The sequence below is a fragment of the Papio anubis genome, chromosome 9, assembly GCF_008728515.1.
Source record: "Papio anubis isolate 15944 chromosome 9, Panubis1.0, whole genome shotgun sequence".
Taxonomy (NCBI): domain Eukaryota; kingdom Metazoa; phylum Chordata; class Mammalia; order Primates; family Cercopithecidae; genus Papio; species Papio anubis.
In genome coordinates, this window is record NC_044984.1 from 65,417,574 (window position 1) to 65,561,752 (window position 144,179).

The 144,179-nt window shown below is 37.9% G+C and overlaps 1 protein-coding gene and 1 long non-coding RNA gene across 7 annotated transcripts; one reads left to right on the top strand and one right to left on the bottom strand.

Annotated features, from left to right (window-relative positions):
- Positions 1 to 3,350: 3,350 nt before the first annotated feature.
- TSPAN8 (tetraspanin 8) lies at positions 3,351 to 82,137 on the bottom strand. Of its 6 annotated transcripts, none has more exons than XR_001892767.3 (10): positions 54,136 to 54,516; positions 42,070 to 42,132; positions 37,602 to 37,739; positions 36,067 to 36,141; positions 35,864 to 35,971; positions 23,941 to 24,063; positions 20,593 to 20,676; positions 16,604 to 16,663; positions 13,151 to 13,256; positions 3,351 to 3,368 (listed from the first exon to the last, which is right to left on the bottom strand). XR_001892767.3 is itself a non-coding variant. In XM_017946002.3 (10 exons), exons 3-10 carry the CDS (start codon positions 54,193 to 54,195, stop codon positions 16,610 to 16,612), a joined length of 705 nt encoding a protein of 234 aa, XP_017801491.2. In that variant the 5' UTR covers positions 54,196 to 54,303; positions 78,898 to 78,940; positions 81,732 to 82,137; the 3' UTR covers positions 16,363 to 16,609. The 6 variants fall into 6 exon arrangements, 5 of the variants coding, with proteins under 5 accessions (XP_017801492.2, XP_017801493.2, XP_017801494.2 ...); XM_017946002.3 differs by lacking the exons at positions 3,351 to 3,368; positions 13,151 to 13,256 and adding exons at positions 78,898 to 78,940; positions 81,732 to 82,137 and having other exon boundaries at positions 16,363 to 16,663; positions 54,136 to 54,303; XM_017946003.3 differs by lacking the exon at positions 3,351 to 3,368 and having other exon boundaries at positions 10,977 to 13,256.
- Positions 82,138 to 103,910: 21,773 nt separating this feature from the next.
- On the top strand, positions 103,911 to 107,116 carry LOC108581021. Its single transcript, XR_001892768.3, has 3 exons — positions 103,911 to 103,928; positions 105,784 to 105,846; positions 106,611 to 107,116. It is a non-coding gene; the product is annotated as an uncharacterized LOC108581021 (long non-coding RNA).
- Positions 107,117 to 144,179: the final 37,063 nt, after the last annotated feature.

Here is a 144,179-nt window from a genome sequence, read left to right on the forward strand (position 1 = left end):
AATATCCAAATTTTATAAGGAACAACTCAATGATAACAACATTTTGTTTAATGTATATCCAATGTATAATGTATATCAAAACAACTCAATGATAACAACAACAATACATGTAATTCCATTAAAAGTGGAAAGGGACATGAATAGGTATTTTTCAAAAGAAACCATATGAATGGCCAACAGGTATGTGAAAAAATGCTTAACATTACTAATCATCAGAGAAATGCAAATTAAAACTGCAATGAGATATCATCTTATACCAGTGAGAACGGCTATTACTAAGATGATAAAAAATAACATGTGCTGGCAAGGATGTGGAGAAAAGAGAACTCTTACAAAGACTGATGGGAATGTAAATTAGTACAGCCTCTATGGAAAATCCTATTAAGATCTCTCAAAGAACAAAAATAGAACTACCCTTTGACCCAGCAATACCCTACTAGTGAAGAGGAAAGAAAGAAAAGAACTCATTGAAATGGAAAGAAGGAAAATAAATCATTAATAATTCAAATAAATCATTAAAAACATTAATCACTTAAATCATTAATTATTTAAATAAGTCATTAAAGAAATTATTTAAATAAATAATTAAATAAAAAAGATACCTGCCTGTACTCATATGCTCATCGCAGTGCTATTCACAAAAGCAGAGGTATAAAATTAAACAAAACCACAATGAGATACCATCTCACACCAGTTAGAATGGTGATCATTAAAAAGTCAGGAAACAACAGGTGCTGGAGAGGATGTGGAGAAATAGGAACACTTTTACACTGTTGGTGGGATTGTAAACTGGTTCAACCATTGTGGAAAACAGTATGGCGATTCCTCCAGGATCTAGAACTAGAAATACCATATGACCCAGCCATCCCATTACTGGGTATATACCCAAAGGATTATAAATCATGCTGCTATAAAGACACATGCACACGTATGTTTATTGCATCACTATTCACAATAGCAAAGACTTGGAATCAACCCAAATGTCCATCAGTGACAGACTGAATTAAGAAAATGTGGCACATATACACCATGGAATACTATGCAGCCATAAAAAAGGATGAGTTTGTGTCCTTTGTAGGGACATGGATGCAGCTGGAAACCATCATTCTCAGCAAACTCTCGCAAAAACAGAAAACCAAACACCGCATGTTCTCACTCATAGGTGGGAACTGAACAATGAGATCACTTGGACTCGGGAAGGGGAACATCATACACCAGGGCCTATCATGGGGAGAGGGGAGGGGCAGGGATTGCATTGGGAGTTATACCTGATGTAAATGATGAGTTGATGGGTGCAGCATGCCAACATGGCACAAGTATACATATGTAACAAACCTGCACGTTATGCACATGTACCCTAGAACTTAAAGTATAATAAAAAAAAATAACTTAAAAAAAATAAAAAAATTAAAAAAAGTAAGGATTATAGTTACTATTCAGGGAAGAGAGTAGTGGCTGGAAAGAAACGTAAAGGGGGTCTCTGAAGTAGAGTAATGTTCTGTTTTTTGATCTGGGTATGAGGGTGTTTAACTTCTGAAAATTATTTTATCTTTATACTTACTGTATTATTGATTTTTTGCTTAACAAATTACTCAAAACTTAGAGGTTTAAAAAAAACAATTATTATATTAATTTCTCTGGGCCAGGAATTGGAAAGAACAGCTGGGTAGGTCTGGTTCAGAATTTCTCATGAGATTATTGTCAAGCTGTTGCAGGGGGCTGCCTCATCTGAAGGCTTGACTGAGACTAGAGGATCTACTTTCAAGATGTCACACTCACATGGCTGTAGGCAAGAAACTTCAGTTCCTCATTAGCTTTTAGCAGGAGGCCTTAATTTCTCACCACATAGATCTCTCTGTAGGGATACTTGACTGTCCTCACAGCAAGGTAGCTGGCTTTCTTCAGAGCCAAGTGGCTCAAGGGCAAAGAGGAAGTTACAATGCCATTTATGACCTAGTTTTGGAACTCACACATTGTCCCGAATTGACCTTCCATCACTTTCTATTCATTAGGAGTTAAGTCACTAACTCTGATCCACAGTCAAGGGGAGTAAAATTTGGCTTTATTGTTGGAGGATGGAATAGCAAAGAATTTGTGGACACATTTTAAAACTACCATACTTACAGTTCATTTTTCTGAATATACTTCAATTAGAAGTTAAAATAATGCAATTTTAAAACATTCTTTCAAATAAACACTGTTAGGGAGAGAAGTGCTTCTTCTCCATATCTAATGTTTCTTCCCTATTTAGGGAGTTCCATTAGTTTAACTCTTTAAGTCTCTCAGCATGCACCACAACCCCCACACCACCCTAGTATATTGTCTTTCCTTCCCAAGGGGAGGTAAAGTGATGCATTTGATGGTCAGTTGGGTATGAATAATCTGGGCCTGTCTAACTTAGCTTCTCCTTTTCCTCCTTTGAAAGTTATCATCCCTCTTGGAATACTTGCTTCACAGTAGGATTTTGTAGTTTGGGGAGCTTTATCTCAAGACCCAACATTTGGTACATAGGCTTTCCACACTGAGAATTAAAATTGGGTGTAGAATTTGTAAACAAATGTAATATGTCAAGAAGTTTCTCATACGGTTTGAATTCGTGAACCATGGATTTTGTGTGAGTAGCACATACTCCCTTTTTTGGTTGGTAAAATATTATATTATGCCAAGAAGTTTTTTTAACATTATGTGGTTGGCATTTAACTGTTATGGCATGATGTTGGCAGTTGACTGCTGCTATGGCCATTTTGTACACAGGCAAGTGGCTATTTCATAGAAGCAGGGCTGTACCTGTGGGCAGCTGCACTCAAATAATCTTTGGGCTGTGTAGGTCTCAGCTATAGCATGGCAGTGAGAAGACCGGGGATGTGTAAAGAGGTACAGTTCATATTTCAGAAGAGGTATGTGCCGCTAGACCATTCTAAGCCTAATGGTGGAGGCTTTATAATGTAGGCTGCTGCATCTTACATTGCAAGCATACCTGAAGCAAAGATTTAAGTCTAGGAAAAAGACAATCCTTCCACATTCGACAGTGGAAGACAGAACAATGTTAGTTACTTTAAATGCAAGACTGCTGAGTCCTACACACACTGTAGAACACCGAGGAAATAACAGTTGTAGACTGTTAGAGATAGTTTCTAGATAAACGGCACTCATCTGTTGCCCTAAATTCCACTCTGAATTTAGGACCAAGGAGGAACCCATGGAAAGACTTTCTTTGTCTGTTTTGTGTTGCTATAATAGAATACCACAGACTGGGTAATTTTTATAGAGGAGAAATTTATTTCTTACAGTTCTGGAGGCTGGGAAGTCCAAGGTCAAGAAGCCCACTCTGGCAAGGGCTTTCTTGCTGTGTCATCTCATGGCAGAGGCTGAAAGGACAAGACAACATGCACGTGTGAGAGTGGATATAAGAGGGATCTCAACTTGCAGTATAACAAACCCGCTCTCACAATAACAAACTTACTCCTGCAATAATGACACTCATTCATGAGAGCAGAGTCCTATGGTATTGTGAAATATATATTTAATCTTTGACCCTGCTTCCTGGCATATAACTTTTAAAATCCTTAGAAACTCCAAAATGATGTCTTTTTGTATGCTAATGAGTTGGCCGGTGACTGGGAGCCCCTAGGTAGCTTCAGGACGGAGGCTGGTCACTGAAAAGACCAAGAAGGACTAGGAGGCTGGGACTTTCAGCTCACCCTCAGCCTCCAGGAAGAGGAGAGGGGCTGAAAGTTATTGCCAACAGCCAGTGATTTAATAATCATGTTTATGTAGTGAATCTTCCATAAAAACCCAAAGACTGGGTTCAGAGAGTTCTAGATAGCTGAACATGTGCATGCCTACAGGAAGGTAAATAAGAACTCATCCACATGCTGGGAAGGTGGTGTACCCCAACACCACCAGCATAGAAGCTTCGTGCTTGTGACTCTTCCAGATCTTACCCTATGTATATCTTCATCTGGCTGTTTATTTGTATACTTTACAACATCTTTTGCAATAACCTGGTAAGTGTGAGTGTTTTCCTTAGTTCTGTGAGCTGCTCTAGCAAATTAATTGAACCTTAGGAGGGGACTGTGGAAACCCCAATTTATAGCCAGTTGGTCAGAAGCATAGACAAAGCAACCTAAGGCTTGCAACTGGTATCAGAAGTAAGCAGGGAGGGGGTGGGCCCAAGTAAGCAGGGAGGGGGTGGGCCTTGGGGACTGAGTCCTTAACCTGTAGAAACTGATGCTATCTCCAGGTAGATAGTGTCAAAATTGAATTAGAGGACAACCAGCTGGTGTCTGCTGAAGAATTAATTGCTTACTTATTGGTAGGGGAAAACCTCCACACATTTGTTCACAGAGGTCTTCTGTGTTGATTGTTGTTGTAGAGTGAGGAATAGAAAAGTCATTTTGAGTTTGAGTGAGCTTTTCCACACTCAGCCGTCATAACCTAATCATCCCTGAAAGGTCCCACTTCTCAACTCTGTTGCATTAGGGATTAAGTTTCTAACACATGAACTTTGGGAAACACATTCAAATTATAGCAATGACTAACCTTGAATTTGTGACGTTTGTACACAGGTTCAAGAGTGGAAAATATTTAAGAATTACTGGGTATGTTTCAAGGTTATGCTGTTATTGTAGGTAGCATTCAGGTGCTTTAAAGAAATGTGCCTAAGAAAATTTATGGAATTGAACAGCACAAGAAAAAAAGGTACTAGGGAGAATAAACTAGTTTTCACGGAACACCCAAAAGTCAGTGGTTCTCAGCCTCAGCTGTACATTATACTCACTAATTAATTCAAAATGTCTAGGGGTGCAGTCCTGACATTGTATTGACATATTTCCTCGGGATAAAACATGAAAAGTGCCTAGCCTTGAGCCTGACAGATAGCTGACATCTACTAAATAAATTGATTCCTGTACCAGTTTCCTCTTCCACATACCAAGGTCTTTCATTTTCCATTGAGGATTGGGTTAATTACATAAGGAATTTTAATTATCTTTCCACCTTGTTTTTTTTTTTTTTTTTGCAAGAACAGATAATCCAACATTGCAATGTAACCCATCAGCCTAAGAAAACTCTTATTAAATGGCCATTTTTCTTTGAGACTTAGTGATCTAATAATTTCAACTGCCTTTCCTTCTTTTTACCTCCCCTGAGTGAATATTATCAGTTTCCCAGATCTTTAGGACCAACATTACTAAAATTTGACCATAAAGATATAGAATAATTACATATGAGAGTAAGCTGGGTAGTAAGAAAAATAAAATTTCTGCTTCCATTTTTCAAATATATGGTGTTTCCAAGATATTTTTAGATCTTTTATGGCTGGATGCTTCCCAGGAAAGAAAGTTGGCTCTTCCATCAGAAACTCATTCATTTTATCTGAGGATTTTTAGATCTTTAGATCTTTAGAAAGTGCTTTCCAAAGTCAAAAATTCTGAACCACTGAGGGATAATTAATGAGAATAAAAAAAGGTATTGGGGAGTCAGCCAGCATCACATAGAGCCAGGCCCACAGCCTGTCTTAGAAGCCACAGTTCCAGCTTCCAGACCCAGGAGACTCCCTTGTTCTCAATTCAACCAGTACCGGTCACATCCTATTACTCATTACACACAATTGATACATATTTTATTTCTGAGTACTTATTGGGCTTCATTTGCTTGACTTGCATGTTTCTATATTAAATATTTTTTTGGTTATTAAAAAAAGCCCAATTGCCAGTTATTATGGCTTTCAGTTATAAGCTTCCTAATAATTTCTTGCTTGTTTATAACATTCCAGAGAATTTTCATCTCTATTTTGCCATGAACCCTAACCTGTTTTCCAAAAGCATGATTTCTGCAGAGAACAACATGTTCTATTGGAATCACTTGAAATAGCGTCACAAATTACTCTTGGAGATATTGTGAGCCAGGTGCAATGTTGTGTTTGCCTTAGTTAGTTGTTGCTCTTGGCGCTGCCACAACTGATGCTCACATTGTATTAAATAGACATGACTTATTTGGGGGGTCACCTTGCCAGCAAAGCTGACAGAGCTATCACTCCACTTGTCTTGATGCATGCTGTTTCTCATTAGGACGATTCTAAATTACATTCCTTTTCATTTACTGTCTGTCATTCTATGCGGCTCTGTTCCTGGCCCACTGTCCCTTCTCTGCCTTTTTTATTCCATTATTGATATGATAACTGGATATCAGCCTTGGAAAAAGATTCTGAGCAGAAGATGTATCCTTCCAGGAGGTGTTATTGTCAAAATCCATTTCAAAAACTCAGGGCTTTGAAGATGAAGTTGTTGATGGGCCTAAACTTGCTTTGAACTGTAAAGAAGCTTCATAATCAAAAACAAAACTTGTTAATTGTATACTTATACTAATTCTAGGTGTAATTATTTTTACAATAATAATAATGTTATAGTTACTAACCCAGAATGCTAACTCTACTATATGTTCTAAACAATTTGCATGTATTGTCTTATTTAATCTCACAGCAGTCCTATAGAGATTTCTTTTATCCTTGGTCTTCAGACAAGGCACAGAGAAATTAACATGCCCAACATCACTGAGCACCTAGATGTTACAGGCATTATTTTGAACCCTGACAAATCTGACTCCATATTCAACAGCTCTTAATCACCACCCATTGTAATAGAAAGAGAAGATTAAAGTAGTAACTAAATAAACTCTCATGAAAAAGGACAAGATATTCTAATCTCATTTCTTAGAATTAATTCAATTGGTGGTAAATCACAGGTCTTACCAACTTGTATTTATGGATGTGGCAATTTTAGTTTCCTTTAAAATATATGGACTATTCCTTATCATTTTATCCAATAAACATTGGTTGAGCAAACATCTGCCAGTTACCATACTGTGCATGGGTAGGTCACAAAATTTAAAAAAAAAAAAAAAAAAAAAAAGACACATTTCTGACCTCAAGTTGTTCCCAATCAGATAAAAGAGGCAGAATGAAAATAAATCTGAAATATAGTGGGAGTAATGTTAGGAAGGGAGTGTACACAAAATATAAGGATGGGTGGAAGGGGACCACTTTATTTGGATATATGGCAACATGTCAGCATACTCTAATGTTCAAGTATTATCCTCAGCAATTCAGCTACTCAAAAAGGATCTAAAACCTTGTTTCTTAGCCAAATCAACTTTTCCCCAAGAGATGGAAAATGGTATTATTGCTTGAATGTAAGCTGTGAAGCCAGGGTAGTGAGACGGATTCCCTTGACCCCACGGGACTTGTGAAGGGCTAGCTCGCTTACTCAGCCTGCAGGGCTCAAACCCCTTGAAAAAGGGAGAAGATGTAGGTGAGTGGGTGCAGGAGCTGGGGTGAGTGCCTTTGGGCACCAGCAGGAATGAACCCCTTATCAGCCCACAGCAGCTTCTAGGGGCTGTCCACAGCCTCTAGAGCCCCAGAGGGCATGTGTTACAGTGTGCTGTTTTAGCTTTGCTGTCTGCAGACAACTTAAGTGTTAAACAGCTCAGTGGAGAGTCAGTGTGACAGCCTCCTGCACCCGCAACTGGATCTTGTCCAGTGCCCAAGAGGAATGAGGTCACACGACTTGAAGGATGGTGAATGTGGAGATTTTACTGAGTGGTAAAAGTGGGTGCCAGCAGGATGGGGAACTGAAAAGGGGATAGAATATGAAGGCAGTCTTCCCCTGGAGCTCAGCCAAACTCCTCTCCTACCACAGTTTCTGATGTCCAGCTGCTGCTTCTCCTTTCAACGTTCAGATGCTTCTCTCTTCTGTATGTGTGTGAGCTGAGTTTGGGGTCTGGGATTCTTATGGGCACAGGATAGGGGGCATGCTGGGCCAAAAGGCAACATTCAGGTGGGAAAACAGGGAAGTAAAGTTCTCATTTAAGGCCGCAGGGCCCAGTATTTTCCTGCCTCCTGTCCAAATCAGTAGCAGAGTTTGAATCCTGGCACTACTAATTTTGAGCAACTTACTTAACTTCATTGCATTTCAGTTTTGTTATCTGTAAAATAAGCATAACTTTAATAATAGAATTATTGTGAGAACTGAATGAGTTAATATGCATGAATTCTTTAGAATAGTGCCAGACATATAATAAGTACTATGCTACATGTATCAGTTATTGTTATTGTAATTATAAATAAAATATCTATATTCAATGGAATATCTTTATAAAATAAAAATGGATACCATTCTGCAAATGTACTATGATGTTAATAATACATACTTATTGAGCTGCTAATATATTCTAGGTACCATGCTAGCCTCTGGGGTAAAAGTTTAATTCAGCAGTTCAGTAGTACTTAGGGAGTTTATGACAAAATTCAACAAAAAGCTAGCCATATATATTAGGATAAGTGATATTTTAATATAATAAGCTATGAAAAACATAAATTAAAAAATTATTTTTATCCTGAATGGATTCAGAAAAGCTTCATAGAGTGGGCGACATCAGAGCTAGACCTTGAAGGAATCCAACAACAAAAATATGAAAATAATTCTGGGCATAGGGAGCAACATGGCAAAGATGTGAAGGGATAAGAGTAGAAGTTGAAGGCTCACAGGGTGCATATGGAAGAGGGTCTGCAGAAGAGCAGGACATATTAGTCCATTTTCACACTGTTGATAAAGACATACCTGAGACTGGAAAATTTACAAAAGAAAGAGGTTTAATGAACTTACAGCTCCACATGGCTGGGGAGGCCTCACAATCATGATGGAAGGCAAGGAGGAGCAAGTAACATCTTACACAGATGGTGGCAAGCAAAGAGAGAGCTTGTGCAGGGAAACTCCTGTTTTTAAAACCATCAGATCTTGTGAGACTCATTCACCATTTGTAAGAACAGAGCAGGAAAGATACGCCCCTATAATTCAATCATCTCCCACCAGGTTCCTCCCATGACACAGGGGAATTGTGGGAGCTACAATTCAAGATGAGATTTGGGTGGGGATACAACCAAACCATATCACTCTGCCCCCAGCCCCTCCCAAATCTCATGTCCTCACATTTCAAATCCAACCATGCCTTCCCAACAGTCCCCCAAGCCTTAACTCATTTCAGCATTAACTCAAAAGTCCACAGTCCAACATCTCATCTGAAGCAAAGCAAATGCCTTCTGCCTATGAGCCTGTCAACTTAGTTACTTTCTGGATACAATGGGGATACAGGCATTGGGTAAATACAGCCATTCCAAATGAAAGAAATTGGCCAAAACAAAGAGCTACAGTCCCTAGGCAAGTCCAAAATCCAGCAGGGCAGTCAAAGCTTAAAGCTCCAACATAATCTCCTTTGACTCCATGTCTTGCATGTGGGTCATGCTGATGCAAAAGGTGGGTTCCCATGGTCTTCGGCAGCTCCACCCCTGTGGCTTTGCAGGGTACAGCCTCTCTCCAGGCTGCTTTCATGCAGTGGTGTTGAGTATCTGCAGCTTTTCCAGGCACAAGATACAAGCAAGCTGTCAGCGGATTTACCATGCTGAGGTCTGGAGGATGGTGGCCCTCTCCTCACAGCTCCACTAGGCAGTGCCCCAGTAGGGACTCTGTGTGTGGGTTCCAACTCTACATTTTCCTTCCTCACTGCCCTAGCAGAGGTTCTCCATGAGAGTGCTACCCCTGCAGCAAACTTCTGCTTGGACATTCAGCCATTTCCATACATCCTCCGAAATCTAGGCAGAGGCTCCCAAACCTCAATTCTTGACTTCTGTGCACCTGCAGGCTTAATGTCATGTGGATACTGTCAAGGTTTGGGGCCTCCACCCTCTGAAGCCACAACCTGAACTGTACTTTGGCCCCTTTTAGTCATGGCTGGAGTGGCAGGGATGCAGGGCACCAAACACAGCATGGGAACCCTGGGCCTGGCCCATGAAACCATTTTTTCTTCCTAGGTCTACAGGCCTGTGATGAGAGGGGCTGCCATGAAGACCTCTGATATGCCCTGGAGACATTTTCTCCATTGTCTTGGTGATTTAACATTCAGATCCTTGTTACTTATGCAAATTCCTGCAGCCAGCTTGAATTTCTCCTCAGAAAATGAGATTTTATTTTCTATCACATTGTCAGGCTGCAAATTTTCTGAACTTTTATGCTCTGCTTCCATTATAAAACTGAATGCCGTTAATAGCACTCAAATCACCTCTTGAATGCACTGCTGCTTGGCAGTTTCTTCTACCAGATACCCTTATCATTTCTCACAAGTTCAAAGTTCCACAGATCTCTAGGACAGAGGCAAAATGCCACCAGTCTCTTTGCTAAAACATAACAAGAGTCACCTTTGCTCCAGTTCCAAACAAGTTCCTTATCTCCATCTGAGACCACCTCAGCCTGGACCTTATTGCTCATATCACTATCAGCATTTTTGTCAAAGTTATTCAACAAGTCTCTAGGAAGTTCCAAAATTTCCCACATTTTCCTGTCTTCTTCTGAGCCCTCCAAACTGTTCCAACCTCTGCCGGTTATCCAGTTCCAAAGTTGCTTCCACATTCCACATTTTTGGGTATCTTTTCAGCAATGGCCCACTCTCCTAGTAACCAATATACTGTATTAGTCCATTTTCATGCTGCTGATAAAGACATACCTGAGACTGGGAAGAAAAAGAGTTTTAACGAACTTACAGTTCCACATGGCTGGAGAGGACTCATAATCATGGTGGAAGATAAGAAGGAGCAAGTCATGTCTTACATGGATGGCAGTGGGCAGAGAGCTTGTGCACAGAAACTCCCATTTTTAAAACCATCGGATCTCATGAGATTCATTCGCTATCATGAGAACAGCATAGGAAAGACCCACCCCCATAATTCAATCACCTCTCACTCTCATAATTCAATCACCTCCCACCGGGTTCCTCCCATGACATGCAGGAATTGTGGGAGTTACAATTCAAGATGAGATTTGGGTGGGGACACAGCCAAACCATATCACAGGGAAAGGTGGAGTTGGTGCTTATGAAGGACCTGGTAGTCAGTGGAGGAGTAACCTGGAGAGAGAGTGATAACATCTGCATGTTAGATGGATCACTCCTGTGGCACCATGGGAAATGGATATGAAGAATGAAAAAAAGGGTAGAAAACTCATCACAAGATAATTGCAATGACCCTACCTCAGGCTGGATTGTGAGAGAGAAGATAGGATGGAAGTGACAGGAAAGCAGAGCAGTGGACAGATTTGAGAAGCATTTGCCAAGCTTTAATATATACATATTGTATATCTAAATTAGTACAATTGTACAGTCTTAAGCATAATGAAGATAATTCCTACATTTCTGTGAATTGAAAGCAGCATTTCCATCTACATTGAATTATTAATTTGATGAGAGTTTACTTTTATTTTGTTCTTGCTATGTTCCTTAAGTAATTTAATCAAATTTAATATATTTTTAAATATTGTGGTTTGACCTTGGAAACATGAAGGTAAAGAATGAGCCTATTCTTAAATCTGAATTTAATATCTTGCAGGAGAGTAAAAGTTTCTCTCATAATTGCCTTCAGTACGAAAACAATTAAGTTAAAGCCTAGGTGAACTATCATAAGCAAATAAATGTTGACATTTAAAAACACAGCAGAAAACCAAACATGTTTAAGAAGTTAGTACATGCAGAGATTCTAGTAATGGTAGGGAACTTAAATATCTTTTCAATAAAATGTATTCTTTGAAGATGAAGAAACTGAGTGACTCAGGAAGGATACAAAATTGGCAAGCAGTCAGAGCCTGGTCTAGGACTGACTCCAATCCAATTCACTTTTTAACATGGATTTTACTGTCTCCCAACGACGATATTTTGTTATTCACATGTGTGATTCTCTAAAGCAGGATCTCTCAATCACAGCATTATTGACATTTTAGACTAAATAATTCTTTGTTGTGAGCATGTACCTGTACATTGCAGAAAGTTTAGTAGCATTCCTGGCCTCCATCCACTAGACACTAGTAACATCCCCCTGCTACCCATTGTGGCAACCAAAATGTCTCCAGACATTGACAAATATCCCCTGAGGGGCAAAATGCCCCCCTGCAGTAAAGAACAACTGCTGTAAGTCCTCTAGACCCCTAAAATGTTGTGAACTTGAGCTAAAAGAGGAAGAATCCCAAAAACGTCTCATATAATTTTTAATCTGTTACACTTTCTGCAATTTTCATATCGTTTTCTCAAAAAATTCAGGATCTGTTTGCCTGCTCTCTAACTCTCAATTTGCTATTACAGTCTTGTTAAAAGAAAAATCACTGACAAATTAAATTTAACAGAGTTTAATTGAGGAAAGAATAATTCACTGGAGTCAGAGAGACTCCAGCACAGCCAGGTGGTGGAAGATTTATGGACACAAAGGGAAGTGATGTACAGAAAATGGAAGTAAGGTACAGAAACAGCTGGATTGCTTATAGTTCTGCGTTTGCCTTACTTAACCGAGTTTGAATACTTGGCTGCCTTTAATTGACTAAAACTGAGTGACTGGCACAAGAGTAGGTTATAGTTGGTTTACACACCCAGTTAGGTTACAGTTCACTGTGCACAGAGAAACCTTTAGGTAAAACTTACTATGTAAGAAGGCATCTTTGGGCTAAACTTAATCTAACAGTCTTTTCTTTCTGTCTGCTCTCAGCCCAGTCCTTGCCATTCTCAGCTCTGCTTTGGGTCAGAGGAAACTATATTTTCCAGGGCCACTTGTTTTCTGACTTCTAGGTGGCCTCAGTCAATGGAAGTCTGACAGGAGACTGAAGTGGGAGGGAAAGAAGCCAGGGCACTGCTCTCTGTCCTCTCTCTCTTCTTCTGATAATGAGTGCTAAGTCTGCATGGCTCCTGTTCCTGTTAGACAGTCTTTCTCCCTGAATCCAAGCCATAGCTCATCTTCCACAAGGCAGCCCTGGATCTTGGGGTCTGGTAACATTATCTCTGTTTCTCCAGTCCTAAGGGTAGTAGCAACCCCTGCTGTTGCTAATCTCTGGTTTACCTTGCCTCCTTATTGGCTTCTTACTTTTTCCATCACCTCTGTAAGCAGTTACAATGGATTGAATTGTTTCCCCCTAAAATTCATATGTTGAAGCCCCCACTGTGGCTGTATTTGGAGTAAGAAAGTAATTAATGTTAAATAAGGTCATGAGGGTGGCACCCTGGACTGATAGGATTATTGTCTTTATAAGAAGACACAACAGAGCGCACACACACGCTCTCTTTTTACCTTGTGAAGACACAGCAAGAAGTTCAACTGCAAGTCAGGAAGAGAGCCCTTACCAGGAACTGAATAGGCCAGCACCTTGATCCTTGACTTCTCAGACTGCAGAACTCTGAGAAAAAAAAAATCTGTTGTTTAAGCCACCTAGTCAGCTATATTTTGTTATGACAGTCCAAGCTGACTAATATAGGAGTTCCCTGTATAATTTTTTCATTGTTTGAAATAGCTGGAGGGTTTTTATTTTTCTGTCAACCCTGACTGATACAAGTTCTTTATATCATTGATACTATATAATATTTGTTGAGCCTGCAATACGTACCCGACATATGCAAAATACATGTTAATATTCATTTTCTTATCTATCCCAATAACACGGTAACATATGACAAAATGGTATGATGTAAAAAGCACGGATTTTGAGTCACTTAGAGTGCATTACAACTCCTCCACTTACTAGCTACATGACCTAAAACAAGTTAATCTCTCTAGGCCCTGCTTTCCTTATCTGTAAATTGGTCTAGTAATAGTATCAAACTAAGAGGGCTGTTCTGAATTAAATGAGTGACTCTATGTAAAGTGGTTAGAATATATGTGGGCATACAGTATGCTCTCAATAAATCTACTATTTTTGGCTACAATTTGTTAAGTGCCTATTATATGCCAAGCACAAGAATAGGTACTGGAGACATAAAGACAAAGAAAAAACAATCAATGCCTTCAAAGAGTTTGAGGATGCTAACAGAGGCAAACACATGAATGCGTAATTATAATAAAATATGGCAAGTTTATTGATAAATTTATTATGGGAAAGCTAACATGATCAACAGTCGGGGTTTGGGACACATTTGACAGGGTTTGATTCCCAGTTCTGCCAATTACTAATTGACTCTGAGCAAAATTATCTACCTCCTCTGAGCCTCAATGTTCTTACCTGTGAAACGGGAATGATAATCGTACCTACCTCATAAGGATATAGTGATTAAAAATGAGATAATAAAAGCACAGATTTGGGTATTGTTCCTGGAAGATGACATGTACTCAAAGAAGGATAGCTTTTTTTTTTTTTTTTTTTTTGAGACGGAGTCTCGCTCTGTCGCTCAGGCTGGAGTGCAGTGACGTGATCTCAGCTCACTGCAAGCTCCGCCTCCCGCGTTCAAGCAATTCTCCTGTCTCAGTCTTCTGAGTAGCTGGGACTACAGGCGCCCGCCACCACACCCAGCTAATTTTTTGTGTTTTTAGTAGAGACGGGGTTTCACCGTGTTAGCCAGGATGGTCTCGATCTCCTGACCTGGTTATCCATCCACCTCAGCCTCCCAAAGTGCTGGGATTACAGGTGTGAGCCACCTCACCTAGCCGCTATTTTTATCATTAATAGGGAAGCACAGAATAAGGGTGCCTAACCCAGCCCAAAGCTCCCCCAAGTTTCCTACTGCTTGGCTGCCATCTAATCAGCTTGACAAGAACTGCCTTCCATAATATTTCTCTTTCTCAGAAGATGAGACTGAGTCTATTATACTTTTCTAGTATCAGCATACATTAGCACAAGAACTTTAGAAAGGCCAGGCGTGGTGGCTCACGCCTGTAATCCCAGCACTTTGGGAGGCAAAGGCAGGAGGATCACAAGGTCAGGAGATCGACACCACCCTGGCTAACACGGTGAAACCCCATCTCTACTAAAAAATACAAAAAATTAGCTGGATGTGGTGCTGGGCGCCTGTAGTCCCAGCTACTCAGGAGGCTGAGGCAGGAGAATGGAGTGAACCCAGGAGGCAGAGGTTGCAGTGAGCTGAGATATCTGCTGCACTCCAGCCTGGGCCACAGAGTGAGACTCTGTCTCAAAAAAAAGGAACTTTAGAAAATTTCTTGACAGAATTTATTAAAGCTAAACATATGTATGCAAAGCAGTTCTACTCCTGCATATATAGCCAGAAATGAGTACATACATGTTCCAAATGACATATAAAAGAATGTTTATAGAAGCTTTATTTATAATCATGACAAACCGAACACAAACTATATACCCATCAACAGAAGAATGGATAGATACATTGTGATATATTCATACACAATGAAATGCTACATAGCTATTAGAATAAACTACAGCTACATGCAACAAATGGTTGATTCTCACACACAAAATGTTGAGCCAAAGAAGCCAGGGTGCACACTTTATTATTCCATTTAGAGAAAATTCATGAACAGGCAAAATGAGTCTATGTCACAGAAGTCAGAAAAGTAGTTACCTTTAGGGAAGTATTTACAGAGAGGGGCAGTGTATTGGTAAATGTTTATCAACCAGCTCTCCAAAAAAGAAAGAAAAGAAAAGAAAGAAAAGCCCTGAATTTACAGCATTTGTCAGTATCTATGGCATAAATACTCCGAGCATGGTAGATTTCAAGGTACCAATGTCATGTTACTGAACACAAAGTTGGGAAGAACTTTGTGTACAAAACTTTTGTGTATATGTGTACAATCTGCTCAGCAAGTCGGTGTGAGCCAAATACAGCCCACTGCTGAGAGGCGGCATGAAGGAGCATTCTTCTGGTGTGCTAGAAATATTCTGTATCTTCTTTTTTTTTGGAGATGGGGGCCTCGCTATTTTTCAGGCTGGTCTCAAACTCCTGGGGTCAAGAGATCCTACTGTCTCAGCTTCCCAGGCAGCTGAGCTTACAGGCATGAGCCAACTGTGCCCAACTCTGATCTTAGTCCTTACACAGATGTACACATATTCACAGAGCTATACATTAAGAATTATCGACTTTATTGTCTGTATATTATACTTCTCTAAAAAGCCAAAATGTTAAATATTTCTGAGAACTAGAAAGAAAAAAATGTTATAACTGTCGTGTCTGAGAGGAAGATCCAGATGGGTACCAGAGAAGCAATGGCTGGGTGTTGGGCACTCAGACCTTTTTGTTCCTACAATAGACACGCAGCAAAAGAGAGATACTGTTAGTAGTTGTGACATAAATAGAAAAGAGATGGTGACTCTTTTACCTGGATCATTGCCAATTATTTTAACATTAGACTTGATTCAATTGTATCACCAATGGTTGATACATCACATAAAAGAGTATCGTTTCTGAAGAACCCCAGATCCACTGTCTTAACTATCTGTGGCCCTGTCAGCTTGGAGATGATTATTCCACTGGGTGGCTCCAGAAGAACATTTTAAGCACTATACCACCTGAACACAAGGATCAGACATAGAAAAGCACCAACGTAAACAATTACTTTTATTTTGAGTAAAAATATACATTCATATCATTTTTATATTTATATTTAAGGGATCTCAAACCTTAAATATGTTCAATATGTCTAGAAGGTATCTGTGGTCTAGCTAGCTGAGATATTTTAAAAAGACAGCTGCTCCTGACTTATATAGCACTTACATATTTAAATTTACAAAGCCAAAGCAACATTTTAAAGGGGTTTTACTGGTGATAGCTTGACACATACACAGATTCATTTGCTCCCGATCTGGCAATACAGGACCATAGAAAACACCAAACCCAGTATCTAGAGAACAAAATAAGAGGATTAACATGGAATTTAAGTGAAAACACTGGACACATTATAAGTAAACAGAAAGAACATTATATATGAAAAGATTTTGTATACTGACAGTTTCAATCCTATCTAAGTCATCTCTCTTGGAAAATTAGAGGTTCCAATGGGACAAAAGAGCACTGCAAACGCTCTCTAGGTTTTTTTGTGTTTTAATCAGCATTTTTTAGCTGCCCAATCAGCCTCTATCTAACTGGCCCTATATAACTGCACAGTAGCAGCTGCCACCAGAAGACCCACTCCCTTTCCTGGAACACACACATTCTTCTGCAGAGCGTCTCCTCTGGAGCACTGGGGATCTCAGGTCCCTGGGGGCTAAATATACATACCGCTTCCATAAAAAGTTTATTAGCATCTGGTTTAAATCATCTGCATAAAAATCAAGGAGTCTAGAATTTTTTCTGCTGCAGTTTTAGGCATTTTCAAGAGGAATACAAAAATGAAGTAACTCTTTTTAAAAAAAAGCTTCTAAACTATGGGGTATAGCTTAATTCAGGAATTTCTTTTGAAGTGAAAAAGCACAACTGAAAATCTGGGGCATAATTTCCATCTCAAGTAGCTCTCCCAAGAATGAGGGACCCCAAAATTTGCTCTAATTGGCTTTACAGTTGGTGACTTACACGCTATGTCTTTGACGTAGAAATGATAGACAGGACCTGTGTGCGTTACCAATAGAAAGTTTCCTTCCCCACCAGCCCCCTTTGAAGGGAGGACGGAGGAGGGCAAAGTGCCATTTATGCTGAGTCAACTTAAATGCTTCTACTGTGTTGAGACTTTCTGCTTACTAACACTTTACTGGAAATGTAATTCAAATGAGAACTGTTAACCAATACTTCTTCCTTCTTAAAATGGTTGACACCAATTATCTGCAAAAGTAATAATTTCCATTCAAAATATTCTACAATTCAAGACTGAAATTTAGTCTTTTTGCCTTGATGCTGAGCCTTAAAGTCTGCGGGACAAGTATCAAGAAATAACTATTTTTAATGGGAAAAAATAATGGGATAAGACAACTATCATTTTCACTGCTACATCCTTGAAATAGAAGCCCACCATTTATCAGCAGACTAGACAGTTAATATCACACTTTCTTGCATTTCATTGTCCCTGAAAAAAACATTTATCATTGTTCAAAAAAATTGCACACAATTAAAAGAGATTCGTCATTTTATGATGTATGCCAAGACTCATGATAAATTTGCTAAGAGGTATGCAGCAGTCTAAAAACATGTCAAATTATCATTTTTCTTTTAACTGCTTTATTTCTAGGACCTCCTGTTGGGATAACTTCTATCCTACAAAGTGATGGCTCTCAGTGTGTAGTTTTTCTTTTTTTATTAAAGCAAGGAAAGTGCTGATCATTTTTTGTGCTTGTAAAGTTGCTATAGTCAAATGAGGAAAGATATGATAGTCTGGTTGTTTTAAGCTAGAATAATGAGAATTCCAAAAATGTCTATAGATAAATTTTTCTTGCAGAATAAGGTATTTTGCATAATTTTTAGCATTCAATGTGAGAAGAATCCCTTAGGTATATAATCCTAACAGAGCTTTGGAAACAAATATTGGCCTATCTCACTAAAACCTATGCCTAAACATACTAACATAAGGTCTAAATATGGGACAGTCTTTTTTTATATGATATTTTTCTGTGGAGACATTCTGAACATATTTTCTGCAGGAAGATATTTGCTTCTGTTTTCTTAAAAGTATTTTTTAGAGGAGACTTTCTGTTTTTGTATCTTTGTGTTTTTTTGAATTTGAACTTTGGAAACAAAGAAGGGAGATAGGCCTAAGTCAAAGAGCAATAGAAAACTTGTACTAATGACTGTAAGATGAGCTATAAAATGCTCTTTTTGGGATACATAATTTATAGACTGGGTATCAGAAGAGTTTTCCAATCTACTTTTTGAATAAAGGAAGATGGAATATAAAATGATTTGTTTCCCTTTAAAAGAGGGAGGGTAGGTTTTAGATTGAGGAACTGAACAACAATTTTAAAAAGTTCAGTTACTTGAACCAACTATTTACCATATCTGCAGATAGTCTAGAAATCACAATTAATTTGGTCTAATTCAAAAACAGTTATGTTTTATGATAGTACCACAAACACTTCATACCTATAAATTACTGTATAGAATGTTTGTATTGAGCTATTTTTCTCTGAATATGTCTTTAGAAGAACCAATAAAATATTTAAACGTGTAATTAATACATGGAATATACCAATTTCATAAAATACTGAAATGCATTAATCTTTTTGTAATCTTATTTTCCACTAGATGTATTTAAATTCTTGAAAATGCCTTTGACTATGACACAAAGTATTTCATCAATCTCCCCAATCAAGTATGTCCGTACTTTTTCTGGTTTTGCTAACTGAGGAGCATCTGTGATTTGAGCTAGTGATAGTCAATTGTCAGAACTTGAGTTTAACATGAAATATAACTCTTATATTAAATATCTCATTTAAAACATGTTGTCTCATACATTTAAATCATTCATTTAAAATCACTAATGATTCATTTAAATCATTCATTTCTTACTCATCTTCATGACCATTAGTCCTTATTTCTAAATTAGCATAAATCCAGAATACAAAGCAGAGAAACAAAATACATCTTACAAAATGCAGAATCAAGAGAAATAGACCTAATCCATAGCACCATTTGACTCTGAACATATATCAGACCTAAAGAAAGATAGCCATAACCTACCAACAAAGAATGCTTCATATTTATACCTATTCATTTGGATGACAAGAAAATAATAACCCACTGTTTAATTTGCTGCTAATAGTCCCTAACCATTCTCTAATAGTTGCCTGAGAAATTCCACCAGCAAACTAAAGAACCACGTAGGCCACCAAATTGCTTCATTCTCAGTTAAAATTTCTTTCTGGCAGTGATGTGGCATGAGTAAGAGGTAGAAAATTACCAGAAAGCCCAAGGAGTACCTTGCACAGCATTCCATGAGCATGAAGCACAAGTCACTCAGCTGAGCTAACCAGCTCTCACAGGCATTAACCAGGGAGATACTTCATATTATTAACATTCTTGCTAATGTCCTGGAATAGGATTGTGAGTGAATTTGATCTACTTGATATCAAAATTACCCAAGATCTGGGATGATTCCAAAATGCTTCTCTGAAGCAGTTTTAATTCATTTTCTTGGCAAATTTAGGTCATGTGAAAAGTGTCTTTCAGGTGTTTTTTTTTTTTTTTTTTAACATGCCAAGAAAGTTCATCAAGACAAAAATCCTATGTGGGATATTTTTCCAACATCAATAATTAAAGTGATGAAAGTAATATATAAGCCTCAATTTTCCTTGAAAATTTCTCCAAGTGAGTCAATAGTACTTAAGCTAAGGATATCAGAGGTAATTACCTCTACTTTTTAGAACTTCTTGGATTTCTCTAGAATGTAATAATAAGTAACAAGAAAACAGCTTCTCACACTCTTGAATTCAGTTTTTATTTTGTTTCAAAATCAAGATGAGAAATAAGAAATTGTAAAGGTCGTATTTTGCTTTGTTTGGTGCTTTTTCTTCTAACTTTGGAAAATTTTAACCCTTGTGCTAGTTTTCAGTGGGAAAAAGATACCTGGCACTAAGAACTATGCGAAAATTAATTCTTTTTCCCGGTAGAGAGGTCATTCAAAAGCAAGAGTCTCAGCCCTGCTCACTTCCTAAGACGGGAATCTCCTCCTCAGACTCAGGCTGACTGAGGGAGATAATGAGCCTTCAGCATCCAGTGCTTTTCTAAAGCATCTGTGTTTTCTTATGGTTGTTGTGTTTGTTTGTTTGTTTGTTCACCATCAATATTTCTTAAAATTAATGAACAAGCAAGAGAATAAAGAGTTAATAATACAAGATTATACTGTACCTCAATAACTGCCAGTCCAAATGCTATTCCAATAACTATTATGAAACTTTTCGCCAATAAGTCTTTTATGGCAGAAATACAGGGCTGTTAAAAAAAAAAAAAAATTAAAAGTTACCTCAGAAAAATTTGACCTTATATTAATCAAAATTTTTATACTTTTGTTTGACTTTTTACATTGCTAACAAGAAACACACCTAACAACAAGGAACTGGATTGTTCCTTCCACTCCCTGCTTCACCCTTGCTCCAAAAGGTTGTAACTGTTGTGGTTTGTTTATACATTAAAAAGCAACTGAGGAACAAAATTTTGCTTGACTGCCTAATTGATGAATCTAGGGATTAATAATTATAAATGATTTTTCACCAACATATCCTCAAGTGATAGATTTTATAATTTATACTATAAATTTTATAGTTGATAAAGCTATACATTTTATAACATAAAAGTATAAATGATAATTTTATCTTAACTTTATTCATTTTAGAGCTGATACCACCTTGACTAAGGATGTTTTAGGTTTGTAATCTACAACAGAAAGGTTCCTGGTTGAGATTTTAGCTAATAATATTGCAAATTTTCATTTTTAAAACAAGGTATTTTCTTTCATTTTTTTTTTTTCTTTGAGACAGGGTCTCCCTCCAGCACTGAAGCTGAAGTACAGAGGCACGATCTTGGCTCACTGCAGCCTTGACTTCCTGGGCTCAAGTGATCCTCCCACCTAAGCCTCCCAAGTAGCTCAGACCGCAGGCATGTGCCACCATGCCTGGCTAATTTTTGTTGTGTTTTGTAGAGACAGGGTTTTGCCATGTTGCCCAGGCTTGTCTTGAACTCCCGGGCTCAAGCAATCCACCCACCTCAGCCTCTGAAAGTGTGGGGATAACAGGCTTGAGGTCACCGCTGCCGGAAAAAAACAAGACATTTTCAAAATCCCTTAATATTTATCAGGACTATTTTTATCTTAAAAAGAAAAAACTTACTATGTCTACCATTATGCCATTACTTTAGATAAAAAAGAGAATTTAGGAAGTTGCCTCTCTGCTACAGTTTTGAAATGTATACAATCCAGCATGCATTTTCATGCTTAAAACATTTTGGACTAGACCTAGTAACTTCAAGAATTGTAAATTATGGGAAGAATTTTTAAAATGGAATAAGACCACACAATATAATAGTGTTATTTTTGTACTGCCCTGAAATATATTATTCCTTGGATGGTTATATATATGCAAAGGGCCAACAAAATATTGCTATTTGTTAAATAAAATAAAAGTTCTCCAGAAGGCTAAGTCATCTTTTCCCCTTCATTCCTGACTGTAATGAGTTTCTCCATTCACCTTTAACCCAAAGTGGTAAACATTCAAGGAAATTATTATGTCATTTAGGTTAACGATGAGATTAATGATTATATCTACTAAGTCACATTCATTATGTTTCAAGGGTTTTTCTCTTCCTCTTCCCCTAAGATAATGAGGCTATCTTGGCAAACGGAAGAGAAAAAAAAGAAATGTGAATTATGGCCATTCCATATTTTTCATTTTACCAGACTTCTTGCAACTTACACATGGCAGATGGAAGTATTTTATGAATTTACAACCTTCCTTTTGGGAAACTGGTGTAGCTATCAGCCTATATTCAGCGGAATTGTGTGAACTTACAGAAACTATCTAGTAGTTTTTTTAGGATAATTCCAGGGGTTTTTCAGAATCTGTCTGGAGGAAAAACATCTTTGAGTTGAATTTGAACAGGAGACAAATAGCAATCTGCAATTGAATTTACTGATTTCCTCATTATCCTAAGTGGAAACTATCTTCATTTACATTATATTTATTTCCCCTTTTCCTTGTAAATATTATGTCACTAATATTAGGTAGGCAGGAGAGGAGCAGGGAGAATATAAAAAGTAAGAATCAAACTTTTTGTAGTAATATTATTGTGACAAGGAAAAACGCAGTATAACACTGTAGTCTGGTAGATTACTTATTGAGTTATTTTAAATCTTAGTGACATACTTTAAGTATTAATGACAGCAATTCCCCTTCAGGGAAGAGCCTCTTTAATTTTGATAAGATCAGTGAAAAAGATAAATAGTCAAGGAGAGGGTAGTTTCCCCTGAGATACTTTCTATTTCCTTGTATAAATTAATCTCAGCAGCAGTTACTAAATCAAAACAATTCTAGATTGAAAATAATATTTGGGTATTATAGATATTAAGATTAATTCATTGTGAATTTATAGTGGCTTTTAATGTATCTGCCTCTCAACTAGATTGTAATCTCCTAGAGGATTCAGAGGTATGTCTAACCCTAGCAAGGTTCCATCTGACATGTAGTAGGCACTGAAGAATAACAGTAAATAAGTGAAATACTAATATCAATTGTAATTTTTGAACACATTTTTTCTAAGCAGAAGGAACAGCTGACAAAGGGACAGATGTCGTGTTCTTCATGAAGCCATATCCGGAACCCCACAGACTAAGTGAGATGGGGTCCCATAACACCTTGCGCCCATCTCTATCCATGAAACACTAGTAGACCATTGGATTGAAGTTGCCTAATTATCTTTCTCTCTTCCTTATTTAAGAATCAGCTCCATGAGTGCAGACATTGTGCTCTGTTCAGGAATGAATTTCCAGTGAGTGGTAGAAGGCTTGGTGCATAGAAGGTGGTCAATAAGTATTTGATGAATTGATCAATAAGAACTAGGACACCCACGTACTGACATTCACAAGTCACATAAATATGACCTCTACAACACATAAAAGATTAACCTGTCTTTTTAAATTGACTTTAAATGTTCAAGGTAACTTCTCAATTGCAGCAATAACTAGGTAAATTGGTAGCTGTCAATAACATAGAGAACCTAAACCCTTAAACGTATTGGGAAGGACTTGGAGTTCTTTTTTCTAAATTTTGAGAAAGAAGAAACCTCATTTCTTGAGAAAAAGAAATTTGATTAGAAAACAAAAAACATTGACTTTGAAAATTAAAGTGAAAATATTGTTTTCTAGAAGTCATGTTAAAGTAAGAAAAAATAAAGGAGAGTAATGATTAAGATGACCAAAGAGAGGACAAAATAAACTTTTATGTTAGTTTGTACTTTGCCTCCCATTGCAGCAGAATGTTTCTTTGACCTATTAAGATTGGACTTAAATGATGCCGGACTCATAGAATAAATGAAGTCTATCTGCTTTTATCTTTAAATAAGGATTTTTTTAATTTGGGAAATTTCTGAGATTTTTATATCATGATTCCCATTGTACTTGATACATTTTAATTTTTTGTAGGGACTTTAATTGTGAAAAGAAAGTAACAGAATTGCTTATTTGATCAAATGTGATTTAGTTCTCACCTCTTTGTAAACTTGTGTTCCATTATAGATGGTGCATGTATCTACACATTCACATAATTTGGGATGTTGTTGAAAATTATTTCCCCAATCAGCAGCTCCATTGATCAAACCACAGCATTTAAACTGTTTGATAAAGGGTAGAATGAGAAGCAGTCAGTACGAAGATTACAAACATTGGCAATACATTAAATTATAATCTTCTGAAGTCATTATTAAAATGGTTATTATGCTAAAATACCATATAAGTCACCTTTCACCTTTCTCTATATAGAAGTAAATATTAAGGATTTTTTCATTTTGATCTTTACATTAATGATGGAAAAATGGAGTCGCAGACTCAAAAATGTGAAGAAGTTGGGAAGATGAAAAACTCACCTACTAGTTTTTGTTTTTGTTTTTTTTAATTATTATACTTTAAGTTCTAGGGTACATGTGCATAACGTGCAGGTTTGTTACATATGTATACTTGTGCCATCTTGGTGTGCTGCACTCATCAACTCGTCATTTACATCAGGTATAACTCCCAATGCAATCCCTCCCCCCTCCCCCCTCCCCATGATAGGCCCCGGTGTGTGATGTTCCCCTTCCCGAGTCCAAGTGATCTCATTGTTCAGTTCCCACCTATGAGTGAGAACATGCGGTGTTTGGTTTTCTGTTCTTGTGATAATTTGCTAAGAATGATGGTTTCCAGTTGCATCCATGTCCCCACAAAGGACACAAACTCATCCTTTTTTATGGCTGCACAGTATTCCATGGTGTATATGTGCCACATTTTCTTAATCCAGTCTGTCACTGATGGACATTTGGGTTGATTCCAAGTCTTTGCTATTGTGAATAGTGCCGCAATAAACATACGTGTGCGTGTGTCTTTATAGCAGCATGATTTGTAATCCTTTGGGTATATACCCAGTAATGGGATGGCTGGGTCATATGGTACTTCTAGTTGTAGATCCTTGAGGAATCGCCATACTGTTTTCCATAATGGTTGAACTAGTTTACAATCCCACCAACAGTGTAAAAGTGTTCCTATTTCTCCACATCCTCTCCAGCACCTGTTGTTTCTTGACTTTTTTTTTTTTTTTTTTTTTTGAGACGTAGTCTCGCTCTGTCGCCCAGGCTGGAGTGCAGTGGCCGGATCTCAGCTCACTGCAAGCTCCGCCTCCTGGGTTTGCACCATTCTCCTGCCTCAGCCTCCTGAGTAGCTGGGACTACAGGCGCCCACCACCTCGACCGGCTATTTTTTTGTATTTTTTAGTAGAGACGGGGTTTCACTGTGTTAGCCAGGATGGTCTCGATCTCCTGACCTCGTGATCCGCCCGTCTAGGCCTCCCAAAGTCATGGGATTACAGGTTTGAGGCACTGCGCCCGGCCGTTTCTTGACTTTCTAATGATCGCCATTCTAACTGGTGTGAGATGGTACCTCATTGTGGTTTTGATTTGCATTTCTCTGATGGCCAGTGATGATGAGCATTTTTTCATGTGTCTGTTGGCTGTATGAATGTCTTCTTTTGAGAAATGTCTGTTCATATCCTTTGCCCACTTTTGGATGGGGTTGTTTGTTTTTTTCTTGTAAATTTGTTTGAGTTCTTTGTAGGTTCTGAAAATCAGCCCTTTGTCAGATGAGTAGATTGCAAAAATTTTCTCCCATTCTGTAGGTTGCCTGTTCACTCTGATGGTAGTTTCTTTTGCTGTGCAGAAGTTCTTTAGTTTAATTAGATCCCATTTGTCAATTTTGGCTTTTGTTTCCGTTGCTTTTGCTGTTTTAGACATGAAGTCTTTGCCCATGCCTATGTCCTGAATGGTACTACCTAGGTTTTCTTCTAGGGTTTTTATGGTATTAGGTCTAACATTTAAGTCTCTAATCCATCTTGAATTAATTTTCGTATAAGGAGTAAGGAAAGGATCCAGTTTCAGCTTTCTACTTACGGCTAGCCAATTTTCCCAGCACCATTTATTAAATAGGGAATCCTTTCCCCATTTCTTGTTTTTGTCAGGTTTGTCAAAGATCAGATGGCTGTAGATGTGTGGTATTATTTCTGAGGACTCTGTTCTGTTCCATTGGTCTATATCTCTGTTTTGGTACCAGTACCATGCTGTTTTGGTTACTGTAGCTTTGTAGTATAGTTTGAAGTCAGGTAGCGTGATGCCTCCAGCTTTGTTCTTTTGACTTAGGATTGTCTTGGCAATGCGGGCTCTTTTTCGGTTCCATATGAACTTTAAAGCAGTTTTTTCCAATTCTGTGAAGAAACTCGTTGGTAGCTTGATGGGGATGGCATTGAATCTATAAATTACCTTGGGCAGTATGGCCATTTTCACGATATTGATTCTTCCTATCCATGAGCATGGTATGTTCTTCCATTTGTTTGTGTCCTCTTTTATTTCACTGAGCAGTGGTTTATAGTTCTCCTTGAAGAGGTCCTTTACATCCCTTGTAAGTTGGATTCCTAGGTATCTTATTCTCTTTGGAGCAACTGTGAACAGAAGTTCATTCATGATTTGGCTCCCTGTTTGTCTGTTATTGGTGTATAAGAATGCTTGTGATTTTTGCACATTAATTTTGTATCCTGAGATTTTGCTGAAGTTGCTTATCAGCTTAAGGAGATTTTGGGCTGAGACAATGGGGTTTTCTAAATATACAATCATGTCATCTGCAAAGAGGGACAATTTGACTTCTTCTTTTCCTAACTGAATACCCTTGATTTCTTTCTCTTGCCTGATTGCCCCAGCCAGAACTTCCAACACTATGTTGAATAGGAGTGGTGAGAGAGGGCATCCCTGTCTTGTGCCAGTTTTCAAAGGGAATTTTTCCAGTTTTTGCCCATTCAGTATGATATTGGCTGTGGGTTTGTCATAAATAGCTCTTATTATTTTGAGGTACGTTCCATCAATACCGAATTTATTGAGCGTTTTTAGCATGAAGGGCTGTTGAATTTTGTCAAAAGCCTTTTCTGCATCTATTGAGATAATCATGTGGTTCTTGTCTTTGGTTCTGTTTATATGCTGGATTACGTTTATTGATTTGCGAATGTTGAACCAGCCTTGCATCCCAGGGATGAAGCCCACTTGATCATGGTGGATAAGCTTTTTGATGTGCTGCTGAATCTGGTTTGCCAGTATTTTATTGAGGATTTTTGCATCAATGTTCATCAGGGATATTGGTCTAAAATTCTCTTTTTTTGTTGTGTCTCTGCCAAGCTTTGGTATCAGGATGATGTTGGCCTCATAAAATGAGTTACGGAGGATTCCCTCTTTTTCTATTGATTGGAATAGTTTCAGAAGGAATGGTACCAGCTCCTCCTTGTACCTCTGGTAGAATTCAGCTGTGAATCCATCTGGTCCTGGACTTTTTTTGGTTGGTAGGCTATTAATTATTGCCTCAATTTCAGAGCCTGCTATTGGTCTATTCAAGGATTCAACTTCTTCCTGGTTTAGTCTTGGAAGAGTGTACGTGTCAGGGAATTATCCATTTCTTCTAGATTTTCTAGTTTATTTGCGTAGAGGTGTTTATAGTATTCTCTGATGGTAGTCTGTATTTCTGTGGGGTCGGTGGTGATATCCCCTTTATCATTTTTTATTGCGTCTATTTGATTCTTCTCTCTTTTCTTCTTTATTAGTCTTGCTAGCGGTCTGTCAATTTTGTTGATCTTTTCAAAAAACCAACTCCTGGATTCATTGATTTTTTGGAGGGTTTTTTGTGTCTCTATCTCCTTCAGTTCTGCTCTGATCTTAGTTATTTCTTGCCTTCTGCTAGCTTTTGAATGTGTTTGCTCTTGCTTCTCTAGTTCTTTTAATTGTGATGTTAGAGTGTCAATTTTAGATCTTTCCAGCTTTCTCTTGTGGGCATTTAGTGCTATAAATTTCCCTCTACACACTGCTTTAAATGTGTCCCAGAGATTCTGGTATGGTGTATCTTTGTTCTCATTGGTTTCAAAGAACATCTTTATTTCTGCCTTCATTTCGTTATGTACCCAGTAGTCATTCAGGAGCAGGTTGTTCAGTTTCCATGTAGTTGAGAGGTTTTGATTGAGTTTCTTAGTCCTGAGTTCTAGTTTGATTGCACTGTGGTCTGAGAGAGAGTTTGTTATAATTTCTGTTCCTGTACATTTGCTGAGGAGTGCTTTACTTCCAATTATGTGGTCAATTTTGGAATAAGTGCAATGTGGCGCTGAGAAGAATGTATATTCTGTTGATTTGGGGTGGAGAGTTCTATAGATGTCTATTAGGTCTGCTTGCTGCAGAGATGAGTTCAATTCCTGGATATCCTTGTTAACTTTCTGTCTCGTTGATCTGTCTAATGTCGACAGTGGAGTGTTGAAGTCTCCCATTATTATTGTATGGGAGTCTAAGTCTCTTTGTAAGTCTCTAAGGACTTGCTTTATGAATCTGGGCGCTCCTGTATTGGGTGCATATATATTTAGGATAGTTAGGTCTTCCTGTTGAACTGATCCCTTTACCATTATGTAATGGCCTTCTTTGTCTCTTTTGATCTTTGATGGTTTAAAGTCTGTTTTATCAGAGACTAGTATTGCAACCCCTGCTTTTTTTTGTTCTCCATTTGCTTGGTAGATCTTCCTCCATCCCTTTATTTTGAGCCTATGTATGTTTCTGCGTGTGAGATGGGTCTCCTGAATACAGCAAACTGATGGGTCTTGACTCTTTATCCAGTTTGCCAGTCTGTGTCTTTTAATTGGAGCGTTTAGTCCATTTACATTTAAGGTTAATATTGTTATGTGTGAACTCGACCCTGCCATTATGATATTAACTGGTTATTTTGCTCGTTAGTTGATGCAGTTTCTTCCTAGCCTCGATGGTCTTTACATTTTGGCATGTTTTTGCAATGGCTGGTACCGGTTGTTCCTTTCCATGTTTAGTGCTTCCTTCAGGGTCTCTTGTAAGGCAGGCCTGGTGGTGACAAAATCTCTAAGCATTTGCTTATCTGTAAAGGATTTTATTTCTCCTTCACTTATGAAACTTAGTTTGGCTGGATATGAAATTCTGGGTTTAAAATTCTTTTCTTTAAGAATGTTGAATATTGGCCCCCACTCTCTTCTGGCTTGGAGAGTTTCTGCCGAGAGATCTGCTGTGAGTCTGATGGGCTTCCCTTTGTGGGTAACCCGACCTTTCTCTCTGGCTGCCCTTAAGATTTTTTCCTTCATTTCAACTTTGGTGAATCTGGCAATTATGTGTCTTGGAGTTGCTCTTCTCGAGGAGTATCTTTGTGGTGTTCTCTGTATTTCCTGGATTTGAATGTTGGCCTGCCCTACTAGGTTGGGGAAGTTCTCCTGGATGATATCCTGAAGAGTGTTTTCCAACTTGGTTCCATTTTCCCCCTCACTTTCAGGCACCCCAATCAGACGTAGATTTGGTCTTTTTACATAATCCCATACTTCTTGCAGGCTTTGTTCATTTCTTTTTCTTCTTTTTTCTTTAGATTTCTCTTCTTGCTTCATTTCATTCATTTGATCCTCAATGGCTGATACTCTTTCTTCCAGTTGATTGAGTCGATTACTGAAGCTTGTGCATTTGTCACGTATTTCTCGTGTCATGGTTTTCATCTCTGTCATTTTGTTTATGACCTTCTCTGCATTAATTACTCTAGCTACCAATTCTTCCACTCTTTTTTCAAGATTTTTAGTTTCTTTGCGCTGGATACGTAATTCCTCCTTTAGCTCTGAGAAGTTTGATGGACTGAAGCCTTCTTCTCTCATCTTGTCAAAGTCATTCTCTGTCCAGCTTTGATCCGTTGCTGGCGATAAGCTGCGCTCCTTTGCAGGGGGAGATTCACTCTTATTTTTTGAATTTCCAGCTTTTCTGCCCTGCTTTTTCCCCATCTTTGTGGTTTTATCTGCCTCTGGTCTTTGATGATGGTGACGTACTGATGGGGTTTTGGTGTAGGTGTCCTTCCTGTTTGATAGTTTTCCTTCTAACAGTCAGGACCCTCAGCTGTAGGTCTGTTGGAGATTGCTTGAGGTCCACTCCAGACCCTGTTTGCCTGGGTGTCAGCAGCAGAGGCTGCAGAATATAGAATACTGCAGAACAGCGAGTGTACCTGTCTGATTCTTACTTTGGAAGTTTCCTCTCAGGGGTGTACTCCACCCTGTGAGGTGTGGGGTGTCAGACTGCCCCTAGTGGGGGATGTCTCCCTGTTAGGCTACTCAGGGGTCAGGGACCCACTTGAGCAGTCAGTCTGTTCCTTCTCAGATCTCAACCTCCCTGTTGGGAGATCCACTGCTCTTTTCAAAGCTGTCAGAGTTGTTTGCATCTGCAGAGGTTTCTGCTGCTTTTGTTGTGTTGTTGTTGTTGTTGTTTAGCTGTGCCCTGTCCCACAGAGACAGGCAGGTTTCCTTGAGCTGCTGTGAGCTCCACCCAGTTGGATCTTCCCAGGGCTTTGTTTACCTACTTAAGCCTCAGCAATGGCGGGCGCCCCTCCCCCAGCCTCGCTGCTGCCTTGCGATTAGATCGCAGACTGCTGTGCTAGCAATGAGGGAGGCTCCGTGGGCGTGGGACCCTCCCAGCCAGGTGTGGGATATAATCTCCTGGTGTGCCCGTTTCCTTAAAGCGCAGTATTGGGGTGGGAGTTACCCGATTTTCCAGGTGTTGTGTGTCTCAGTTCCCCTGGCTAGGTAAAGGGATTCCCTTCCCCCTTGAGCTTCCCAGGTGAGCAATGCCTCGCCCTGCTTCAGCTCTCGCTGGTCGGGCTGCAGCAGCTGACCAGCACCGATTGTCCGGCACTCCCTAGTGAGATGAACCCAGTACCTCAGTTGAAAATGCAGAAATCACCGGTCTTCTGTGTCGCTCGCACTGGGAGTTGGAGACTGGAGCTGGTCCTATTTGGCCATCTTGCTCCGCCCTCTCACCTACTAGTTTTTTTGTTTGTTTGTTTGTTTGAGATGGAGTCTTGCTCTGTCATCAGGCTGGAGTGCAGTGGCGTGATCTTGGCTCACTGCAACCTCCAACTCCCTGGATCAAGCGATTCTCCTACCTCAGCCTCCCGAGTAGCTGAGATTATAGGCATGCACCACCACGCCCAGCTAATTTTTGTATTTTTAGTAAAGACTAGGTTTTACCATGTTGGCCAAGATGGTCTCAATCTCCTGACCTCGTGATCTGCCCACCTTAGACTCCCAAAGTGTTGGGATTACAGGCATGAGCCACCGTGCCCAGCCTCACCTACTAGTTTTTAATGACAAAAGAGAGTCAGATCTATGTAACTTAGATATTGTCAAAAAGGTTTCCAAATAATTCACAAGAGAGTCAAAGAATTGTTGCTCAAAAGAGACGTGAAGTTTTAAAAGTGAAATTTCCACTCCATGATCTCTGATCACTTTTGAAAGAGAGGAGGAAAAAGATGAGAGATATTGCAAAGACCAAAATAGACGCTCAAGGAGCCTCCCATAAGATTGAATTTTAAGAACATCTTTAAAATATGGGACGGAACACAAGTGAAAAATCAAGCTCTTAGGATGTCAGGAAAGTTATAGCCCCAGAATAAACTGATTCATGGAAAAAACACTAAAAAAGAGAGGAAGGAGGGTTCGTAGCCATGTTTCAGGAAGAAAAACAAGGAAATGATAACCCCAAGCATCAAGGCATGTGGCACATAATATTATTTGATGGGAGAAAGAAAGATAATTATCCTTCATCTTGCTTCCATCTGCTCTATTAGAGGGAAAACACTTCGTGTAGAAATGGGAGGAAAAAAATGGCTGAAAACAACAGAACCAAGACTGAGTGGTTTTCCCAGCTCTGACACATTGCAATGCCAAGATACTGACAGAATTTTCATTTACTGGGCAGGTAATCATGTTTATTATCCACATTAATTTAACCTCTGTGCCAAAGTTGGTTCATCTGTAAAACACAGATAATAACAGTTGCTAATAATAGCATTTAATTTGCAGATTTATCATAAAGATAAACATGAGAAAATCCATGTAAAGATAAGAACTCCCAGGTTGAAGAAAGCACTCAATAATGCATTTGCTTTTATTGTTTTTGTTTTCATTGTTTGCTGTTGGTGTTGTTTCTGTTATGCTCTTACAGGAACACGATCTGTTCAGCATTGTTATCAATGATTTGAATAAACAGAAAAAATATCTTTCCAATTCTGTAGTTTATGTAGAGCTAGGAGTGATGATTAATATGCTGGAGAACAGTCAAATTTCAAAGATAGTTTAAATAACAGAGATAAACTAACAAATTCAACTGAGGCAGATATGAAGTCTTATACTTAGGTCCAAAGACTGAGTTACACAAAAACATTACTCAACAGATGTTTATATGACAGAGAGCTGGAAATGTCAGTTTGTCTCAAGGTCAGTACTAGCAAGGAGGGTGCTCTTGAAACAACCTCCTTTCCTGTTCCCATGGCAGACATGATTGTTTATTCTTTCTGATTACATAATCTTGAGTAGTGTTAACTGACACAGATATCCTCTGTCAAATGTAAAGTAAGTTCCACTATAAAATTTATATTCTCACTTACAGATCAGTTCATATTTGGAATATGGTAGACCTCAGGACTCCTTAGGGAGGCATAAAGACATACTCACAGATGAGAGGGTAGAAGTGAGGAAGTTTAAAACTTGTCACGATATCAAGTCACTACATCAGAGATAGGAGCAGTTAAAGAAGAAGCTGGTCAGGACTTGTTGAAAGTGGTATAACACCTGGATGAAAAAGGCAGTATGCACTGAATGATACAACACCCCTAGACAAACAATAATGAGCAAGAATCCAAAAGGGGTGCATTCCATCAGTATGTTGACAGGGAATTTTGTGGGAAATCCCTGAAATCCAAAGAGAAAGCCACTCAGCATCTACAGCTTTTGTCAATGTGTTATGGGACTCCAGGTCATCCAGCCAGAGTTTGTGGTGGTAGGATTCTTTTCCTAAAGAAGCATAACTTACAAAAGAGAGCACAGTGGAGAAGGAGGAGGAGGAGGAGGAGGAGGAGGAAGAGGAAGAGGAGGGAGGAGGAGGAGGAAGAAGAAGAAGAAGAAGAAGAAGAAGAAGAAGAAGAAGAAGAAGAAGAAGAAGAAGAAGAAGGAGGAGGAAGAAGAAGGAAGAAGAAGGAAGAAGAAGGAAGAGGAAGAAGAAGAAGAAGAAGAAGAAGAAGAAGAAGAAGAAGAAGAAGAAGAAGAAGAAGAAGAAGAAGAAGAAGAAGAAGAAAGAGGATGAGGAGGAGGAGGAGAGGAGGGGGAGGGAGAGGGGAAGGGGAAGAAGGAGGAGGAGGAGAAGGAGGGAGGAGAAAGAAGAAGAAGGAGGAGGAGAAGAAGGAGAGGAGGAGGGGGAAGAAGGAGGAGGAGGGAGAGGGAGGAGAGGAGGGAGGGAAGAGGAGGAAGAGGAGGAGGAGAAAGAAGAAGAAGGACGAGGAGGAGGAGAATGAGGGACAAGAAGGGAGAGCAGGAGAAGAACAAGAGGAGGAGGCAGAAAAAGAATCAGCAGAAGAAGCAGGAGATAAAAGAAGGGGAGATGGAGGAGAAGAAGAAAAGGAGGAAGGAGAAGGAGGAGGAGAAGGACGAGAGGGAGAAGGAAAGGAGAAGAAGGAGAAGAAGACTCATAATGAACATTTGAATAAATATAGTCCTATGAACACAAGCAACTTCAGCCATAGGATTTCTTTACAAGAGCAGGAGCACTTCAGGAGAACATGCTACAACATTTAGAAACATTTAGAAACCCAGGACTGGCACAGAGACCTTGAATCCAGGGAGGTGTGCAGCAGATGTTACTCAGGACCCAAACCAGAGGCTCAGTGATTATCTCTAGTATATTTTGTCCTAGGTCAACACCTTGGGACAGGTCTGGGATGCTCAGCCCCACCCAGCAGAGGTACTGAGGCTGCATAAATTCTTCCTGCTTTAAGCCTGTTTTAAGCTGGGCTCTAGAGTAAGAATGATCCCGGAAAGGAGAGAATCAAAGGATGCAACTAGGGGGAGCTAGGAAAAGCACATCAGAAAGGAAGTTAAACAGGGACTGACCCATATCAGGTTTCAGTTTTTGGAAATGATGCTTTAAGCAGAATTTTTACAAGCTGGCGTCTATCCAAATAGGAACTAGTGAATGCTCTGGGGGAGAAAAAAAAGGCATCTGATAAACAGTTTGAGAAACCAAGGATGTTTCCACTTGAAAAGCAAGGATTTTCAGAGTTGAACAATAGCCATTCTCAAAGAAAAATCTATCATATATAAAAGCATCAATAATTTTTTTTTCCTCTGAAACTCTGGAAAAACTCATACTAAATGATGTAAATCCTAGGGAGGCAGATTTTGTTTCAAATTAAGAAATAACATACTAATCATCAGACTTGTATATAAGCGGGATGGGCAAAAATTAGTAAACTTTCACCTCTTTAATATTTCATTTGAGGGTAGATGACCATAAATATAAAATATGTTTATCAGTGAGAAGTCAGATTAAGTGACCTATAAAGTTCAGGCCTCTCCTAAGATTCTGTGAATTTCCATGACATGCATATATTCAGGAGGAAAAAGCAGTAAGAGCACTCCAAGGATGGAAACTGATGCAAAGGCAGGAAGGCAGAACTGTTCAAGGGACCCTGAGCACAAACCTGGCTAGACTAGAGTTTACTCTTTAGAGAGCAGTACTTAGTAAAGTTAAAATATTAGGTAGGAGCCAGAGAGTAGAAGACCTTCAATGCCCACCCATATTTTGATTTTAAAGAAAAAAGGAGTGGATAGTATACTGATTTAAAAAATAATAGACTTGTCAGACAGATCTGGGTTCAAATTCCAACCCATCACTTGGTAGCTGTTAGACCTCCCTAAATCCCAATCTCCTTAACTGTAAAATACGGTTAATGAAGATAATGATATTACCCATCCATAGGGTTGTTGTGGGTATTAAAACCTGGTACATAGTAGCAATTAATGTTAGCTATTACCATTTTTATGAGACAGAGAAGTGGTGGAGGCTGAGAAAGAGAAAAAGAGAGGTTGGACATGGTTGCTCATGCTTATAATCCCAGCACTTTGGGAGCCCAAGGCAGGAGGATCACTTGAGGTCAGGAATCTGAGACCAGTCTAGGCAACATAGTAAGACCCCTCTCTCTACAAAAATGATAATAATTTTTAAAAAGGTAGCCAGGCATGCTGATGCGTGCTTGTGGTCCTAGCTACTCAGGAACCTGAGGTGGGAAGATCTCTTGAGTTCTGGTGGTTGAAACTGCAGTGAGCTATGATTGTACTACTGCACTCCAGGCTGAGTGACACAGCAAGACCCTGTCCTCAAAATAATTCATTACTTTTAAAAAGAAGAGAGAGAGGCTATGTGCGGTGGCTCACCCCTGTAATCCCAGCACTTTGGGAGGCTAAGGCAGGTGGATCGCTTGAGGTTAGGAGTTCAAAATCAACCTCACCAACATGGTAAAACCCTGTCTCTACTAAAAACACAAAAACTGAGCCGGGTGTGGTGGCGCATGCCTGTAGTCTTAGCTACTCAGGAGGCTGAGGCAGGAGAATCACCCGGCAGGCAGAGGTTGCAGTGAGCCAAGATTGCACCACTTCACTCCAGCCTGGGTGACAGAGCGAGACTCTGTCTCAAAAAAAAAAAAAAAAAAAAAGGAGAGAGAGAGAAAGAGAAGAGATTCCCAGACCCACTATCCTTTTAAATGGTAAATGGAAAATACTAAAACTATTATTGATTTGATTCATTCGAGGCTTAACCTGTCATAAATGTATCTTTTTAATTTCTGTCCTTCAAAACCGCTTCAGAACTTTGTATGAAGTGAGAAAGTAATTACAAATATCTTAGCTATTTCTTATTGCATGGTGACAGAATAATCAATCAAAATCTGCAAAATGGAGACATTTTTCAATCTTTAAGGAATATGTGTTAAAAACTAAACAAACACAGAAGAACTATGTCCAACTCTTTAAAATGAACAACGAATTCTAATTACCTCTTTTTGAAACTCAGCCATGGCTTGCTGGAATTGTTTTGCACTTTCCCCTGTGGTGCTCAAAAGCTCTGTGTTGTCATGGAGAGTTTCATTGATAATGCGATCAGACTGAAAATTGAAAAGTAGTTTACATTATTCATGCCACAAGGTAGTATTTCAATTTTTCAAACTTTTTCAAAATTTTCAAACATCTGTCCACACACCTCAGATTTGAGAACAGCTCCTAGGATACCTGCCGCCACCTGCAGGAGCAGGATCAGAAGCAAGCCTATGAAAAACTGAAGAAGAGGAAAAGAAATACACATTATCCTCAGTGCATTCAGTAACATCTGGGGACATTTTGGCACAGCACTTCTCTCTACAGCCGGGATTACATCACAGTGAGAGTGTCAGTCACACTCTTCATTTATTCCACTTTTTACTTCAAGCTGAAAATTTTGGGTTCTTTACTACTCAGAAAACTTTGCTCCAGAGACTGATCGAGGAAAGTGGTTCAGGCAAAAAATTATCAAAACAACTATTGGTATCTGTATGATATTGACTAGAGGGAAGTCTGAAAACTGAGATGAATTTATTTGAATGTTATTTTACTCCTTCCCTTTCTTCATCAAACACAACCTCACACAAACTCAGAACTGGCTTTGAAACAGCATCCCCAACTCTATCAGAATCACCTGGCATCTTGTTACATATATAGATTCCTGAAATCGGCCTCAGATACGCTGAATCATAATTTAGAAGGATGCAGCCCAAAGACAGTTAGTTTTTTTAAAAACAAGCTCCTTGAGTAATTAAATTCTTCAATTGCAAACGAGGCCTTGCTTTTCAACAAGCAATCAGTAGGGATGTTATTAGAGTCCCTTTAAAACTCTGTCTCTATCATCCCTCACAATAATCAAACAGTTTTAAACATTTTTTCTCAGGTACTGATATAATCCTTACTTTATTAGAGGAATAAGTTTAGATTAGATCTGATAAACTTTTATGTCATATTTGTATCTGCTAAACACTTGATTTTTTCCGAATATTTTAACTATATCCATTTTCTACTGTATATGTTAAAAATGAATGTTTGTGAATTATCCAAAACCAATTTATCCTCCTCGATGCTCTCTAAGAGACAATTCTGATTATCTCATTCATTTCATTCTTTTTTTTTTTTTAGCATGGCATGTAAAACACCTATGATTTTACCACAACCCACACTTGGATTCATCTTCCACCATTTACTGGAAACAGTCTTGCCGGTCTCCTGCCATACCCAAGGCTTCTCAGTTCCCAAACACACCAGCTTTCCAGAAAGCTTTTCCTACATTCATACAAATACCTTATTCACTTCTGCCCTGGTTTGAAAGTCCCATCCCCTGTCTTGCCCTTTGTTTCTGGGGCCACTCCCACTGTAGCAATTTGCTTACTTATTAATCTTCCCTAGTAGGTTCTAAAGGTCTTATGTATTATTTAGCACAATATCTGACACACAGAGGTATGGCAGTAATGTTGAATGAGTGAATGAATGAATAGATGAATGATTAAAATTTGTTTCCTCTCAGAGTATCCTCCAGTTTCTAAGCCAAACTAAGCCAAATCTAAGCCAGATCAGCTTATACACTCAAACCTTCTAAAGAGAAGTTGGAGGTAGAGTTTCATCAATCATGGCATTTTTTAACAGACAATAGGGATGGGAGAGAATTCTCTGGAGTCTGAAGGTTGGACACTGGGATTTGTTTAGAGAACTCACCAACAGAAGCATGCAGCGACTTTCTTTTATAGCACCGCAGCATCCCAGGAATCCCATAATCATGATGATGGCACCTACAGCAATCAATATGTCCGCAGCAACATGGGAGCTAGAGCTCACATTTGTAGAATTTAAAATCTGAAGTAAAAAAGAGATTAATGGCAGAAAATTTCTTTCCTTGAAGTTAATTTTGCTCATTCAGCAAATATCCATTGAGTGCCTACTATGTGTCAAGTCCTGTGCCAGCACCTTGAAATACATCAGTGATCTTAAAAAGTACAAATCCTGGCCCTCATGGAACTCACATTCTATTGAAGTGCTATTTGCCCAAATAATGTTTCCAACCTTATATTTTTCTAAAATGATATGTTGAAAGCTGGGTAGAAGAAATGTAATAGGTTTTTTTAAACCCTATTTTAAAAAGCTTAGGACAGTTACTTTTACTCTTCTTGATGTAATCTTTGGTTCACATATTTTGTGTATTCTACATAATGTAGCATTATAAAGCATGTGTTCTTACGGTTTTTAATTCTTTAAAAAGTTTGAGTTCTTTAAATTACTGATAGACACAAAAATATGAATGAATTTCAGAGTCATTATGCTGAGCTAAAGAAGCCACAGAAAAAATTAAATACTGTATGATTCCATTTCTATAAAGTTCAAGCATAAGCAAAACTATGGTTATAAAAATCAAAGCAGTGCTTGACTTTGAGCAAGGCAGAAGGGAAAACAAGAGTTAACTGAAAAGGGACATGAGGGAACTTCCATGGGTTAATAAAAATGCATTGTATCTTCATTAAAAAGAAATCCAGTTCCTGATATTTCATATCAATTTTATCTCCTTGTTCCCAGAAGCCATAGTCCATAAAGTCATCTAGAAACTCTTTATTTTGACTGTTAGTTAATGAGATATGAGAGGAAAAAAATCCTAGGGTTCTTTATAGTGGGTGGGCTACCCATCAGGCATAATTCAGTTCTCCCAACAACACACACATACTTGTCTTCACCACCCTCATGACACCTAGCCTCAGTCTACCTCTTGTCCTTGATATGTGGATTTATCCAGAAGTAAATCAAATGAAAAAGTAAAGCCTTGTGCATGTGTTATGCATAAATCCTGTATGTAGCCCATTTGTCTTCTATAACCTCTATCTACTGGGCTCTCTCTAGATAGAGCACTAGTTCCTAGACTAACTCGAAACCTCTGCCTCCCAGAATGGGCTATATAGCATGGAGGTCAGCTCCTTTAATAGTCAATACAAAAATGACTGCTATGCTTTAATGATATTTTTGTTTTTCAAGGCTTTTTAATTCTACTTATTGCCTAGAGAAAACTTTTATTCAACAATCAATAGGAATGAATGTGCTAAAGTTATAAAAGCATTAAAACAAATATATATATTTTGTCAGTGTCCTAATAAATATGGAACAGTCACCCAACCTACTGGGCTCCAGTTTCCCCATTTATAGAAGGGAATTGGGTCAACCTCTGTGATAGCTAGGCCTCCTTTGTCTCTTAAAAGTCTATGCCTACAGATAATGTTTCAATTTACATATTTTGAAAGCTTGGTTAAGTCCTAAAGATTTTTGTTTGTTTGTTTTTATTGTTTTCTTATTAATATTAGAGCTAAAAAATCAGTTTTGTTAATAAACAGGCATGACATTGGAATAAAAATAAATGTGACAAAAATAGAAGCGTTAGGAAACTAGCTCTATGGACTTACTGCTAAATATTGCTTCACTAGAATACTGTGGCCAGTACAGGCGAACCCTGTGAGAGGATGGAAGCCTCACTACCTGGGTTATCAGAATTTAGAAAAGATACCCCAGACATACAAATAATAGTTCAAATATCTACACGTGAGGCCAAGATAGCGTGACCAGCACTTGTGCAGCAGGTAGTGAAACACTTCTAGGAGGCTAACCTGGGCAGGGTGACCCACTGCCAGAGACTAGCCAGAAAGCAGTGTATTGACTGTCTGGTGGTCATTATTCCCATTCCAGCCCAACAAGTGGTTATTCTTATTCAAGAATGAAGTGGAAATCTGAGTTCTGATGTTTGCACCAGGGGAGGCACAGCAGGGTTTGAAAAGCTGTCTTGAATGAACACTGTGTCCCTGTGTGTCTTAGGACAAGGGCAGACTTTCAAGAGAAATTCAGCTGGGCCTGAAAGATGAGGACTCAGGAATCCTCTTTGGATCAGAAGGGACCTCCTGGGACAAGGATGGCTGCCCATGTGCTTTTCCTCATGGTGTTAAGTTTATCCTGAGGTAGAAAAAAGGGCTCCTATGAGACACTTCAACAGAAAGATCTGTCATTTCCCTAACATCCTTCTTTTCTGTGTTTATGTTCATGTTTTTCCTTCTAAAACAGCTACCTCTGTTTTTTTTCACTAATAAAAAATTCAGCTCTTTGCTTAGTCTTGATTCTTTGTCACTGGCTTGAGATAAATACAAACCAAGCCAATTTTATATAAGTCAAGCTGGTTAATGTTGTCCTGGCAGACACTGGCTTTTGTTCAGGGTGAGAGGCTGATGAAGTGTGAGTCAAAATGTAACTAAAGGTGCTGTCTAACTCTATTAATTCATTCTCATCCCCAGATGTAGAGTAGCACCCTCTCAAGGACAACAGTTCCCCTTTAATACATCCAATATGTACAATTTTTTAACAGACTAAACACCAAATTTGTTTACTAGAAGCACTGGGAAGGAAAGAAAATATCAATAGGAAGTAAAATAATAAAATAAAATAAATTGCAGGCTGCACACACATCTTGAAGGGCCAAAGCACCCTGGAAGTAGGTGACTGTTAATCTCTGTGCTTAATTATGAGTCCCAAAGTCAGACTTCAGATTCTATAGGATGGAAATTCTGCACATCTTCAAATGCTCCTCTTGGGCTCAAACACCAGAGGTCCAGGCCATCAGGAAGTCACAATTCCAGTTATCAGTAGAAAACAATCAGTGAAATCCTGATGGACTAGGATGTTACTAAAAAGCTGCCACACCCATCTCCCACCATGGTGAGGCACAGAATGTAGACGCCACTAATTGCCACTGTGATTCTCTAGGCTTTCTAAAGACAGAAAGCAAATTTTAAAAGGAAAAGAACAACAGGAGAGAGAGAGAGAGAGAAGAAACAAAACAAAACAAAACAAAACAAAAAAACAGAGATAGAGTGAGAAAGAAGTTTTCAGAAAAGCCACCCACTGTAGCAAAGAAAACAGAGCAGACGTTAATTCCCTTTTCATCTTTCTTTCCTCTAGGCCGTGTTCAAAGACATTTAGCTGCACCATGATATAATATGTTTTAGTAGAAAATATATTGTCTTAATTGCTGGCTTAATAATCTCTCAGTAATTATCAACTTGGAATCAAAGTTCTTCTCAGAGAATAACTCTCTTTATGTGGGCAAATACCTTAAAAAGGCTCTAGCAGTAGAAGAGGTGATCCTTTAGTGGCAAGAGCCCAGAAAACAAAGAACAAATAAATGGCTCTGAATGTGTTACAATAATAATTTGCAGGGATGGAGCCCCAGAATAGAAGAGGGGAGAGAAAACAATAAAAGCACGGGAGCCAGGAAATGGTGCCAGGGTGGCATTATGTTCCGTAAAACTGACAGAACAATCCCTGCACACTCGCCCCCTCCCTCTTCCCCCAACTCTTCCCACATTTGGGATACTGTGGCATGGAACAGATACCACACATATGGAGTCCAATAGCTGGAGCCAGAATTAACCAAACGAAATACGCTTCCTCCAGTCCTGTAGATCTGGGTAAGAGCTTTGGCACTGGGAATGGAATGATGTGTAGAGGAGGAAAATGGGTCATGTTAATCTTACACATATAGCAAAAATCTGGATATCCCCAGAGAATTACCAAGTTACACCGAGTTAGATCAGCCACTACTGGCAAGTGGTTACCTTTACTGCCAGTTGCCACAGGTAAATAACAACTACCCTTGTACCTTGTTGCCTTTAAAATACAGATTCAAATTATTCTTTTCCAAGAAAACTTCTCATCTTCTTTCCTTTTAGACCAACCACATTGGGATCAACTAAATTACTGTCAATACCTTCTATTATAAAAATTGTTCTTCTTGGTGAGAAGGAGAGGTGGCCTATATCCTCAATATAGGCCTTAAACAAATGGTGGCCTTAAACAAATAGTAAAGGAGGAAAATGTCCACTTGGTGCCTTCCCACCTGCATCTCACTGAATGTTTTTGAAATTTTTGAATAACACCTCCTCCATTCTCTAGAAAGATTTTTCCACCACTAGCACAGTGCCAGCCACATAGTAATTTTGATGGATTGAATTAAATTATAAAATCATGTAACAGCATAAGTAATTACATGAAGTAGTTGAGAGAAACACTTTAGACATGTTTATTACTATTATTGTCATACTTTCATGATTATAAATGAAATAAACTACATTGGGGAAGGGATGACTTGTTTTTGCATACTTACCCCTTGAGAGTCACTGCCTACTCGTACCCATATTGATAATGCTAGGATCAAGATACCACATAGCTGCAGAAAAAAACAAAACAAAAAAAAGAATATAATTAGGATCATATGAAACTCTGATTCCACACCCTCTCATCTATCCGGTGACAGTAGTTTATCATTGACTATACTATCACAACCTGGAAGACATACATGAGGCATACTCATGTACAGATCATTGTTGAAATGTTACATTGCAATTTGTAAGTTTGATGAGAATAATTCTATTTTTCATCCACAACTCACTCATAGGTCTATGGACAAGAAGTTATTTCCATTAGGCCTGGAAAGATTATTTTTCCATGTAACTCTAGCCTTGTGTTTCTGTTAGATTGTAGCATACAAAAGAAAAGTCACAACAGTTTAAAGATAAAATATCTTTATCATGCCTCCGGGTTTGTTTGTGAGAAGCTATGTTGGACCAGGAAAAAAGGGAATGACTGAATAGTCACCATTCATTTAAGATTCGAGAGGAAGGGAGAAGTTGGGATAGACCGGAAAACGTAAAACATTTGACAAGATGTGCAGTTAAGCAACAAGGCTACACATTAATCAACAGTTTTTGAACCCAAATAAACTATCTTAAAAACAAGCTCTTTTAGGTGGTAAAGTTTACTCAGAGAGAAGGAACAATGAAAGACAGAACTTAAAGTCTTAAATTCCTTTAATGACTTTACCAGATTATTTAATTTGGACCAATGCCAACACAATAAAATGTAAAACACATTTTACTTTAGTGTAAGGAGAACTCTTGTCATTCAGGGTTTTTTAAAAAAAGTTATGCATTGTGGCTTCAAAAACAAAAATCAAAGATCTATTATTAGATAGAGATGTTAAGAGCTGGCCTGGTAACATACCAGATACAGCAGGCCTTGGAGGACTGAGTAGACAATTCTGACCTTGCTGTGCTCCGACAGACAAATGTCCTTGGAGCATCACTGCTTTCATGCATGGTTGAGACATATGCCTAGAACCTCCAGACGGCACTTTTAATGGCTTCTCATTGAGTTTGCAGGGAAAATAGAGTCAAGGGCTCTGTTAAGGACTAGGAAGCACAATGAGTAGTTGAGTAACCATAGACTCTGTGCTCCCTAAAAGACCTTGAAAATCATCTAGGTCTAAACCCCTCATTTTGAATGGAGAAATTGGAATCCTGGGTGCTAATTATCATATCAAGAAAATGCGGAGCAATTCCTAACCAACCTGCCCTTACAAGATACTTCAACTCCTACAAAATAACGAATGCAATTAAAAACCAAACCTCTTTAACCACCAAATAACCTATGCTATTATCTCATACACACACATAAACACACACACACCATAAAATACAAATGATTCAAAAACACAGCTTTTGTGTTTGAAAATTTTCCTTACTTCTCTAACCCTGAGATTTACAGCATCCTTTCACTAAATTCTAATTTCATTTGCAAAAGAAGACAAACGCTCATTTTAGCAGTTCTTTGTTAAACAGTTTGTGAATGATAATTTATGTCAAATGATAATGAGACCCTCTGGGATTTTCAGTAATTTCATACCAACTGAATTTTTTGTTCGTTGTTTAGTTTGTTCACTGATTATCTTCTTTCTTTTTCTTCTCTTTTCACAGGCAGATTCATAATGATTGGCTTAACAGTCATTCTGGCCTTTAGCTGTAAGTAATGAACCTTATAGCTATTATGAGTAGCATTCTTTCCTGATATTTGTTAAACTATCAGTGAAAAAACTTTAAGAATTCTTAGTAAGAGCTTAGTAAGAACTCACTGTGATATTTTTTAAAACTTTAACTTTTTTGTTTGTGTATTACTATTTACTTTTTCAAGGTATTTAGACATCAAATCATTCACAAATCGTATTAAATCAATCATATCTGCCCCTCAGACAGCAACTTTTAGTCTTCTCGGCCACTGAAAGTTTTCTGTAACATTAACATTTAAAAGAAAGAGTACCCAACTGTTCCAGAAGTCAAAAGTATTTTGCCCAACTAATCTTCAGAATTAGACAATCTTTTTCAGGAACTATGAAGCTGGCCAATGTATCATTTCCATCCCTAACTCTACCTTTTCAAACTTCATTTTAAAAATGAAACAAATGTTTAGAGTATATCATTCTCATCTGAGTGGAGAAATTCCCATGTAAATATCAGTCTAATATCATGAAATTATTCATAACTTTGTTGAATGACTTTAAAAGTAAATTTATTTTCTATCAAGAATGACCATCCTAGAGCCATGAATAATACTGAACTATTTCATCCCATTATTAAAAGATTGACCATTATAATGGTTCTTTGAGCCCTTTACCAAGTTTAGCTTTTAGGGTTTTTCCCCTAATGTTTCTATACTATTTTAAGGGATTAAAAGTATAAATTAATAAATAAATGCCTGCTCTCTACTTTCTGTTGATAACATTGTAAAAGTAAAATGGGTTAGTATCGTGATCCCAGGACCCTGCAGAACTGACTAGGCCTACCTTTCCCTGCTTCTGGTTTCTCTTTGAAGAGAATCACTGTGGTTTCCATTCAGCTTTCACGGAACAGCCATCATTTTATGGAATTTGGATGCAATAGGTCTGAACCAGCATCCTAAGAAATTAGGCAATTTTGATATTTGCTTACAATGGACTGAATTGTGTCTCCACAAAATTCATATGTTGAAGCCCTAACCTCTGGTGTGACTGTTTTTGATGATAGGCTTTTAGAAGATAATTAAGACTAAATGAGGTCATGAAGATGGGGTTCTAATCTGATAGCACTGGTGACCTTATAGGAGAGATATCCTTCTCTCTCCACTCACACCCAGGGAAAGAACATGTGAGAAACATGAGATGGCCAAAGAATGAGGGTCCTCACCAGAAACTCAATTGGCTGGCACCTTAATCTTAGCCTTCCTAGAACTATAAGAAAATTAATTTCTGTGGTTTAAGCCACCCCGTCTACAGTATTTTGTTATGACAGCCCAAGCAGATGACTAAGAACAGGCAGACGCTGAAGAACATAAAATATCAGGAAAAAAAAAGGGGGGAGAGGGGAGAAGATACCATCCAGAACAAAAATAAATGGTAGAATGTTGATTTGTCCTCTTCTCTAATAATGTGTCTCCAATCATCCCTACTCCTTCCCTCCAAATTCTACCCTTTTATTTGGGTGTTTATTGAAGTATGTTTGGAGAATGCTGAATATGCTATGTGAGGAGGAGGAGTGGATTTTGAACTACATCATAATTGGTCCCAAAATGGACACCTTTTAGATAAGCTTAAGAAACTCTTCCTGTGCTGCTCCTGAGAGGATAAAAAATAAGAAAATATGCAAGTGGATAATTACAAAATTTGTTTTTATGATAACCACAGAACACTAGAGGCGACTCCACGATGATAGGGAGCAAGGATTCCAAAAGCCCTGACATACTAGGACTGTACTGCTGTTGCTACTGTTATTGTTCATTTTCAAGTCTCTTCTTTTACTAAACTTTTATTTTAAAGTCTTAGTTCAATTGCATTGTGGTAAGAGAGTGCAGACTGTAGGATTGTTACTTTTGAGTTTTTTTGCATTTCCTTCATCAATTTCTAAAGATTCAGAGATACTAGAAAAGACAACAAAGTCTCAAGAGGCTACAAAGTTTATTAGAAATTTATTAAATATACTTTATTCATTAAATCATTTAGATCCCCTGTATCCATGTTTTTTCTTGTCCTTCCTGAGTTATCAAAAACTGAGAGGCGGGTTGTGTTAAGCTGAATTAATGGAGTTTGCGTTTACTATTCTGTATCTCTAACAGTGTTTCCTCCATATAATCTAATAAATGCTATTTAGTGTAATCAGTCTTGGGCTTTAGCACAGAGTAAATGTTACTAAACTGCTATTTTCTATTACATCTCTTTCCAAATATCCTCCCAATTTACATTTGAGATAATAAAAAATATAACTATCAAGACACGTGACTTCTTTATTTCCAGACCTAAAATGGTTAGCCATTTAACCATGATTTTCCCACGCTTCAACTATCCATTTTTACTTATACCTTAATCATTTTGGATATGTTTCAGTAAATTTTACAGTGTGAATACCCAAAGATCTCTTTCTCTCTTATTCATTTGTGAAAGGCTCTGAATACTCAGCAGACATTGCTCCATTGTCTTCTGACTTTCAGGGTTAAACAGGAGAAGAATATCACCAGCCTTATTTTTGCTTATGCATTATTTGCTTGTTTTCTTTTCTGTCAGTTGTATCTAGACATTTGTAAAATGTTTATTTATCTTTTAACCAAATTAGTAGTTTTCTTAATATTTATTTAGGCATAGATGTCTTCTTTCATTGGGGTAGAACAGGCACTTGCCATCTGCATACAGGTTATGTTTTCAGCTCCACAAAATTTCCATATATTAATTTGATTACTATTTGTGTTCCATTTATTTTGTCCTCTTTTTCAGGAGCACAGCTTATTTTGGGTTTCCATTCTCTGTTGTCTGTATCTATTATCTTCTTTCACAACATTTTGATTTCTTTTTTGATTTTCCTGTGGGAGAGCTTATCAGTTTGGGATTCTATGTCACCATCTTTATTTAACGTAATCTCTACAGTGAAGTTTAATTCTGCTATTATGTTTGTAGTTTACTTGCAGTCCTTACATATTTTATCCATTTCCATTTTTATCTCATCCTGTTGCCTTCCAATAAACTTTATCTTCTCTTACAGCCTCCATCCACTGTTTCATGAGGGGTTACTCTCTAGCATCACATTGTGGATACCAATTTCTACATACACTTTTTCAAGATTCTAGAGTATTTCTTTCAGGGATGTGTGCTTGTCCTCTTAAGTCTTCAGGGTTACATATCTTTCACTTATTCAACAGTATTTTCTATTAGGTCTTATGCTAAATTTCCTTGAACAAGATGAGACAAATTCTGATTTAGAGTTCATTCAGAGTAGAATGTGCTGAGGCAGGTGGATCACCTGAGGTCAGGAGTTCAAGACCAGCCTGGCCAACATGGCGAAACCCTGTCTCTACTAAAAATACAAAAAAAAATTAGCTGAGTGTGGTGGCACATGCCTGTAATCCTAACTACTCAGGAGGCTGAGGCAGAAGAATCGCTTGAACCTGGGAGGCGGAGGTTGCAGTGAGCTGAGATCACGCCATTGCACTCCGGCCTGGGCAACAAGAGTGAAACTCTGTCTCTAAATAAATAAATAAATAAATAAGAAAGAGTAGAATGTGCATTCCCTTTACAAGCATGGCCTGATGCTGTTTTGACCTACTAAGCCTCATGTAATATTGGATTTTCTGATGCTGTAAACCAGTGGAGTAAATTAAAATCTTCAACTTTTAGCAGACTCTGCAATCATCGTTTTTAAAAAATCTTCAGCCCCATATGAATGGGGTTTATTGTATTTAGTGTTGATATGGTTTAGCTGTGTCCTCACCCAAATTTCATCTTGAATTGTATCTCCCATAATTCCCACATGTTGTGCGAAGGACCTGGTGGGAGATAATTGAATCATGCGGATGGTTCCCCCATACTGTTCTTGTGATAGTGAATAAGTCTCACAAGATCTGATGGTTTTATAAGGAGAAATCCCTTTCACTTGTCTCCCATTCTCTCTTGCCTGCCACCATGTAAGATGTGACTTTCATCTTCCACCATGATTGTGAGGCCTTCCCAGCCACACAGAACTGTGAGTCCATTAAATCTCTTTTTATTTATAAATTACCAGTCTCAGGTATGTCTTTATCAGCAGCGTGAAAACAGACTAATACAAGTGTTAAGTGTACACTCCATGTGTCTCCATGGTTGCATTCATGTGCATTTTCTAACAAGCACTCGGTATAACTGCTGCAATTTCTAATTTTTAAATAACTCTAAATTTAGGGAAAATAAATCAACTACATTGTTTTCCTCCCACAAAGGGCCTCAGTAACCACTAAAACCCTATATTCATTTAACTTCAAAACATGTAGAGATGAATGTTCAGCATTTAATCTGTATCCTGCTGTTTCTGAATCAAAAAATGACACAATTTCAGTAATATTCTTACCATACTGTTTCAAAAGTATAACTTTCATATAAGTAACACCTGTAGAACTGTACATCCATTTGAAAAGCCTAGGAAAAATACAAATGACAGCCCACAGGCCACAGGGCATTATATCAGGAAGTTATAACTCAAGGTAATATGCACAGACAACATGTATCCTATCTTCCTATCTTGAAAAATGTGCCCACTTAAATCACCTGGAGGAAAAGGTTTGATTTAGAATTCTCAGGGCATTTGAGCAGGGAAATTTGGGTCCTAGATATTCAAAGTGGAAGGCAGTCTCAGGGCTGACATATTCCTCTACTCCTGCATATTCCTCGCCCTGTGAGATGAGAAGAGGATCAGAGTAGGGCTAAAATTATATTTACCTTTTGAAAGTCCATTATGTATAAAATACTGTCACAGTAGATTCTAACAGTTGTAAATGAAAAAACAATTATGATGTTTGGAATCAGGAAAAATATGTTAATTGTGTTATTATTGATGGTCAGTCCTTGGTTACAGATTTTCATAAAATAGCTTAGTTAATCTTTCCAATTAATCCTGCCAGATAAAATGATCATTTTTATTTCACAAATGCAAAGACTGGAGCACGGAAAAACCAAGGGAAATGTTCCATAACAAGAAGGGGTATATTCAGGATTGAAATCTCAGCCAGTCTGTTTACAAAATCCACCTTTCCCCCATTCCCTTAATTTATGATAGAAGAGTTTCTGACTTATCATATTCTTGCTATCTTATTTCCTCTTTGTTTTAAAACTCAACATTTAAATTTATTCATCACTATGCCAAATAGTTACATATTTCTGCTTCTTAAAAATGCCCATAAAATACTGTTGAAATGTCTTTTTCTTAAACATTTATCTAGTGTTAATTCCTACTTCTTTACATGTATTAACTTATTTAATCATCACCACAAACCCATGAGGTAGATACTACTACTATCCCCATTTTTACAGATGAGAACAAATAAAGCACAGAGAGGTTAACCAATTTCCCCAGAGAAGCATGGCTACTGATGAAGGAGCTGATGTTCAGCCTGCTCTATCAACCAGTGGACTCTAATGCCTTTTGTTGCTGTTTTAGTTCCATGCTAATTACATAGGGTCAGGCAACCACTGTATTTACAAAATTCATACACTTCAGCCATTGTTAGGTCTTCATCTTGAAAGATTCCATCAACGGACACAATAAAATATAATTGTGTCCTATTCTTTTCAGTGTACCACCATCTCAGGGTTATGTCTGCTTTGCCTCCAATCTTTTAATTGCTCTCAGCACATCCAATCTCAATAAAATAAAATGATGAATATTGAAACGCTGGATCCCGGACTCTCTACAAGTTCCGACTTCTTTCTGCTTTCTTCAAACCTCCTTGTGCAGTGGCTTCCTTCAGTTACTAATACATTCAGCTTTACAATTTGGCTCCTCCCTATGACTCATTTGAGATTGATAATGTACCTCATTCTTCTTTCCCTCATTAAGAACTGGCCTTTCCATAGCTCTCTCTCTAGCCATTATTCCATTGCATCCACCAGCCAAAGGCCCCATGTTTCATAATTACTCAGACCCCTAAGGCACCATAAGCATCTACAATATTCCTAGGCTTGAACTATCTGAGAGGAGCATTAAAAAATTGGGGCATTTCATCTATTTTTGAAACAAGACTCAGGGAAATAGGTTTTGTACCTATAATTTATCTATTATCTCTAGCACCTCCAGTTCTCTAACTTGCATCCAACTCTAGCATGAGTAATCAGGAATAACTTTCACTTTTACATGTTTTTCTTCAATTAGTAATTCTAACAAATGGAAATCACCATATACTTATGTGGTATATCTCAAGTTGTCCCCCAAAAGAACCTGGTCTGTTTACATTAAATGATCACACGCATATCTAAGAGATATTTTAACATCTGGCTCTACTTTGCAAAGGCTCAGTTTTGCAAGTTATACCAGAAAGAACGCATTTGAAAACATAAGGCCCTGGGCATCTATAAGAAAACCACATCAGTGGGGTCATTAAAATTTTTACTTAAGCAAGCATTAGGAATGTGACAAATTGCTAATTTCCTATGAAGGATTGTAAAATTCCAACTGAGAGCTCAGAGCTGAGCATAGAAGGGACAGTAGATATAGGAACCTTCCCTAACCTCAGAGATTCCTCCTGCTGCCTATATTTGAATTTAAAATATTGATGTCACTTCTTGGCTAAGAAATTATCACTGGTTTTTACAACTGTTGCTCTCACTGAAAGACTCCATTTCAAAATCTCTTATGTAGAGATTGTAAATCCCACCACATATGCTGGTGGTAGGAATCGCCAAGGGACATTAGTTAGAAAGGTCTAACTGAAATCTACAGCATCAGAAAGACTTGTCTCTGTTATCAAGGAAACAAACAGATAATGTAACCATAAAATAATCGGAGCTCTGGTCAGGCACGGTGGCTCATCTCTGTAATCCCAGCACTTTGGGAGGTGGAAGTGGGTGGATCACCTGAGGTCAGGAGTTCGAGATCAGCCTGGCAAACATGGTGAAACCCCTTCTCTACTCTACTAAATATTCAAAAAAATTAGCCAGTCATGGTGGCACATGCCTGTAATCCCAGCTAGTCGGGAAGCTGAGGCAGGAGAACTGCTAGAACCTGAGAAGCAGAGGCTGCAGTAACCCAAGATCATGCCACTGTACTCCATCCAGCCTGGGTGACAGAGGGAGACTCCTCAAAATAATAATAATAATAAGAAGAAGAAGAAGAACGCTCCAGGAAAGCAATGATAATATCTGGGTGTGGCATGGTACAGACCTCTACAATCTACCTTAAACCCTATCAAGGTAGGTAGGTAAATAATTCTGAATCTATAACCTACCCCTTTCTAGACTGTTATTTTGATAATTCAGACCCATTTCAAATTTCTGATTAGCTGTTTAATGAAACACTGACCTCTGATGTCTTCATAATAGCTATTAGCACTTTCCAGGATGTTTTAATACAATAAAGATATATTTTAACTGTTTCATAATTTGAAGATTGCTACTGGTTTGAGTGCTTTGGAACATCTTTAATGAAATAGGAGCCTTGCATTTATTAGCATATTAATATTTTGGTTTGTTTACATGTGCCATATATATTCTGTATTATGTAAGGAAAACAATGACTACAGCTCTTTAAAGACAGATATTAGAACTTGGTGGAGAAATAGCTGATTCCAGGTCTGGACAGGAAATAAGCAAGTGATCTGGAACATGTCAAACCAATACTAAAGAGGTTATCAAAGTTATTAGGATCATTTCAAAAGAACTTCGGTCAACTTGGAAGAAGCTCCTGATGGCCAGAGATGGAACAAATTGCACATCAATAAGGGTAAACATTGTAATGGAGCTGATCTATCATTTCATAAGGATACTTAAAGAAATACTAACTTATCACTGTTGGATAATACTAGTAACTTAACTCATCACTTGCAATCTGGTAAGTAAAGAATAAGAAAGAAGTATTTTATGTCACTTAAAAAATATTAAAAACGGGATACCCAGGTAATGAAACAGTAAATGAGAAATTTCTCCTTATAGAAAGTGCTCCAGCTAATAAATAAAGAAAAGTTGATGAAACTAGAATGTTATCACTTTGAACCTCTTAATGAACTAATGATGGATTTTGGCCCTTGACCATCAATGGCTATGAACGTCACAAAAGAAGGAAACAATCAAACATCCAGTGCCTCCTCACGAAAGAATACACTTATGATTGTCGTGCCAAAAAAAAAAAAAAAAGACCTTGAATTGTATCAGGCTACACCATAGGTATGCAAATAGCAAAATCCAGACTGTAGGCAATGTGATAAAACAAACAACACACATCAGTGCATAAAATTTCAGTAGGGAGAAAAAGAGGTGTTGACTGGGGGAGAATCAACTGATTAAAATAGACATGAAATATACATTAACCAATCACAAAGTGTGGACCTTATTTAGATCCTGATTCTAACAGGAACATTTATGGGGTAATTGGAATTTTCAGCCCTGAATGGGCTCAAATTTGAAAATTGATTAAAATTGTCAAATCAATTTAACAATTGATTGTAAAAATTCTTATTACATTTTTAAAGCGTAATAATGATATTGTGGTTACATTTTTTTTTTTTTTTTTTGAGATGGAATCTCTGTCACCCAGGCTGGAGTGCAGTGGTGCAATCTCGGCTCACTGCAACTTCCCCTGCCAGGTTCAAGCAATTCTTCTGCCTCAGCCTCCCGAGTAGCTGGGACTACAGGCACCCGCCACCATGCCCAGCTAATTTTTTGTATTTTTAGTAGAGGCGGGGTTTCACCATGCTGGCCAGGCTGGTCTCAAACTCCTGACGTTGTGATCCACACACCTGGGTTGCCCAAAGTGCTGGGATTATAGGCATGAGCCACTGTGCCCTGGCTGTGGTTACATTTTTTCAAGAATTATATTTCAGAGATATATATACTAAAATGCTTACAGACAAAATTATATATCTGAGATGTGCTTCAAGATAATATGGGGTGGGGGAAGTGAATAGAGTAAAAATGGAGAAAGATTGGCCATCTTTCCGTGGTCACTGGGGCTGGACAATGGAGTTGATTACCTATCCTGTCTTCTTTTGTGACTATTCAAAGTTCTCCATAAAAAAAAAAAGCTAGAAACAAAACAAAATCAAAGAATACAGGTCTTTTTTATATATCCTACTCCCAATCCGTAATCAATTTAAATATCTGAAGGGAAGAAATGTATCAGAACTAACTAAAAGACTGGCATATATGTAGCATGAGCTACATTTAGTATTTGCAAAAGCAGCCCTTTTTTAAACCTAAAAACAGCCTTTTTTTTTTTACCTTCTTTATTTTACTTTTTAAAATATTTAGTTATTTAAAATTCACCAATATATCTATTTGTACTCATTAGCACTACTGATCATTGAATGGAAAATCAGTCTATACAATAAAGCTGTATTCATGTAGCTAAGTTTAATTAAGTTCATCATTATTTTAATAGAACAGAAATACAGCAACACATAGATATGAGATGTCTGTTTACTAAAGACTTAAACAGAGGTCTACTAAAGAAACAAAACCAGAGTTCTTTCATCCTTGGAGTGGATAAGCTAGCTTTTAATCCAGTATACAAAATACTTTTTTCATTTAAATACTTTGTGCTAGTTCCACTGATTGACATTTAAACAATCTTTAATTGTACTATATATGCTAAAAATGATAAGGTCAATTTCCCAACATCCCAGCTTGCTCTTTTCACACCTTGTTTTTCCATTTTCCAATGACAGATGTCACTTATCAATTTGTTGGTTATGTCTATGTCAATGAACTTTCAAGAGAAACATAACAAATTGCTGAAATACAAATACTGTCAATTAAAAGGTGGGGTGATGACACATCAAAATACTGACTTTAAAATGCCAATACATATATATATCCACTGCCTTAGTTTGATCTTCTTATGATTTAGGAATTTTATCATTTCCCCCTCAAGTTTTTCATGACCCATTTTTTTTTTCTTTGAGGCTCTGAAAATGATCTTTATTGTCCCATACCCTGTGATTCACCTGTCCAAACCCAGAAGTGAAGGGTGGGAATCAGGACCCGGGCTCCGGATGGAATCAGACCATGTTTTTACCACAGAGTCCTTAAATTAGGGAGGCCTGCTTGATATACAACTAAGAATAATTGTCCTTTAGTTAAGGGGTATTTGTTTTCCTTTGTGATTGTTTTTACAGCAATATCAAAACATTTATGAAATGTTTATCCTCACAGATTCTGAAGTGCACTTTTTTGAATCATTGGCTCATTTTCAATTACTGAAATAACCAAAGAAAGAACAAACACATCCAAACAAGTACATGGAAAATATATTTTCCCTCTTCTCCTATTTCTCTAGTGTACAGTCTGTTCTTGTTTACGATATTTATATCAAGATCCCCTTTCTTGCATAAAATTGATAATTAAAAGGAAAACACTTACCCAGAACAAGAAGTTGAAGGTAAACATAGAATATTTTATACAGCCATTCACACCTGCCATTTCGGAAAAGGATTAGGAATCCAGATGCCGTGAATGTAACTATTCGTTACAGGTTTGTCCTGCAATGTGCTCTGGAGCAACTTGCCTGCAGAGATTCTGTACCCACGGCTTCAGAGTGGAAAGAGAAAGCAAAGAAGTAGAAGGAGGAATAAAACGGTTATTAAAGTGGATAAAAAATTAACCCATACATTTAAATATTGCAAAGGCTATCTCCAGGCAAGTATGTTTCTTTGCTTGTCATGGCTCCTGGGGCACTGGGCCAGGATATTTATTATCCTTTCTCAAAAACTGCCTCCTCCAAAGTAAACAGATATCAAGTGAAGGGAGTGGCACTGGATCAGGCGAGAGAATGGCACAGTGCTACTATGTTCTTGGCTTTCAGAAACCACTGCCTGACTTCCCTGCCCTCCATTTCAACTAAGAGGAAATAAGGTGGTTTTGTTCTGAGTTAAGCGGACATTGTATCTACTCATTTTTGCATTGCATTTTCTCAATACTACAAAATTTCTTCTAAATGCAATAAAATGCATTTAGAAATCTGCAAAATATCAAGGCTTAGACATAGCAACCTGTTATCATGAAACCCAGAATAGTAAAACAACCATTACATGTATCTGCCCTCCAAAACATCTAAATTTACTTCCAAACAATTCCAGAGCTGCCATAAATGCTCCGCAGAAATTGCAGAGGGAGAGGCAGCCTTGCCTGTGGTGATAAGACCATTTGCTCTTTATCTTTATTTTTTTATGATATAAAGGGAAAGAAATCATAAGTGGCACTGACTGCCACATTGTGTTCATTTTATAATGCGTAGTCATTTTGATAGCTTGGTTTGTTTTCAAGGTGGACACTGTACTTTCCTTCCTCTGATAAATTATGTCTAGCAACAGCTCTTTTCCACCAACTCAGTTTCCAGATTCCAGGTCCTCTTGGACAAAACATTCAAAATGAGAAGGTGGTCACGGATCAGTGACCATAGATTTTACTATTTGTTTCCAGTGCTAATAGAAGACAGCTGTCTCAGGTAAAGGCAAAATTATCTGACATAATCAGGGAGGTGTGGACTGCTTTGTGTAAACAGCCTGGGTCATGTTAGTTTCCACATCTTGCCTCTCAAAGGGAGTTCTTCTCCCCCTAAATAAAAGGACCCTCTACTTTAAAAGGTTGTTAAGAAAATTGCTCTTTAGAATCTTTGCTAAGTTTTACATGATAAGCAAGCATGAACTCCTTACAAAAGAGAAATATTATTTCTAATTTTCATTGGCATACAATGTTTTTGAAACAATCCCACTCCCTGACTACAAATACAATATATTTTAATCCATTATCAATAATAATATTTAGTATTAAAGGCCAAATTTAGGATTAATTCCAAAAATCATGGCTTAATATATAAACCATCACTAAAATTGTTTGTGTTCTGTTTCCTACTAGAAAATGGAAATAGTTTCACAACCTTCTATTGAGATATTCTGTATACAGAATAATCCATGGCTGAAAGAATAATTTCAGGTTGAATGAAAACCAAAATTGATTTATAGTCCCATAAATGATTATTTATCATTTAGAGGCTAAAATTTAAAAAAAAATTACAGATTTAAATGCTGCTTTGTTGACAAGAATGTATTGAATACTACCAAATTTTAGTTTGACATAGATATTTTGGTGGATGCTGAACATCCTTAAAAAGAATCCTGTATAGTCTTTCGTTAAATCACTCTTGAACTCTGTAACACAAAAATCAATGGATATGTTTGTACAGGAGAATTACTGTGTAATAGAATCCCCTAGTCCAATTCAGAACCTATATGAAACAGTTCACTCCTGGAAATTCCTACCCTTATTAATGTTATAATCACACAACACTCTCCCAGGCTGAATTTGTACAGGTATTTTGTATTCCTCTTTCTTTCTATCCAGTCACTCTTACTGGTCTGTGTAGTTCCTAAATTACTGTCAAAACTATTTCTTCCATCTCATCCTTTTGCATTTCATTATTCAGTCCTTCATCATTTCTTACTTGAGCTGTGTCAATAGAATGAGAATTAATTTCCCTGGCAGTCTCTCCCAGCTCCTCTCTGCCTTAGCACTTTAAAATTCTTTTTGAGAAATACTTATTGATTAGGTAATGATAATGATGAAAACCCAATCTAAGGATATTTTCCTTTTACCTACAAGATAAAGTACAGATTCCCTAAGGTAGCATTTACAGCACATGGCAAACAAGTCCTCCACCCACTTCCCAGAACTTTGTCCCTCCACTTTCTTCCTAGGCAGCTTCCGCTTCTAGGTTCCATAACCACAGAATTAATTCCCAGGCCTAGAACACACCTTTGCATTTTATGCCTTGTTCCTTCTGCCTGGAACATCCTTTCCCAACTTCTCTATTGCAACATCCCTGTGGAGCCTTCCCTTCCTCATCCTCTGCCCCCACTCTGGGCAGATTTACTTGCTTCTCAGTCCTCAAGCCCATTATTATTTGAACAGACCTTAATCTACAATTGCCACTATGTCACATTTATTTGTGTCTCTCCCCCAGATTTGATTCTATATGCCTGAAAGGCAGAAATCTTACCCTATTCCACCTCTGTACCTATAGTAGCTGGCATTAGAGCTACAGAGATTTGCAATGGCACCCAAGCTCCTCAGAAAGTTCAACTAGTGATTTCCTCATAAGGTTCTCTAGGGAACTACCAATATGCTACCTCTGCCTTTAAAAAAATTATTAGGTAAAGAAAAACAGTTTATTAATTTCAGGACTTGTCAGATCCTTCAACTTTCTAATATTCAAGGAGGTGATAGCAATTCTGAAGTGAATATAATCTCAGAACATATTTTTGAATGACACATCAGGACCGGTGTTACAGAACATACATACATACTTACAGAAGTACAGAAGCACTGTTCTAGACGAACTCTCACTCTTACACCTGAGAAAAGAGCAGCATAGGCAGACTGAGTAGCCTAAGTTCACAAAACTGGTTAGTGACAGATCTCCTTCTAGAAACAAGGTCGCAGGATGATCAGATCAGTATTCTGTCTACTGGCGTCAACTATCTCTTGAGTTCTGTAGTACAGGAATGAGTCATTTACTCATTACTCATTTAATGTGTCTTAGATATTGAGAAATTTTCATATAACAGATATTTTAACAGTGGCAGGAGGTTGCAGGGGTTGAAGATTGTCAGTAATAAATCTTAGACCCTGTGAAAGACCAGGCCAGTAAGGAAAGAAATGGATAGTGAGATATTATAAGAAGAAATGATAATCGAGGGGAAGAACAGAGGGAAAGTCTAAGTAAATTTAGATAAAGTTTTTCTAATGTTGCCATCGTGCCAATTATTATTCCTTGTAGCAAATGCACAGAGTAAGGCAGAATAATGATTCCAATTTGATTAATCGTGAAAAGTCTCCATGAGGCAGTCATCAATGAACTAGATTTTCATAGCAGTATGGGAACCCACGCAGGGAAAAGAAAGAGAGAGAGAGATTCCTCATGCTCAGGGCAGAGGAAAGTGCATGAGTAGCACAATCAAATACCCCACAGAAAATATGGTACTTTCTCTAAGTCATCAGGCAAACCAGGCCTACATTTGGGACTTGAACCAGAAATTAAGCACAGATAGTTCATATTTTCATCATGATATCATCTTCTCTTCCATAAGATAATATTCAAAAATTTATTCAATGGATGTATTGAATCCTTACCATATTCCAGGCATGAGACTAAGTGCTGGAGACATAGTAGTTTATGAAACAAGATAAAAATCCCTGCCTTCCTGGGCCTTACACCATGGTGAAAAGATAACCTCTTTGCATTTTTGTTTCCAACATCTTGTTACCCAATATATTTGTCCATGGAGTAGACAGTAAAAAAGCAATTCATGTGTTGTAGAGAAAAGATTAGTTTTTTTTCTCATCTTTTATACTCTCCCATCATCACTGTCCCTCTATACTATTTGTTTTTCATGATATTGTTAATAATCAATTCATGTTCTTAAAGGCTAATAGCAGCAATAAAAACATAATGTTGCGATTTCTCTTCCTTATGACTCTACTGAGGGGTGTGTATGTAAGGACATGAGATCATACACTCTGAACAATTTGAGTGAAGAGATTCTGGTGCTTTTAGCATGTTTCATTTTGAAAAACCTTTTTTCTTATTTTTGGAAAGATGGAGTTCTCACTTAGGGGTTTTATGGTCTCTTTTACAGGAGCAGAGCCTTGGCTCTTGTGCTCTAGTCCCATTCTAGCCTTCCTAAGACCAATATTATTCTTCTGCTTTCATGTGATCCTAATGCTCTGTTTCCTACCCTGTGTGCTTATGCAGCCTGGCTCATAAAAACCTTTTGTGTATTCCCACTGGAAATGCACCAGATAGGAAGCATCCGGTATGGGAAGGATGCCTCTCCTCTCTTTTCAGGACATTTTAAGGCAACTGTCTCTACTTAGAGTATTAATTCCAGCTCAGAACTAAAGTAGGGGTTAAAATTGTCATTGTGCAGTAGTAATACAGTGTTTCTAGAAAATGGATACCCAGTATTCAACATTCTTCCTCTTCTATAGATATTTTATTCTAAAATATTAATGACTTGCACCTGGACATAAATTTACCATATAGGACACATAAGGAAAAATATGGAAATGTGTATGAAAGAAACAGACTTTAGATCACCAAAATATGTGAATATAAGGAAAACTGAGGCAAAATGGTGCAGTGATTAAAAATGCAGTTTATAACCATGGCAGATTAGAGATGCTGTGGCTTCTTATTAGGCCTCACTATGGCATTTATACTCTTTTTACAGCAGGTTAAGAGCCAGTTGCTGGGTGGGAACCAGGGTCAGGTCCTTGGCTTGGCAGTCCTGAAGTTCCACTTTGCCAGCCTTTCTAGGGGTGATCTGCTTCTTGGGAAAGATTCACCTTAAATGCTCTCACAGGAGCCAGAATGTCAATTTCCTAGTTTATCATGAGAAATGCACCCATCAGACTATCCATCCAGCATAAGACAGTAGCTGATCAGAACACTCTTTCCCTGAAAAAAAAAAAAAAAAAAGGCAGCACAGAAGCCAGAGCCATACACAGATGGTGTCTTGGGGGATACATTTGGTAATGGAGTCAGTGTTGCCAAGATATGATACCACCCCAGAGTCTAGAACCACCACAGAGATCCAACAGCCAAACCTTCCAGAAATGTTCAGTGGTCTTAGCATCCTCTCCGTAAAATTGCTGTGATACACCACCAAATTCGTTCTTCTTGAGGTTACCTTCTCTGTACTCCATTCAGTCCCGGCCCGCTCTGTGGTCACATCTATCTCCAGACAAGAGTCCATGATAATTGACTAGGTTTCCATTTACCAGACTGTAGATACAATTTAGTCCTGCTTCCAAGGTCACATTTTAATTGCATTTTAGATACTCCTAAAATTCTTCACTCACCCAAGATTGATCACGTGGTTCATTCCTATAGATTTTACTAGTTGATTTGTCAGAGGTTGATCTTATTTTTCTTCTCTCTAAACCAGGACTCATGCGAATGCACAGGCTGCAATACTCAACAAGAAAACGAAGAATACAAAGCAGGGCTTTGTAATCACCACGTCAGGATCATTGAACAGCCCATTTTTGTGCTTTATTATTTGCCTGGCTGTTTGCTTTTGAGTTTAAAGTTTAAATGCCAGCCTGCTTTTCTCCGAGTTCTCTCTGAATCAGTTCTTTGTTTGCCAAGTTCACAAGGTACACATTAACTACTAAACATGATTAGGTTCTAAGTTAACAGTGGTTAAGAGGTAGGAAAGTGAGTGGAGCCCACCAATACAGAAGAAAAAAAAATAGACTAGGATGGCGATATTAAACACTTGTATGAGACATCAGCTTCTCAAACTGCAGGAGCCAACAAAATGTTACACTGAATTTAACACAGCCTTATTCCATGACTGGTCAGAAATAAACATAGACACTTTACTCAAAATGCTAATTAGGATCTCACAAGTGACTAATTCCAAATTACAAAGATTTATTCAACCTCACACAGTGGGAATGTATTGCATGGCTATTCTGGTTCCCCAGGAAAAATAAAATAACAGGAAGTCATTGTAAAAGGTCATTTATGAGGAAATCCCAAACCTCCATTTCACACCTTTGTAAGAAGCAACAAAATGTATTCCAAATAAGCTCAGGTAGAAAATAACTCAATCTCTGGTTTGAAGGAATTTCTCTGTAGTCACAGAGAGGGATATTTTAGGTTTTTCTTGAGTACTTGGAAGACCTGATTTTCACTTAATGTGAGAAGAAAACGAAAGACAGGGATATCCCAGGAAACCTGTGGCTGAATGCCTGAACCATAGTTCCCAAAAAGAGAGAGCAATGGCCTGACTCCATTTCCTCACTGTTGTCCCAGATGAATGGACCATCCCAATTTTAATCATATCAAATAAAAGTACATGTCTTTAAAAATACAATATCCAAATGCAGTCTTTCCAGAATTCAAGGATGGAATACACCATTCCTCTGAGAATTCTCTTTTGGTTCGTTTCTCCATTTATCATCAGGCATTAAAGCGTCTTTCCTTGGCCTTCCTAGTAATTATTTACTTATTAATATCCTGGTTGATTCAGAAATTGCCTCACCTATAAAGCCCAAACATGTGAGAAAGTCAGTTTTTAAAATTTTTTTAATTAGGCTACCCTTGAGGGTTATTCAAGTACCTTTAGGTCAAACAAAGCCCAGAGATTGTTTTGCTTTACACAGAGTCACATTGATCTTTCATGTACACGAATCATTCAACCTTCAGAAACTATTCCAAAGGAGACCTTACTGGTTTGGATGGTTTTTATTAATTATGGAAAGGGCCCAAACTCTTTCTGCATGCTAATTTATTTATATCATATTTCAACTTGAGGCTTCAGCGAGCCAGGGAATTCCCGTAAGTGCTCTGCTGTCTTTCCTCCTCACTCTTTATGCTTTCTTGAATACATGAGTGTGAAGAAGCAGTGTTAAGCCAGAAAGACTGGCCTAGCCAAGACCCCTCAAGAAGGAATCTGCAAATCTGGGAACACATTCCAGAACTTCTTGCTACCAGCACACAGCCTGATGTATAAGAAGTATCAGCCAAAAATTTCAAGTTTCTCAACAACCACTGTATTCTCAGCCAATCCCCTAAAGAGTTCTCTGAGAAGAAAATAGTTCATAAAGCAATTCTCTCTGCAATAAAAGATTATGTCACTCCCTACCTCTGAACCCTCTAATGTATTCCCATCGCAATTAGAATAAAATCCAAAGCCACACAAGATAGGCCCTTGGCTGACTCATCAACTTCATTTTGCCCCATTCTCTCCCTTACTCACGCTGCTGCAGCCAGAGTGGACACACTGCTGCTCCTTGGACTTGCCAAGCATATTCCTAACTCATTTCCTCCACCTTCCCCGCTGAATCCTCTTAGTCTGAAGAGCTAGACAGTTCGTCCTCCTCATTGTATTTCATATCTGTTTATCTGTTGTTTCCTTTTCTGCTTTCTTTCTGGAATGTTTACTTCAGGAGGTCAAGGGCACTTTTTGTGTTGTTCGCTGCCATATCCCCACAGCTTGGAATACAGTAAGCTCTTAATAAATATTTATTGAATGAATAACTGAATAACAAGTTATCTAAATATACTAACCCATTTTTAAATAACAACAGAGAGCCCCTGTTTGTGTTCACCATTGCATTCCTACTGCCTGGCCGAATGACTGGCAAATTATAATCATCACTATGTGCTGGGAGATAACGTTGCAAAAGAAAAATAAAGTTCATACCACTCGTACGAGCATTATAGTCAACCAACTTGAGATGGCAAAGAAATACATAAATAAATATGCAAAAAAAAAAAATACCAGAAAGAGAAGAATGGCAGTATCCTGTGCTACAAAGTGAGGAAACTACTTCACATTAGGTGGAACTCTGATAAGGTAACATTTAAGCTAAGTCCTGTCTGATAAGAAGGCATAAGCTGTGCAGAGATCTACGATGAGAGCATTCCAGACAAAGGTAACAGCACAAAGCCTCTAAAGTGAGCAGATACTGAGTATGCTGGAGAAAGAAGGGGAGCATGTACGTAGCATAGTTATGGAGAGCATGGTATGAGATGAGTTCAGAGAGGAAGCTCTTCAGGCCAGATCCTGTAGAGAGATGTAAGCCAGGGAAAAGATAATAAAGTTGATTTAAGTGGTACTGGACATGCAGGCAGATTTTAAGCGATGAAGTGACATGACCCAGTGTTCCAGGCAGAAGATGATGGTGAGTGGTCTAGGGTGAATGTAGTGGAGAGGAAGAGAAGTGAATACATTCAGAAGATGCTTTAGAGGTGAAATCAACATTGAGAGTGAGGGAAAGACAGGAACATGGATACCACCCAGATTTTAACTTCAACAACTTGGTTGATAGAAAACTGGGGGAGGATCATAGGTTCTGTTTTGAGTATTTTGGATTCAAGATACCTATTAGATATGCAAGTGGAGATGTCACATGAACAGTTCAATATATGAATATGGAATACAGGGAAAATTTCAGGGCTGGACATATAGACTTGAGTGTCCTCACTGATAAAAGAAAAACTTCAGTCAAATTAAATTTAAAGGAGTTTAATCGAGCAATGAAAAATTCATGAATCGGGCAGCCCTCAGAATCATAACAGATTCACAGAGACTCTTTTTATATGTATACATCCTTTAAGTTTTGGGATACATGTGCAGAATGTGCAGGTTTGTTACATAGGTATACACGTACCATGATGGTTTGCTGCACCCATCAACCCATCATCTACATTAGGTATTTCTCCTAATGCTATCCCTCCCCTAGTCTGCCACCCCCCAACAGGCTCCAGTGTTCCCCTCCATGTGTCCATGTGTTCTCATTGTTTAACTCTCACTTATGAGTGAGAACATGTGGTGTTTGGTTTTCTGTACCTGTGTTAGTTTGCTAAAAATGATGGTTTTCAGCTTCATCCACATCCCTGTGAAGGACATGAATTCATCCTTTTTTATGGCTGCATAGTATTCCATGGTGTATAAGTGCCACATTTTCTTTATCCAGTCTATCATTGATGGACATTTGAGTTGGTTCCAAGTCTTTGCTATTGTGAACAGTGCTGCAATAAACATAGTGTGCATGTGTCTTTATAGTATAATTAATTTTAATCCTTTGAGTATATACCAAGTAATGGGATTGCTGGGTCAAATGATATTTCTGGTTCTAGATCCTTGAGCAATCGCCACCCTGCCTTCCACAATGGTTGAACTATTACACTCCCACCAACAGTGTAAAAGTGTTCCGATTTCTCCACATCCTCTCCAGCATCTGTTATTTCTTGACTTTTTAATGATTGCCATTCTAACTGGTGTGAGATGGTATCTCATTGTGGTTTTGATTTGCATTTCTCTAATGACAGTGATGATGAACTTTTTTTCATACATTTGTTGGCTGCATAAATGTCTTCTTTTAAGAAGTGTCTGTTCATATCCTTTGTCCACTTTTTGATGGGGTTGTTTGTGCAGCCTTGTGGTGGAAGAAGATTTATAGGCAAAAAATGGGAAATAATGTACAGAAATCGGAAGTGAGGTACAGAACGGCTGGATTGGTTACAGGTTGCATTTGCCTTATTTGAATATAGTCTGAACACTCAGCAGTGTATGAATGGTTGAGCTATGGCTGCTGGGATTGGCCAAGACTCAGTTATTGTTACGCGTGCATACTCCTAAGTTAGGTTTCCAATCTTGTCTACCTATTAAGCTAGGCTGCAGTTAGCCCATAAGGATTCAAATATTCAAATACAGAGTCCTTCCCAGGCCATATTTAGTTCACTTTCACATTACCATATAGAAGTTATTTAGAAGCTAAGTACTAGATAAAATTACCTAAGGAGAAGGCATAGACAGATTACCTCAGAACCCTGACCCTATCCCTGGAGCATACCAATATTTAAATTTGAAGAAAGGGGGAATAAATACATATCACTGAAAGGCAGTTAAGAAGAAAACCATCAGGGTAATGTCCAGGAAGTCAGAAAAAGAATGTCTCAGAGAGAGTGAGGCAGCTGCCAAGTGCTGCTGAGAAGTCTAGTAAGATGAGAACTCCCAATCCCACTGGTTCTGGCAGCATGGGATTACTGCGTCTTTGAGAGAAGACCATCCTTAGTCACATAGTGGAGACAGAGCCCAAATGGAAAAGACTGAAGAAAGAATGAGAGGTATGAAAGTGAAATTATTTATTTTAGACAATTATTTCAAGTTTTGTTCTAAAGGGAAGCACTCGATATATGGAAACTAGGATAACATGAGTTTATATAGTTCCACTGTCCACTGGGAATTTCAAGGGGATGTGAAAATTTGTTCCTGTATAAAATGAATTGAAGAGTTTCTTACCCTATGGACAATTAAGATTACAATGTTGTTCATGTAGAATTAAACTCTTTATTAATTATACCAAAGCCTGTAGGAAATCATGAGTGCAGATCACAACTAAGTTAATTGTAATATGCAATAGAAAAGTAGGAATATAAAGCTTCTTGGATAATAACTTCCTATAGGCTCTCAGATGAATCTCTCTCAAAACCTATAGTAACTCAGAATTGTACCTTACATAATAGTAGTAAGAAACATTCTCTATCAATTGAATTAGTAAATCCAATCAAATATTAAAAGTACTGGATGGGAAATCAAGGGAAACCTATGGTGAGAATTTTAATAGCTACATTATGAGATGCTCCAGAAAGAATCTTAGGCAACTTAGAAAAATATACACGTAGTTATAACGGTTACCAGTAGCTGGGAAGGCGATTGAGGGGTTGCAGGGATAGGTGGGGATGGTCAGTGGCGGGGGGGGGGGGGAGGGAAACCAGAAAGGATAAAGAAGACCTATGACTTGATAGCACAACAGGGAGACTATAGTCAATAATAAATTGTACATTTTAAAGTAACTTAAGGAGTGTAATTGGATTCTTTGTAACTCAAAGAGTAAATGCTTGAGGGGGATGGATTTAAAAATATATAAGTAAGAAAATTTAAGGTGAAGGAATAGATGGGGACTAGGTGGAGACAAGACTTCTCATAGTATATGTTTTTATTTCCTTTTGATTTTGAAGTATGCAAATATATTAATTATCAAGAAAATTAAGTTTTTTAAAAGTGCAGTGGTTTGATCTAAAGCTGAGGAGACAGATAACTGAACAGGTCTCAGCAGTCAGGCTGGGGTGGTGTTTTAAGTCTGCTGTGGGTTGTATCAAATGGAAAACAGCAAGATAGGAGCTCTGTGTTGGCTGGGTGGAGGCAAAGCCTAAATAAATAAAGGGGAAGTCAGTGACCAGGGGCCAAATCTAACATTTCAGAGAACTTTCAGGGTGGCGAAACTGGGCATAATTATTATGATGTGATATAAGCAGGCAGATATACATCCAAGAACACTCTTCTCCGAGCATCCATTCTAGGACAGGGGCTTTATTTCATGCTGTGATATTTTATTTCAAATATTTCTGAGTAAAAAGGCCAATTTGGTACATGTTAGACTATGATCCGGAAGGAAAAAGATCTGGAAAAAAAAAAAGTCGGTTCTGCTGAAGCTAGAAGCTAATGCGAACAGCAAAGGGAGAGAGTTAGTTCCTATTAAGGATCCTTCAGGTTTGAGCCCCAGCATTTTTCTGTCTTTCCTGAGGTTTAACGGCCAGACACAAGCAATACTTTGAATGTGGGTGGTCCCTCAATTCCCACCAGGGTAGGTAACTGTTCTTAATTTTGATGCTGTTTTGCCCAATGTTTTGTTGGCCTTCCTAGTGAGTCACTTTTTCCTCTGTTTAATTTATGTGCCATACTAGTATCTTCATATCTTGCAGGACCCCAAACCCAAGGCTATCAAATTAGATTGATTTGTTTCTCCAAATAACCCAGCATCACCTCCTATCTTTCCAATTTTTTTAATTAATAGACTTCAGTTTTTAGAGCAGTTGCAGGTTTACAGGAAAATTGGGCAGAAAGAGTTTCCATATATTCTCTCCCCAATCTCCCACCACAGTTTCCCCAGTTATTAGCATCTTGAAGTACTGTAGTACATTGTTATTATTAATGAGTTAATATTGATATATTAGTGCTAAATAAAGTTTACCTTAAAGTTCATTCTTTGTGTTGTACATTCTATGGATATTGACAGCTGTTTAAGACACCCTTCTTAGAGTATCATAGAGAGGTTTCATTGCCCTAAAAATCCCCTATCCTCCACTGATTCATCCCTCTCTTCCTTCTACTCCCAACCTCCACCCACTGATCTTTTTTATCTGTCTCTACAGTATTGCCTTTTTTTTCTTTTTCTTTTTTTTTGAGATGGAGTCTCGCCCTGTCGCCCAGGCTGGAGTGCAATGGCGTAACCTTGGCTTACAGCAACCTCTGCCTCCCGGGTTCAAGCAATTCTCTGCTTCAGCCTCTGGAGTAGCTGGGATTACAGGCACCCGCCACCACACCCAGCTAAATTTTTGTATTTTTAGTAGAGATGGGGTTTCACCAGGTTGGCCAGGCTGGTCTCGAACTCCTGAACTTGTGATCTGCCCACCTCAGCCTCCCAAAGTGCTGGAATTACAGGCGTGAGCCACTGTGCCCAGCCCATAGTATTGCATTTTACAAAATGTCATCCAATTGGAATCATATGTAGCTTTTTCATACTGGCTTCTTTCACTTAGTAATGTGCCTTTAAGTTTTCTCCATGTGTTTTTGTAGCTCAGGATATTATTTTAATGCTAAATAATATCTCATTGTATGGATGCACTGTAATTTGTTTATCCAGTCACATATTGAAGGCTATCTTGGTTGTTTCCAAGTTTTGGCCAGTATGAATAAAGTTGCTATAAACAGTCATGTGAAGGTTTTTATACACTCATAGTTTGTAACACATTTAGGTAAATAGCAAACAACACAATTGCTGGATTTTATGTTAAGAGTATATTTAGTTTTGTAAGAAACTGTCCAACTATCTTCCAAAGTGGTTGTACCCTTTTACATTCCTACCGGCAATAAGTAGGTGTTCTTAATGATCCACATCCTTATTGGCATTTGGTATTGTCTGTATTTTTTATTTTAACCATTTTAGTAGTATTTTATTGTTGTTTTAATTCACAATTCCCTAATAACATATGATGTTGAACACCTTCTCATATGTTTACTTGTCATCTGTATATCTTCTTTTGTGAGGTGTTTTCAGATCTTTTGTCCAGTTTTTAACTGGATTGTTTGTTTTATTATTTCTGGGTTTCAAGAGCTCTTTGTATATTTTGGAGGCCAGTCTTTTACCAGATAGGTGTTTTACAAATATTTTCTCCTTCTGTGGCTTGTCTTTTCATTCTCTTAATCTAATCTATTTTTAATGAGACAAATATCACCCCATGTGAAACCAATGCCCGAAAACCGTTTTTCTTGACTAGTTTATTTCCCCATTTTCCCAGTTTACAGACACATGTTGCTACCTTTAGAACAACTTTAGCCTCATATACACCACTAATACTTTACTGTGCCTTAATGAATTTCTATAATCACTGCTTCCTTGAACTTTAAGATTTCACTCTGTTGAAAACTGTGAAGGCTCTGAGGTTTATCCTACTTGCAGACTAACAAGTTAACTCCTCATAGTTTGATGGTTGCCAGCAAAAGACATGAGACTCCTGGGTAAGACAGAAATGACTTTATAACTCACGGCACAGCAAGCTTTACAAGCTTCATGTTTGTCTAGGTTCTCTTTGTTTCCCAAGTCCCACTGGGGAGATGCTCAGAAGCCCAGGTGGATTGTGAGTATACAATAAATTTGTATCACGCAGAGGGACTCTGAGCTTAAAAAACTCCAATCTTTTAAAGGGGTGCTTTTTCCTCTCCTATAAGGGAGGCACTACTTTAATCTTCCAAGACTGTTTGCTATATAAACATTCTTGAAAAGATAATCTGGAACAAAATCTGTCAATTCCTCTGCTCAGAAGATATGTAGAAATGTGAGAGACCCATGGAGAATTTTCTTTCAAAATAATCTTTCATCTCTCCAGGTCATGGTAAACTGCCAAAATAAGTATTGTATTTTTAAAAACCTCCTTATACTTAGCAAAAATACCTGTAATTGTTCTCTATTACCTAAACAAAATATAAACTCCTTAGCAGAGCATCAAGACCATTAAATATCAGTCTCCCAAATAACCTTTATAATCGTAATCCTAAAACTTCCCAAAATGTATCATTCGTATTAACCAATACAAACCTTTCTGCCCTTTTCCTTGTTTAAATAGTTCTATATTTCAGTCCTTCCAGCTTCTCTTCTCAAATGCTATGCCCATATCAACAACTTCATTGATACAATGAAACCGATTTGTTCAGGATTAAGTCAAATGGTACTTCTCACATGAGACAGTTTTTAAATGTATCCCCTCCTTCTCCAGAACTCTTCTAGCACTTTTTCCCCATAACTCAATTTAAATACACTCTATAAAGTTGTCTATTTGTATTTTCTCTCTATTAGTGTGCAAAATCTAGGGCCTATATCACAATTTTGTGTTTCTTACATTAAGAAGTATGTCTAGCAAATATTGAGTGAATGAAAGAATATATAAATATTGTGATTTTTGTATTTTCCTAAGGAATTTCTAGGTAGAGAAAATGGTACAATTTTAATAAACAATCATCTTCTATCAATAAAACAACTGTTTCTCAACTCTCCAACTTTTCTTCATCACTACAAGAGTGAGAGATACTTTTTAGACCTTCCTGGTATTTTAGAACACAACCCAGTGCTTCCTTTTATTAAACCTGCTGCAACATTTTAACTGAATGTGAAAGTAGAGAAGGAAAATCAAAAACTGCATTCTGGCTTGTCAACATCCCTCATTTTACCTCTTTTATCTCCACTAAAATCCTTCCTCAACTTTCCTAACTGTTTGACATCCTTTGAGTGCTTTCATATAAGCATTGCTTGTCATGAAGTCACCTTGCACAACCCAGCCCTCCCAAGAGGAGGGCAGGTTTCAATTAAGCTAACAGACAGCAGGGTGATAACAGTGTCCACTGAGATCAGAATAACACAATGTTTTCAAGAATGAAGGGTTTACAACTTTTTCTAGAAACTAACAAGCAAGGCAGCTCGGCTTGCAAGGAAGACAAGATGGCTCCATCACAGAGACTGTGAAGTAAAGGGGCAAAACAAGGGTGAAAACTAGCTACCCAAAGAGAGATGCAAACCAAAGGCTTCTGGTAAAAGCATGGACTTTATCTTCACAAAGTTCTGGGTTTTAAAGTATTTGCTTTTTACCAGCTCAGAAAAATGTGTATTTTGTCTCTTCAACAAATACCTTTTAAATCCCTAATAAGACAATAGTCAACAGAGCAAAAGCCCCAGTAGATTTTGCAGTCTAGCAGGGCATAGGTGGAAAGCAAATAAGCAAGCAAATCAATTTATACTTACAAGTTAAGTGCCACGAAGGAAAAGCACAAGGTGTCAGGAAAGTTGTTTATAAGAACTTACCTAGATTGCCTGGTCTAGAAGGCCTCCTATTGGGAGGTAGTTTTACTTGATAAGAAAAATAAGGAGCCAGTCATGCAAAGAGGGTGGAGGGACAGGGAGGAGGAGGGAACAATTAATCAGGGAAAGCAAAAGTATTTTACCTCATCTGCAAAATGGGTGTTCTTATGAGAGGTTACATATAAAGGGTTTGGCACAGTTCTGATGCATTGTAAATGTTCAGCAACTGATGGTTCTTGTTATTGCTTTGGCTATTGACCTTACATACTTTCTAACCAATCTTTAAAAGCCTACAGATCACTGATCAATCTTTTAAATGCTGATAGACACTTAAATAATAAGCATCAGCAGCTACATCCTTAAAGAAGAGGGAGATAAGTAGAACATTATATACAACATAGAGAAAAATCTCATAAGAAACTCAGCATCCTCACTAATGTATATGCTGATAATTAGGAATTTTACATTTGTTCTCTGAAGCAAGTGAAAGTGTAATCGAAATGTAAGCAAGCAGAATGTTTAATTTAATGAAGGAAACCTGTTGTTTTTGAGTAGTTTTAACCATGTACACTTGCATACAATTAATGTGTTGATTACAAACGACTTGCCTTCTCATTAAAGCATGGCAAGTAAGACCTTACTCTGTAACACTTGACCTTTGCAAATTTGCATTTCTTGACAAAGTTTGCCATAAATAAATAATGCCACTAACTTAGACTGATTCTTTTCTTCAGTTAGTCCAAATTAGAGGTTTTTGTGTGTGTGGCCAGTCCTAAATTTACCTGCTTTCCTTTAGTAGCTTTTTATAATTTATACTTTGTCATTTTCCAGAAGGTAGTGGATCTAATTAAGGTGGACTTTTTATGGTTAAATGACCTTTGTAATAGTTATAATTTGATAAAGATTGAAAAGCTGTTCAAGATATAATTTTCTTTCCTTTATTATTCTGCCAAATCTTCCTTTTTATAATCCTTAAGACTATCCCTACACGTCTGATTCCATATGTGCAGAGCTCCATAAGGGCCCCATATGATTCTCTACATACTTAAAAAGATTTTTGTCTTTGTTGTCTGCCTCATGGGAGGAGACAAGTTGTTATAAAAGTTGTGCAAGTTTTAGCAAAAAAGACCTAGAAACCAGCCTCCCATTAGACAAAAAGCCCCAAACTTGGCCTTAAATGACTAATGTGTTTTATTAATTATGAATGACAATCTTGATGTCCCAAAGAAAAGATGGTTTCAGATCGCATCTAGAGTGTGTCTTTTACAGTTTATCATGTAAAATATTCTGAAATGTATAAGATCGTCATGAGATAAGAGTTGAGCAATGTTAAATGGTTAATTTTCAAAATAAGGATAATATCGTGGATTTCATATAGATGTCAAGTGAGTTTGTATCATAGATTTTATTTAACTCATTATTAATGAGGGAATTAGTAAGAGGTTACAAGCAATTCAAAGGAGAATTCAAAGAAAAACAATTTGTAGGTCAAGTTTATTGAAATGGAGGCAAAATTCTTGCTTCTTCCATAATAAGGAAAAAAGGCAATTGAATCTCTACTGGGCTGAATCTAGTTGAATGTCCAAAACAAGTATTATTCGTTTCTATCAATTATCTACAATTTACAGAATTGTAAAACAGCTCAAGGTCAATGAAAGCCCAGAGCCTCCATAAAATCAGAATCAGATAACCTAGAAGATTGTTCTAACCCATTCAGTTTTCCAGTGAAGCACAAAATGTTCCCTACAACATAAATAGTACATATGCTTTCCACTGTTGTTAACAAACTCATTCATCCACAAACATATACTGATATGTTCCTGTATGCAACACAGAAGGCTAGTCTCTGGGGACACAGAAGTGAATCATATATAATCACTATTCTCAAAAAGCCTAAAATACTAGAAGGAGAGACATATGCAAACAAATGAGGGTAAAAAGTGTCAGAGGAGTTATAATAAAGGTTTATACAGAACAGAGTAGTAAAAGGAATCATGAATAAGCTTCAGTACGGGCTTTTATGAGTGTAATTGTTCTAAATGCTTCTCATATGATTGTTTCCTTTAAACCTCATAACTCCACATGGTAAGCTCAATTACAAATCCATTTTACAAATAAGAAATCTGAGGCACAGGGGAATTAAAGAAATACATCCAACATCCCACATATCCTATGTGGTAGAGCCAGAATTTAGGCCTAAGTCTGATTCCAAAACTCATACTCCAATCTCTGTACTGTACTATCCTCCCATAAAAGATAGTATACTTCATTGCACCTTGGGTGAGGGTTGGGGGTGGAAAACTGGAGGAGAAATCTAAGATGAATTTTAAAAGATGACTGATGTGCATCTACAGGTAGGAGCAGGGGCTTTCCAGAAAGAGAGCCTCATGGGCCAATGTACCAAGACCTGCATTGCCCTGAAAGGTCACAGAGCACCTTTCAGGCCAAACTAAAAATGTTTATATCTATGATGAACGAAAAACTGACAAAGAATTTAAAGCTAGAGAGAACCATGATCCATTTTGCTTTTTAAAAAGAACTGTGGTTTGGTGGTTGTTGTTTTTCCCCCCAAGATGGTAGATGGGAGGCATTGTTAGTATGCCTCTCCTACTTGCAAAGACAAAATAGAGTGTAGAGATTCACACTGTGAGCTCTTTTTCCAAGAAGCAACACAGGAACTTAACAGGAAAACTGAAAGAAACCACAGATGCTTTGAAAGAAGCTTCCTACATAGAGCATCAACATTCTTGCAGATGAAAAGGGGTCTTTCCGATCTGAATACCCAGAGCAGTGGGTCAGGAGTACGAATGGGAGGTGGATGACTATCTAGCTGGCCTGGCAGGAGAGCTAAGGTGGCTCCTTCCCTTCCCCATGATAGCTCCCCAGCTACCTCTGTTAAGGCTGTGACTCTGCCAACCATTGGGTATTGCATTTACCCATGTGCTTTAGCCACAACTGGCCTTACCCATGGACATCTCCCCTACTGGCCTGAAGCCTGAACTGTTCAACCAAATAAGTAAAATACTAAGGGAAAAATAATTAATAAATAAATAAATGTATACCACTGTGGAAGAAGATAAACATATCAAGAGACCTCTGCAATTCCAACTGCACGTGAGACAGTGAACCTGCTCACATGCCTACCACATTGCTACTGTCACCAGCATCTGAGAAAGACATCATACAAAGTTTTCTATAACAAGGAACTCATACAGAGTCTTTACAACTCTGCAAGCACCAACAGTCAAATTAGGCCACCATAAACTACAAACATTAAGGTCACATCCTCAAAGGGAAAAAAATAGTGAAAAAACTACAGTCAAATCAAAAATAAAATCAGGAATACTAGAAATAGTCTACCCAAGTGAGAAGGAGTCAGAAAAATAACTCTGGTAGGAGACGGATTATCCAGACAGAAAGTCAACAAAGAAACACTAGAATTAAATTAAACTAAACTCTAGCAAACAGACCTAATCAATAGTTACAGAACATTCTACCCTAGATCTGCGGCACATACTTTCATCTCATCAGCATATGGAACATTCTCCAAGATAGAGCATACATTCCAGGACACAAAACAAGTCTCAATACATTTTTAAAAACCAAAGTCACATCAAGTATCTTCTAAGACCCAGTGGAATAAAACTAGAAATCAACACCAAAAGGAGCCCTCAAAACTATACAAATACATAGAAATTAAACAACCTGCTCCCAAATGATTTTAGGGTTAACAATGAAATCAAGATGAAAATTGGAAAATTCTTCTAAATGAATGATGATATGACACAAGCCATCAAACCTCTGGGATACAGCAAAAGCAGTGCTAAGAGGAAAGTTTATAGTGCTAAGCACCTACATCAAAAAGTTCAAAAGGGCCGCACACCATGGCTCACATCTGTAATCCCAGCACTTTGGGAGGCTGAGGCGGGTGGATCATGAGGTCACGAGTTCAAGAACAGCCTGGCCAAGATGGTGAAACCCTGTCTCTACTAAAAATACAAAAATTAGCCAGGCACAGTGGCAGGCGTCTATAATCCCAGTTACTCAGGAGGCTGAGGCAGGAGAATCACTTGAACCCAGGGAGCGGAGGTCGCAGTGAGCCAAGATCGCGCCACTGCGCTCCAGTCTAGGTGACAGAGTGAGACTCTGTCTCAAAAACAAACTAAAAAAGGTTCAAAAGATCACAGATTCACAATCTAATGTCATGCCTCAAGGAACTAGACAAGAACAAACCGAACTCAAAGCTAGCAGAAGAAAAGAAATAACAAAGATCAGAGCAGAACAAAATTAAATTTGAAACAAAAAGTACAAAAGATCAATGAAACAAAAAGTTGGTTCTTTTAAAAAAATAAACTAAATTGATAGACAGATTAACAAAGAAAAGATTCAAATAAGTTCAACTAGAAATGAAAATGGAGGCATTACAACCAACACCACAATACAAATATTATTGAAGTCTACTATGAACATTTCTATGTATACAAACTAGAAAATCTAGAAGGAATGGATAAATTCTTGGAAATACAACTTTTCTTGATTGAAGCAGGAAGATACGGAAATCCTAAACAGACCAAAAACGAGTAGTGAGATTGAATCAGTAATAATAATAATTTTTTAAAAAGTTGCCAACAACAACCAAAAAACCCAGGGTCAGATGGATTCACAGCTGAATTCCACCAGATATGGAAACGAGACTTAGTACCAATCCTACTGAAACTAGTCCAAAAGAGTGAGAAAAAGGGAATCCTCCCTAACTATGTCTATCAAGTCAGTGTCACTCTGATACCAAAACCAGGAAAGGACATAACAAAAAAAAAGAAAGCTATAGACCAATTTCCCTGATGAACATCAGTACAAAAATTCTCAACACAATACTAGTAGATCGAATCCAACATCACATCAAAAAGATAATACACCATAATCAAGCTGGTTTCATCCCAGGGATGCAGGGATGTTTTAACATACACAAGTCAATACATGCAATATATCACAAAAACAGAATTAAGACCAAACCATATGACCATCTTACTAGATGCAGAAAAAGCATTTGATAAAAGCCACCATCCATTCATGATCTTAAAAAAAAAAAAAAAAAAAAAAACCCTCAACAAACTGGGCATAGAAAGAACATACCTCAAAATAATAAAAACTCTATATGACAAGCATAAAGTCAACATCATACTGAATGGGAAAAAGTTGAAAGCATTCCCCCTAAGACCTAAAACAAGACAAGGATGGCTACATTCACTTCTATTCAACAGAACACTGGAAGTCCCAGCCAGAGCAATCAGACAAGAGAAAGAAATTAAAGACATTCAAATTGGAAAAAAGGGAGTCAAACTATCTCTGTTGCCTGATGATATTCTCATATATCTAGAAAATCCTAAAGACTTGTCCAAAAGACTTCTAGATTTGATAAATGAATTCAGTAAAGTCTCAGGTTACAAAATCAATGTACATAAACAGGTAGCACTTCTATACACCAAAAATGACCGAGCTGAGAATCAAATCAAGAACTCAATCCCTTTTTCAATGGCTGCAAAACATAAAATAAAATACCTAGGAATATACTGAACCAAGGAGGTGAAAGATCTCTACAAAGAGAACTATAAAACACTGCTGAAAGAAATCATAGATGACACAAATACTTTCATCTCATCAGCATATGGAACATTCTCCAAGATAGATCATACACTCTAAGACACAAAACAAGTCTCAATAAATTTTTAAAAATCAAAGTCTCAATAAAATTTTAAAAATCAAAGCATGGGAAATAGATCCCATGCTCATGGATCAGAAGACTCAATATCATGCAAATGGATGTACTATTCAAAAGCAATCTACAAATTCAAAGCATTTCCTATCAAAATACCAATGTCATTTTTTTCACAGAAATGGAAGAAACAATCATAAAATGCATATGTAATCAAAAAAGAGCTCAAATAGCCAAAATGATCCCAAGCCGAAAACAACAACAACAACAACAACAAAAAAAGCAAATTTAGAGGCATCACATTACCTGACTTCAAATTATACTACAAGGCTATAGTTACCAAGACATCGTGGTACTGGTATAAAAGTGGATACATAGACCAATGGAACAGAATAGAGAACCCAGAAATAAAGCCAAATACTACAACCAACTGATCTTCAATAAAGCATACAAAAACACAAATTGGGGAAAGCACATCCTATTCAATAAATGGTTCTGGGAAAACTGAATAGCCATATATATGAAAATGACACTAGACTCCAATCTCTCACTACATATAAAAATCAACTCAAAGTGTATCAAAGACTTAAATCTATGACCAGAAAGCATAAAAATTCTAGAAGAAAACCTAGAGAAAAACTCTTCTGGACATTGGCCAGAAAGGAATTTATGACTAAGGCCCCAAAAGCAAATGCAACAAAAACAAAAATAAAGAAATGGGACCCATTTAAATTAAAAAGCCTCTTTGCATGGCAAAACAGATAATCACCAGAGTAAACAATTAACCCAGCACGTGGGAGAAAAGGTTTGCAAACTACGCATCTGACAAAAGACTAATATCCAGAATCTACAAGGAACTCAAACAAATCAGCGAGAAAAAAATAATCCCACCAAAAAATGGGCAAATGACGTACATAGATTTCTCAAAAGAAGACATAAAATAGGCCAACAAATATATGAAAAAATGCTCAACACCACTTGTCATCAGGGAATTGCAAATTAAAACCACAATGCAATACCACCTTACCTCAGCCAAAATGGCCATTATTAAAAACAAACAAACAAACAAAAAAAACAAAAAAACAAAAAAAAATAGATCTTGGTGTGGATGTGGTGAAAAGGGAACACTTATACACTGCTGGTGAGAATGTAAATTAGTACAACCTCTATAGAAAACAGTACGGAGATTTCTTAAATAACTAAAAATAAATCTACTATTCAATGCAGCAATCCCTCTACTGGGTAATTACCCAAAGGGAAAAAAAGTCATTATATCAAAAAGACACCTGAATGGGTATATTTATCACAACACAATTCACAATTGCAAAAATATGGAACCAACTTAAGTGCCCATCTACTGATGAGTAGATTAAGAAAATGTGGTATATATGCACCATGGAATACTACTCAGCCACAAAAAGAATAAAATAATGTCTTTCACAGCAACCTGAATGGAGCTGGATGCCATTATTCTAAGTGAAGGAACTCAGAAAGGGAAAATTAAATATTGTATATTATTGCTTATAACTGAGAGCTAAGCTATGGGTACGCAAAGGCATACAGAGTGGTATAATGAACTTTGGAGACTTAGGATGGAAGAAGAGTGAGGAATAAATATATACCCGTTGGATACAATGTACACTACTCAGGTGATAGATGCAATAAACTCTCAGACTTTATCACTATACAATTAATCTATGTAATCAAAAACCACTTCTACCTTAAAAGCTATTTAAATAAATAAACTGAACTGTGGTCTTTATTCTTATAATGGCAATATGAATGATGGATTACGGACTACAGAGAGAACTGTAAAACACTGCTGAAAGAAATCATAGATGACACAAACAAATGGAAATACATCCCATGCTCATAGATTAGAAGAATCAGTATCAGTATCATGCAAATGATGATACTATCTAAAGCGATCTACAGATTCAGTGCATTAAGAATTACATTGGGATAATCATTAAGAAACTATGGCAATAGGGCAGGTACGAGATAATAATGACTTAAACCAAGGCAGCAATACTGGAGAGGTAGAGGAGCAATACACACACACACACACACACACACACACACACATTCACACACACAGAACATGAAGGAAGTATAGTTTATAGAACTCAGATATAGGGCTATCACAGACCACTTATTTTAAGATGACATATAATAAGCTTTCTATTTTAAGTTATAGGAGATGCAATGCCATTCACCGACGTTGAAAAAAAAAAAGTAAGAAGAAAAAGATTTGGCGGAAATATGAGCTTGATTATGAACACGTTGAGCTTGAAGTGAAAACATCCAGAAGACAGTTGGATACTAAGCAGAGGAGCCCAAGCAAAAAGTCTAAACACTGATGAAGATTCATGAATCTTGAATAAAAAGGTGGTAGATGAAGCCATAAAAGGAAGTCAAATTACCCTAGGCAGGCAGGAAAGTCAGAAGAGAAAAGAGAGAACATTGAGGTACATCAACAATAAAAGTACAGATACACCCAGAAAGACCTGTGACGAGACCAGGAGGGAAGAAAAGTAGGGGATTCAAAAGCAAGTGAGTTATGAATCGTAGGGAGGAAAATGGTGTTCAAGGAAGATGGAAAGTATCAAGTTTCAAATACCACAGATAAGACAAGTCCTGCGGAGGCCTGAGTCATCAGCTCCCTTGCCAGAGTGGTTTCAGCAGTATGGAAGTGCAGTTGGAAAAGTTACCTGAAAAGTGAGTGGGGATAGCTGCGTAAAAGTAGCAGAATGAAACAATTCATTTACCCATCCTCTCTTCTATACCCACCCACCTAACAGTAAAGGAATTTTTAAAACCATTACCCTGTGATACACAAAGCAAACAGGAGAGGAAAACAATTTTTGGAAGCTGAAAAACTGATAGATGGGTGGTAGATGATTTAACAAAGTGAAGAAAGTTGTATTCTCAACCAACAACGAGGAAAGCTAAGCAACCAATTTGCACCCCAGATCTCCCACCCAACTGTTCTGGAAATAGTGGCACAAGATGTTGATGCCACCGGGATTTTGATGGAAGACAGGATTAAAAACAGAAGGATTATTTGAAAGTTTATTTAAAAAGCACTCAGACATCAAATGGCCTCTCTTCACCAGTAGACAGGCTTCCATTTTATGGAAAACTGGAGGTTTATAGTCGGCAGAAAATGAAAAAAAAACATATATTACGCGAGAAGACACAGTCCTTGGTTGTGTACCATACTGAATTCAGTTAGTTTTAAAGGAAATTTTCATATTCATTGTTGAAACCTTCAACCCTCTTCCCATCTCTGTCCCAGAAAGCTGGTATCCAGAATTACATCTTCCAGGCGGGAGGCTAAAAGAGTCTTCACCAGTGATTCTGATCAGCCTAAGGAAAAAAGACCTAAAAATACTGATATCTGGGATTCTCCAAAGAAACAGTTGAAACAGCCAAAACCTGACCACAAAAATCAAGCCCACAGTTCACAAGCCAGAACTCACCTTACTCTTACAGAGCTTTCCATCAGCTTTACAGTGCTACAACCTGAAACATAAGCAGATAGTCACAGATCACCAGACAATTAGAGAAAACATGAAAGGCAGAAAACAAAACAAGCAGCAAATAATCATCCATGCAGGGAGGTGAAAACTACAAAAAACTACCATTAATATAGTCAGAGATAAAGTTAATTACATCTGAAATAGAAGCAGAATATTATAAGTAAATAAAGGGAATAATCAAGAATAACAAAGAGCCCTTGGAAAAATAAAAATATATTTGCAGTAATAAAAATCTCAGAAAAGGGGTTTGAAGATACAGAGGACCTCTCCTATAAAGTAGAGTAAAAGACAGAGATAAAAAAATAGAGAAAAGAGGATGAGTGTGGTGGCTCATGCCTGTAATTCCTGCACTTTAGGACACCAAAGTGGGAGTATCACTCAAGCCTAAGAGTTCAAGACCAGCCTGAGCAACATAGTAAGACCCTGTTTCTACAACATTAAAAAAAAAAAAAATTATCCAGGCATGGTGATGCATGCCTATAGCCCCAGCTACTTCTAATCAGGAGGCTGAGGAAGGAGGATTGCTTGAGCCCAGGAGGTGAGTGAGATCACAGAATGAAACCCTGTTTCACACACACACACACACATATACACACACACACACACACAAAAGAGCGAGAAGGAGAAAGAAAAAAGAAAATTAAAGAATAAATAGACAAAATGGAGAAAAGGAAAGCATTAAAGAACAAATCCAAAAACAATTCCTACATTGAAAGCATACACTGATTGCCCAGAACAACAGATAAAAATATACCCACATCAAGGCAGATCCTGAGAAGTTTCAGAACACTTGGATGAATATTTAAAACATAAGTAAAGTCACATATAAAAGATTGGGAATTAGAGTGGCTTTAGATTTTATTCCAGCTTTATTGAAGTGTACTTAACAAACAAAAATTGTATGTATTTAAGATGTACAACATGATGTTTTGATATACGTATACATTGTTAAATGCTTACCACAATCAAGCAAATTAACACATCTCCCTTTTCACATAGTTATAATTTTTATGTGTGGTAACAATACTTAAGATCAATTTTCTTAGCAAATTTCAAGTATGCAATATAGTATTATTAACTATAGTCATCACGCTATACAGTAGATATTCAGAATTTATTTATCCTGCATAACTAAATCTTTGTACCCTTTGACATCTCCCTATTTCACCTGCTCACCCACCTGTCCCTGGAAATCACAATTCTACTCTGCTTTTATGGGTTCAACTTTTTAAGATTCCACATATAAGTAAGATCCTGCAGTGTCTTTCTGTGTCTGGCTTATTTCACTTAGCATTATATCCTTCAGGTTTATTCATGCCATCTCAAATGACAGAATTTCCTTTTTTAAAGGCTGAATGATATTCCACTAAATAAAGCTCCATAGATATAATCTCACATTTTCTTTATTCATTCATCCAGCAACAGACACTTACATTGTTTCCATATCTTGATTATTGTGACTAATGCAGCAATGAACATGGAAGTTCAGAAAACTCTTTGACATATTGATTTCCTTTGCTCTGGATATATACCCAGAAGTGGGATTGCTGGATCATATGATAGTTCTATTTTCAAATTTTGAGGAACTTCCATACTATTTTTCATACTGGCTATACTAATCATTCCCACCAATGTATAAAAGTGTCCTCTTTTCTCCACACCTTCACCCAAACTGATTTTTGTCCTTTTGATAACGGCCATTCTAACACTCATTGTGGTTTCGATATGTCTTCCTGATGATTCATTACATCAAGCACTTTTTCATATACCTATTGACCATCTGCATGTCTTCTTTGGAGAAATATCTTTTCAGATTCTTTCCCCGTTTTTAATTTTTTTTTTTTTTTTTTTTTTTTTTGAGACAAGGCCTCACTCTGTTTCCCAGGCTGGAGTGCAATGGTGTGATCATAGCTTACTGCAGCCTCAAACTCCTGGGCTCAAGGGATCCTCCTGCCTCAGCCTCCCACGTAGCTGGGATTACAAGTACGCGCCATTACACCACACCCGACTAATATATATATATTTTTTATAGACAAGATCTTGTTATGTTGCCCAAGCTGGTCTTGAACTCCTGGACCCAAGTTGATCCTCCCACCTTGGCCTCCCAAAGTGCTGGGATTACAGGCCTGAGCTGCTATGGCCAGCCTACTTTTTAATTAGATTACGTATTTTTTGCTCTTGAGTTATTTGAGTTCCTCATGTACTTTGGATATTAATCCTTCATTAGGTGTACAGTTTGGAAATATTTTCTCCCATTCCATAGGTTGATTTTGTCCTTTTCTGTGCAAAAACGTTTCAGTCTGATGCAGTTTTGTTTGTCTGTTTTTGCTTTTTTTGCCTATGCTTTTGCTGTCACATACAAAGCATCATTGCTCAGAACAATGACAAGAAGCTTTATCCTTATGTTTTATTCTTAGTGTTTTACAGTTTCAGGTCCTACATGTAACTATTGAATCCATTTTGATGTATTCAGGAGAAAGAAGATGGCAAATAGGCGGCAGGACTAACTTGCAGCTCCTGCTCAGACAGAGCAGTGTGTGAGGACTTGCATCATGAACTTGCTACAGAACTACTGCAGAAATATATCAGGGAAGCCAAGAGAACCCACAGGCCCTCTGAAGGAAGTGGATTGCTCCTGCAGGACCTGGGAGACAGCCCAAATTCTGTGAGTGCCCAAGCTGTGACAGTGAGAAAGGAGGATCATCCGCACCCAAAAATACACCCTAACCGGGGAACCTGAAGGTATAGATCACGGGAGAAGGATGTGACCTTACCTGGAGCTGAATCAATTTAGAGAGCCAAGTGAAACACAGGGGCAGAGGAAGCAGTGGGAAAAGCCCTATGGGCTCTCCAGATCCCCAGGGAAGCCATTTCTGATTTGTCTCATGGGAGTACTTGGGGAGGGCTGCCACAGGAACTGGGAAAAGATCACAGGGAGAAGGAAACCTTCAGCTGAACTTTGTATCAATTCCAACCGAATACGAAGTCTCCTGGTCAAAACTTGAGGGAGGGCATGAATCGATGTACAGACTCAACAGGCCAGAAGGCACAGAAGTCCTGCTTGCTTTCTCAGCTGGTAGTCGGGTAGCCTGGGGCAAGTTCTCAGCCCTCCTCACCTACTGCCTGGAAACAAACTTGGTGCTGTTGTGGGGGGCACAGTGGGACTGAAACCAGCCTTTTAGGCTGTGTGGGAGCTGAGTGAGGCCTGTAACTGCCTGCTTTCCCTGACTTCCCTGACAACCTGTATGACACAACAGAGGCAGCCATAATCCTCCTGGAAACAACTTCATTGACCTGGGAACCACACCCCCATCCCCCACAGCAGCCACAGCAAGCCCCCCCCCCCCCCCCAAGGAGAATCTGAGCTCAGACACACTAGCACTGCCCCCACCTGATGATCCTTCCCCATCCACCTGAGGGCAAAGGGCATATTCTCTTGGGAGTTGTAGGGCCCCACCCACTGCCTGATCCGCCCTATACTACCATAGCTGATGCTCTCTTAAAAGCCCCACCTCCTGGCAGGAGGACAACCAGCACAAAAATAGTGCATTAAACAACAAAAACTAAGGACTGCACAGAGTCTACTTCACTCCCCTGCCACTTCCACTGGAACAGATGCTGATATCCATGGCTGAGAGACCTGAAGATGGTTCACATTATAGGACTCTGTGCAGACAGCCACCAGTACCAGCCCAGAACCTGGTAGCCCTGCTGTGTGGCCAGATTCAGAAGAGAAATAACAATCACTACAGTATAGCTCTCAGGAAGCCACATCCCTAGGAACACGGGAAGAATACTACATCAGGGGAACACAAATGAGACAAAAGAATCTGAATAGCAGCCTTGAGCCCCAGATCCCCTCTGACATAGCCTACCCAAATGAGAAGGAACCAGAAAAACAATTCTGGTAATATGATAAAACAAGGTTCTTTAACACCCCCAAAAAATCACACTGGCTCATCCTCAATGGATCTAAACTAAGAAGAAATCCCTGATTTACCTGAAAAAGAATTCAGAAGGTCAATTATTAAGCGAATCAAAGAGGCATCAGAGAAAGGTGAAGTCCAATTTAAGGAAATAAAAAAAAGATACAAGATATGAGAGGAGAAATCTTCAGTGAAATAGATAGCACAAATTAAAAAAAAAAAAAAGATAATAACTTCAGGAAATAAGGAACACACTTAGAGAAATGCAAAATGTACTAGAAAGTCTCAGCAATAGAATTGAACAAGAGGAAAGAACTTCAGAGCTCGAAGACAAGGCTTTTGAATTGACCTAATCCAACAAAGACAAAGAAAAAAAAAAAAAAAAAAAAAAAAAAAAAAGCCTCCAAGAAGTTTGGGATTATGTTAAATGATCAAACCTAAGAATAATTGGTGTTCCTGAGGAAGAAGAGAAATCTAAAAGCTTGGAAAACATATTTGGGGGAGTAATCAAGGAAAACTTCCCTGGCCTTGCTAGCAACCTAGACATCCAAATACAAGAAGCTCAAAGAACACCCAGGAAATTCATCACAAAAAGACCATCACCTAGGCACCCTGTCTTCAGGTTATCTAAAGTCAAGATGAAGGAAAGGATCTTAAGAGCTGTGAGGCAAAAGTACCAGGTAACCTAAAAGGAAAACTTATCAGATTAACAGCAGATTTCTCAGCAGAAAACCTACAATCAAGAAGGGATTGGGGGTCTATCTTCAGCCTCTTTAAACAAAACAATTATCAGTCAAGAATTTTGTATCCAGTGAAATAAGCTCCATAAATGAAGGAAAGATATAGTCTTTCTTTCCTTTAAACAAATGCTGAGAGAATTTGCCACTACCAACCTAGCACGATATGAACTGCTAAAAGGAGTTCTAAATCTTGAAACAAATCCTGGAAACACATCAAAACAAAACCTCTTTAAAGAATAAATCTCACAGAACCTATAAAACAAAAATGTAATTAAAAAAAGTTTTACAGGCAAAAAATCATATGCATGAATGGAATAGTACTTCACATCTCAATAGTAATGTGGAATGTAAATGGTGTTAATGCTCCACTTTTAAAAGATACAGAATTGCAGAATGGGTAAGAATTCACCAACCAAGTTATCTGCTGCCTTCAAGAGGCTCACCTAACATAAGGACTCACATAAACTGAAGGTAAAGGGGTGGAAAAGGAGATTCCACACAAATGGACACCAGAAGCAAGCAGAAGTAGCTATTCTTATATCAGACAAAACAAAGTTTAAAGCAATAGCAGTGCAAACAAAGAGGGACATGATATAATGATAAAAGGCCTTGTCAAACAGCAAAATATCACAATCCTAAATATATATGCACCTAACACTGGAGCTTCAAAATTTATAAAACAATTACTATTAGACCTAAGAAATGAGATAAACAGCAACACAATAATAGTGGGGTACTTCAATACTCCACTGACAGCACTAGACAGGTCATCAAGACAGAAAGTCAACAACAACAACAACAACAACAACAAACCATGAATTTAAACTATACCCTAAAACAAGTGGACTTAACAGATATTTACAAAATATTAACCCAACAACTGCAGAATATGCATTCTATTCATCAGCACATGGAACCTTCTCCAAGATAGACCGTATGATAGGCCACAAAACAAGTGTCAATAAATTTAGGAAAATTGAAATTATATCAAGTGCTTGCTCAGACCACAGTGGAATAAAATTGGAAATCAACTCCAAAATTAACCTTCAAAACCACGAAAACAAATGAAAATTAAATAACCTCCTCCTGAATGATCACTGGGTCAACAATGAAATCAAGATGGAAATTTAAAAATCCTTTGAACTGAGCAATAACACAACCTATCAAAACCTCTGGGATATGGCAAAGGTGGTGATAACAGGAAAGTTCATAGCCTGAAATGCCTTTACCAAACAGTCTGAAAGAGCACAAATGGACAATCTAAGGTCACAACTCAAGGAACTAGAAAAACAAGAATGAAACAAACTCAAACCCAGCAGAAGAAATGAAATAACCAAGATCAGAGTATAACTACATGAAATTGAAACAAAAAAGATACAAAAGATAAACGAAACAAAAAGCTGGTTCCCAGTACAGATAGATGTGGCTCCTCCCAGGTTCCTTGGTAAATGGGGCTGAATTTAGTACCATGGCCATATGTAGCTGGAGCTAGTCCATAATAAGTCAGTGTCACTTTTGGTCTGTAGCAAGGACCATGTTCAGGAAGCCTGCCACTGTAGTCCAGGCCTGCCTTCTCAAAGTGGCTCTCCTTGGTCTTGGGCTTAACTTGGGTTTTGCAACCTCCCACCTGAATTTCAAAGTTTTCACAATGGCATATTTGTCCATGAATGGCTTCCAGGTAAGTGGGTGGGAGAACATGAGCTGGGGACCTCCTATTTTGCCATGTTGCTGACCTGAATTTCCTAACAACACTGTAACAATGACATTCAAAATTCTATGGGAAAGTGCCCTCTAACTCAGAATTCAATATACAACCACACGACAATTTATTGTGATGATAGATTGTACATGGTGATATAGACTGCACATGACAATGATAGACATACAAGGAGTCAAAATATTTACACACATACACTTTCTTTGCAGCCTTTCACCAGAAATTACTGAAAGGGATATTCTGCCAAATGAGGGTGTAGTAACAGGAAGCAAATTATAACTCACTTGCTTTTGAGTCCCCTACTTCTCTTCCTTCCTGGTCTCGTCACAGGTCTTTCTTGGTCTATACTTTATGCTTTTACTGTTGACATCCTTCCTGAATACTTTACAGTTTGAATATGAGTGTGGGTGTGAGTTCACATGCCAGGAACTATTTATATATTATCTTATCATATCTGACAACACCATTATGAGTTATACTTTATTATCCCCGTTTTATGGAAAAGGAAATTGAGATTCAGAGGGGTTAAGGGACATGCCCTTCTTTGAACAGCTTGACAGTGCCAGGCCTGAGAGTGGGTGAAAAAAATGCAACAGTAGAATCATCTTTTTAACTAAGCTGTAAGCTCTGTAGCTGGGAATAACAGTATGTATGGATGTATTCTCCCTCTCAGTTGCTTTTCAGTATATGACCCAAAGGTGAGGGAGATATGTAAATGTTTTTATTAATTTTAAAAAGCATCTTTTTGACAGCAGCCATTTAGGAATATGGGAGATATATAATATATATGATACATATGCATGATATTTTTGTATATATAATTGCGTTATAGTAATATATGTCTAGGAAATCCTATATTTGTAAGATTATACCATAACACACAAAAAATGCATTCTAATCCCCATGTGGTTTAAATATAGCAATTGAGAGTTTTTTAAACCCAGCTAATTATTTTTTATGGCACAGGAACAGTCCAAGGATGTTCCTTGCACATAAATATAAGATCATGCAACAATTATTCCTTCATAGGGCTTGTGTTGTACAACTCAAGGTTTAACAATCCCATATGGATGCTGCAAACAGATGTGCCTGGTCCTTTTAAAAGACAAAAGCATTTCCCTGAACGACTTCATTTATTTCCTGCTAAAGCAGTCATGCTAATCATGAGTTCCCCTTGCCTTGCAATATTCAAAGGACAGTCTTCTTCTCACGATGAACCAGGAAGCAATATGTTGTATGGAAAATTCGGCTGATCAAATTATCCTAAACTTGAGATGTTTTTAAAGTAGAATCAGTGTGAAAACTGCCTGTCGGCATTCCTCCAAAAAGTTTCCTGAGAAATTTCCACCACCTGAACTGTTTAATCATGACTTTTACTTTCCTTGCATCTTATTTTTTGGCCACTGAAAGGACCTTTGTTTATTTCAGCTGTAGCAAACAGAAGGATTGGCATAACACAGGGCTATTTTAATAATAAACCATGTCCTCCAGAGTCAGAAAGTGATAATTTATTTCTGTTTCTTTAAATATCTTGTTTTTTTAGAGCAATTTTAAGTTCACAGTAAAATTGAGAAGTACTGATTTCCCATATACTTCCTCCCCACATAGATGCATAACCTCCCCGACTGAAGTGGTATGTTTGTTACAATTGATGAACCTACACTGATACATCATTGCCACCCAAAGACAATAGTCTACATTAAGGTTCACTCTTGGTATTGTACATTCTATGAATTTGGACAAATGTATACGCACATGTATTCACCGTTATAATATCATATAGTTTCGGTGCCCTAAAAATTCTCTGTTCTACACCTATTCATTGTTGTTCATTTCTTTCAAAAATCATATAAAGTCAAATTTTCCTTTTAAGGAACCCAGATGTATTAAGGACATCAAAAATAGACTATGTGTGTGCATGCTATTTGCACCATCTTCAGAGAGTTCTGCCTTCTTTACAGACTTTTTCTTCCTACAAGGAAGATTCTAGAAATTGTCTAAGTTTATTTCGTTAGAAAATAAATAAGAACAAATTTGCACACAGATGCCAGCTAAACCCACAGCAGACTTTAAAATACAAAATAGTTCCACATTTGTAATTATGTGAAACATTACAAATTTGAGACCATTACACCCAAGGGAAATACACAAATTTAAAAATCTCATCACTTTCCTGACTTTGAGACTTGCACTCTTCTTCCATTTCATGCTGCATCATGTGTTACTGTTTCATCAAAAGCAAACAGTTGTTTCATTTAAATTTTCTTCAATGAGCTTAGTGAGAACAGCTGCAATGCAGTTCTCTCCCCTCACATTGATACTACTGAGAATTCTGTCTTGTTCTGTTTCCACTCTAAACTTGATTAACCATATTTGCAAAACTCTGCCTAGCTACCTGTCTCCATAACTAATTGTTGTTTCCCCCAGGTGAGTAGAAGTTTGGATAAACAACATCAGTATACTTTTTATAGGAAGAACAAATAAGTTACTAATTATGAAGGAAGGAAGGAAGAAAGGAAGGAAGGAAGGAAGGGAGGGAGGGAAGGGGAGGGGAGGGAAGAAGAGGGACAGAGGAAAGGAAAAGAACTTTTTGTAATTGTTTACCCTGATCATTTTTTTCCTCTTTTGGCATGATCCATCAATATGATAGTTATATTGTCATTTGCATAAATGAGTTACTCTGGGACAAGAGTCAAGGCAGAGGCAGGAAGTATCTATTAATATTTGTCTCCCCTGGCTTTAGTATATAAACTATGGTGATGAATCTTATAGATGTTACCAATCGTAACATTATCTGGCCAAGAAGTACATACTCCCCAAGCTGGAAGGGATAAAGCACCCCATTCCTTGACCCCTTGCTGCCATCATTTTAATAATTGACTTCACTACACTATGTTTCAAACTGGTAACAATTCAACAAACCTTTTTTCTGCAAGAAACAAAGATGTATGGACAATAGTCAAAGAATAATTAAATAACACATTTAAGCTATAATATAAATGCACTCTGCTTTAATAGACTAATCAGATGCTCCTCCATACATTGCACATAGAATTACCATCAATGAAGTAGAACTGCCAAGACTGAATCCTGGAAATCAATTAAAGGAAATGCCAACACTAAATTTACACACAGTTTGGATGTACAGAATTAATCCCTTAATTATCTTTAATTTCACACATCTGGTACTCTTTATTCCTGTGAATTTCCATATACAAAGAATTACTAAAGACATAAACTTCACATTGTTCTCTAAAACAATACGGTTTCTTTAGAGTTGCCTAAGATGCAACTTTGCAAACACATGCCTCTTCCTTGGGGTAACATGTTAAGAAGAGTAGAAATTCATCACCTCTAAAAGATATGATTATAAAAATCTAGCAATGCAAAAACTTCAGTGTCAAAAGCCATTAACTCTAATACACACCGCCAAACCACTGGTAGCAAACTATATACACATGACACCCTTGATCAGAGGTATGTTACCACCTTAGCACATCTTATATTGTAAAAGGGTCCTTTCTCTGGAAAAAAAATTCTATAGAACAGAAATGTATGCATTTGGGGTCCACTAATTGTGAATGGAAATCTACGGGCAATAGATGAATTCAATATTCATTCCAAGCTTCATTTAATAATAATCCTGTCCTCCCAAGTGAAAGAGATGAAAAAAGTTCCTCCAAGATCCTGTTAATTTTACTGCCTATTGATGAAAAAAGGGAATAAATTAGATCCAATTTAATTAGTTAAATACCCTTATATAGCTTTTCCAGGAAAATGAGTAAAAAGAGCCCCTGTCTGAAATCTGTAAGACTATTCTTCACAACATCATATGCATGGCAGTTTCATTACCAAGAAGCAAAATAATGAAATAAGGTATTGGGATACCCGGTGTCTAGGCCTAGTTTTGCCATTCAATAACTATATGATAGTATGCCTGGAATTGGTAAGTTCTTGGTCTCACTGACTTCAAGAATGAAGCCGTGGACCCTTGCGGTGAGTGTTACAGTTTTCAAAGATGGTGTATCCGGAGTTTGTTCCTTCTGATGTTCAGACGTGTCCAGAGTTTCTTCCTTCTGGTGGGTTCGTGGTCTCACTAACTTCAGGAGTGAAGCTACAGACCTTCACAGTGAGTGTTACAGCTCATAAAGCAGGCGTGGAGTGAGCAGCAGCAACACTGACTGGAAAGGGACCCGAGCCAGGTTGCCACTGCTGGCTTGGACAGCCTGTTTTTATTCCCTTATCTGACCCCATCTATATCCTGCTGATTGGTCCATTTTACAGAGAGCTGATTGGCTCATTTTACAGAGAGCTGATGGGTCCATTTTGACACAGTGCTGATTGGTGCATTTACAAACCTTGAGCCAGACACAGAGTGCTGCCTGGTGCATTTACAATCCCTTAACTAGACACAAAAGTTCTCCAAGTCCCCACTAGATTAGCTAGATATGCAGCACTGATTGGTGTGTTTACAAACCTTGAGCTAGACACAGAGCACTGATTGGTGCATTTACAAACCTTTAGCTAGACACAGCGTGCTGATTGGTGCATTTACAATCCTCTAGCTGGACATAAAAGTTCTCCAAGTCCCCACTAGATTAGTTAGATACAGAGTGCTGATTGGTGCATTTACAATTCTCCAGCTAGACACGAAAGTTCTCCAAGTTCCCACCAGACTCAGGAGCCCAGCTGGCTTCCCCTAGTGGATCCCGCCCTGGGGTGCAGGGGTGGAGCTGCTCCTCAGCCCTTGGGTGGTCTATGGGACCAGGCGCAGCAGAGCAGGGGGCAGTGCCCATCAGGGAGGCTCCGGAGGCCACCAGGGGCTCAGGCATGCCAGGCTGCAGGTCTGCAGCCCTGCCCCACGGGGAGGCAGCTGAGGCCCAGCGAAACTTTGAGTGCAGGGTGGGTGGCCCAGCAGTGCTGGGGGAGCTAGCACACCCTCCGCAGCTGCTGGCCCGGGTGCTAAGCCCCTCACTGCCCCGGCTGGTGTCGTCCCGACCCTCGAAATGCGGGGTCCGGGGGAGCCAGTGCCTACCCGGAACTTGGGCTGGTCTGCGAGTGCCACATGCAGCCCCCTGGTTCCCGCCCATGCCTCGCCATCCACACCTCCCTGCAAGCAGAGGTAGCTGGCTCCAGCCTTCGCAAGCCCAGAGAGGGGCTCCCACAGTGCAGCGGCGGGTTGAAGGGCTCCTCAAGCATCACCAGAGAGGACGCCGAGGCCAAGGAGGCACCGAGAGCGAGCAAGGGCTGCTGGCACATTGTCACCTCTCAATAGGAAACTTGTTTAATTTCTCTGGGTTTTCATTTGTTTACATTTTGCTAATGGATGGGAATTATATCTGTCTTGCTTTATTCTGTCTTTCATTCTTTATAATGGTTTCTAAACTCAGTTACTAAACTGTATAAAGGGCAGAAAAATTATATTATAGAACTAATAATGTTATCAACTTCCAATTACATTTCTTTCTTTTTCTAATCCATTATTTCCTTAAGGTCACTGGTGACACACAATCATTACTAAGCAACATAGACAGCTTGGCAGCAGCACAGGCAAATGTGAGCCAGATTGTCCAGTATGTATATCTACTGATGCAATTAATCAAGCTGGCAGACCTTCCTGGGAAAACAAGTGTCTACATTGAGAAAATGGCATGTATGTGTTTAACAGTGATTTCCAAGCAGCTCTCCTGGTTGATATCAGATGAGTGACTAAAGCAGGGTTAAGCAAACCTTTTCTGTAAAAGTCCAGATAACAAATACTTCAGGCTTTGCAGGTCTTTGTCACAGCAACTCGACATAGGCACTGTAGTACAAAAGCAGCTATAGACAACATATAAATGAATAAGCAATACATAAAGTAAATTAATAAGCAATGAATAAAGTGTTCCAGTAACATTTTATTTGTGGTCACTGATATTTGAATTTCATATACTTTTCACATGTCATGAAATATTCTGCTTCTTTTTATATTTTCCAACTTTAAAAAATATAAAAACTATTCTTAGCTATTGGGCATACAAAAGCAAGTATGAGCCTTGATTTAGCCCAAGGGCCTTAGTTTGCCAATCCTTAGATGAATATTAAGAAATTATAGAGATTATTTATGTGCAATCTGTTGAGATTTCTGCTTGGGTTATATTGCTTGATTATTAATTGTTCTTAGCACTGATTACCCTTTGTAATGCATGATGATTTGATCTGTGGATCGGGGACACTGCATGAAGTGAATACATGAGAAAGGAAATCTCCCCTGTGGTACTGAGGGAGAGAGAGAAACAGTGGAGTGCATTGAGTTCTAAACCAGGTGGCATGTGCTCTGATACACAGAACCACCATGAAATTGGAGGAAAGATAAAGGCAGGAGCCCAGACGTAATCAAGGCAATGCCACACCATCTACAAATGAAGCACATCATTCTCTCATCTTACAGAGCTTATCTAATACATCAACAGTCACCTCTTTCCAAACTGGCCTGACAGGTTTTGGGGGCTCCCTGACTACAGCCAATAGTAACATTCTAACATGAACACTGTCTTGTCTCTAATACCCTTTGGAAATTGCAAATACTTCTCAAAGAATTAACTCTGTAAGTGGCCAATGTTAGTTTTGACCAGGTTGTTTTAATTGGTGCTTGGAGCAAACAGGAACAGCAGGTAGAGGTGGAAGGTGATTCGTCATTCAGGGAGGAGAAAGAAGGTCAAAAATGGGAAGCAAGCACCTAAGCTTTGTCAGTTTCAGAGTTTAAGCTAACTGGATTCCTACCATTCATTCTACAGTATTTACTGGGCTCCTGCTGAATTCAAAGTGTTTGGCAAACAGAGCCTTTACCTTCACTATGCTTACAAACAGATAAACATGGCTAAGGCATTCTTTCTGTGTTCATTCATAACAGATAACATCAAATAAAGTCAATTGTACTCTAGTAAGAAAACCAAAGTTAATTAATAATTTCTGCAGTATACATTTTCATTCAAAGCAACCCATAATGAAACCTGCAGTACGATGATATACTTAGCTGAATGCCTAACAGATGACTTTTCTACATTTGTAACCAGAACACCTTGGTTATTTAATACTAATATAATGGTTGTAATGGTTCATCAATCTTGTATAAGGAAAATACATAAGAGGAATAATCCCAATCTGAGTTTGGCAGGAACTCCTATTTGCTTCACTAATATTTTGTAGTAAGAATAAAGCTTAACACATTCTCTGTGGAATATTCAACTCATTAAAATACACAACAATTACCATGTTGCCACTAACAGTGGAAAGACAGATCAATCGGAAATTCCTAAAAATTTAGGGTAACACCAGGTATGAAATAAACTTCAGAGTCAGATGGGCCCAGATATGAGTCCCAGCTCAGTGGTCTAACAACAGTGAGACCCTGGGCAAATGATGTCCACTTCCCAAACCTAAGTTTCCTCATCTGCAAAACAAGGGTAGGAATTCTTACCCATAGGTGGTTGTGAGCATTCTATGACATGCTGTCTGTATGACTGCTTAGGACAGTGTCTAGCACAGAGAAGGCTTCCAATCAATGTCAGTTCTTCTTAAGAGACTGTATGTTCTATAGGAAAGCCTTGAAAGTAGGACAACTCATAGTCACTGGCTTTTGGGTTAACAGAGGTTATTTGGCAATCCTCTTTCCCCTACTTCAAGTAAGCAGGCCTAGAGAAACAAATTCAGGGAATTTTTTTTTTTTTTTTTTTTGTAACTGAGGACCTAGCAATGATTCTGTCTATATTTGAATACTGTCATTTACTATAACTATTTGACCTTGCAAGTATAAAAAATAAAACACTTTTTATGCCTCAGTCTTATCTTTAAAACCAAAATAATAGTAGTACCTAACTCTTAGACCCTTAGGGTTATTGTGTAGAAATATTTATATATCCACATATATATATAGCTTGGTACCAATAATAATCCCAAGTAAGTACGTGTTAGCCATTATGATTAACTTTGACATGCTGGATATTAATAATAAGTACATACTAAAAGTATAATGATGCTAAAAGATTTAGAAGGTATAGGGGAGTCAGCCCGGTATATAAAGAAAGCAAGATTTATTCACTTAAGAAATCATTATTAAGTATTACCATGTGCCACAGAGTGTGTGTGTGTGTGTGTGTGTGTGTGTGTTTGGCCTTCAAGGTTAGGGGATACACATATAATATACATCTATAAAGTTATTTGCTTGGCTTTTGAATTTTAAATAACTCTCTGTTATAAAGTTACACTATTTATAGCATAAATAAAGACATCTTTTGCCTCTTTCTCTTAAAATGTGAAGGCAGAGAAAAACAACTCAGTTTATTGAGTTGTGTTTCCTTAGTCATAGTACCATCATAGATATGTTCCTTTAGTTAGTTCTGTAGGAGTCCTCCCTCTTCCATGTCTCACCTTAGCTTTGGATGGAGGTTGTATCATCCCATTCTCACTATGTCATATAGGATGTAGCTCATTGAAGAAGTCCCTATAACTGGAAACTGCACTTAAATGTACCTTCTATAAAGGATCTAAAGTTCCATTTAAGACAATGGGTAGCTATAGGCCAAGAGGAAACTGAAATAATTCTTAAAAACCCAAACCTAACATACTATGACAGACTCAGATTTCGGAAGTGTAAGCTCCAGTTTATACTAAATAATGAAAGCAGATTGTCCTTAAAGAAGATGTCATTTGGGTTATTGTTTTTCAGGGCTGGGGATTGGTAAGGTGGACTTGTAATATGTTTCATTCAAGTCATCACTTAAGACTTAAAATATCTTTTTGCTAAAGATGACTAATAAAAAATGAAACATGAAAGCTAATATTCAGATACCAGGTGCAGTGGCTCACACCTGTAATCGCAGCAATTTGGGAGGCCGAGGCAGGAAGATCACTTGAGGCCAAGAGTTCAAGACCAGCCTGGGAAACATAGTGAGATCCTGTCTCTACAAAAAGTTTAAAAATTAGCCAGGGGCAGTGGCGCATGCCTGTAATCCCAGCTACTCTGGAGGCTTTGGTGATAAGATAGCTTGAGCTCAGGAGTTTGAGGTTTTAGTGGGCCATGATTAAAGCACTGCATTCCAGCCTGGGCAACAGAGTGAGACCCTGTCTCTTAAAAACAGAAACAAAAATAAAAACCTAAGTTTCGGTCAAGGTGGCAATTGATCAAAGTGGCACTATGGTGAATCCAATTCAATCTATGCACTCACTAGCTTACAGCAGCTGTGCTCCCTCTCATTACTTTCCAGATGAAGTCCAGAGCCCTCTTAGACTTCTTTGGATGTGAGACTCAAGGGACAGTGAAAGTTACCTCCCTAGGGTTTCACTGCTTGATGAACCCTTCATCCTAACTTGCCCTGTGGTAGTAGCAGAAGCAGAAGGTCCTAGCTCTCCCAGGTCACAGACACTCACTTTCTGGTGACCTGTACAGCCACTTCCCATAGGACTGATTCTTTCCTTCACCACATGACACCAAGATGCCTCTTGAGCCCACTTTCTCCCTTAGGCTAAAGGAAGCTTTCCTAGATTATAGTTTGAAATTGTCAACACATAAAAGAACTAATTACATGCTTCCATCAGGAAAACACTTCCTACTTTCTCACAGTTATAGGAGGTAAACTAATTAAATATTTTCTACAGAATAAAGGAGTTTTGTTTGTCTTTCTTGCAAATGACGAATTCTCTGCAAAGAAGAAAAAAAAGTCATCTCTAGAGAAGCTCTCTCTGGTTAGACATTTGTTCACAGCAATTAAAAGGGGACTCTGGCTGACCAGGAAGAATCCAACTTGGGAAAATTACAAACCACATATTAACTACAGTGGTGTCACAGTGCATTTTGGCATCCTTGTTTCAAAAGCAAAAACCAAAAAGCCACTCTTTTTGTTTTTTTGTTTTTGTTTTTCCTTGGAAAGCTTGCATTAATTCAGGAGGGTAACTTAATATCCATGACATCCTAACATTGAGAGAAAACAGGAGAGAATCTTTTCCTAAAGTCCCAACAGAAATCAGATTGTGAATATGTGCTTATGTGCAAAGGACTTCATCTGGAAAGTAACGAGCGGGAGCACAGCTGCTATAAGCAAGTAAGTGCATAGATTGAATTGGATTCAGCATAGTAATTAGTCTAAACTAGTACAGAGGAAGGACTAGAAAGAGAAGCAGGAGGCAAACACTAAGGTCGGCACTTAGAGGTTCTATTTCTCCATAACAGAAAAAGTCAGAACAAAACCCAGAGACATTTCAGAATAGAACCTCCAATAGGCAGTTGTCATTCTGACACAGGCCACGGTTGAGAGGAAGGGGATGGGCAGGTGATGAAAGCCTGATTGATCCTATTATTCAGTCCTGGAATTGGCAGGGAGAAGAATGATTGGCCTTCTTGAGTATATTCTCAAGAAGTAGCTCATATTCAAGGGTAGGTAAGCTGTGATGGAAGAGGGAAATAAGGCAATACAACTGAAACATTCTGTATTCACATCGTAAGTCAGACGGAGGAGGAGGTTAAAGCAAGGCCCCTTTTGTTATGTGCAGAACTCCTCACCAACCAATACCCAGGCCCTGCTGCAAGTTGGCGCAGTCTCTCAACTGATTTTCACTGCCATCTGAACCTGTCTACTTCTCTTTTAAGGCCATATTAATGTATCATCATAACAGACAATTATCTACCTATGGTCACAGCCCTGACTTTTGGGGGAAAAGCTACAAGGCCCACTGATAGGATTAGGAGCAACCCAGCTCAGTAAGAGTGAGTCAGGCAGATAGAGATGATGTTTCAGAAGAGAAACTCCAATAAGAAGGAGCTCAATTCCCATGGTTTGGCAAAAGGCAGCAAACAAAATGATCGTAGTGTTTTCTTGATTTGATGTGGCCATGAATTGTGAAATGTGCCACTTTTAATATCAGCTTTTCAGGATAGCAGGGTGAAGGGGAGGGAGCCACCCAATTAAAAATATACATCATTTGTAACATATTTTCTAATTTCAGAAATATTTTTAAAAATATGCATCTTAGAATGAGAAAATAAAGTACAGTTGACCCATAAATAAAATAGGTTTGAACGGTGTGAGGCCCACCTATTCACTGATTTTTTTTTTCAATAAATACATCGGAAAATGTTTTAGAGACATGTGGCAATTTGAAAAAAACAGACAACTGTATAGCCTAGAAATACTGAAAAATTAAGAAAAAGACATGTTGTGAATGCATAAAATATATGTCTATTTTATCATTCAATACTATAAAATATATATAAATTTTTAAAAGTTAAAATTTATCAAAACTTACACACAAACACAGACCTTACACAGGGTCTGTGTGTCATTTGCAGTTTAGAGAAAGGTAAACAAATGTAAAGATGCAGTATTAACTCACAGTTGTATAAAATTAACTGTAGTACATATTGCACAACTGTAATCATTTCATAGCCACCTCCCATTGCTACTGGGGTGAACTCAAGTGTTGCAAGCATTGGCTTCAAATGAGGAGTGACCCTGAGCAGTGCATCTCTCCAGTAAACTGTATATTGCAGTAAAAAGTGATCTCTTGCAGTTCTCACATATTTTTCATCATTTATACAGTATCTTAAATCTTGAATAACAACACCATGGTTCCCATATGTAGCGCCACATAGTGATGCTGGAAGTGTTCCCAAGAAGTGGAAAAGAGTCATGGCATTACAAGAAAAAGCTGAATTTCTTGATATGTACCATAGAGTGAGGTCTGCAGCTGCAGTCGCCCTCCATTTCAGACAGATAATTCATCTTGTAAATAGATAGCATAAATTCACAATTGATAAATACAGTACATTACTATAAATGTATTATTATAAATACTTTCCTTAACATTTTCTTCTCTTTATCTTACTTTATTGTAAGAATATAGTATATAATACACATAACATACAGAACATGTGTTACTCTATTGTTTATGTATGTAACGGTAAGGCTTCCAGTCAACAGTAGGCTATTAGTGGTTAAGTTTTTGGGAAATCAAAAGGTACATGCAAATTTTTGACTGCATGAGGTAACAGTGTCCCTAATCCCCTCTTTGTTCAAAGGTCAACTGTAATTACATCCACAAAATAAGAGATTAAGTGCAATAGCCAAGGGAAATTGGGTTCATTCTCTCATTTATTTACTTTTCCTATATGCCAGGCTCCTGCTGTGTTCTGGAATTACAAAGCTGAACAAAGCAAAGCCTAGAGGTGAAGACAGACATGTAAACAAATTTAAAAGGGATCTCTGAGAGACAGTGCAACTCAGTGGTTCAAAACCTGACTGGCTATGTTCAGGTTCTAGGTGTGCCATTTATTAGCTGGGTTTCAGGGTGTTACTAAACCTGTATGTTCCTGTTACATCAGCAATAAAATGAAGGGGGTAATAACTGTACTTATCCTTGTAAAGCCATAGAATTAAATTAGTCAATGTTAGTAAAATGCTTAATGGTTTTGGACACATAATAAAAGTTGTTTCAATATTGCTATGTAAAGGATATAATAGGATTAGAGCCTATAACCGTGGATGGAAAGAGTCCAGGGAAGTCCTCGCCAAAGAGGTGTGAAGAAGGATTGAACGAATAAGAATTCGTTAGGCAGATGAGAGAGCGAAAGATTTTATTGTCGTAGGCCATGAGAAAGCATGTCACATTTTAGGAACCTAAAAGAGAAGATGGGATCCAGCAAATGAGATGAACTAGACAAGGTTACTTTGGATCATGAGATGATTTTGTATTAGAGTAGTTTGGATGTAGACAACAAAATCAGATTCTTGCCAACTTAAGCCAAAGAGAAGAAGAATAAGGAAAAGATGCTTTATGAAAAGGAAGTGGATGGCATACAGAAGCAAAGAAAACATTGAATGAGCATGTTTTCGGAAAAAATCAAGGATAGCTAAACAAATTTAGGTAAAATAGTAATCCCCCCTTACCCTTAAGAGATACATCTGAAGATCCCAGGTAGATGCCTGATACCATGGATAGTACCAAACCCTAATTATGCTGTTTATTCTTATACATGCATACCTATGTTAAGGTTTTATATATATATATATATATTTTTTTTTTTAACCCCCAAGACAGCAGATTGAAGGCATTGTTAGCATACCTCTCCCACTTGGAAAGACAAAATAGTATGGAGAGATTCACACTGTGAACTTTTTTCCAAGAAGCAACACAGGAACTTAACAGGAAAACAGCTGAAAGAAACCACACATGCTTTGAAAGCAGCAGTGGGCTGCATCCTACACCATGAGCCAGTCAAAAAACTGAGTCCCAAGAGTATGACATGGGAATAAACTGCCTCTGGGATATACATTCTCATCAGAGAACCTATCAATCCAGGCCATAGGGAAGGCCTTAACCTCCTGTCCAGCACAGGAGCTGATTTGGTGAGCAGTGGGGAGTATATGAGGAGTGGCATTAGGACATGCTTTGCATGTACTCCCAGTTGCTAGTGAGGATAGAGGGAAGCCATTCCTGATCCTACCTCATAGGGAATCTCCCAGAAGTTGGCCAAGTAGCACAGGCGGTAGTCAGAGGTTGAAAGAAGCTCTCAATTGAGATTCACAATATTATCTTGAGTGGGGAGAAACTTCCTTGGCCAGAACTGAAGGGTGAGTGAGAAGTGTGCTACAGCCACAAATGCAAAAGCTGGGTGGCAGACCAAGAGGCACCTGGCCTGAAAGTCCCAGTTGCTGTCTCCCTAGCGAGTGTTTATGGCATGGGGCACTTTTGGGTTCTGAGCACAGACTGCCTGGAACCTATTATTGTATTGCTGTCTATCTCTTTTCTCAGGTCTAGTGGTAATTTGGGAGCTCTAGAATTAGATGCATATATATTTTGGATTGTAATATCTTCTTGTTGTGTGAATCATTCTATCATTATATTCTATCATTATATAATGTAATAATCTTTGCCTTTTTTTTTTTTTTGACTATTATTGCTTTATAGTAAGCTACTCCTCCTTGCTTTGCTTTCTATTTGGATGAAATATCTTTTTCCTCTCCTTTACCTTGAATCTATAAGAATCCTTGCATGTTAGGTGAGTCTCTTGAAGACAGTAGATATTTCGCTTGTGATTTTTTAATCCATTTTACCAATCTGTATCTATTAAGTGGAGCATGTAGACCATTTATGTTCAACATTAATATTGAGATTCAAGGTACTGTGCCAGTCATTTTGTTGATTGTTACCTAGCTACTTTGTTTTTTGTTTTGTTTTGTTTCATTTTGTTTTTGTTTTCTAGGCCATGTGGGTCTGATGCTTTCAAGAGGTTCCATTCTGGTGAATATTGACCTTTTGTTTCAAGATTTAGAACTCCTCTCAGCATTTCTTGTAGAAGTCATCTGGTAGTGACAAATTTCCTCAACATTTCCTTGTCTGAGAAAGATCTTATTTCTTCATTTATAAAACTTAGTTTTGCTGGATACAAAATTTTGTTGTTGCTGTCTCCCTAGCGAGTGTTTATGGCATGGGGCACTGGTTCTGAGCTGGTGCCTAGAACTAATGGCTGCTGCTGGCAGAATGCTGCTGGAGTAAGAACTGTCTTGCTACATGTGTGGGAGATAACCAGGAGGTCCTGAGTCTGTCCATAGAACCAGTTCCATGCTACTATACCTGGCATTTGAGAAAGCAAACACATTAAGGCTATTTATAACCAAGGAATTTTGCAAAGTCTATGTTACTCCCCTGCCACCCCATCACAGCTGGTGCTGTTACCCACTGCTAGGAGACTTGAGGACAGGTCACATTACTGGCCTCGTTAGAGATTTAGATATCCAAACAGAAGAGCTCAAAGAACTCCTGGGAGATAAATTGCTAAAAGGATATCACCAAGGTATATATTCATCAGGCTATCTAAAATCAACATGAAAGAAAGAGTTCTAAGAGCAGTGAGACAAAAGCATCATGTAACTTATAAAGGAAAACTTATCAGACTAACAGCAGAATTCTCAGCAGAAACCTTACAAGGCAGAAGAGCTTTGGGTCCTACCTTTAGCCTCCTTAAACCGAGTTACTGTAAGCCCAAAATTTTGTATCTAGCAAAACTAAGTTTTATAAATGAAGAAATAAGATCTTTCTCAGACAAGAAAATGTTGAGGAAATTTGTCACTATCAGACCACTTCTACAAGAAATGCTGAAAGGAGTTCTAAATCTTGAAACAAAAGGTCAATATTCACCAGAATGGAACCTCTTGAAAGCATCAGACCCACATGGCCTAGAAAACAAAAACAAAATGAAACAAAACAAAACAAAAAACAAAGTAGCTAGGTAACAATCAACAAAATGACTGGCACAGTACCTTGAATCTCAATATTAATGTTGAACATAAATGGTCTAAATGCTCCACTTAATAGATACAGATTGGTAAAATGGATTAAAAAATCACAAGCGAAATATCTGCTGTCTTCAAGAGACTCACCAATACAAGAGTTCTTATAGATTCAAAGGTAAAAGGAGAGGAAAAAGATATTTCATCAAATGAAAACAAAGCAAGGAGGAGTAGCTTACTTTAAAGCAATAATAGTAAAAAAAAAAAAAAAAAAAGGCAAAGATTATTACATTATATAATGACAGAATATAATGATAGAATGATTCACACAAGAAGATATTACAATCCAAAATATATATGCATCTAATTCTATAGCTCCCAAATTACCACTAGACCTGAGAAAAGAGATAGATAGCAACACAATAATAGTAGGGGACTTCAACATTCACTGACAGCACTAGGAAGATTATCTAGGCAGAAAGTGAGCAAAGAAACAATGAACTTAAACTTCAGTCTAGAACAAACAGACATAACAGATATTTACAGAACATTCTACCCAAGAACTGCAAAATATACAATCCTCTCATCAGTATATAAAACATTCTCCAAGATAGAGCATACAATAGGACACGTTTAAGTCTTAATAAATTTTAAAAATTGAAATCATATCAATATGATTTTATAGAAGCTGCAAAAAATATTAATACCAAGCAATACACTTAACCAAGGAAATGAAAGATTGCTACAAGGAGAACTACAAAACACTGCTTATGGAGTAGAAAGAACAATACCATGCAAATGACCATACTAGACAAAGCAAACTGTAGATTCAATGGAATTCCTGTCAAAACGGCAACATCATTTTTCAGAGAATTAGAAAAAAACAACCATGAAATTCATATGGAATCAAAGAAGAGCCCAAATAACCAAAACAATCCTAAGCAAAAAGAACAAATCTGGAGGCATCACATTACCTGACTTCAAATTATATCACAAGACTACAATTACCAAAACAGCTTTGTACTGGTATAGACACATAGACCAATGGAACAGAACAGAGAACGAGAAATAAAGCCAAATACTTACAACCAACTGATCATCAATGAAGCATATAAAATATAAATTGGGGAAGGGATACTCTATTTAATAAATGGTTCTGGGAAACTGGATGGCCACATGTAGAAAAATGAAACTGGATTCCTGTATTTTACCATATTAAGAAAATCAATTGAAGATGGATTGTAGACTTAAATCTATGACCTAAAAACATAAGAATCTAGAAGACAACCTAGGAAAAAACTCTTCTTGGCATTGGCCTGTTAAAGCAAACTAAATATGACCTGAGAAGGACTCTGCACTTCTATATTTGAGTCCTTGTGGATGAACTGCAACCTAGCTTTTAATAGGTAGACAAAATTGAAAACCTAACTTAGGAGTATGTGCCTGTAACAATAGCTGAGTCTTGGCCAATCTGAGCAGCTGTACTTTAACCATTCATACACTGCTGAGTGTTCAAATTGTGTAGAAATAAGGCAAACACCGAGCTATAACCAATCCAGCCATTCTGTAGCTCACTTCCAATTTCTGTACATCATTTCCCTTTTTTTGTCTATAAATCATCTTCCACCATGTGGCTGCACTGGAGTCTCTGTGAATCTGCTGTGATTATGGGAGTTGCCAATTCACCAATTGTTCATTGCTCAATAAAATTCCTTTAAATTTAATTTGGCTAAAGTTTTTCTTTTATCAGATGGTGTCAGAAGCAGGATCTGAAGGAGAGCTTCTAGTGACCCCCAGGCGCACTGAGTGAACAAGCAAGGTGCCTGCAGGACCCACTTGTGTCCATTGATGTCTCAGAATAGCTGGGGATCATGAGTTAAGTGCTCTCTTGGATTTCAGAGCCACATATTTGTGTTTTGAGCTATTCGAGTTTCTTTGAGCAAATTTCTGATCCAAACTGGGCTTGGAAGTTGTCACAGCAACTAGGCTGGGTCCAGGAATCGATTTGATCTGGGAATTAACTGGTTTGGATCCAGTTAGAGACCTCTTACATCTGACTGGGTCAGAAAGGAACTGCTAGTAAGCAGTAATATTGCAGGAGTTATAAAATTTGGCTTTTGAAAATTCACAGGGATTTTTGTGTCCTACCCCTTTGTTTCATTTTTCTTGCATGCCCAAGTAGGAAAAATTATTGGCTAAGTTAATTAGGAGAACCTAAGAGTAAAGCCAATATTTTAGGTAAAATGGAATCCTTAATCTCTTGAAAACTGAGTTCCTTCTGGTCTATACATTAGGTCTAGGATGCAGCAAAGTCTTGTAGAAATGGTAAAAGCTTACTAAAGATAACTTACAGTGGAACATTCTGAATGAACTACAATGCACTGAAGTACATTTAAAAATGAGGGCTCTCGATAAAGTCCCTTTTGGCTAAGAACAGGTTTGGCCCTATGGGATGTTAATTGTTATTCTCTTTGGATTAATATGCCTTACACTCTTTGCTGATGGATAAGGGTTACAGGATTAGGCACGTACAGGATCACTGGACATGGGGAGCTCTTTCCTTCCTAAAAGGGGAAACTTGAGAGCTGATGGTACTGCTGGAAAAGATCCCATCACAACCAGCAAGGAGCCACTTGAACTTTTCAGTGTTGCTGCAATGGGTGGATCTTTCTCTGGCCTCCCTGAGGTCTTCACTTCCCCACCCTGCAACAGGTAGTGCTTTTTTTTTCTATCTTTTTTTTTCATTACTCAGGGCAACCATATTGCCTAGAGACCACATGTTGAAACTCCTAGACAGAGGTTGGATTAAAGATGGCAGGGCCCATCTGAGGGTAAATTTAAGCCTTGCCATTTGATATTGGGTGCTAAGCAGAGTGGCAAATGTCTGTGTCTTGTCACATGAATTTTTCTCTGGCCAGAATGAAAAAAGATAATTTTGTTTTATGATATGGCTTGGTCCCCCAGGGGATGGTGCAGCAAGTCAGGTCACTAGGGCTGCTCAGGGAAGTAAAACCCAGAAGCCTGGCATGCTGGCAAAAGGGTAATAATTTCTTACCAGTCAGACTTCTGGCCTCCATATCTCTCTCTCTGTGCAAACCAGTTAAATGAACGATAAAAATCACTGTTTATCTGTTCTGTACAGTTTGGATTAATACAAAAAAAAAAAAAAAAAAACAAAACTGAGTCTGGTCTTAAGCTATAGTGAATCTGGTGTGCTTTGTGTGGCTTTCTATATTGTTCTGTCACAAAGAGGGGTGGGTACCTTGAGATAAAATGTGTGCCTAAAACCACATATGCCTGCTGTTCAAGACAGCCTAACAAACTGGTCAGTTATGTCCTTGAGAGCTTGACCTTGTAACCATGTGGTGGTGCTTTCTCTTTTCACAATGGTGGCCTGGGTTTGGGTTTCAATCCCTAGCTTAGGGGATGAGTCTTTCTAATTGGTATTTCATGACCTTTGCCATTTTAAAATTATGTTCCTCTCCACAAACTGTCTTGAATTTTCCTGTCTCAAAGCACCTGTGAGGTTACTTTCAATAAAGCTGAAAATCCAGAAATGTTGACCATTTGGCCTGGGTAAAGTCAAGTAATAAGAATGTTTAAAAGGACTTTATTAAAGAGAGCTATGGTTAAAAGTCAGCTTAATTAAAAGTGGATATTCAGGCTCGAACAACCTGAGACTCCTTGGAAAAAACAGGAGGCACCAGAGACCCTTTCCTGGAGCTGTTTTTCCAAGGACTCCATCCAAAAGCCAATAATCCAATTAAGAAAATTAAAAACTGGCAAATGAAAAATTTTACAACTACTGTAGTAATCTTCTTCTGTCTAGGTAAATTTATATATGTATTGTGTATGTAATGTTTATATGTGAAAGAGTTTTAACTAATTGGTTTAATAATAATAAGTGCTTAAGTCAAATATTTTGTCAGAAATGTAAAAAGTATAATGACTTTTATTTAGTTCATGTAACTTTAGTAATCTTTGGGAAATACGGTTTAAAAGATTATTGGTAAAATTAAAATGTCTTCAAAAGTGTAAATATTTGGTTTAAATTATGCAGGTCAGATGTTAAGCTTGCTAAATGCTTTAAGGTATTAAACTGTTTCTTTGACTTTTGAAAATTGTTCAATTTATTTTGGAGGCATTAAATTCTAAATAAGCCCTGGGAACATGTGAAATTAACCATGCCTCTTAGCTATGCAAAGAAGGCATAAAAGAAAAGAGATTGTATATAAGGAAGGATCTTGTATGGTAAATTCTTGTCCTAAGGCTAAAGGAAAATGACTGGTTGTTTAAAAGAGAGATGTTTAGGACAAGTCAGAAAGTTCAAACACATCATAGATGGTCAACGTAAGCCCATTTATAAAAGGATTTATAAAAGAACATTTATGCACCAAGAGTGAAAGTTACTAAGCATTATCATTATAACATGTAATTGGGACTACTGAAAAAATAGGTTTGCATGCAAGATGTGTGAGGAGAATGAAATGTGTTTTTTGTAAGAGATTATAAGAAGGCATGAGAATGTACATTTTTGCCTAGTTTAAAGGGTTAAATGATTGTGTTAAATTAAATAAAGCTGAAGGTTAAAACAAGATGTGGAAGGTTTGTAAAAATTAACCTTGTAAAAGAAATTCTATGTGTGAAAATATTGACTAAATTTAGAAGGGTATTATTTGGTTTTACTGTAAATTGAACATCAAAATAAAAGCACAACAGAGCTTTCTTAAAGCACTAATCTGCTCTTTAACAAAAATTTATAAAGGGTTATAAAAGGTTTATAAAAATCTTGCCATATGATCAAACTGATTAATATTGGGTAGATTTGTCTATGAGGTTTTATTAAAAATTGGGATTGACATTAATAGTCTGCTAATGCAAGGGTGAAATTTGGCTTTCTCTCTTTAACAAGATTTTCATGTAGATAAGATAATGAAAGATTTTGTTTGCCTTTTAAATATACTACAAAAGGGAAAAAATGATGGAAAGACAAAAGACAGATGGTTTGGAAAGCTAAGTCTTCCTTTTATCAACGAGTAAAGGTTTTTGCCTTTTTAAACATTTCTGACTCATCATTTTGACTAAATGAATGACTTATGGTGACATGGAATTCTAGTTCATAATATCAAGTGTTTTAAATCTTTAACATATTTAATAGGCTCCCCAAAATCCAATTTCAGCTTCAAAATGGTCTTTTTTGACCCTTTAACTTTGGAATGCTACAGAGGGCATCCAAAAGACAGGTAAGCATCCAAAAGGGAGGTAAACAGCATTATTTAACATGTTAAGTTACATGGGAAATATTGTCAAAATAAAAATAATGTTTAGTCTTCAGGCTATATTTTAGTGAATGATATTAATATATGTTCTAAAATTGTATGGGATTTCTAAAATCATAATATGTCTGAGTATATGCTATCAGTCATGATTATAGTTATTATGTTAAGTTATTGTACACTATAGAAATAACCAAATTTCCTTGTATAAAACTGTTAACCCAAGTAGAACAAAAAAATTAATTAAATATCAAGAAAATACTTTGCCAGATTTTCATTTTAAACTAGCCTATACTGAAATTGTTTACATATACAATTTGAACTCCATGGTCTAAGTCAACTTACCTATAATGACCCACTAGTTATCAGCGCTATGCACCTAAATTGGAGAAACAACTGGTATTCAAGAGGACATAAGTCCAGCATTAAGTATGTACCCATGGAGAACCAGGGCACCCTCCTTGTCCTTCCTGAGTCCTTAAAACTTGTGTTATTAAAGGTTCTGCATTCCACAATTCATCATGGAAAAAAAAATTAAATGATCTAAATTGAATATGTTGATATGGTGACTTAAAAATTGTGAAAATAGTTTAAAACCAATGTTTGGTTCCATATTCCTGGGAACACAATCAAACCTTCAGGTATATTTGGCTATCTGATGGGTCATTTAAACATTTATAAAGATATTTCAATGCATGTTTTTTAAATAACAGTTAATCATTATGTCACAGTATATTTTCACCAGGTAAATAAAGCTTTTTATGGTTCACTGAGGACAATCAACTCCTTCACAATCTAGAACCTGAAGATTGAATATTCTGAGAACATCAGAGAAAGACTGTCCTTGCCATCCACACTGCAACAAAACTTTGGAACCTGTACTTTGGATTCATAAGCAAACAGCTGAGAAGGGCCCCTCCACACTCTTGGAATTGTACACCCAGTGGAACCCTTAAGGTAAAACGAACCAGGAAAGTTTCCACCCAGAAGAAGATGGAATACTTGATGTGAACAGCTGTTCCCAAGGTCATGAATCAAGACTTCTACTATCATGAGACTCTTATCTTCGAATATTTTTCCTTATTTATGCCTCTGTGAATAATAGAAATGAAAAGGGGGTCTATTCTGTGCACTTATAGGGTATATTTTTATTCGTGAAGGATTTTTCAGCCAGCCTTATACATAAATAACCTTATACTTTGATAGATAAAAGATGAAGGCCCCAGGTAGGTGGGAAACTTTAGTGGTATATACATTGCCCCATAATCAGTCAAAACTCCTCTTAACCTACATCATAGGTTAAAGAGAACATCGAAAGGAGCCCTTTACTCTTCTAGAAGGACACCATTTATTAGGTCCTTTTTCCATGCTTTAAAATAAAAGAGGTAATAATTAGAAATGCATCACTCACAATAGACTCTATAGCAGATTCTACTGTAAAGGCTATCATTACACAATGGACTTTAAATTATCTTGTGAAAGTTATGCTAATAATAGAGTTGGCTAAAAAGAAAAATACTTGTGCAGTTGCTGGCACTTGTGGCTTATGGAGAAATACGTCAAATGTAGATTATAAAAATTCAGTTGTGGGGGATTAATGAAAAGACCACTTAGTCAAGCAAGTAGACTCTTCATCCAGCTCATTCTTTAATCTATTTAACTTTAGGTGGTTTGCTTTATGGGGACTCTGGCTAAGGAGCACACTTCAAACCCAATAGTCTAGTAATAGTCTCCCTGGTGTGCTATATTCTCTCAAAGGTTTTAAATGTTTGCAAGCAGCCATCTGTAAAATGTCAAATGGTCTCTCTTCAACTGGAATGACAAGAGCTGAAAGAAATATGTGGCCATGAGGGCACCATAACCTATGAATGATATGCTGAGACTGGAAACTCAAAATGATGGCAACAGAGAGTGGTGCTAAGGCCCTAAATTTTGGTCACACTTTCACCTAAGTGAGACCCCAACCAAAAAAGAGGAACTTTTAAAACAAAATTATAGGAGGTCATTGTTTTGAACTAAGCTCATGCACTAGGACCCAACAGGCCAAACTGAACTAAAATAGTTACTCAGGCTAAATGTGATGTAATCAAACTAAGACTTTAAGGAAACATGTAGATCCCAGAACAGACTTGGTTTTGTTTTTCTCCTGTAAATAGAACATTCTGGCAAAAATGTTACCCTCTACTCAGCCCTTGTTCCTACCTTTTGCAAAACTCACTGTTCTACTATTTCCCAGTGGGTTTCAAGACCAAATAAGTGATAGTGACATCAATAACTGAAGTTTTTGTGAATCTCTCAAAACTGAGAAAATGACCAAAAAAGGGGAATTGTTAAACAGAACTAAATATGGCCTGAGAAGGACACTGTACTTCTATATTTGAGTCCTTGCAGATGAATGCAACCTAGCTTAATAGGTAGACAAGATTGAAAACCTAACTTAGGAGTATGTGCCTGTAACAACAGCTGAGTATTGGCCAATCCTAGTGGCCGTACTTCAACCATTCATTCACTGCTGAGTGTTCAAATTGTGTTGAAATAAGGCAAACACCAGGCTGTAACCAATCCAGCCATTCTCTACCTCATTGCTAATTTTTGTACATCATTTCCCTTTTATTTGTCTATAAATCTTCCACTACGTAGTGGCACTGGAGTTTCTGTGAATCTGCTGTGATTCTTGGGGCTGCCTAGTTTGTGAATCATTCATTGCCCAATTAAACTCCTTTAAATTTAATTTGGTTGAAGTTTCTTTTTTTTTTCTTTAATCAGGCCTAGGCAAACAATTTATGACTAAGGTCCCAAAAGTAAATGCAGCAAAAACAAAAGTAAATATATAGGATCTAATTAAACTCAAATTAAGCCAAATTCCATATGTCCTCACTTGCAAGTGGGAGCGAAGCTATGAGTACACAAAGACATGTAGAGTGGTATGATGGGCTTTGGAGACTCAGGATGGGGGAGAACAATAGGGGAGTGAGGGATAAAGAAAACTACATATTATTTACAAGGTACACTACTCAGGTGATACATGCACTAAAACTCAGACTTCACCTTTATACAATTCATCCATGTAACCAAAAACGACCAGTATCCCAATTCATCCATGTAACCAAAAACCACCAGTATCCCAAAAACTACTGAAATTAAAAATGTATGTTTATATTTTTTACATATATATGTTTCATATATATAAACTTTATATATGTATACAGTTCAATTTATACATTAGACACAGTAAAAGATTAACAGCTATTAATAAAGTACAACAATTTTATTAATAACAATATGCTATAATAAAACTTATGTGAATGTGGTCTCTCTCTCTCAAAATACCTTATTGTAGTGTGTTCACCCTTCTTGTGATAATGAAGTGAAGTGAATGATACAGGTATTGTGTTGTAGCATTAGGCTACTACTGACCTTCTGAAGAAACCTGCAAGGAAGGCTTATTTGCTTCTAATGACCCTGGGTCATTGAGCCATGATGATGCTAATAGTTGGACATCAGTAGCAGTAGCAGACAATGTTGATGACCACTAGGCAGACAGCATCTACATGGAATCACTGGACGAAGGAATGATTCATGTCTGAGGGGTTTCAGCAGGACGGCACAAGATTTCATCGCTCTACTTAGAACTACACACAAGTTAAAACTTATCAATTGTTTATATTTGTAATTTTCCACTAAATATTTTCAGACCATGACTGACCACAAGAAACTGAAACCATAGAAAATGAAACCATAAATAAGGGTGGATTACTGTAGGAATAAATAGACAAACCCCTTAGAGTGCCTAAATCTAAAATATGTCAGCAAAAGAACCTACAATATATACCTGAAGTAAATCACCTCCAAGTATGTTCAATCCTTCCTTCTCTTTATTCAAATTGAAATGGGGAAAGGATTCCCTATTTAATGAATGGTGCTGGGAAAATTGGCTAGCCGTAAGTAGAAAGCTGAAACTGGATGCTTCCTTACTCATATACGAAAATTAATTCAAGATGGATTAGAGACTTAAAATGTTAGACCCTAGTACCATAAAACCTAGAAGAAAACCTAGAGTAGTACCGTCAGGACATAGGCATGGGCAGGACTTCATGTCTAAAACACCAAAAGCAGCGGCAGCAAAAGCCAAAATTGACAAATGGGATCTCATTAAACTAAAGAGCTACTGCACAGCAAAGAAACTACCATCAGAGTGAACAGGCAACCTACAGAATGGGAGAAAATTTTGCAATCTACTCTCATCTGACAAAGGGCTAATATCCAGAACCTACAAAGAACTCAAACAATTTCAAGAAAAAACAAACAACCCCATCAAAAAGTGGGCAAAGGATATGAACAGACATTTTCTCAAAGAGAACATTCATACAGCCAACAGACACATGAAAAAATGCTCATCATCACTGGCCATCAGAGAAATGCAAATCAAAACCACAATGAGATACCATCTCACTCCAGTTAGAATGGCGTCATTAAAAGTCAGAAACAACAGGTGCTGGAGAGGATGTGGAAATAGGAACACTTTTACACTGTTGGTGGGATTGTAAACTAGTTCAACCATTATGGGGAAAACAGTATGGCGATTCCTCAAGGATCTAGAACTAGATGTACCATATGACCCAGCCATCCCATTACTGGGTATATACCCAAAAAGGATTTAAATCATGCTGCTATAAAGACACATGCATGTATGTTTATTGCATTTTGTCTAATAGCAAAGACTTGGAATCAGCAAATGTCCATCAGTGACAGACTGGATTAAGAAAATGTGGCACATATACACCATAAGAATACTATGCGAAAGCCATAAAAAGGATGAGTTTGTGTCCTTTGTAGGGACATGGATGCAGCCTTCAGAAACCATCATTCTCAGCAAACTATTGCAAGAACAGAAAACCAAACATGTTCTCACTCATAGATGGGAACTGACAATGAGATCACTTGGACTCAGGAAGGGAACATCACACACGGGGCCTATCATGGGGAGAGAGGAGGGGTGCATTGGAGTTATACACCTGATGTAAATAGCCGAGTTGATGGGTGCTGATGAGAGTTGATGGAGTGCAACACGCTTAACATAACACAAGTATACATATGTAACAAACCTGCGTTATGCACATGTACCCTAGAACAAGAATAATAATAATAATAATAATAATAATAATAATAATAATAAAGAAAAAAAATTAAAAAAAAAAAAGAAATTTCAGAAGATAATTGCCTAACTTTTTCAGGGCAGGGAAGAACATCTTAAAAAAACAGTCCCCCAAAACTGCTGATATTCCCCCAATGTAACATCAGTTGTTCGGCTTCCAAGATAACTGACAATAGATACTCCCCAAGCAAAGAGACCCAGAAGAGTGTTGGATGCTTAGCCAAGGAGTTTGGTCTTCATCTTATAGGCAGAGGCAAATCATTGGAAGAATTAAGAATGGAGATAATCCACACTTCTGTTCTCTTTGGGAACATGATACACTCTGGGAACTGTAACAAATAAAATCATAAATGAATGCAATATGCAAATATGATATACAATTCTCATGACATTTATTGGTGAGCAATCTGGATGTTAGAAAAGGGAATGAAATTAGAAGTCATTCGTTGAATACAGTTTCATTTTGTAGGTAACTACACAGAGAAGCAACATCTGGGGCTTTCCCTTGGTCACAAGTTTACCTACTGGTATTCAAGATTTAGGACTAACTTTCCTTGGTTATTATATGACACCATCATGCCGAGCCATTGCGATAAAAGCCCATGTTACAATAGCAAAGACTTGGAATCAACCCAAATGTCCATCAGTGACAGATTGGATTAAGAAAATGTGGCACATATACACCATGGAGATGCTATGCAGCCATAAAAGGATGAGTTTGTGTCGGCGCTGGCAAGGGACATGGATGCAGCTGGAATCCATCATTCTTAGCAAACTATCACAAGAACAGAAAACCAAACACATGTTCTCTCCTCCTTAGGTGGGAACTGAACCAGTGGTGCTTGGACTCAGGAAGGGGAACATCACACACGGGGCCTATCATGGGGAGGGGAGGGAGGGATTGCATTGGGAGTTATACCTGACGTAAATGATGAGTTGATGGGTGCTGACGAGTTGATGGGTGCAGCACACCAACATGGCACAAGTATACATATGTAACAAACCTGCACGTTATGCACATGTACCCTAGAACTTAAAGTATAATAATAATAATAAATTTTTTTTAAAAAAGCCCGTATTAATGTATTTTTCTTCAGTAAGATACTGTGCTCTAACACAGATCCTACTGTGACTTGGATCATGTCTACAGTATTCATAATGTTGGGCATTTCTCTCACTATTACCTCAAATGCTGAAGATGTAGTTTCATCTTTTATTTCCTCATTTATTCAGCAAGGACCTAGTGAGCATCAGATGCTATGTTGGCTGAGGGTACAAAGATAATAGTAATGGTATTGATAATAATAATATCAACAATAATAATAGAGAACACTTGCTAGGTGCCAGACAATATTGTGAGTGCTTTCCATGTGTCAATTCATTTAATCCTCATAAAAAACTGTAAGCAGGGATGGGGAGTGATTGCTGATGGGTTCAGGGTTTCTTTGGGGGATTATGAAAATGGTCTAAAATTAGATTGTGGGGTTGGTTGCACAAATCTGTAAATACACAAGAAAACACTGAGTTTAACACTCTGGGTGAATTTTATACCATGTGAATTATATTTCAATAAAGCTCTTAAAAAAAAATTAAAACCCAGAAGATGGATTATTGACCCCACAATGCAGATAAGTAACATAAGGTACAGAGAAGTTCCATCATCTGTCCAAGGTCACAAAGCTGCTAAGAGACAGTGCTGGGATTTAAATCCAGGCAGACTCAGAGCTACACATTAAATATATAGTCCTTTACCTGAAAGAATTCAAAATATGGGGCATCTTTACAAAAAATGAAGCATACATATATAGCCCTTGTATTTAAAGTTTACAGTTCCATTAAATACACATTTGGAGAAAAAGTATATAAAAGAAAGCCACTGGATCGCAGAGTACTGAATATCAGGGCATGTGCCATTATGTCCAAAGCCTGATTCTCCTGAAGATAGTGTGATCAGGAAAAAGTTTCATAAAATAAGTTGAAGAAAAGAAGGTAAAGGGAGCAGCTTACTTAATGTGGGTTAACATGACAAGCATAAGCTGGCCTGTGTGTGGATGTATGTGTGTCTGCTGGATACCCTTCTCCAGGAAGTCCCAGCACCTGGAGGAACACACAGGAGACAAATGGATGACTGTGGGTGAATGACACTCAGCTAGTTAAACAGTAGCCTAAGTTGAATTCCAATTTCCTATACTCTTGATTGACTCAACTTTAGGCCAGAAAAGGAAGCAAAAAAGCTGCACAAGATAATCTGAGATATGCAGGCATTAAATGATTTGGTGAGCACCTGGTGTTAACAAGGCCACAGTTCCAGGCCTCTACAGGTCAACTAGTTCTTATACGGAATCCTTTTCAAGAACACAGAGTCTGGCTGTTTTTAGTCTGAAATGTATTTAAGTGGTTAAAAAAGGAAATGAGTAAGAGAAAATGGGTGGCTGAGCTCGAATTCTTTACTTCTCTAGAAAAAACTCATAGTGCATTCCTACTGATGGTGAGCTAAGGACAAAGCATTCCCTTAATAGTATGCATCCAACCATTAACAGATTGTTAACACCACAATGTAGCAGACATAGGAAATACTTAAACCAGAATGCAGTAACCAAATTTCAGTTCTATAAACTGGCAAAGTCTGCTTCAATTTCTACTCAATTGTATTTATGCACCAAGCACTGCACTAATTGTTGGATAAATAAGGCATATGACCTTTTGTGCCGAAAGAGCACACAGTATGTTTCTAAACTCCTCAAAATTTTTAGCACTACTGTATTATTACTTATCTGAATCTTTTTCTCATTTGGTAATGAATTATGAGTGTGATATTCATTAGGTCCCAAATAGTGCTCTTCTTATCCGCTAAAAGAGCTACATAAAAAATACAAAGGTTGTAGCACTATTCACAATAGCCAAGATATGGAATCAACTTAAGTGCTCATTAACAGATGAAGAAAATGTGGTGTATATATACACAATGGAATATCATTTCACCACAAAAAGAATGAAATACAGTCATTTGCAACAACATTAATGGAACTGGAAGACATTACGTTAAGTGAAATAAGCCAAGGATACAAAGGCAAATAGCGAATGTTCTCACTCATATGTGGGAGCCAAAAAATAGGCTGGGAAGAATAGTGCAGAGGAAGGGATAAAAAGAAGTTGCTTAATGGGTACAAAAACACAGTTAGAAAGAAGGAATATGATCTAGTGTTTGGTAGCACAGTAGGGCGACTATAGCTGACAATAGTTTATTGTATATTTCAAAATAGCTAGAAGGGTAGAATTGGAATGTTCCCAACACAAAGTAATGATAAGTGTTTGAGGTGATGGGTATCCCAACTACCCATATGTGATGATTATACACTGTATGCTTGTATCAAAGTGTCACATATGTTTCAAAACATGTATAACTATAATGTATCCATAAAAATTAAAAATGAATTATTTAAAAATGTAAAGGTAGATTTTCTTACTAAAATCCAAAAACTGCCTTTATATAAATTACAGGAGAAAATAAATTTTAAATAGGGTGATAAATCCCAAATTTATATTTAGTTTGTTAATGTTCAAAGAAAACAATACATACACACACACACAGATACACACACACACACACAGAGATGTTCTAACTCAGATATGAACCCTCTCTGAGTCCAATTTCTCTATCCACCACAAACTTTACACTTTCTTCTGTTAGCCTACTTATATATGCATACAACTAGTTGACCTGTAGAGACCTGGAGCTGTGGCCTCATTAACACCAGGTGCTCACCAAATCATGTAATGCCTGCTTATCTCTAATATATTAGAGGAAGGAGAACTAAGTAGATTAAAGCTCAGGTATCCATAAAATGTAGTATCTAAACTAGGACACTGTTGAAAATGAAGAAAGCCACAATGATTACAGTGGGACAACAGAAGGAAACTGGGGCCATACTGGGCAAACAGACATTAGAGTCACCCTGTTAAAAGCCTGTGCTGAGTTCTGAGGTCAGACTCTGCTAGTAGTTAGAGAGAAACAGCTGAAGGCTTTTCAGTACTGTTGTTAATGACCAGAACTGCAGGAAGCTTAGTATAGAAGTGGGCTATGGCTCGATCGGAGCAGAGAGAGACTGAGGCTAGGAAAGCCCATGAACAATTTTTTTTTTTTTTTTTTTTGAGACAGGTGTGCAGTGGCGCCAGCTAGGCTCACTGCAAGCTCCGCCTCCCGGATTCGTGCCATTCTCCTGCCTCAGCCTCCAGACTAGCTGGGACTCCAGGCGCTTGTCACCACGCCCCGCTAAATTCTTTTGTATTTTTTTTTTTAAATAGAGACGGGGTTTCACCGTGTTAGCCACCTGACCTCGTGATCCGTCCGTCTCGGCCTCCCAAAGTGCTGGGATTACAGGGGTGAGCCACCGCGCCCGGCCGCCCATGAACATTTTTATGACACCAGTTAAGAAACAAGGAAAGGCCAAGCCATGACGGCAGCAATAAAAAGAGAAAACCTATATGAGAGATTATATAAAAATCTCAGTTAAAGCAGTTAAAGAAGATATACAAGTTGTGACACTTGTCCAAGTAGTTATAAACTTCTGAACACACCTCAAGGGACTTGACAGGTAAAGGTCAGGCATGGTAGAGCAATTGCCAGCAGTAGAAACCAAGGGGAGGTCAGATTCCAGGGCCAAAGCTGTTTGCTCCCTACACATTTTTTTCATACTTCCTGTTCATATGAGTGCCAGGATCACAGGTGTGTGCTTCACTCCACAGAGAACTGGAGCCATCCCCATTCTGTTTACTACCATGGAAGGCATAGGTAAGCCAAGAGGTTCTGTCACTAGTGGGGTAATAAAATGCCACCAATTGCTCCAGACACCACTTGGTGGCACCAGTACCCTGAAATGAGTGAATGCAACCTGTTCCTCTTGTTCTTCCAGGGGAAACTCATATAAACCTTCAGTCAACCCTCAAGTTCAGTTTTTTCCAGGATTATTTGAGTTTATCTGGAATTGTCACATCCTCCTTTATCGCTGTCCACGGAGATTCTGGTAGCAGATGAGAATGTCTTTATTTTAATGACCTCTTATTATTTCAAGTATTCCCTTGAATGTATACACACAGAATTTTGCATAAATATGACCATTTCTTACTGGATTTTGCCTATATTAGATTCTTCCCTTTTTGTTTAGCTTCCTCACCTACCACCACCACAATTCCCCCAACCCCTTCCAGAAAACCCATCTTAACAACCTGGTATGTATCTGTTCAAATTTTTTCCATCATATAACTTTATACAAATGGATAGATAGAAAGACTATAGAGAGACAAATGAATACATACAAAAGTTGTTTTGGTCATTGATTCATCATGCAGACTCATACATTCTTCTATACATGTTACTTTTCTATCTCAACAATACCAGGTGGTAATTCTTCAAAGTCAACTGATATTGCTCCATTTTGCTCTTTTGAGTGGCTATATTATATTCTATGGTATAAATATGCCTTAATTTATTTACCAACAGTCCCTATTGATGGGCATTCACTTGGTTTTATTTTTGCCACATTAAATAATGCTGCTGTTGTCTATATCATTATGCACTGGTACGGAGGTAAGTAAACATTTTTTTAATTTATGAAATGTTCCAAATTTACTTTCAAAAATCTGCTTAAAATTCCCATTTCCCCAGCAACGTATGAAAGTACTCCTTCCCTCACATCTTCACTTGCTATGTATGGTTTTGCTTTTTACTTTTTGCCAGCTTGATGGGTGTAAAATGGTAATTTATTATTTTACTTTTTGTTTTTTTGACTGGTTGTGATTTTTTTAGCATCTTTTCAGGTTGTTGGGCTATTCTGATTTGATTCTTCACAGCATTTGCCCGAAGCAGAGATTTTTTTTTTTTAAAAAGACCTCTACTTAATAAAGAAGCTAGAAAAATATTGCTAAAATATATTTTAGAAAGTAGAAAATAGGATTTATTATAGTCACTAATATCCATATGAAATATCTAACACACACTAAAAGCACTGGAATGCCAGAAAATAATCTTGTAAGTACTAATTAATCTGAAATGTCTCCTCTGAAGACAGAATATGCTTATTTTTCTCTTCATAAGGAATTGTCTCTTTCATAGTGCTTTACTTCTGATTGGACAATGTACTTTGCTGTGTATGCTTAAGTAGGATTAGGTATTAAATAGAACCAGTCTCATTTATTTGATTGCCATTCCAAATACTTGCTTTAAAAAAGAAAGAAAGAACAAAAATCAGTAGGGAGAGAAATTATATTTTTAAGCTGCTAAGAAGATTTTACAAACAATAGAGCCCAGAGAACAAAAAAGAAGCCATAAAATGACTTGACAGTGTCCTTTTAAGTGAACATATGTGAGTTTTATGCATCCATATGTGTTCACATATGCCCTACATATGCACAGCCAGCTGCTAGCCAGCCAGATTGTTCAATGTGTATGTTTACTGTAAAACAAGCCAAAAGTGTTTGGTCTCTTTGTTAGAGAAACAGCTCATAATTTCAAGTATACAAATGTCAGTTGTTTCTCATTTCTTTTTCTTCCAAGCCAAATGAGCTGTTGATGCTCAATTTGGCAAGAATCTAACTGAGGCTGACTATCAGCCAGCCACAGGAACCCAGCCCTGAAAGTTTGAGAAAGTTTTACAAGAATAAGAAGCTTTTTCCTAATGGCTCCCTAAACCATAGGAAGTTTCCTTAGAGCCTCAGCCAGTTCTCTCCCACTCAATATCCCAAAGTATAACTGCTAACATTGTTTGGATACTAACGGATTAAGTTAGGGTGTGAAATGCAAGTATTCAGTCCTCCCATACTTTGGCCAAATACTCTTTAGAAACCCTGTTAACAGAGAAGAGCCTGAGGGTGTAGAGATTTTATTTGTGATAGCAACCTGAGCTATGAGCCCTAGCATCTCTCCTTTTATTTCATCTTTTATGACTGTCCTGCAGCTTAAAATGATGAAGTAACGTTTGGACCAATTTCCAATTGAAGATTAAGCCTTTAGATCCATTATGTATCTGCTTCCACGATTAAGGTATTAAATCCAATTATCACTGTTATCTCTGCAGCCTGAATAGAGGAAGGAAAAGCATGTGGAAGCTGGATAGAGTGAAAGAACTTGTGCTTTGGGGTGAAAGAGTCTGTGTCCAGTCCTGGATCATTCCCTGACCATATGACCTCAGGTAAGCAGCTTCACACTTCCAACTTCAGTGTCCTTATCAGCTAGATGAAAATAATTATGCCAATGTCCTAACTTTCTGATGAAAAGGAAATGAGAAAACCTACGTAAAGAACAATGCACAGTACTGGAGATACGATAAGGGCTCGATAAATGTAAGTTCTTTTCCCCCTTCTTTACATTTTTCTCACCCTAGTCCCTGCAAAAAGAGAGAGACATGAGAACCAGGAATATTTCTTGATCAACGACATAATCCAAAGGTCCCCAATTTTAATGGCAGGGAGGAAAAGGGCTGAATTAAACAAAGAAAATTCATTTAAAATGTTAGTTTTTCATATCATAAACAGAGTCAGAACTGATAAGTTGTATTTCTGTGTGAACATATTCATGAAAACATACTCATTTGTTTAGCATCTATTGTGTCTCTATAATAGTACCTGATATGTAGTAGTAGCCACAAATATTTCTTAAATAAATGAATAAAAACCAAGTCATTAGAGCACTATCATAATTTTTTCCTACGTACTCAGTTTCCTGGGGTTGGTTTGTTAGCGATGACTCCTTGCTTTCCAAGGTAAATGGAAAGAAAGGAAGGTAAGAAAGAACTACAAGTATCCATTGTCACAGACATATGCAAGCCACTGAAGAATAACTAGAATTATCTTATTCACCTTCTGTCTTACCAACACAGGCTCCTTCTGTATCCAATCACTTCTCATTCCTTCTTTCCCTTACTCCATTCAACCTTCATGAAGCTGTCCAACATTTCCTCACAACTGAAAAATACAATTCCTATTGCTGCAGTTGTCCATGTGTTTGAAGCAAAAATGAGCCACTGCTAACAATTGTAAAGAAAGGGAGAACAGCTGTTTGCATCTGGATATGGGGTAAGAAAGAACAGCTGTTGGCAGCTGTGGCAGACAAGAAAGTGAGCAAATGAGCAGCTGTTGGTAATTCAGAATCTCATCAGCCGCACGGAATAATTGAAATCCAGAAGAACCATGTGGGGCTCGACTTAACAGCTTTACTGCATCCTGCTCTTCATTAGATCCTGCCTGTCCTCCATTAGAGACATTACTGTGATAGCTACATGAGGACTCTCAACAGGAATATCCATCCCAATATCCCCATCCACAACCCTTTGAAGAAGCAACCCAAGAGAGGTAAAATGGCATAGACTTTCCTTCCAGTAAGTCCATACTTATTTTTACACAAAGGAAGAAGCCTATGGTTGACAAGGGAAGCGATATTAACACACAGTGGAATGATCACAAGATTGGCCAAAAATAATTCTTTCTGTATTATAAGAAATTACAGTCATTTTAATGATGAACTCACATTTCAGAATTCCAGCAAGCCAGCATAAATATGTGGTAAGTATAATTTAAATTTGAAAAAAAAATATTTTGAAATACTGTCAGTGGTTTCAATGTCTTTTTTCATGTATATGTAATCCTATGACTGTGTGTGTGTATATATATGTGTGTGTGTGTATATATATATACACATACACACACACACATACATACATCCCTCTATTTTTTTTCTTTTAATAAAAAGAAGAGAAAAACATGTTTGCATCATGCATTACAAAATGTGTTTGGTTTCCTTTTGGGTTTCATACTAGTTCTTCTACTCAACTGGAATTCTAGGATAAATCTAGAATAGATTGGATAGGATCAATTTGATTGACCCCAAAATATCAGTCCATCTCTCACCTTGCTTAACACAGAAGAAAAACATCTCATTACTCTCATGTATATAATTCCAATTCTTTAGTCACTGAAAGAAACAGTAGAAAAGAAGAAAAAAGAAACTAACACCAATGTTATTTATTGCTGAACTATTTACAATTAAATGTCCCCAAATAAAAGAATATTTAATTATATAGCAAGTTACCTGTATTTATAAAGGTGATCATTTTGAACATGGTAATAGGGGAAATACGTGTGACACAACATTTATGGAGAAGAGTCTACAAAGATCATTTAGATAGGAAAAGTTGAATGCAAAATGTGCACCACAATCAACATTATGGTTTAAAGGTAGGCATAAGATAATTACGTGAAAGAAATATTTTTAAATGAAGGAAGTCAAAATAAGAGAGCAGAGGGGAAATTTTAAATTTCATTTCTTTTATTATTTTTCTCATTATGCTGTTATAATGAAATGTAAAAGATCTGAATAATAATTAGATTATTATGGAAATTACTGATAAAATCCTAAACTGTGAGTAACATAAGGACAGGGTCCTTCTTTGTTTTTGATCACCTCTTGTTTCCACTGCCAGCCATAGTGTCCAGACATCTAACACATATTTGTTAAATGAAGAAGTAAATGAAATGAGTAAATCCTCTATGTTTTGAAACTGCTGTTGTAGAAGAATGAATGAAACCACTCTACCAATGGCATATATGTGACTGAGAAAATACTTCCTCTACTCGAAGGATCAATTAGAAACATCCCTGAAGTTTTACACTCATAACATCTTACAATGGAGACTCCCATGGTGAGATATGTGGCCCAACCAGACCTAATGAACCCCCAAATTATGAATAATGAGAAACATTGAAACTAGCCAACCTCTAAATGTGCTTTCAAGTGTAAGACACGATTCTATGACTTCGATTAAGAGAAGAGAGAGAAAGACTGATTGCCAAAAATTAATTTCACAGCATCTAACTCTTAATTTGCCATCCAGAATGGTCAAGACAAAGTTCTAGTAGTTTTGTGCTCCAGGTGAATAACTTTTGTCAAAGTGAAATTGTTTAGTGTAGTTATTCACAGCTCCCCTCTCAGGTCCAGGGTTTGTTCCCTGGTCTGACACTAGAAGAAGTGTTTGAACTTTAAGCAAGTTGGTAAGAACACAGATGCTGTCCACCCTTGATTTTACTGCCCCATATTCCTGCAACAGTAGACTCCAAGGTTTAAAGACTTCCATTATGTCAAGAACTGCTTCTGAATCAACCTTGTCTACTAAACCATTTCCTGGAAAAACTGTGATATACTCATAATTCTGGTATAAACATCTTAATACAAAGTCTGTTTTCCAGATATTTTAAAACTTCCCCAAGCCCTGCTTGCATAAAGTGTAAATGTTCCATGTTAACACAAGGTATGCCTGCATTCTGAGTGCTGAGTAACCCAAGACCCTGACAAACTTGTATGTTATCCAAAATATGTTTGCAGATTTTTCCCTGTTGCCTATAAAATAGCATTAAAGGAAGTGTCTCGCTCCATAAATAAAACTGTCGAGTATTTAAGTGACTTACACTTCATCATCATCATCACCAAAACTGTAAAGTGCCCTTTCTCTCCAGGGCTGGGATCATAATATACTGGGCATATTCTACAGATATTTGAGTAACCCACTGAGAAGATGCAGTACTAAGTTGTTTTTTTTTTTTTTTCTTTTCCTTGATTCCTTGACAGCAGGGAGTCAGAAGTACTGTTTTTATCAATCTTCTCTGAAGGAACCATGCTAATCACTAACCACTAATCTCCAGATATAATTTCTGTATTATAAATGTAATGCTTAATTTTTTGTGCTAACCTGACTGGGCCATGTGGTACCCAGATATTTTGTCAAACATTATCTTGGGTGTTTACACGAGAGCATTTTTTAGTGAGACTAAAATTTAAATCAGAAGACTGAATAAAGCAAATTAATCTCTATAATGTTGGTGGGACTAATCTAATCAGTTGAAGGCCTGGACAGAACAAAATGGCTAACTCTCCCCAAAGTAAGAGAGCAGTCTTCTTACCTGATGATCTGTGAACTGGGCATTGGCTTTTATTCCTGCCTTTGGACTCAAACTGAAACATCAGGTCTTCCTCGGTCTCAAGCCTACCCGCCTTTGAACTGGAGCTATGCCATCTGCTCTTCTGGTTCTCAGGCCGTCAGATTTAGACTGGAACTAATTTGCCAGCTCTCTCAGGTCTCTAGCTTGCTGACTCATCCTGCAGATCCTGGGACTTGCCAGCCTCCCTAATCAATCATGTGAGCCAATTTCTGTGCTTATTATAAGCCTGTAGGGCCTTGAGTGAACATAGGTGCAGCCAAGTAGTGGTTACAGAAGGGCTTGTGTGAGAACCAGTGTTGTTCTTGAACCAGCACAGTCCCAGTGGTGGTAGTGACAGAGAATGCTTGCATCACCACACCCCTGGTTCCAGGTGGCTCAGCACAGAGAGAAAGACTCCATTTCTTGGGAGAAAGTAAAGGAAAAGAACAATGAGTTCGTTTTTCCTTAAAAACAATGAGATGTTTTTCGTTAAAATCAACAGGTAAGATTTTAAGGTCATACACATCATAAAGTATAATCCATGAAATAAATAAGATTCACAGTTTAATTTTTGTAACTCATATAATTTTGGATAGAAATATTCCCAGAATAATATAATTTTAATTTCATTGAAAGAAAATTAATTTCTAGAGTTGTAGCAAAGATCAAAAGCTAATACAGACAGAGCAGTGTGGAGCAAGATGGTGGAATAGAAGTCTACACTCTGATCCCCTAGGAGAGCAGCAAATTTTAACAACTATCAATACACAGAAAAGCACTGTCACAAGAACCAAAATATAGGTGAGCAATCACAGTACTTTGTTTTACTTTCATATAACTGAAAAAGACATTGAAGAGGGTCAGAGAGAAAGTCTTCAATTGCTTACACCACCCCTGCACCATCCCATAGCAGTGGCTGTGTGGTGCAGAGAAAGAGTCTGCAAGATTCTTACAGAGGAGAGGCAAGTGATGGGTGTACTTTACATTGAATTCAGTGCTGCCCTGTCACAATGGAGAGCAAAACCATGCTGGGCTCAGCCAGTTCCCACGCATGGAGGGAGAATTTGGACTAGCCATAGCCAAAAGAGAATTGCCCATCCCAGAGGTCAAAACTTGAGTTTCTCGATGCGCCTTGTCACCATAGGCCAAAGTGCTCTGGGGTCCTAGATAAACTTAAAAGTCAGTGTAGGACACAAGGACTGCAATTCCTAGTCCTAAACTGGGCTCAGAGTCAGTGGACTAGGATGGCATGTGACCTAGGGAGGCACCAATTGTCATGAGGAGGGCTTGCACCATCCCTCTCCCAACCCCAAGTAGTACAGCTCATAGCAATGAAAGGAAGAGCCCAGTCCTGGCAGAATTCATCACCTGCTGACTAAAGAGCCCTTGGCCCCTGAATAACAGGTAGCAATACTCAAGTATTATGCCATGGGCCCTGGGCTCTGAGATGTGCTGACTTCAGGTGTGACCCAACACATTCGCAGCTGTGGTGGCTATGGTGAAAATCTCCTTCTGTTTGAGAAAAGTAGAGGGAAAATAAAAGGGACTTCGTCTTGCACCTTGTATACCAACTCGAACACTGTGAGGTAGAGCAACAAACAGACTCTTGGGTTCCCCAAGTCAGGGCCTAGCTCTTAGACAGTATTTCTGGATCTTTTGTGGGCCAGAGGGGTGCCTACTGCCCTGAAGAGTGAGTCCTAGGTCTGGCAGCATTCACCATAAGCTAACTGAAGAGCCCTCAGGCTTTAAGTGAACATTGGTGGTGGCCTGGCAGAATCTCCCATGTGCTGTGGTGGTGGTGGCCACAGGGAGAGGCTCCTCTGCCTATATAAAGGGGAAGGCAGACTGAGGACTTTGCATTGTGGTTTTATTGTCTGCTTAGCAGCAGTAGAATAGAACATCAGGCAAATTTCTAAGGTTTCTGAGAGTCAATTTCTGGCTCTCAGACAGCATCTCTAGAACCACCCAGGGTCTAGGGAAGCTCACTGCCCTGAAGGGAAGGACACAAACCTGGCTGGCCTTGCCACCTGCTTATTATAAGCCTGTAGGGCCTTGAGTGAACATAGGTGATAACCAAGTAGTGGTTACAGCAGGGGCTGTGTGAGAACCAGTGCTGTTCTTGAACCAGCACAGTCCCAGTGGTCGTAGTGACAGGGAATGCTTGCGTCACCACACCCCCAGTTCCAGGTGGCTCAGCACAGAGAGAAAGACTCCATTTCTTAGGAGAAAGTAAGGGAAAAGAACAAGAGTCTCTGCCTAGTAATCCAGAGACTTCTTACAGATCTTATCCAAGACCACCAAAGTGGCACTTCTATGTGTCTCCAAAAACACATAGAAATGCCACTTTACTGGGCTTGAGGCCTACGTCCTTTCAAATACCTGGAAAGCCTTCTCAGGAAGGGTGGGCACAAACAGGTCCAGGAGCTGAAAACTACAATAAATACCTAACTCTTCAATGTCCAAACAATGACAAATATCTACAAGCATTAGGATCATTCAGGAAAACATGACCTTACCAAATAAACTAAATAAGGCACCAGGGGCTGGTCCTGGAGAAATAGAGATATAGATATGTGTCCTTTCATACAGACAATTCAAAATTGCTGTTTTGGGCAAACTCAAAGAAATTCAAGATAACACAGAGAAGGAATTCAGAATTCTATCAGATAAATTTAACAAAGAGATTGCACTAATCAAAAAGAATCAAGCAGAAATTCTAGAGTTGAAAATGCAATTGACATACTAAAGAATGCATCACAGTCTCTCAATAGCAGACCTGATCAAGCAGAAGAAAGAATTAGTGAGCTTGAATACAGGCTATTTGAAAATACATAATCAGGGAAGACCAAAGAAAAAAAGAATAAAAGAGAATGAAGCACACCTACGAAATCTAGAAAATAGCTTCAGGAGGGAAAATATAAGAGTTATTGGCCTTAAAAAGGAAGTTAAGAAAGAGATATTCGTAGAAAGTTTATTCAAAGGGATAATACTAGAGAATTCCCTAAATCTAAAGAAAAAATGCATATTAAAATACAAAAAAAGTGATAGAACACCAAGCAGGTTTAACCCAAATAAGACTACCTCAGGCATTTAATAATAAAACTCCCAAAGGTCAAGGATAAAGAAAGGATTCTAAAACAGCAGGAGAAAAGAAACAGATAACATATAATAGAGCTCCAGTAAGTTTGGTAGTAAACTTTTCACTGGAAGCCTTACAGTCCAGAAGAGACTGGCATGACATATTTGAAGTGCTGAAGGCAAACAAACAAACAAACAAATAAAAACCCTTTTATCCTAGAATACCATATCCAGTGAAAATATTCTTCAAGCTAGAAGGAGAAATAAAGACCTTCCCAGACAAATAAAAACTAGAGGATTTCATCAACACCAGATCTATCATACAAGACATGCTAAAGGGCGTTCTTCAATCTAAAAGAAAAGGATGTTAATGAGCAAGAAGGAATCACCTGAAGGTACCAAACTCACTAGTAATTGTAAGCATACAGAAAAACACAGAATATTATAACACCATAATTGTGGTGTGTAAACTACTCAAGTATAAAGGCTAAATGATGAAAAATAAAATAACAACTACAACAACTTTTCAAGACATAGACAGTACAATAAGACATAAAGATAAGCAACAAAAAGTTAAAAAGCCAGGGGACAAAGTTAAGGTGTAGAGTTTTTATTAGTTTTCTTTTTGCATATTTGTTTATCCAATGAATGCTGTCATCAGTTTAAAGCAATGGGTAATAAGATGGTAACCTCAAATTAAAAAGCATACAATAGATACACACAAAACACACATGTAAAAAATTAAATCATACCACCAGAGAAAAATCACGTTCACTAAAAGGAAGATAGGAAAGAAGGAAAAGAAGAAGAAAAGACCACAAAACAACCAGAAAACAAATAACAAAATAGCAGAAGAAAGTCCTTACTTATCCATAATAATATTGAATGTAAATGGACTACACTTTCCAATCAAAAGACATAGAGTGGCTGAATGGATGTAAAATAAGGCCCAAGAATCTGGTGCTTACAAGAAACACACTCCATCCATAAAGATACACATAGACTGAAAATAAAGGGATGGAAAAAGATATTCCATCTCACCAGAAACCAAAAAAGAACAAGAGTAACTCTATTTATGTCAGACAAAATAGATTTCAAGACAAAAACTGTAAGAAGAGACAAAGGTCATTATATCATAATAAAGGGGTAAATTTAGCAAGAGAGTATAATGATTGTAAATATATATGCAGCCAATTCTGGAGCACCCAGATACATAAAGCAAATATTATTAGAGCTAAAGACAGAGGTAGATCTAAATACAACAATACCTGGAAACTTCAACATCCCAATTTCAGCATTGGACAGATCTCCCAGACAGAAAATCAACAAAGAAACATCAAATTTAATCTGCACAATAGAGCAAAAAGATCTGACAGATATATAGAACATTTTAGTCAAAACCTGCAGAATACACATTCTTCTCCTCAGCACATGAATCATTCTCAAGGATAGACCATATGTTAGGTCACAAAACAAGTCTTAAAACATTCAAAAACTTGAAATAATATCACACATCTTCTGTGACCACAATTAAATAAAACTAGAAATCAGTAACAAGAGGAATTTTGTAACTACACAAACACATGGAAATTAAACAATATGCTCCTGAATGACCAACAGGTCAATGAAGAAATTAAGCAGAAAACTGAAGGCTGGTGTAGTGGCTCACATCTATAATCCCATCACTTTGGGAAGCCAACAAGGGAAAATTGCTTGAGCCCAGGAGTTTGAGACCAGCCTGGGCAACACAACAAGACCTTGTCTCTACAAATAAAAGAAAACATTAGGTGGGCATGGTGGCATGTGCCTGAGGTCCCAGCTACTCGGGAGGCTGAGGTGGGAGGATCACTTGAGCCCAGAAGTTTAAAGATGCAGTGAGCCATGGTCATGCCACTACACTCCAGCCTCAGTGACAGACTGAGACCCCATCTAAAAAAATAAAATAAGAAAAATTTCTTGAAACAAATGATAATGGAAACACAACCCTCCAAAATCTCTGGGATACAGCAAAAGCAGTACTAGGAGGGAAGTGTATGGCTATAAGTGTCTACACCAGTAAAGAAGAAAAACTTCAAACAAATAACCTAAAAAGTATGTTAAGAAACCAGAAAAGCAAGAGTAAACTGAAACCAAAATTAGAAGAAGAGAAATAATAAATAAATAATAAATATCAGAGAAAAAATAAATGAATTTGAAATGAAACTAAAATAATACAAAAGAACAACTAACACAAAGTTGGTTTTTTGAAAAGATAAACAAAATTGACAAACCCTTTAGCCAGACTAACAAAGAAAAAATGGGAGAAGATCCAAATAAATAAAATCAGAGATGAAAAAGGAGGCACTAAAACTGGTACCACACATATTCAAAGGATCATTGGTATCTACTATAAGCAACTATATGCCAATAAATTGGAAAATCCAGAATAGGCAAACTCCAAGACACATACAACCTACCAATATTGAAACATGAAGAAATTCAAAACACGAACAGATGAATAACAACAAAAGAGACCCAAGTCATGATAAAAAGTCTCCCCACAAAGGAAAGGGTAGGACTGAATTCTATCAGACATTTAAAGAACTAATACCAATCCTACTCAACTATTCCACAAAATAGAGGAGGACAGAATACCTCCAAACTCATTATGTGAGGCCAAAACTAGACAAAGACACATTATTCAGCATAGTACTGGAACTCTTAGCTAGATAAATCACAAGTAAAGAGCATTCAAATTAGAAAGGAAGAAAAACACTACATACAAATTAAACCCACAAATTATTCTTGTTTGCAGATGATATGATCTTATATTTGGAAAAATCTTAAGAATCCACCAAGAAACCTAAAAAATCTACCAAAACCTAAGGAATCCACCAAAAAACTATTAGAACTGATAGGAAAATTCAGTAAAGTTGCAGCATACAAAATCATCATACAAAGATCAGTAGCATTTCTATATGCCAACACAAAAAATAAATGCTTGAGGGGATGAATACTCCCTTTTTCCATGATGTTGTTATACTCATTGCATGTCTGTATCAAAATATCTCATGTACCCCCTAAATATATGTGCCTACTATGTACCCACAAAAATTAATCTTAAAAAGCTAATACAGTACAACCAAGATGTGCAAAAGATACAGAATATCTTTATTTTCTTATTCTTATAAACTCAATCTCTTCCAGATTAAATAACCTGTCTGGTAAATGTTCAGCCTTTCAAACTTCTTTCCTCTCCCTTGCTTCCACCAAGTATGTCATCTTGGTGTACATGCACTGATGCACCTTCATGGTGGCAAGGGTTGGGGACATCTGGAATGGCAGTCACCATCTGAGCTCTGGCTGCTTCCGGCCTGGGATGACAGTCTAGTTCCTGAAGTGATATCTGCTAAAGTAAAACGAGACCTGTCTGTCTTTGGAGATGTGCTGGCATTCACTGCTGAGGTCAATAGCAGCAGCCACTTCTCTCTGATCTTGAACTCTTAGATACATCACTGTGCTCTTTCTCTAGTCCCCATGCCTCTACACAATCTAACCCTACCATCTTACCTCTGAGACCTCTTTCCTGTCATTCATCGGCATGGCCAACCTGCCTCCTTGCTGTTCACCTCCTGACCCCATCGCTGTTTCTTGAACACACCTAGAATGCTCCCATCTCAAGGCCTTTGTACAGCTATTCCTCTCTCTGGGAGTAATGGCTTGCTCCCTTGCTATATTAAAATCTTTGTTCTTTCTCTGTGACACATTCCCTATGTTATTTAAAACTGAACATCACTCCAGAGCTCCCATACTGCCTTTCTCGCTTTATTTACTTCTTTCTTTCCTTTTTTTTCTCTTTTTTTTCTATTTTTGAGACAGAATCTTGCTCTGTTACTCAGGCAGGAGTGCAGTGGCATGACATCTCAGCTCACTGCAACCTCCATCTCCTAGGCTCAAGTGATTCTCCTGCCTCAGCCTTTCAAGTGACTGGGACTACAGGTGCAAGTCACTGCATCCAGCTAATTTTTGTATTTTTTTTGTAGAGACAAGGTTTCACCATGTTGCCCAGGCTGATCTTGAACTCCTGAGCTCAGATGATCCGCATGCCTCGGCCTCGCAAAGTGCTGGAATTACAGGCATGAGCCAACACGCATGGCCCTATTCTTTAGTCCATTAGATTAGATATCATTTGCCTGAAAAATCAGGTTAGCCATTGTTTCATATGGGCTTCTTATCACCTAATATTTCATATGTCTTTATTTGTTTTATTTATTGTTTGTCTCTCTCCTCAAGAATGTAGGCTCACTGTAGATATTAGGGTTGGTAAATAGTGCAGAGGACTCAGAATTATTGTGGTGTTTGCTCCAAGACCTTGGCATTGAATGAAGTGCAGTAGAGGTCTAAAATAAGGTTGAGCAGTGAATGGTACAATAAACAAAAGGATTAAAGTTGGAGGGAGTCAGCAACAGCCTTCCCCCATCCATTCATGTTCTCAATCTTTTAGACTTCCGTATTTGCCCTCTTATCAGTCTTACCGGCTTTCATTTTAAAATTTCAAAGGTATAAAAACTGACAAAGATGTATATTTCTGGTCAAAAATATATGAAGTGCCTACTAAAATTTCTGCATTAGTGAAGGTAACACTACCTGCTATAATAAAAGCACTCCAACCATATAGAAGTTTATTTATTGTTGAGACTACCTATCCTATGTGATGTACCCAGTTGGCAAATGGGTTTTTCTACACAGGGATTTAAGGACCCAGACATCTTCCATCTTATGGTTCCACCCTCGCTATCAACTATTCAGCATCCACCAGGTGTGAGGGAAAAGGGAAGGTGGGACAAATATAACAGATTTCAAGTGGTTGATATTCAACCACCCTGACCACACACATCACTTTTTCTTACATGCCATTGGTCAGAACTAGATCACAGCACAACTGGATGCAAAGAGCCAAAGAAAATGTAGTTCCTGCCTAGGTTTCTGTTTCCCTGTGACAGTTCTCTACCATGGAAGGAAAAGCATAGAACTTGCTGGACAGTGAGCTTCCTCTCTCGTGTCTGCCATATGCTGTATAAGCATTCTCACATTCATCACTTCATTTATTCTTACAGCATCCTTAGAAGGTATTATTATCATCCATTAGAGCAACATTACACAAAAGAAGAGACTGACACTCAAAGAGGCAAACTGACTTCCAAAGGCCTTAGAACGTTACTTTCTTCGTGGAGATTTGTATTTTTAATACAGGCTTTATTGTCATATAATTCACATACCATACAATTCACTGAATTAAAGTGTACAATTCAATGGTTGTTAGTATATTCACAGAGTGCAGCCATCACCATGATCAATTTTAGAACATTTTTACTGTCCCCAAGAGAAACCTTGTACTCATTTTACTACCTATTTCCTCTCTGCCCCCTTCTAGCCCTAAGCAATCACTCATCTACTTTTTGTCTCTACAGATTTGCCTATTCTGGGCATTTAATATAAATGAAATCTTACAAATTGTGGCCTCTTGTGGCTGGCTTCTTTCACTTAGCATAATGCTCTCAAAGTTCATTGATTCTTTAGCATGTATCAGTACTTCATTTATTTTTATAGCCTAATAATATTCTGCATTTTGTTTACCCATTCATCAGGTGGATTGTTTCCATTTTTTGGCTATTATGAATAATGTCACTAGGAACATTTGTGAAAAAGTGGCTGCGCCATTTTACAGTCCCACCAACAGTGTATGAGAGTGTCAATTTCTCCACATCCTCTCCAATAATTATTATTATCTGTCTTTTTTATTATGGCAAAAATTGCATTATGAAAGATGACTGTTTCTGGCAAATTCCAGGCTTAGAAATTATGGTTCAGTTCCCCCAGGAAGAATCTAGACAAGGAGTGGTAGAAAAATGTTTGAAGGATGGCTTGTCTTTTATGCTCTTTCTTCCAGATACACATTGCCCTAATCTGCTGGTTTTACTTCATATTCCAGATTTTTCCTGATCATCTTTTTCTTGATACTCCACTATAGATACTTTGGTGCAGAAGTTTTGAGCCTTTTGTTTTGACCCAACCATTTTTGGCTCTGTGGATGTTCTGACCTGAGAATCTCTTGACCCTTGGGTTTAAGAGTAGAAACCATTGCATCAGAATTATACTTAGATGGATAAATATTCATCTAAAAAGTACTTTTAGTTCTAATTTCTACTAAGCTACTTTAATTTCTTGATAAAGTTTTTTATTCCAAGGCACTAAAACGTTTCTAATTTTTTCCATTTTGACTTTGAATTTACTGAAATTCTTTTCATTGGAATCAATTATTTTCCACATAAGGTTTAAATAAAATTGTTTTTCAAAATGGGGATTTTTTTTGGTAGTGTTCATATTAAATTTTTACTGATCATAGTTTCTGCAATTACAAATTTTCTGTTATGGTCATTATTTGTACCAAATTCAATTGTCTCGAGTCAAATTATTCATATTAAACTTAGTTAAAAAGATTGGATTTTTCTGTCAATTTGAAGGCAATCATAAATTTTAACATGTTCCAATTTAGCTGTTCACAGTTTTATTTAGTATTGATTCCTTCTGCCAAGTCTAATTTTTTCCTTTTCAATACTTGTATGTTTCAAGATGAGCATCAACATAATTCTTTAGTCAGGTTTTCATCTCAAACATATTTTGCCACGTGTTCTTTTAACTGTTGTCACTGTCTTTTGTACTGATCATTTCTACCAATAATATTCAGTATGAATTGGATAAAGGACTAATTGTTGATTTTTTTTTCCTGTTTAGCTAATTCATAAGAAAACTGTATGGTTTCCCCCAGCTGTGTCACTATTATTCTGCTGTCTGAAATTTCTCTGTATTTATGGCCTAATTCTTCAACATATTTCCAATGAATTTGTATGTTTGGTACTATCTGCCCATGTGGACAACAGGTCAAAAGGCAAATGATGGGATCAGAATATTCTTGGGAAGTCAGCCACAGAAAGATAAACACCACATATTCTCACTCATATTGGAAAACACACACACACACACACACACACACACACACACACAAACTGGAAAGTTGAGGGCCTAAATCTAATAAATTTGAGCATTTGGCTATTAAAGAATGTATATACTTGGGGTCAAATGTTCCTGATTCAAGATATGCTAGTCATTAAAATAATCCAGTGTTACAGAATTAATCTGGTCAATATGTTCTATACCTAATTGTTAGAATTAACTGAGGTACTTCTTTTAAACATACACGTCCTAATTTACCCCTTTCCATATCAGTTTGTCCCTGGCTAGCAAGCTGTCACTTTATAGGCTCCTAGCATGTGCAATATTTTTAAAGTTCCTTCAACGATTCTGATGTCTGTCCACAAAGCTTTGGCCGCCTCCTGGGCGAAGCGATACTAGTAGGAGGCTATTCACATGGGTCATGCATATGACTGAATCATCAGGTAATCTGATAGAGTGGGTATGAATGCCAGTCTGTAATTCAACATAGGAAAGAAACAGAACTTTATTTTCTGTGATTCAACTTATTTTCTACTTTTGAGATGTCCATCTACCACAGAGAGGAGAATAAATCCAAGTTAGCCCAAGGTGTCCTTGTTTTGTCCCCAGATGGGTCTGAAGTAGAGACAGAGAGGCAGTTACAGTGTCAAGGCATTTCAAGTGGAGGGCTGTTGTGTCACTTGCAGAGGCAGATAACCCACCCAAACCCATGCAGTTTGGATGTCAATACTGACGATGCCACACACATACATCAAAAGGGTATAAAAAGGTTTATTACAGTATAGTTTGAAGTCAGGTAGTGTGATGCCTCCAGCTTTGTTCTTTTGACTTAGGATTGTCTTGGCAATGCGGGCTCTTTTTTGGTTCCATATGAACTTTAAAGCAGTTTTTTCCAATTCTGTGAAGAAACTCATTGGCAGCTTGATGGGGATGGCACTGAATCTATAAATTACCTTGGGCAGTATGGCCATTTTCATGATATTGATTCTTCCTATCCATGAGCATGGTACATTCTTCCATTTGTTTGTGTCCTCTTTTATTTCACTGAGCAGTGGTTTGTAGTTCTCCTTGAAGAGGTCCTTTATATCCCTTGTCAGTTGGATTCCTAGGTATTTTATTCTCTTTGAAGCAATTGTGAATGGAAGTTCATTCATGATTTGGCTCTCTGTTTGTCTGTTACTGGTGTACAAGAATGCTTGTGATTTTTGCACATTAATGTTATATCCTGAGACTTTGCTGAAGTTGCTTATCAGCTTAAGGAGATTTTGGGCTGAGATGATGGGGTTTTCTAAATATACAATCATGTCATCTGCAAACAGGGACAATTTGACTTCTTCTTTTCCTAACTGAATACCCTTGATTTCTTTCTCTTGCCTGATTGCCCTAGCTAGAACTTCCAACACTATGTTGAATAGGAGTGGTGAGAGAGGGTATCCCTGTCTTGTGCCAGTTTTCAAAGGGAATGCTTCCAGTTTTTGCCCATTCAGTATAATGTTGGTTGTGGGTTTGTCATAAATAGCTCTTATTATTTTGAGATACATTCCATCAATACCGAATTCATTGAGAGTTTTTAGCACGAAGGGCTGTTGAATTTTGTCAAAGGCCTTTTCTGCATCTATTGAGATAATCATGTGGTTTTTGTCTTTGGTTCTGTTTATATGCTGGATTACGTTTATTGATTTGCATATGTTGAACCAGCCTTGCCTCCCAGGGATGAAGCCCACTTGATCGTGGTGGATAAGCTTTTTGATGTGCTGCTGGATTCGGTTTGCCAATATTTTATTAAGGATTTTTGCATCAATGTTCATCAGGGATATTGGTCTAAAATTCTCTTTTTTGTTGTTGTGTCTCTGCCAGGCTTTGGAATCAGATGATGTTGGCCTCATAAAATGAGTTAGGGAGGATTCCCTCTTTTTCTATTGATTGGAATACTTTCAGAAGGAATGGTACAGCTCCTCCTTGTACCTCTGGTAGAATTCAGCTGTGAATCCATCTGGTCCTGGACTTTTTTTGGTTGGTAGGCTATTAATTATTGCCTCAATTTCAGAGCCTGCTATTGGTCTATTCAGGGATTCAACTTCTTCCTGGTTTAGTCTTGGAAGAGTGTAAGTGTCCAGGAAATTATCCATTTCTTCTAGATTTTCTAGTTTATTTGCGTAGAGGTGTTTATAGTATTCTCTGATGGTAGTTTGTATTTCTGTGGGGTCGGTGGTGATATCCCCTTTATCATTTTTAATTGCGTCGATTTGATTCTTCTCTCTTTTCTTCTTTATTAGTCTTGCTAGTGGTCTGTCAATTTTGTTGATCTTTTCAAAAAACCAACTCCTGGATTCATTGATTTTTTGGAGGGTTTTTTGTGTCTCTATCTCCTTCAGTTCTGCTCTGATCTTAGTTATTTCTTGCCTTCTGCTAGCTTTGGAATGTGTTTGCTCTTGCTTCTCTAGTTCTTTTAATTGCGATGTTAGAGTGTCAATTTTTGATCTTTCCTGCTTTCTCTTGTGGGCATTTAGTGCTATAAATTTCCCTCTACACACTGCTTTAAATGTGTCCCAGAGATTCTGGTATGTTGTATCTTTGTTCTCATTGGTTTCAAAGAACATCTTTATTTCTGCCTTCATTTCGTTATGTACCCAGTAGTCATTCAGGAGCAGGTTGTTCAGTTTCCATGTAGTTGAGCGGTTTTGATTGAGTTTCTTAGTCCTGAGTTCTAGTTTGATTGCACTGTGGTCTGAGAGACAGTTTGTTATAATTTCTGTTCTTGTACATTTGCTGAGGAGTGCTTTACTTCCAATTATATGGTCAATTTTGGAGTAAGTACGATGTGGTGCTGAGAAGAATGTATATTCTGTTGATTTGGGGTGGAGAGTTCTATAGATGTCTATTAGGTCTGCTTGCTGCAGAGATGAGTTCAATTCCTGGACATCCTTGTTAACTTTCTGTCTCGTTGATCTGTCTAATGTTGACAGTGGAGTGTTGAAGTCTCCCATTATTATTGTATGGGAGTCTAAGTCTCTTTGTAAGTCTCTAAGGACTTGCTTTATGAATCTGGGCGCTCCTGTATTGGGTGCATATATATTTAGGATAGTTAGCTCTTCCTGTTGAATTGATCCCTTTACCATTATGTAATGGCCTTCTTTGTCTCTTTTGATCTTTGATGGTTTAAAGTCTGTTTTATCAGAGACTAGTATTGCAACCCCTGCTTTTTTTTGTTCTCCATTTGCTTGGTAGATCTTCCTCCAACCCTTTATTTTGAGCCTATGTATGTCTCTGCATGTGAGATGGGTCTCCTGAATACAGCAGACTGATGGGTCTTGACTCTTTATCCAATTTGCCAGTCTGTGTCTTTTAATTGGACCATTTAGTCCATTTACATTTAAGGTTAAGATTGTTATGTGTGAACTTGATCCTGTCATTATGATATTAACTGGTTATTTTGCTCGTTAGTTGATGCAGTTTCTTCCTAGCATCGATGGTCTTTACATTTTGGCATGCTTTTGCAATGGCTGGTACCAGTTGTTCCTTTCCATGTTTAGTGCTTCCTTCAGGGTCTCTTGTAAGGCAGGCCTGGTGGTGACAAAATCTCTAAGCATTTGCTTATCTGTAAAGGATTTTATTTCTCCTTCACTTATGAAACTTAGTTTGGCTGGATATGAAATTCTGGGTTGCAAATTCTTTTCTTTAAGAATGTTGAATATTGGCCCCCACACTCTTCTGGCTTGTAGAGTTTCTGCTGACAGATCTGCTGTTAGTCTGATGGGCTTCCCTTTGTGGGTAACCCGACCTTTCTCTCTGGCTGCCCTTAACAGTTTTTCCTTCATTTCAACTTTGGTGAATCTGGCAATCATGTGTCTTGGAGTTGCTCTTCTCGAGGAGTATCTTTGTGGCATTCTCTGTATTTCCTGAATTTGAATATTGGCCTGCCTTACTAGGTTGGGGAAGTTCTCCTGGATGATATCCTGAAGAGTGTTTTCCAACTTGGTTCCATTTTCCCCCTCACTTTCAGGCACCCCAATCAGACGTAGATTTGGTCTTTTCACATAATCCCATACTTCTTGAAGGCTTTGTTCATTTCTTTTTCCTCTTTTTTCTTTAGACTTCTCTTCTTGCTTCATTTCATTCATTTGATCCTCAATCGCTGATACTCTTTCTTCCAGTTGATCGAGTCGGTTACTGAAGCTTGTGCATTTGTCACGTATTTCTCATGTCATGGTTTTTATCTCTGTCAGTTCGTTTATGGCCTTCTCTGCATTGATTATTCTAGTTATCCATTCTTCCATTCTTTTTTCAAGACTTTTAGTTTCTTTGCACTGGGTACGTAATTCCTCCTGTAGCTCTGAGAATTTTATGGACTGAAGCCTTCTTCTCTCAACTTGTCAAAGTCATTCTACCTGACTTCAAACTATACTACAAGGCTACAGTAACCAAAACAGCATGGTACTGGTACCAAAACAGAGATATAGACCAATGGAACAGAACAGAGCCCTCAGAAATAATACCACACGTCTACAGCCATCTGATCTTTGACAAACCTGAGAGAAACAAGAAATGGGGAAAGAATTCCCTATTTAATAAATGGTGCTGGGAAAATTGGCTAGCCATAAGTAGAAAGCTGAAACTGGATCCTTTCCTTACTCCTTATATGAAAATTAATTCAAGATGGATTAGAGACTTAAATGTTAGACCTAAAACCATAAAAACCCTAGAAGAAAACCTAGGTAATACCATTCAGGACATAGGCATGGGCAAGGACTTCATGTCTAAAACACCAAAAGCAACAGCAACAAAAGCCAAAATTGACAAATGGGATCTCATTAAACTAAAGAGCTTCTGCACAGCAAAAGAAACTACCATCAGAGTGAACAGGCAACCTACAGAAAATTTTTGCAATCTACTCATCTGACAAAGGGCTAATATCCAGAACCTACAAAGAACTCAAACAAATTTACAAGAAAAAAATAAACAACTCCATCAAAAAGTGGGCAAACGATATGAACAGACATTTCCAAAAGAAGACATTCATACAGCCAACAGACACATGAAAAAATGCTCATCATCACTGGCCATCAGAGAAATGCAAATCAAAACCACAATGAGATACCATCTCACGCCAGTCAGAATGGTGATCATTAAATAGTCAGGAAACAACAGGTGCTGGAGAGGATGTGGAGAAATAGGAACACTTTTACACTTTGGTGGGATTGTAAACTAGTTCAACCATTATGGAAAACAGTATGGCGATTCCTCAAGGATCTAGTACTAGAAGTACTATATGACCCAGCCATCCCATTACTGGGTATATACCCAAAGGATTATAAATCATGCAGCTATAAAGACACATGCACACGTATGTTCACTGCAGCACTATTCACAATAGCAAAGACTTGGAATCAACCCAAATGTCCATCAGTGACAGACTGGATTAAGAAAATGTGGCACATATACACCATGGAATACTATGCAGCCATAAAAAAGGATGAGTTTGTGTCCTTTGTAGGGACATGGATGCAGCTGGAAACCATCACTCTCAGAAAACTATCATAAGAACAGAAAACCAATCACTGCATATTCTCACTCATAGGTGGGATCTGAACAATGAGATCACTTGGACTCAGGAAGGGGAATATCACACACCAGGGCCTATTATGGGGAGAGGGAAGTGGGGAGGGATTGCATTGGGAGTTATACCTGATGTAAATGACGAGTTGACGGGTGCTGACCAGTTGATGGGTGCAGCACACCAACATGGCACAAGTATACATATGTAACAAACCTGCACATTACACGTATGTACCCTAGAACTTAAAGTATAATTTTTTTAAAAAGTCAAAAAAAGAAAAAAAAGCTTTATTACTCACATAATTGAGGTGTCTGGGGACACTTCAGGACAGGGCAGGCCTCTCAAGAAAGTCTGAAATGAAAGAGCAAAGAAAGGAGACTGGCCTTGGTTTTTATGATAGCTAAGGAGTGGGGCCGGGACAAGAGTTCCTACAGGGCAGGCAATTGTGGTTTGGCCAGTACCAAAATTGAAAGCACGAGGCTTTCTTATCGGCTCATCCAGATGTGGGGCAGAAGGGGAGGAGAGAGAGATGAAGCTTAAAAGCTGTGAGCAGTTTAATATTAAATTATGGAGTCACACTCTTCATCACAAGGGCAAATGCCCTTGATTTTACTTGTCCACACAGAAATTCTCTGAAGAAACCAGAAACCTGTCTCATCCTTGGTCTTTCATAGTAATTATTATGGTGGTTAGAGTTATGAATTAATTACAAAGTCCCAAGAACTGCTGTGTTTCATGTGTATATTTCATTTAATCTTGACTGTAATCTTATGAGATAAGTACTATCATTATCCCACTTAATAGATGAGGGAAGTGAGGCACAGAGGTAAAACATCTGCCCCGGCTGGTAAGAGGCAGAGCTGGGATTTCAACTCAGGCTGTCTGGTTCAGATTCTATACTCTAACCTTTGCATTATACTACTGTTTCCTATCCTCCTGGTCCTTCTCATCCTATCACTATATAATATAATTGAACTGCTTTGGTGTATGGTATGTTCTTTGAGACGGTCTCTACTTCTGTTTACTTGGGACTCTAATTCTGGAGGCAAGACTCAGGGCCCTACTCTCCAGAAACAGACTGGCCAGGATTCTAGAATAAATCAAGTGATACTTTCCAATTGAGTAATTTAAGATGATTTCATAAAGAAAATATAGAAAGAGTTTTGGAAAAGCAACAAGAGATGAGATGGGGAGCCATCACCACCCTACCCCGCAACCTGAATTTCAGTGAAGGGAGGAAATGGCCCAGGAACTGAGAAAGTGAGCTGTGTGGAAAGTGCCCTCTCAGAGGAGCTGTGGCTTTCTGAGGAAGAGCATAGCTGTGAAGGCCTGGGAGACATACCCTGACCTTACTTTCTTCTTGTTCTCCAGATCTCTTGTCAGTGCCTTCTACTGGCCAAGCCTAATAGAAAGATGGAGGATCAGAGAATTGTTTATGCAGTTTATACGCATCAGCTCCCCTGAGGCACCAGGTAGGGTGAAGGACAGACAGTATTCTGGGGAAGTAAAATGGAAAATGTCCATTGTAGGCTTATCAATATCTATGCTTTTATCCATCCACCCTCCTCCTTCTCTGTTTTTCTATCTCCAGGTAAACACACACACACACACACACACACACACACACATTTGGACAGGAAGTTGGTAGGGTCAGGGAGCTCTTTCTCTCTCTCCCCTCCCAAGCCCTCTTTTGTCAATTTGTTAAGAGCCCACTCACCTGCAAATACTGAGTAGCTCCCATGTATTGGCTTAAACACAAGATTGTGTCACATGACCACCCAGAACTAGATGAGTATGTGCCCAGCAAGTAGTTTTAGCTGGTATAATTGGAATTCTCCTCAAAAGGACAGAGGAAACAGATATTAGGTAGGCAGCTATCAGTGCTTGACATTCTTGCTATTTTATCTATATAAGAAATCCCCTCTGTTCGCTTAACTGCTCAGGCCTTTGGAAATCAAACCCAGAAGGATACACACACACACACATATCTCAGAGATGTAGAGTTGAACACATGACTGTGTAGCTAGTCCCTATGTCTCCGAGCTTCTCCCAGCTTGGTATGACTATTTGATCATCTCTCACCAACAGATTGGTGCATAAGGGATGTGTGCCCCTTTGGTCCAGGTTTTAAGACACTGGACATATGCTTCTGACAACTTCTTCCCCTTTTTACAATTTAAAAGCTATCTATGATCAGCTTCTGCTATGCCCTATGGAATAATAAATTAACAGGTAACATATCACTAAATGTCTTCATAGATGAAAGACATGCCCAAATCTGGATTGTTAAACCCAGCACTGTTATGAGAAAGGCATAAGAACTTCTTTGTTCTATAAGCAACTGCCATTTAGTGTCTCTTTGTTATATTGTTTGTCCTATCTAATACAGCTTCTGTCCCAAATATACTTTTTCAGGATGGTAACTGCCTTATGCAAAGCTGTGCTTGAGTTTATTTGTAATATTTTCCCCAAGCTCCACAAAGTCAGTGGTTGTGAATTCTTGCCTCTCGTGTCCACTTGACATTTCCTATTTTCTGAGAATTTTCTTCCTTCTTCAAGCACTGGTTCCAGCCCTCTCGCCCCCATCCATAAAGTTCAGATGGGCATAGAGGGATTGTTCTTGTGAATTAGCACTATTGTTTGGGAAATCTAGATTTTGTCAACAATGAAGATGAACAATTAGGAGTTAGGTCATGTGCAAGAGGGCTATGGGTGAACAGCCAAAGGGGACCACGACATACAAAGGCCACAGTGGAAAATTTTCACCACCTTTTCCATAGGTCAGTGGGGAGCTTGATTGTCATTTAACCAAATCTTGATTTGTTCTCACGACTATAGCACTCACTCAAGACTTTAACACTCAAGCGTATAGTCTCAGGTTCATTGGTGATGACAGCTATCAGGGCTTTTTCAAAATAATTACACCTCTCTCTCCTGTCTTTCTGATGAAATTTTGCCATGTAATTGAATTTTAATGATTTTTCAAGTGAGGGTACAGAAAAAATTAAATGTTACAGAGAATACAGTGAATGACTGTCAAGGTAAGTACTGACAGGTGATAGGGTTTGGCTGTGTGTCCCCACTCAAATCTCATCTTGAATTGTACTTCCATAATTCCCACATGTTGTGGGAGGAACCCGGTGGGTGGTAGTTGAACCATGAAGTCAGGTCTTTTCCGTGCTGTTCTCACTATAGTGAATAAGTCTCACAAGATCCGATGATTTTATAAGGCGGAGTTTCCCTGAACAAGCTCTCTCTTTGCCTGCCACCAACCACGTAAGACATGACTTGCTCCTCCTTGCCTTCTGCCATGATTGTAGGACCTCTCCAGCCACGTGGAACTGTAAGTCCATTAAGCCTCATCTTCTTCCCAGTCTCAGGCATGTCTTTATCAGCAACATGAACACAGACTAATACAACAGGAGAATAATCAGAATGCCCTGGACAATGCCTCTTCGATAAGACTCTGCCTGATCTGGGATTATGCTGGGAAACAAATCCCATTTTCTCCCTGATTCTATAAGGAATGGAGGCTTGACATCAATGGGTTTGTATAATACTTGTCCATGTTCCTGATTTTCCCAGAGAAACAAAACTATGGAAAAAAAAACTTAAAGAATAAAAATTAGGGCTAAAAAAATAGGATAAAAGACAAAGATATGGTGGTCTGTGACTCTTAAGGTTAAAGTGTCTTGAGCTAAAAGTCTTGTATAGAGGTTATCCACATCTAGTAGCCTGCTGATTAGTCCAAAGATTTTGAGGAAGTTAACGCCTTCATGATGTTATCTTCTGGAGGATTCCAAAGGAGTCTCAGTTTTAGATGTCTTGTGACATATAAGTCCAGGAAATTGATATGTCTTTTTAACTGGGAGACAGAGATTCAAGAGTTGATTCCTGGAGTTTTACTGCAATGTTTGTGGGTTAACAATAGTAGACATCATTCTTTCCAATGAAGTTTGAGGACAGTCTTATGTTGGGGTTATTTCCTGTAAACCAAGACTTAAAGCTGAAGGTCATATAGGTATTCCTGTGGTTTACCATTGGGAAAAGCTGCTTGAACCTATGAATTATAAATTTCTGCATACTGAAATAGTTTGCCATGTTGGACTGTAAAAGTGCAGTCAAGAACAAGAGATGAGATCATTAGATGCATTGGGCATTCAGTGACCAGTTCATACGGTGATACGTCTATGAGCTCCTGTTAGAGTGACCCTAATGGCCAAGAGAGCTAAAGGCAAAGCCTTCAGCTATGGCAGCTAAAGTTCCTCAGATAGTTTTACACGTTTCAGCTGGAACCTGTATCACTAAGCAAATTGGTGAGTATTGCCAAGTGGAAAACACAAAGTCTAAAACTGTATTTGCTACTATAAAAGCAGCTTCTTTATGACAATGAGAGGCTTCTAGCCAAACAGAAAACAGAGACATAGTAGTAAGGACACATTCATAACCACATAAGGTGAGTAAGTAAATGAAATCCACTTTCAGATTCAAGTTCAAAAGGGGGTCTGAAGTTTTGGCTTGTGTCCATGTCCCAGCTTTATAATTTCCCAAAATGGTAGGCTTGACAGATAGGAACTGCACCAAAGATGTGCTCTATAATCCTATTGAAGTACCTTCTACCAACACTTATTTATTACAGTTTTTAAATTTTCCTTTCCATGATGGGTGCATATAACATTTTTTGGGGAGGCCCATGTCAGCATCCTGAGCAATCCAAGAGACCATCTTGGTGCCACCACAGTTATCTGAGATGGGAATACAATTTTATCTTTTCCAATACACTTCTTCAGAACCAATTTTATCTTTTCCAATACACTACTTCAGAGTGTTTGATACTGGAGTCAATTCAAGACAAGATGCCAATAGTCAGGAGTTACTTTTGGCTTTGAATCTTGGACAGCCTGGAAGTGTTAAAGCAGCTCATTTAGTACTACATAGTAATCTGCTCAAGCATTAGCCTTTGTTTCTTGAGTCTGCTTTTTACTATGGACTCAACCTTAATATAGCCAATTCCTTTGGAAGAAACAAGGCATCTAATAGGATTTTTATGTGACTGCCATGTTTAATTGGAATACCAGATGCAGTTAAGAAACCTCATTGTTCCCAAAGCATACTAATATTCATGAATCACCCCAAAAGCATATTTGCTATCTGTATAGATGTTTGCTCTCTTATATCTACCTAACGGACAGGCTGTAGTAAGTGCTACGAATGTAGCAACTTACAGAGATTTGGCCTCTTTGGAAGGATAATATCAAAGTAAGTCTGAATGGGTTTTGATTACGTGTGCTTGATAGCCTCCTTGTTCAGTTCTTGAATAGGCTCCGTCCACAAACAGTTCTAAATCTGGGTTGTCTGAAAGAATTTTAAAGAGATCAGAGTGAGGCAAGAAAAATTGTTGCCTGAGTATATGACAGTAATGAGATTTTCTCTCCTATGGGACAGAGAGAAAGCTTGGGGGTTTTAGGGGATACCAAGATGAATAGAAATACGTATGGACGAACAGAGAAAAATTTCGCAGGTTAATCTAGAAGCAAAGAAGCATTGGGTGCTTTCAGTTATGAGTAAGGTCTGAATGATATATGAGGGGCCATAAGATTAAGGTGGAGATCTTAGGACTAGGTCAGCAGAAGCCCCATTTAACTCTGCTGTTGTTGCCACTACACACACACAGAGCTAGGCTTCTGCCATCAGCAAAGTCAGAGGTTATTATAAATGTCAGATGTCTGATACTTATTGTACTGTTAGGTTAGACCTGCAGAAGCTTCTTCATATCTTTCATGTGCAAAGAGAAAGAAAGGTCTATGGTAACTGGGTATCCTAAGTGTAGGCATTTTTGAAGGACATTTTTTAAGTTACAGAAGGCTCTAGTGAGTCTGGCCCAGATAAAAGCTCAGATACCAGGAAATCAATCTATGCCAAGATCGAATAATTCTCTTCCATGAAGTTTCAGAAAAAGGCTCTCTATCCCACATTTAAGAGTGGCACCCATTTGCAAAGTAGGTCTTTCTACAACAGATCCTACAGAGTGAAATCACTACACAGAAAAATATGTTGACTAGTAGGAGGAATATTTGAGATTCCCACCACTGAAAAGTTTGGTTGTTCCGAGGAAAGAATGATGGAAAGTTGGCAGGGTTTATGGTAGACTGCGTAGTCCTGGCAGCAACTGAAAAAGGAACTTGCTAGGTTTTTTTGCAATTGCTTGAAAATTTCTCCCTTTTGTTTTAAGGGCAATTGTGGACAAACCAGAGAACCCACTTACTCAAAAAGGGTCAACCTATCACACAAAATTTACTCATCTTTTAAGATTCTGCCTTTCAAGTTAAAGTGAATCAAGTGTTTTCCCAACATCCTTTTCCTTATGTGTCTTTTTCATAGTGTCTTTGTCTAGACTAGCTATAGAGATGTTCCTTTTATTGGGTTTATCTAACAGATTAATCTGAAGAGCTATTAATTTGGTCTGTACATTTTTTTCTGAGTCAAAGTGTTTTCACAGTACTCACCGAGCTCTTGTAATTCAGAGATGTGCAGCCTGCATTCTATCTTCTG

What these genes read in the sequence shown, in the direction of transcription:
- TSPAN8 (XM_017946003.3), bottom strand. Translation starts at nt 54,195, where the DNA reads ATGGCAGGTGTGAATGGCTGTATAAAATATTCTATGTTTACCTTCAAC. An exon ending in CCTTCAACTTCTTGTTCTGG is followed by an intron (nt 42,133 to 54,135) that starts GTAAGTGTTTTC and finishes TTTTTTCTGCAG; the next exon opens with CTATGTGGTATCTTGATCCT. An exon ending in GAACACAAGTTTACAAAGAG is followed by an intron (nt 20,677 to 23,940) that starts GTGAGAACTAAA and finishes TTTTTTTAACAG; the next exon opens with CCCTGTATTTCTGCCATAAA.